At 45.1% G+C, this 144,179-nt stretch overlaps 5 protein-coding genes across 10 annotated transcripts in view; 3 read left to right on the top strand and 2 right to left on the bottom strand.

The window, feature by feature from the left end:
* The first annotated feature begins 15,215 nt into the window (after nt 1–15,215).
* Nucleotides 15,216–26,022, top strand: rogdi (rogdi atypical leucine zipper). Of its 4 annotated transcripts, none has more exons than XM_076882816.1 (12): nt 15,216–15,349; nt 15,543–15,705; nt 18,376–18,447; nt 18,742–18,824; nt 18,993–19,050; nt 19,134–19,214; nt 21,208–21,303; nt 21,381–21,479; nt 22,288–22,401; nt 22,487–22,536; nt 22,898–23,024; nt 24,281–26,022. In XM_076882816.1, exons 1-12 carry the CDS (start codon nt 15,291–15,293, stop codon nt 24,320–24,322), a joined length of 1,044 nt encoding a protein of 347 aa, XP_076738931.1. In that variant the 5' UTR covers nt 15,216–15,290; the 3' UTR covers nt 24,323–26,022. The 4 variants fall into 4 exon arrangements, with proteins under 4 accessions (XP_076738931.1, XP_076738932.1, XP_076738933.1 ...); XM_076882817.1 differs by having other exon boundaries at nt 15,220–15,349; nt 18,996–19,050; XM_076882818.1 differs by having other exon boundaries at nt 15,246–15,460.
* A 7,114-nt stretch (nt 26,023–33,136) lies between these two features.
* On the top strand, nt 33,137–56,675 carry cog1 (component of oligomeric golgi complex 1). Its single transcript, XM_014411572.3, has 15 exons — nt 33,137–33,558; nt 34,586–34,833; nt 34,939–35,120; nt 35,228–35,404; nt 35,734–35,890; nt 37,614–37,824; nt 37,954–38,311; nt 38,757–39,205; nt 39,550–39,696; nt 39,785–39,943; nt 42,391–42,515; nt 47,375–47,483; nt 51,074–51,183; nt 54,579–54,663; nt 55,640–56,675. Exons 1-15 carry the CDS (start codon nt 33,256–33,258, stop codon nt 55,775–55,777), a joined length of 2,958 nt encoding a protein of 985 aa, XP_014267058.1. The 5' UTR covers nt 33,137–33,255; the 3' UTR covers nt 55,778–56,675.
* Nucleotides 56,676–59,834: 3,159 nt separating this feature from the next.
* Nucleotides 59,835–96,799, bottom strand: rgs9a (regulator of G protein signaling 9a). The gene is made up of 17 exons (XM_004573128.2): nt 96,580–96,799; nt 92,914–93,010; nt 85,002–85,052; nt 84,277–84,383; nt 79,450–79,501; nt 78,414–78,472; nt 77,823–77,899; nt 77,515–77,596; nt 77,340–77,402; nt 73,527–73,556; nt 73,332–73,393; nt 68,196–68,309; nt 65,204–65,319; nt 62,198–62,285; nt 61,545–61,683; nt 61,365–61,447; nt 59,835–60,461 (listed from the first exon to the last, which is right to left on the bottom strand). The coding sequence occupies exons 1-17, from the start codon at nt 96,646–96,648 to the stop codon at nt 60,305–60,307; spliced, it is 1,446 nt and encodes a 481-aa protein (XP_004573185.1). The 5' UTR covers nt 96,649–96,799; the 3' UTR covers nt 59,835–60,304.
* A 12,974-nt stretch (nt 96,800–109,773) lies between these two features.
* On the top strand, nt 109,774–127,198 carry gna13b (guanine nucleotide binding protein (G protein), alpha 13b). The gene is made up of 5 exons (XM_004573127.5): nt 109,774–110,088; nt 116,837–117,066; nt 122,481–122,531; nt 124,052–124,252; nt 125,041–127,198. Exons 1-5 carry the CDS (start codon nt 109,806–109,808, stop codon nt 125,428–125,430), a joined length of 1,155 nt encoding a protein of 384 aa, XP_004573184.1. The 5' UTR covers nt 109,774–109,805; the 3' UTR covers nt 125,431–127,198.
* Nucleotides 127,199–140,173: 12,975 nt separating this feature from the next.
* slc16a6b (solute carrier family 16 member 6b) overlaps nt 140,174–144,179 on the bottom strand; it is a 9,197-nt gene continuing 5,191 nt past the window's right edge. For all 3 annotated transcript variants that reach the window (XM_004573124.5, XM_004573125.4, XM_004573126.4), the window contains 2 exons: nt 143,241–144,158; nt 140,174–143,161 (listed from right to left, as the gene is read on the bottom strand). In XM_004573124.5, coding sequence (XP_004573181.1) covers nt 142,902–143,161; nt 143,241–144,158 — 1,178 coding nt within the window. In that variant the 3' untranslated portion in view covers nt 140,174–142,901. The remainder of the gene's footprint in view (nt 143,162–143,240; nt 144,159–144,179) is intronic.

Genomic DNA, 144,179 nt, shown 5'->3' with positions numbered 1-144,179 from the left:
CTTCCCCTGCAGGTCTCAGCGCCCTACTGAAATAGGAGGATTAGATGATTGCTGCCAGCTACACCAACCTTTCTTCCAACACCACAACCAAACCCTCTACTCCATGTCAGACCCTAAAGCAGAAAAAGTGCTGACTTTGTCTTTGCATATAGGTATATTCCACAGGAGTTCACTGGCTTTTCACCTATTGAGTTGCTATATGAGCGCGAAGTGAGAAGGCTTCAACCTTTCCAAGATGGCGGCGCGTGAACAACGCGAGGCTCAGTGTCTCTCCAAAATCTGCTATTTAGCGGTTTTTATCTACTTTTAACCGGATTATTCGTCCAGAATTGCTGTGCGTTGCTGACCTACAGCAAACAAGAGCTTCTGGACATCTGGACTCATAACTCCAACAGTTTTATCGCCGATCTCCGACTCATCCCAGAGATCTCCAGAACACCGGAGGCTGCCCACTCTCCCCGGCCAGGCGGAAGTGCACGCAGACAGCACCGAGATCGTAAACAAAGGCGAGGTAGGCGTGGAGGGCTACGGGCTAAGCTAAAGCTAACACCACACCAGCTGCCTTTACCCAGTATTTTCCTCACCAATGTCCGTTCTCTGGCAAACAAAATGGATGAGATACGGCTCTCCATCACTAACAACAGACGGATTATGGACTCAAATGTCATGTTTTTCACCGAAACATGGCTGAACAACAGCTGCCCGGACAATGCTATCGAGTTAGCAGGATGCCACACACACCGAGCCGACAGGCTAGCAGATGACTCCAGCAAGACCAGAGGTGGAGGTTTGTGCATTTATATTAACAATGCTTGGTGCATGAACTCCACTACTACCGAGAGTCACTGCTCACCTAATGCGGAGTTTTTAATGGTTAAATGCAGACCTTATTATCTCCCCAGAGAATTCACTTCGATCATACTCACTGCCGTGTATATCCCCCCCGACGCTAATGCTAGGTTGGCCATGAAAGAACTTTCTGCAGCCATTAACAAACACCAGAATAAACACCCCGAGGCTGCTTTTATTGTTGCTGGCGACTTCAACCACACCAACTTAAAGACAGTCCTCCCCAGATTCCACCAACATGTCTCCTGCCACACCAGAGGAGACAAGACTTTAGACCATGTGTATTCCAACCTGGCTGGAGCCTACAAAGCCACACCCCTCCCCCACATTGGACAATCGGACCATCTCTCCCTGTTCCTCACACCTCGGTATTCACCACTCATCCAACGTGTGAAACCTGCTGTGAGGACAATTAAAGTGTGGCCAGAGGGGACAGACGCAGTGCTCCAGGACAGATTTAAAAACACAGACTGGAATATGTTCACCCACACAGACCTGGACCAGTACGCCTCATCTGTACTGGATTACATCTCCGAAACCACAGACAGTGTCACCACCCAGAAACGGATCACCATGTACCCCAACCAGAAGCCTTGGATGAACCGGGATGTTCGTCTCCTCCTGAAGGCCCGCAACACTGCCTTTAGGTCAGGAGATGCACACGCCTACAGCACAGCCAGGGCTAATCTAAAGAAGGGCATCAAAAAAAGCCAAACACCATTACAAAAAGAAGGTAGAAGAACACTTCTCCAACTCCAACCCCCGACGCATGTGGCAAGGACTCCAGACCATCACAGACTACAGGACCACCAAACCCTCCCCCGCATCCTCTGATGTCTCCTTCCTCAACGAGCTCAACAACTTTTATGCTCGTTTTGAGCGAGGGAACCCCACAATCACAACCAAAGCAGACGTGACGCCAGACCACCAACCTATGACTCTCTCCCCCACCGATGTAGGAGTGGTGCTGAGCAGGATCAATGTCCACAAGGCTGCAGGTCCCGATGGCATCCCCGGGCGTGTTCTCAGAGCGTGTTCTGGGGAGCTTGCAGGAGTGCTCACAGACATATTCAACCTGTCCTTGGCCCACGCTGTGGTACCGGCCTGCTTCAAATCCACCTCCATCGTCCCGATACCCAAAAACTCCAACCCATCTAGCCTCAATGACTACCGCCCAGTAGCCCTCACCCCCATCATCACTAAGTGCTTAGAGCAGCTGGTCCTAGCACACTTCAAATCCTGTCTCCCCCCCACCCTGGACCCCCACCAATTCGCATACCGCCAGAACAGGAGCACAGAGGATGCAGTCTCCATCGCACTGCACTCTGTCCTCTCACACCTGGACAACAACAACACCTACGCCAGAATGCTGTTTATAGACTTCAGTTCAGCATTCAATACAATCCACCCCTCACAACTCATCAGGAAACTGACAGACCTGGGCATCAGTTCCCTCATCTGCAAATGGTTACTGGACTTCCTGACCAACCGCCCCCAACATGTCCGGCTGGATAACCGCTGCTCATCTACACACACACACAAGGCTGTGTGATGAGCCCTTTCCTCTACTCCCTCTTCACCCACGACTGCAGACCTGCTGATGGTTCCAACACCATCATTAAGTTTGCAGATGACACCACGGTGATTGGCCTCATCAGTGACAACGATGAGGCCGCCTACAGGGAGGAGGTGGATCGTCTGGCTGAGTGGTGCGACAGAAACAACCTGCTGCTTAACACCGAGAAGACCAAGGAGCTCATCGTGGACTACAGGAGGAATGCTGACCCACATCCACCCATCCACATTAAGGGGACGGCTGTGGAGCGTGTGAGCAGCTTCAAGTTCCTGGGAGTCCACATCTCCGAGGATCTCACCTGGACGACCAACTGCTCCAAGCTGGTCAAGAAGGCTCACCAGCGCCTCTTCTTCTTGAGGACTCTGAGGAAGAACCACCTGTCCTCAGACATCCTGGTGAACTTCTATCGCTGCACCATCGAGAGCATCCTGACCAACTGTATAACAGTCTGGTACGGGAACTGCTCTGCCTCGGACCGGAAGGCGTTGCAGAGGGTCGTGAAAACTGCCCAGCGCATCGCTGGAGCACCACTTCCTGCCATAAAAGACATCTACAGGAAGCGGTGTCTGAAAAGGGCTGGGAAAATCATCAAAGACCCCAGTCACCCATCACATGGACTCTTCACCCTCCTGCCCTCTGGGAGGCGCCACAGGAGCCTCCGGACTAAGACCACCAGGTACCGGAACAGCTTCTTCCCCACAGCTGTCAGACTCCTGAACTCTGCCTCCTGACATCTGACCCACGTTAAACTCATGGACTGAACATACACACACCCACAATGGACAACTGTACCCTCAAACACAATAATAACATGGACTGAACCACCACTCACAACCACTAGCACTTTATATAGCCTCTGTAGAAACTATCTACACCCTCACTTATCTTAACTGCACTACTGTATAGCTCTGTGTAAATAATCATTCTGTACATACGATAATTTTTAACCCTACAACTGTTTACAACTTGCATAGTTCCCATTTCTGTATAGCTGTATATCTCAGATTCCTGTAAAGTTATTTATTTCATATTCTGTATAGTTTTTCATATTTATATCCTGTTCATATCCTGTACATAGCTTGTACTCACTACAGCCTGTACATACTTATAGTTATAGAATATTCACAACATACTTCATACCGTGTACATTATAACATACCATAATAGACCCATTTCTGTAATATACTCACATATCTATATTATAATATATATTGTAATATATCTATATCACTAAAGCACTTCTGGATGGATGCAAACTGCATTTCGTTGCCCTGTACCTGTGCATGTGCAATGACAATAAAGTCAAATTCTATTTTATTCTATTCTATTCTTCTGGATCTCTTAAGAGATTACTGGGAGAATCCCCAGCTAGGAGAGAACATAGTGGGAGAAGCTGGTGGAGATGGCAGCATTTGCACAGGACAACATAAGGTCAGCCCAAGAACATCAGATGATTTGGTATGACAAGAAGGCAGAGTCTTTAACCTGGGCCAAAAGACACTGTTATTTTATTCCACCAGTGATCATTTGACAGAAAAGATACAAGATTGTACGATGGGGATCTGTAGTTAGAGGATTACAGATCTTTATTTAAATGCTGTCGCCTAAGAGACAATATTAGATAAAAATGACAGAGATTATTTGATTTAGGAAAGTGTGGCTAAGTGCAATTATTGTGATATGGGTGCTGATTATAGCACAGCCTGGCTCATGAGCTACTTTTTCTTTAATATTACACATCTGTTACTTACCATTTAGTCCCAAAGAGTTTAAATTTAAATTTTAGTCCCAAAAGTTTGAAAAATAAGAGTAAAACATGACAGTTTTGCTTTTCACATTCTTCACAGTTGTGTGTGCAATTTGCCATTGCAAAGAACATGCTGCATTTTTTGGGCCATGTTGGCGCTCTCCATGGTCCTCACAGTACAGAATTCCAGCTTTCAGCACACCGGACAGTGACACTACTGCTAAGCTGTCTTGATGCATGCTCAATCATCCAGACAAGTCAATTCTGTTCATTTTATCCCACTGAAGACAATATGTCCAGATGAATAGAATCAACTTCTTGGAATTTCCTTACCTGGTGTTTAGGCAAGACATTTCAGCCCATTTTGGCTAGCATGAATAGGAGTAAACGGTGCGTAAGAAGGCTGACTACAACCACCTGAGATTCAGCCTCAGATGCAGACACAACAGGATTACTCCTACAAGTCTGCAAATAAGCTCTTCAGCTAAGGGCCTCCGAGCAACTAAAATGCCCCAGAAGGCACAGCACCAGCTGCTCAATGAGTGGGTGAGACAAACAAATTTTACCACCAATGTGCTAAAATCAAAATGGAAAAGGACCCAACACAGACTTATTATGGATTTAGTTGAGAATACTGAGAAGGCTCATCTAGCACAGCACGAAACGTCTAAGACCAGGCAACAAAGGAAGTTGGACCTACTTGTTGTGCATCAGAAACCACAGCAAAATACGGAGAGTGTCCTCAGTGGCCAGGAGAGAGAACGATGCCATATCGAGGATGTGAACAAGTGGGTGAAAAATCTGTCTGAAACTCACCCAAAAACATCCTTGCAAACAGATTGAACTTTGCTGTGATGCAGAGACAAATCCCGCTAGTGAAACTGAATACAGCCACAAGAAGAGCAATTCAAAACAACAACATTGCAAATGTAGATGCAGAGCAACGTCCCCCAGCAAAGTCCCCAGCATCCAACATCGGGAGGAGAGGAGGGCACTCGCATCACTTAGTAATGACAACATCCTTCCGGCAGACAAGAGCAGGTGCACAGTTATACTAAACCAGAAAGACTATCACAAGTATTTTTGTCACTACTCAGTGACAAAAATACTTGTGAGCCCCTGAAACGAGACCCAGGAAAGTGGTTACGGGAAGAGGGTGATAGACTGTCTGAAGCAGTTAGAACAAGACAAGGCTATTGACCCGGCCTCATACCACAGGCTTTACCCAGGGGAGTCTACACCAAGTCTGTATGGTTTACCATAGATACATAAACAGGGTGCACCTTTAAGACCGATTGTCTGTATGATCAACTCGTCACCTGTAACATCTCCAAGTTTCTGGCTTCGATCTTCAACCTGTTGGTAGGAGGTTCTGAACACCACATCCAGAACACCTTGGATTTTGGAGGGAGGCAGATGAAACCATGGTCTCGTACGATGTTACTTCTCTCTTCACTTGTGTTCCAGTCACTGAGGTAGTTCATAAGAGATGACAGGATGACCCCAACCTCAGCAACAGGACCACTCTCAGCATCGACTAACTGTGTTTGCTTTTGGAACTGTGTCTTCATTCCACCTATTTCACATACAAGGGTCAGTTCTACAGGCAGAACCATGGGTTCCCCAGTTTTAAAGTTGATGCATACCATAAATGAACGCATACAGATCAGTATTTAAAGTTTGATTCTCGTCATCCACTGGAGCACAAACTGGGTGTCATCAGGACGCTACAACACAGAGCGAACACCATCCCCACAGACACAGCAGCCAGGGAAGCAGAAGAACATCAAGAAGGCCCTGAGTAAATGTGGTTATCCCAGCTGGACTAAAGAAAGCTCCAGCCGATCCAGGAGAGAAGGACAACCGCTGCCCAAGAGAAAACCTGTAGTGATCCCGTGTCAGGAGTATCAGAGCAGCTGAGACGCATTTTTTCTAAACACTGTGTCTCTATGGCTTTTAAAATTAAAATTAAAATTGGTCCACCCCAAGGATCGGGTCCTCCGACACAGAGTAACATAGTGTACGCTGTTAAGTGCAGGAGGATTCAATTCAATATTATTCAATTCAATTTTATTTATACAGCGCCATATGACAACAACAGTCGACTCAAGGCGCTTTATATTGTAAGGTAGACCCTACAATAATACATACAGAGAAAAACAACAACAATCATATGACCCCCTATGAGCAGCACTTTGGCGACAGTGGGAAGGAAAAACTCCCTTTTAACAGGAAGAAACCTCCGGCAGAACCAGGCTCAGGGAGGGGCGGGGCCATCTGCTGTGATTGGTTGGGGTGAGAGAAGGATTGCCATGAGTTATACATCGGGGAAACCAAACAACCTCTGGCTAAGTGGATAACACAGAAGAATTAATTCATCAGGCCCCTCACACCTACAGGCCAGGGAACGTTCTGGCTCCGTTCCTCTTCACAGTAACAGTAGCACTCAGTCTTTTCTGAAGACCAAAACATGGTAGACAGGTGGCACAGAGGAGAGATCAGGCGGATCAGGCAACGATCCCCCCACCCAGACACCCAAATCTTATAAAGTTTATTTTCTTCAATAAAAGTTTCCAAAACTTTGCACGTCACAGTTGCTGGTTGTTATACGACACCGTCAGCTGTCAGCGCAGTGCTAACCTGCGGGGGCTCTGGAGCCTATCCCAGCTGTCGTAGGACAGAAAAACTATTTTGAATTAATCTAATTATCACAAATGTTCCACATAAACACACAGCTGCTTCAGTGTTTACAAATGACAGTAAATGGTAAAATGTCTGTTTGGCAGCGTTTTTCTTATTGCTGGTGTTTCTTAAGTCACAGTGCATTTGGCCTCACAGGGCCATAGTGTTTTATCTGTTTTTGCTCTTAACTGGTTCTGTGAAGCACTTTGGCGTACCTCTGGTTTTTAAATGTGCTGTATAAATAAAATTGCATTTTATTGTATTGTCTGTATATGTTCTAAGTCACCCAGAGTGACTGGACTTCTTTAAAATTAACTGAAGATGTTTCACCTCTCATCTAATACCAAAGGGTGGAGAGTCCCAGATTTGAAGCCCCAGTGTGTGTCCTCCCGTCGTTGACCCACTATTCATCATGTGCCTCGTTACATGAGCCAAAGTGGGAAAAAGGCGTGGTCATTGTCAGCAGAGGTTTTGGATGAAACCATTGTGACACCTTGGCTCACCCTATCATGTGACCTACTGAGATCACCTGATGCAAGATGCAAGTGGGGTATCGGGGGGGGGGGGGGGATCTCAAAACTGCATTATAGCTTGATAGTTGGTGTCATAAGCCACCCATCTGTTTAAAGATGGCCGTTCACCTTTTTCTCACTGCAGTAGTCACACCCTTTTTGCACGTGCTGAGTCAAATGTCAGTCATATATATTCCACGTCTGTTATATTCTTGTCGATATTCTTTACATTTATAATTGAGTGATTTGTTTATATTAGTGCTATTCATTAACTTTGTAAACTCTGTAACATATTGTATTGTTTAAGTAGCCAGCTTAAAATGGCGCCAAGTATGGCAGCCTTGTCGCGACAGGCAACCGCTGGTTTTTGTGTTTATTTGACTTTTCCTTTATTTTTTCCCAAGTAGAGTGTGTTAGGATGCCTGGGTCGTTGGCCCAGAGTTTTGAGTTTATTATATTATTTATCATTTCTAGTCTTTGGTTTCTTTGTTAGAGTTCTGTCTTATGGTTTACGTCTCTGTTCCCTCTGCAGTGCCTGCCTGTGAGTCTGTCTTTAAGTTCAGTCTGTGTTATGTTTCCTGTTTTACTTTGGAGGTGCATGTCTGATGTTAATGTGTCTGGTTTTGCTTCCTTTGTCTCGTTAGGCCTGATTTGCCCCAGCTGTGTTTCCCTCCTGTTGCCCCTGATTGCTCCCTCTGTGTATTTAAGGCCTGTGTTTCAGTTTGTCGGTGTTGTGATCTACGCGTGTCTTGCTGTGTGTGCCGTCTGCCTAAGTTTACCTCGGAGTCTCAGTTTTGTTCCTTTTTGGAGTTCAGCGTTAAAGCTGTATTTAAGTTCACCTTTCGTCTCCGACTGTCTGCACTCTGGCTCAAACTGCTGCCGTCAGGGCAGCGCTGTGTGGAGGCACAGGTAGGACCCAAATGCAGACTCAAGATGGCCTGAAAGAGGCTGCTTTTATTGCTGTAGGAAACTCAAACACAACAGACAACAAAATAAACTGGAAACTAGGAGCAGGAAGTAGCAAGAAAAACAAGCAATGTGGGACAATGCACGATACACAGTCCTCTGTCGGGATGAGAAACAGGAGGGAAACACAGCTGGAACAGATCTGTGATAATGAGACTGGGAGGAAGCAAAAAATACACTGAACACAGGACAAGCGACTTTCAAAATAAAACAGGAAACAGATTTGTACACAATGAAAAGGCTGGTAATGGACAGATGCAAGGTTATTGATGGTTACACTCTCATGTGTGTATGATGTGATCAGTTTGTTTTATCAAGTTATCTACACAAGGCATTTTGTAGAGGGTAGCAGTTTGTCTTCAAATAACTGCTACCTGCACATTTTGTCTGTTTCTCAAAACAGAATTATGACTTTACTCTTGAAATTTCAACTCTAAGAAAAAGTGAATATTATATGTGGCCCTAATATGACTTTGTAATATAAATAATTTTAGAAAAAACACACAAAAGGACTATATACTAACTAGCTACAGATACAGTTATAGAACAACAGTAGCACTTTCCAAAAAGCTCGGTAATAAAGTGGTAATAGTCGTGTGATCATCTCTAAGTTATTAGCACTTAAGTACCTTTGGTAGTTTCTGTGTAACGAGCAGGAAACAGAGCTGCAACTGCAAACTAGGTTAGTCTAGTTGTCTTGAAATAAACTGACCATTATGTTAGGAGCTGGGATGTTGGGTGTTCTGTTCAGGTGGGCGTGGCCGTGATCCTCAGAGTTCCCCCAACACACCTGCGGTGTATCAGACGCCATCAGCCCGGCTACTTAAGGAGCGGCGTGGCAGATTTCTGCTGTCAGATTATTGATTTAAACTCAAGTAGTAATGAGTCGGGCGTCTTTCGTGTACGACTACGATAATCGAAGTTCGCTTTGCACAGAAAAGGAAAAACTAATTAATGATTATATCTTTTTCTGACAAAGTTGTATTTTTACTCAGTTGTATAAAGCATTTGTATTCTATTTTATCCTATTGTATATTTTATTCTATTTCTTCTACTGTATATAGTATTTTATTTTATTCTATTCTGTACAGTTGTGTACAGTATTTATTCTTATTATATTCTAATTTTTGCCTCATAACTTTTGCACTGTCCACTTCCTGCTGTGACAAAACAAATTTCCCACGTGTGGGACTAATAAAGCTTATCTTATCTTATCTTTGTACACAAATTATAATGGTGCATTTTTTAATAGGACAGCTTTGTTGCTCAATGAACTGCCAATCACATGCTTGCTTTAACATGGTTTTTATTTATTTTTTTCAAAACTTTAAATCATTCAGTATGCAAGTGTTCAGCTCGGTGCTACTTGCTGCAGGAGAGGCTGGATCTTTGGATGGTTAGGGGTCAATCATTAAGGCGGAGCAGGGTGGTGGTGTTGTGCCCCCACCAACCCTGAACTGGACAAGCGAGAGAACATGGGTGGCATCTTATTTTTATGTACTGGACTTTGGAAACATGTGTTCCACTTTCTTTGCTACCTGAAATATTTTTATCATATTATGTATCCAGATATAACTTATGCTGCTATAGAGGGTCCTTGTCAGGGTTTCCTGTGTTTTGCATTTGGGAAAGCAATCCATCAAAGCACAAAGCTGAACTTGTGCTACACCCATAGCCAATGCACAAGAAGCCTCAGTGCCAGTCTCCTCATAGCGACAGCAGCTAAGCTACACACAGTTGGTGAACAGCTGTGCCTGTTAGCCAAAGAGTTCACAGGCATCACATGTGAGGAGAAGGCTGCCAAACAGCTTGGTGACGCTTACCAACGACACAGGTTGGTGATGAACAGGATCCATGACAGATGATAAAAGCGCACACTGAGACTACAGATGTTGCAGATATGGCCAATTTGCTTGTTTATATTGGATATGAACATCAAAGTGCAGCTCGAGAGGACTTTGTTCTGTAAGTCACTTCAGACAAGAACTACAGCTGAACACGTTTCCCAGCTCCTGAGTGCATCCGTTCAAGAGAATTGGCTGGATTGGAAAAGGTGCACTGGAGTCTACATGGATGGTGCTAAAGCCATGACAGGTCGCCACAGCGGAGTAAGCTGAATTTGGCGCCAGAAATGCAGTGGACTCACTGCAGTATCCATGGTGAGGCCCTCGCAGTGAAAAAGACACCTGGAGAACTTAAGGCTGTACTAGACTCAGCTGTGGAAACTGTCAGCTTCATAAAGAGCAGGCCGATGCACTGTTTCATGTGCTCTGATGGGCATGTCCAGCTTCTGCTCCATGCAGAAGAGGGAAGGCCTGTTCTAGGCTTTTTTGAATTGCACAGAGATGATCTTACAGCACACAAGCTTCCCTTATCAGATGTCTTTGAAGACACTGTGTGGCTCAGTCAGCTTACATACTGGTCGGACTGTCTCTGGTTTAAACGAGCGGTCATAAGGGTGGTAAGATGAAGCTGGGGAGGAGCTCTAACCGTCCATGCTGCTCCCTGTGAAGGTGTGCTTGCCAAGACGGCCCTGTGGCCAAACACTCACCTGTTATCAGTAACTAAATGTGTGCACTTGTAACTGATTGGGTTAGAATTGACTGGCCTGGACAGGTAGGCCTCAAAGACTGGAGCAAAAACCTGTTTGAGTGATGTTATAAAAATATGCAGGTTTTTACATCTTACAAAAGGTTTAAACGTCCACAATTTAGACTTTTTAATTGCAGGACTGAAGTGATGTAGCAGGAGCAAAAGCCAAATCAAATTACTGTAATTATTAGGTTACTTTATCACTGCATGTTCCTCTTGTGTTGTCCTCTTACATTGACTCCATCACATAAGAACATTCAGTCACGAGTTTACTTTCCTCGATGCTTCGTTCACTTTATGCTGTTTAACAGGATTTATCATTAGACTCTTTGTGGTTCCACCATCATCTCTTTTTAATTCAAAGAAATACTTCATAACTCTGTTCATCACAATATAACTACATGTTAAAGTCAGATTGTCTGAGGTTAGTGCAGCCTCAGTGTCTCCTGCTCTTCCCACGCAGCACCAACACTGAGGCCTGTTACAATCATTTCATACGTTTTCTGATTTATGTTTGTTACATTTATTCTATTCAGCAGAATTAACTATTTGCAAAATCACATATATTCTGATTCTCAGTTATGAATTACAACATGCTTAATCCATTCATCCATTTGCTTTTTTTGCTTTTTCTTTTTCTTTTTTTTTAGGGTCACAGGGGGGCGGAGCCTATCCCAGCTGTCTTAGCAGTCTCCGGAGTACCCGGAGGGAACCCACACAAACATGGGGAGAACATGCCAACTCCACACAAGGATGGTGGACTTGAACTCAGGACGTTCTAGCTGTGAGGCGACAGTGCTGACCGCTGTGCAGCAAAAATGCTACTGTTATTTCTCTTATTTAAATCATGCATAACAGGCCAGACATGCATTTCTTATGGATGTTAAGTACTTTTACCTTTCTCGGGTGTAATGAGAGCCAATCCCACCTCTTTCAACAGGCTGCCAATAGTTTGCCTTTTTCCCTTTTTTATTTATTTTACAGTGACTTTTACTAAAGGTATTGTTTGTTTCTGTGTTTTCTCTTTGTTTGCTCCTGGTCTGTGGTAGTGTTTGGATTTGTATGTGTATTTGCTGAAACTTATGACTGCACCACTGTACGTCTCGGCCAGCACACTCTTGAAAAAGAGATTAATCTCAAGAGTTTTTCCTTAATAAAGGTTAAATTTAGAGAAAACATTATGACAGATTGAGCTGTTTCATCTTTAAACCACAAAGTATTTGATTATATGTCATTATAGCGCAGTATTATCAGTGTGTCAGTGTAGTTGGATAGAGCTTTTTTTTTAAATAACAACAGAAATAGTAATCTTTATGATTATTTACAGTTACATATATAATTTGGCGTCTGTATGAAAATCAAACCCGTCTTGCTCAGCGCCTCTCAGGTGACTGAAATATTAACTTTAATATATTATGTTGTGTATTTTGACATTTTTCTTCATAGAGTTTGTGTCCAATAAGACAACTGTGTGCAAATATTTCTCATAAACTGCATCAAGCGCCTGTAGATTCTTACAGGGTATTTTTCTGGAGCACTCAGTGCTTTCTGAAACATGCCTAAAAGCTTTCTGCCTAACATCCACAGCAGAGCGTGGTGAACAGAGCATGAGCACATTTAAACACAGTCACTCAGTTAATTAGGTTAGCTCACTGAGTAGCACTGCTCACAGTATGGAAATTACAGAGGATGATATATGTGCACACTTACTCTACATGTACAGTATGCGTGTGGACAGGATCCTTGGATGAGGCATGCATGTGTGTATTACTGTTGTGAGGATGTGTAGATACATAAAACTGCCCCTCAGCAGCTGACAGTTGCTGGGAGTCCCTCCTCTACTGCTTTCCCCTGTAAACAGGCCTTTCATTCAATTACAGCGTGTCACCAGCAGATGGCGCTTTCTTCACAAAAATCTTCCTCGGTATTATCAGACGACTGCTGATTTAGCACTATAGGAGTGAAACAGAATTTACTTGAATGTCACATTATTTTGACAGCTTTTGTTCTTAAACCTCTGTTAAAACATAAAAACATAAAAAAGATGAAGGTTTACAGTTTGATCATTTACACATTTTGTACCACAAACCACCAAAACTGTTTCCAGCAAACAGTTCTTCATTCATTTCAATCTAATGTAATAAACACATTGAATGTTACTTGTTCTTTGTGAATTATGAGCACATCCTTCATTTTTTCTGTTAGTTACAATATTTGTATGTATCTGTGGAACTTCTTTAACCTCTGCTATTGTGCAGAGGTTAAAGTTTGAAGCCAGGAATCTCCCAGTAGTGTGATCTGGACCAGCAGCTTTCCATGTGTTAACTCTGCAAGGAGTTTTCCTCACATCAGCGGAGGTCAGACACAGAACCCGGATGTGTGAGGGGGTTGGACTTCCTCATCACCACGTCATTCTGAGCTTCAAACCGTGCATAGAAGTTGTTCCGTGCGTCTGGTAGGGAGGCGTCACCGCGGCAGGCAGGTGTTGATGGCCTGGATGCCCTGCCACATGCACCACATGTCGCCGCTGCTCTGATGGCTCGAGACAGTTTGTATATAAACCAATGATGTTAGTCCCCCTCAGCACGCACACGCACACACACCAGAAATTGGTTTGTTGCCTCAGGACAATAAAGTGTTTTAAGTGTAACAAAATGTCAGTAAATTCATGAGAAAACAATTAATTGGTTCAAAATTTTTATTTTAACAAACAAGCTGGTTTTCATATGTGTTTAGTAACAATGAAATAATAGACTGCTTTTTATAGCACTTCCTACATTCACACTCCAGTGAAGCAAACTGGGTTCAGGAATACTTTGGCACACAGACCACCAAACACTAACTTTCCCATCAGCAGATGATTTGTTTATGAATGACTTGGCTGTGGCTCAGGTCTGTGCCTGGGCTAATACACCTGTGTGACACCACGCATGACGCATACATCCGTATCTGCAGTTGTACAAGTTTCTGTGTGTCTGTCGGCTCTGCGTGGAACGACATCCTGGCTCCTTACATCACAGTGTCCTCTAAAGACACACACAGACACACACGATCTCCTAACTGTTCTTTAGACATCATTCTGGGATCTTCTCTTACTCGCTGTCACTCTCATCCATTTGACATTCCTCACCAAGGGAGTGACCCGAACTATATCAAACTCTTTCCTCCCTTAAACTGTTCTTGTGCCCATTTTCTGTTTCCACATGAAGCCAACAGCATTCTTGCTTATGTATTCTTGTTGTCCAGGTGTGAGAGTACACAGTGAAGCGCTGTGGGTACAGTATCCTGTGGGTACAGCATCCTGTGGGTACAGCATCCTGTGGGTACAGCATTGGTGAGGATCCAGTGTGGGGGAAGCATGTCTTGAGGCTTCTCGGATGAGAGGTGAAACGTCTTCAAGCAACTTAAAGAAGCCCAGACGCTTTTCTTTCCAAGCTCCTTAGACTACGATGACCTGGAGGACTGAGAACCTTCACAGACATATTAGTTCACTAAGCCACTAAGTTAAGCTTAGCGAACAGAAAGTTCGGATTGGTCCCAGTAGAAACTAGAAACAACAGGTTTCTGTACATGAACCACAGAAGAAACACTGTAGACAAACAGCTTTGCAGTTTAACTAACATCTAACCTTAGTAGAGCTTGACTGTTAGAAAAGCACTTTCTGCTAAGCGATCGTCGTTCTCACTCGGATTCATTCGTTTGTCTTGAAAAGGTGTTTTATTTTTTTCCTGCTTTACCCGCCTTTGACTTCAACACTGTGAATGACCTTCACAAAGCCTGACTAACTATTGCTCACTTAAATGGCACAGTCTGGCATCTTTGGATCCTCTTGGAGCGATTCACGACTGTGTTTTCTATGGAAACTTGTTTATTAAATCCGCGGACATCCCGACCATCAGTCCGCCTGCTCTCTCTGAAAATAACCTTGAAACAAATGTGCCATCAAGATCACAGCGAGGTGTATGAATGTGAATGCGAGACATGTGACGGAGGCAGGTGAGCCTCGCAGGTGATGCTAATCCCCCAAGAAGAGTGAATGCAAACGTCCCCTCGCTCTTACATAAAATCTCAGCGCACTCCACAGGACTTCATTGTGACCTCCTCCCGACTCAACTCTCAGGACGAGGAATGTCGCCGCATTGACGCTGCGTCACGTCCAGTTTGACCAACTGTCAGGCGTGGGTTGCGTAACGGCGTGGAAAACGCCAAGCGGAAGTTCTTAAGCCAGATATGGATTGGTGGGTGGCGCCACTACGCCAGAGCCGTTGGATGGGAGGGCTCCGCACTAAACACGTGACTAATTTGATGCTGCATTCAGGTGGTTGTCATAAAACAATACAAATGTAGCTTCATTCTCTCAAACTAAATGCAGCAGGCGGAAGCTAAAGAGAAGAAGCATCGTCTGTGTGTAACGACAGCACACAGGTAGTCCGGTAGTATACAGACTCTATGGACTGCAGTAGTGAATATAACGTCTGACTCACATGATCACAGGCCGGATTATAAACTACTGCCGTGACGGAGCATCGTGTCGTGGTCGCTTTTGTTTGGTTTCTTATTTCAACTTATCGCCGTTTCTTTGGGTGCTCAACTTAACTTAACTTGTATCCGACGTCAGTGAAGGCAACACAGCTTCCAAAGGCCACCGTGAGACGGCGTCACCCCGAGCGAGAGAGGCCGGTGTTTGTTTGTGGTGCCAGGACAAAATGCTGAATCCGCAGAGGTCTCTGTCGGAGCTCCCGAAGACGTCGACGGCCAGTCAGGTGGAGCGCGTTGTGCTGGTAAGCTGCTCAGCCGTCGCGTATATCGCACCATTGCACTAGCAAACAGCGCTGTGACTGAAAGGCTGCTGGTGCTTCGCACTGACTCGTCTGTTATTGCACAGAGCTGCCCACGGTAGCTGTTAGCCCCGCGCGCTGTCATGTTACTGTGACATTGTGGTTGACGGTCAGTGGGCCCATGGCAACGGCTCACTGACCGTCACCGTGAGAGCGACAGCTGAGCCCGAGCCTTCTGTTTGCTGCTGACTACCGAGGACAAACTGGACCTAAACGTTTTCCCTGCAGGGCGGGGGTCGTACTGTTAAACACGGCATCAACACGCGTGTAAATGTCACAGAGTGTATCTCTACGACAGCAGGAGGGAATGATCTAATATGGCTGTGAACAGATTCAGCCATGTACTGGTAAAACCGTCTGCTTGCCAGTAACAACCAATCACAAGTAAGCTCCCACTGTCACAGCTGGCTGACGGTCCACAGCTGGCTGACGGTCCACAGCTGGCTGACGGTCCACAGCTGGCTGACGGTCCACAGCTGGCCTGTCCTTCAGTAATGAGACGCGCACAGGAACAAAGTCTGAGCTGGACACACGGGGCAGTAACATCACAGCTAATAATGTCAACACTTTTGTGAAAGAACATTAGCAGTGTGGTTTTAATGCTTTCATACAAACCAGTAGGGTGTAAGGTCTACTGTAGCGAGCCTCTGCACTGAGCCCCACTGTGGACACGCGGCACATTACCACTGCTGCTTAGTTCCACGTCACAGCCTGTTGGAGTCATTAGTGTCCAGGATCAGACCGTTTTAAGTGGCTGAACCTGGACCATGAAACAGTGGTCTGTGTGGGGACGTTAAAGAAACAACGGCTCGTTGGCAGAACGGCTTGTCCCCTTGTAGACCGGTGCTCCCCCCAGTGGGCCACACCCCACAGTTTGTTCTAGGGTTCCCTGTGTTCATGTGGATGTTACACCGACATTAATGACTAGGGATGGGTATCGTTTAGGTTTTATCCGATACCGGTGCCAAATCAGTACTTCTGAAACGGTGCCGGTGCTTAAAGAATGGAGAACACAAAATTGGTCCAAAAACCTCTCATGTTCAGCTGGTTTTTTGTAAAAAGATAACAATGTTAGCCTTTTCTGCAGCTATGGGGCATATATGGTATCACTCTTGGCTGGAAGCAGTGCTTAAACAATGGAAAAAACATAAACTTTGTCCAAAAACCTCTCATGTTTAGCTGTTTTCCACTTTTTCTTTTGTCATTTTAGCCTTTTTGGCCAGGGTGAAGGGAGTATCTGGCATCAAACAAGAAGACAGCCGCATGTAGCTATGATGGTGTTTGCTAGTTCACCTTACATGCATTAATGTAATAACGTGGTTAGTCTACTCAACGTAAATTACACTCGAACAACATTAAGCGACTCACACAGAGGAACGGCTGCTGCTGCATCATCATCATCCTCATCATTTCTGCTACACTGGCAGGGCTAGGGGCCAGGACTCTATTCTTCGGGTTTTTGGGGGATGTTGCTCCGGGTCCGATAACTGGCAACCCACCCGACGTGCACGGTGTGAGGTCTCGCAGCAAGCTATCAAATACGGCGCATTTCTGGGCTTTTAAAAAAAGCGCTATGCGTCGCCAGGTGTTTCATCGGATTTGAGGTGTTACCTCCTTTGACAGTATCACAGTATCAGCTTAAAGCACTTGTTGCTGCTGAGTTTGCATCTTTTGCTGTGAAGTACAGCCAGACTTTTTGCCTTGGACATTTTTAATCTGTAGCTCTGCTCTAAAAGAACGTACGTACCTGGCCCCGCCTACTATCCTCGGAAACGTAAAATGATTGGCTAGAAGTGTATCACAGCTCAGGAAAAAAAAGCACCGAAATGTGCGCTGCTTTTCGGTCTGGTTACTACCGTTTATGTCAGAACCGGTGCCATCATGGCACCGGACACTGGTACCCATCCCTATTAATGACACTGCTAGCCAGTTAGCTTTTTAAAACGGGCGTAAATATTCCATTCAAACCCTTCAAGTGCTCAATTTCAGTCTCACATTAGTTGAATTATTTGAAAGAGGCGAGACTACAAAAGGTCAGATAACAGACCTGACCTGACGGCTGCCTGTGTTGCAGCAGAAATCTTCCATAGAGTCAATCAGTCTAATCAGATGAAGTCAAAATACACCTTTATGGGTATTGGACACAATGTTGCAGATTATTAGGTAATCATGTAAATTACTGACATATGAGTAATTTGAAGTCTCGTATAGTTATTGATATGTATTATTGATCAATAATGGGTGGTGGCTGTAGCTCAGGAGGTAGAGCAGGTCACCTACTGATCAGAAGGTTGGAGGTTCGATCCCAGGCTCCTCCACTCTGCATGCCAAATATCCTTGGGCAAGATACTAACCCCAATTTGCTCTCCGATGTATGAATGTGTGTGAGTGTAGTTAGAAAGCACTCAGTACAGAGGTAGTGCTTGTGAGAATGGGAGTGACTGGGTGAATGAGGCATGTTGTATAGAGCGCTTTGAGTACTCCGGGAGAGTAGAAAAGTGCTGTATAAGAATCAGCCCATTTACCATCAATAATAGTAATTGTGTACGCGTGCAGGGCGAGCTGTTATCTTTGTCTCTCACTAACAGGAAACTGGTTCACTGTGTTTGGCAGGAGGAGGAGTTCAACTGGCTGCTTAAAGAAGAAGTGCACGCTGTCTTAAAGCAGCTCCAAGATGTTCTCAAGGTAAACGATGAGCTTTCATGTGTTAGAAATAGTTGCATAATTACGTGGCTGAAATGATACATGAGCTTTACCCATGGAGCTCTTTGCTGGTCACGGTAAGTCTTTGCCAGGCTGACAGCATCTGGCAGGTCACTATGACAGAGCGCTGCTGTTTTAACTGAAAGGCTGGGCAAACACAAGTGTCCTCAGCACCATAAATACACAGTCCTCTAACAGGACTCCACAGCAGAGCAGGAAGAAGCTCTCAGGTCGTTTCAGCACATGAAGAAGTCTCTGCTGTGTTCTTGTCACCAGGAGGCATCCAGACGTTTCTCCATGCCGACACCAGGCTTTGAAAATCAGCTGAAGCAGGAGAACTTCATCCTTGGCAGCTCAACGTAAATGCAGCTCACACTGCCGTACTGTTACCGTGGTAATCATTTGTGACATCACGTTACATGTAGCGCTGTCGGCATTATACGTGATAGGGTCACCTTTCACATCCACTTCCTTCTGTATTTGTTGTCCTGTGATGATTCCAAAGGTAAAAATGTGACTTTTTCCAGCAGCATGGATCAGGTGAAGGGCGTGCTGACTCTGCAGGGGGAGGTGCTGACTCAGGCTGTGAGTGTATGACGTTCTCACCAAGGCTTTTAACGACACTGCTTTAGGCTGAGCATCTTTAATGTTTGACTCTGTCTCAACAGGATATCAACCTGAAGGTTGCAAAGAGCAGCCAAGTGTTGCACTTCCAGTTTAGAGAAGACAAACAGTGGAAACTGCAACAGGTATAGAAAACAGCGCTGCACTTAATACAACACGTAGCTGCTTCTCTGACTTTACAGCTACAGAAGTTTGAGGATGAAACCTTAGAAAACAACGAGAGAGAAGGCAGCTCCTCAGCTCCCCGGTATAACGCTCACCATGAAGCAGCTAACGTGCACAACGTGGTTCACACAGAGCAAAGCAGCAATCTCTTACTGTTTGTCAGAGTGCAGCCAGGCTGAGGCAGAGCGATGTTAGGTCAGATATTAACTACCAATGAAACCAGTCTCACGGCGTTAACGGTCACTGTAACGTTTGTGTGGGCCCTCTGCTAGCACGCGTGTAGTGTGACATCACAGAAGTATTACCTGATGCATCCATGTAACTATAAGACTGTCAGCATGTGTCTGTTCAGAGTTTAATGACAAACGTGAGCAGGACTGTGGTCAGAGGGGCGGGGCCTCTGACCAGGGAGGCCTGACCACATCACAACCAGCGAGCTTCTAACATGACTTTGAATTGAATCAACACTTTGCATTAATTATACCAAACACAGTTTGACATTCAGAGCATTATGAAAATATCACTGAGCCCAAAGCAGCCGAGCTGTGGGCAGGTGTGGGTGGAGGCAGACGCCTCGGTCTACTTTGGAAACGTGACACTGGTCACATGTTGTTCTCATGTTAGGGACATGTTATGCCACGAGCTGAAAACAAAGCAGCAGATTCTTTCACATGTCTGATGTTTGGTAACATCCAGGAGGGGACAGTGGATCCAGTTCTCCTCTCTACATGTTGGTCCCACAGCCAAAGCACTACGTTTGTCTTAATGTCTGAGCTCTGCAGTGATGGAAAGACCCCAAGCAGCACATTGTTTGTAGTTAGGAATAATATCTTTGTCATTGTGAGGCCGTGTTTATTTATTGAAGTTCTCTGTACAGACTTTACCAGTTATTCAGGTCCTGCTTTCATTTGCATGATTATGTTGTCAAACAGAAGATTGCTCCTCTCTGTAGTAGCTCATGGAAAAACCAAGCTGTTAAACATGTTCACAGTTAAAGCTTTACTTATTATCCGTATGAGTAGCTGCACCTGATGACTTACAGGCGACGGTCTGTAAGTCATCAGCTAGTCTATGGCGTTATTTTTGTGCCACTATTCTGAGCGCACGTAAAAAAGGTTTGCAGGTGTAAGTGTTGCATTTTGAGGAGTGAAGAAAATTCATTGCTGCGTGCAGAAAATATATTTCAGCGTTTGCTGTTATCCACACACACACAACAGCAGCCCCTCTCGCTCGCTCAGTTTTTGCACTTGCGCTTGTTCGCAATGTGTTGCTCGCGCTCTCAACATTTCAAACTCCGCCCCTCTGTGTTCCTCCGCCACTGCCTCGTTTGAGTTTTGGACGAAATGGATTCTGGGATATTGCATTTCGTCATTTCGAGCTGATTGGAGACCAAAACAGCCAATCAGATATTTTTGCATCCAAGTCTGTGATTGGCTGGTTTTGTGGCACAAATATAACAGTGTACAGAAAGAGTTGAGCGCACACGGGCAAAAATGTTGAGAGCGCGAGCGACACATTGCGAGCAAGCGCAAGTACAAAAACTGAGCGAGCGAGAGGGGCTGCTGGTGTGTGTGTGTGTGTGTGTGTGTGTGTGTGTGTGTGTGTGTGTGTGTGTGTGTGTGTGTGTGTGTGTGTGTGTGTGTGTGTGTGTGTGTGTGTGTGTGTGTGTGTGTGTGTGTGTGTGGATAACAGCAAACGCTGAAATACATTTTCTGCACGCAGCAATGAATTTTCTTCGCTCAAAATAAATTTCTCCTCAAAATGCAACACTTACACCTGCAAACCTTTTTTACGTGCGCTCAGAATAGTGGCACAAAAATAACGCCATACTAATCTAGCTTTTAAAAGTGAATGCAATGAAGCCGAGAGGTGATGCTGGACAGTTTTCTTCAGGAACTTGTGTTAACATATGACCCCCACCCTTCACTGGTCCTCGTTTCTGTGGCCCATCAGATCCAAGATGCCAGGAACCACGTGAACCAGGCTCTGCAGCTGCTGAGCAGCCGTGACGAGAGCTACCACTTCAAGTCTGGGGCTGAGGTCAACAAGGTGTGTCCCTGTTAGCACAGAGCTGCCACTCTGCTGATGCTGCTGATACTAACATCACGTTTGTGTTCATGCTGCAGCTCATGGATGGAGTGATGCTGCAGCTTACACGAGCTCGAAACCGCCTCACTACCCCGGCCTCCATGACGCTGCCTGAGCTGGCTGCCAGCGGTTTGATGGTAAACACGCTGCACTCAATGATCTTACTGAAGAATAACTGTGTAAAGATGCAGGTTTTAAAGAAAACATGACAGCAAGTTTAGTCAAATCAGGTTCCTCGTGAGAGCAGGGTTTCTCAGGAAGCTGTCCTCCTGTAGGTCAGTGCAGTGTAAACTGTTCCAGCCCTCTGACTCTGGGGGGAGGCTCCCGCTGACAGACGAGGGCGATCTATGGCATCAAAAGCAGTGCTGAAGTGGAACAGTCGCAGTGAGTCATAGTTAGGTCCTGTAAAAAGCCCAGTCTCAGTGCTGGGCTCTGAATCCACAACTGTTCTGTGAAACCAGCGCCCGCAGTCTGGGTTGGCGTTGACTAACCTCGGTCGACACTCACAGGATCAGAGATGAACTTCAGGTAACCTGTAGGAGCTATTTACACCTTTGCTGTCCACACTTTAGACCTGTGTAATGCAGGATATGTTATTAGAGCCACGTGGCAGTAGCCACATCAAATATTACTCGTTATATCGTTACCCAATGAACCTGCTCGGAGCCCATGCTGCTCTGATGTTAGAGGAGAAAGGTTGGAGAAGCACTCATGGAGGTGGTGTGGGTGGAAATAAACTCCACCAGGGCAGAAATACACCAAAGCAATCTGCAGGTGTTCCTGGCTCTGATGATGAATTTTAAAGCAGGACTTGATGAGCTCTGAGTGCTGGCTCAGTGAAGTCACTGCAGAGAAACCCAGCAGAGTAATACTGCTGAAGGTTAAACCTTCCTGTGATGTTTCAGCCTGACTGCCTCACACCGGCCTCTCTTGTTTGATCACCAGAAAATGTTCTCTCCTCCCATACCCGGGGATGTCATGGTCAACTTTTACATCAACTTAAGCAAACTGTGTCTGACTGTGTACCAGCTCCACGTGCTGCCTGCTAACACCACCAAGGTTAGACTCTGTGACACCGTGCACCTGTCTGTGGAGCCGCCCTCTGTCATGTGACCAGTGTTTGTGATCCTTCTCATATCTGCAGAATTTCAAGCCTGCTGGGAGCTCAGTGCTGCACAGCCCTGGAGCGATGTTGTAAGTCCTTCAGTCCTCTGATGAAGCTTGAACATGTTGTAGGAGGTGAAACGTTTACACAAAGAGCCATCAGTGTCATTGCAACTATTCCTGTACATGCTTATTATTAGAAAACCACATATTTCCATTACCAGATGATACAGCCTTATTCTGTTGTGTAATATTACTGAAACCTGGCTCTATGAGTAATATTTAAATATGACTGTGGCCAAATGGCCTCTTACTCAACAGCTGGGCTCCTGCCCCATGATGCTGGCTTGGATGGAAACTGATTTACTATCTAGTTACTGGTAACACACAGTAGTGCTAAAGTGTACATGGTGGACAGTATCTAAGCTCTCTTTACATTTTGCTAACACAGTGAGCTCAACAACAACCGGTTTGAGGTGAGCCATGTTCACAAAGTGGAGTGTGTGGTACCTTGGCTGAGCGACACGCTGGTGTTCTTCACCATATCCCTGCAGCTCTGTCAGCAGCTGAAGGACAAGGTCAGTCCCTCAAACACTCGCACATTATTAATCATGACGTGAGAGACGTGGAGGAGATGGAGCATTCATTCTGGGAGCACGTGCTGTCTGTTCGGCAGTGTTTGGAAGGTTACTTTTAAAATGAACTGTTACTCGCCACACCAACACCAGCTAGATGTTAAAATCTTCATATAAATGAGTAACAGTAGGTGGACATTAGGTAAGGCTGCACTTTTTTTGCAGCGATCTCATATAGAAAACTATCCCACGCGTATATAAAACAGGTCTGCGGCTCCGAACCGTAGTAAAGGGACCTCTGGCTGATACGTCGGGTTCGTGTCAGGCTCGTAGCTGAAAAATAGCTTTACTTTGTTGTGTGGGTCAAGTTTGCAGTGAGAGACAGAGAGAGGCGTTGAAAGGCTGCTCCAACAGAACTTATTGTTTCAGAGGAAAACAGGAACACAGCGTACAGTCGAGTCTTAACAGCTTACTTACAGCTGGGCTCGTCAGGCTCTCTGTTTGGCTGCAGTGGTTATTATTATATTTACATGCTTCCAGCTCCCGTTTCTGCTCCGTGACAGCTCCTACTGTAACACCTGTACTGATTTTTCTGTGCCAGCATGACACCAATGTGACTAAAAATGTTCAAACATGTAAATGAAATATGAACATTTACTCTGAAAACTGAATTAAAAGCTAAAACTGAAATAAAAACAGAAACTAATTAGAAAATATGAACTTTTAGTAACACCACCATTCAGTGTAGCGAGGCTTAGCCTAACCCCTGATGCTGATGGTTCTGGAGCTTTCATGGGGGGCGGGGGGTCTTTTTGTCACGCTTAAGTGTTTCGGATCAAACATACAAAAAGTCAGTTATGATGAAGGGCACGAACACGTCTCCACACCGCTGTAACTAACCTGGGGTGAACCGAGACGTTAGCCAGGGTCACGTGACAGCTGTATGAGCAACGTTGGATAACAAAGACTTTGGGTTTGTTTCATTTACTTTAGAGAAGCAGCCTGAGTCTTTACTGTGGGAACAGCTCGGGATCAAAGAGCTCTGGCTTAAATGATCACAGCACGGTTTGCCTAAACGTGTTTCTACAGTGGCGTGAAGTATTTGACCGTTTGGCAGTTTGTTTCATAAAGTGACCTTTCCTTTTGGTCTAGACAGTTCTTTGTTTTTCACCATTAAATCTGTTACAGTGAGCAGAAAGTGAAAGGAAGTGAAAACTGTTTCATCTTTGACTGAATCCCAGCTGCTTCCTTCCCTGCAGATCTCGGTTTTCTCCAGTTTCTGGAACTACAGACCTTTTTAATCCTGCAGCCCGTCATCCTCCAGGCTCCGCTCGGACTCGCACTTAGCACTCTGTTGTAAAGGAAGTGTTCATTATTTTAGCTATTTGAAATGCAGTGTGATGTCAGAGCGCTAAAGCTCCGCCCCCAGTGATGTTAGCCCAGATAGCAGACAGTCCCGTCAGTGCGTCTCAGTACTGCCGTGTGGATTCATGTCATTTGGTTCCCTTTAATAGAATTATTTATTACCCACACTCACATTCCTGATTGTGTTTGAGTTGTTTTGTAGAACACTAATTTTGTACTAAAAGTACGTTTCTTGTACTTGTTCTGTCCCAGCATGGTGATCGCTTTGAAAGCTTCCTCGTAGTAAAGTCCTGCCCTACTACTGTGGTACTGGTACTGTGGTACTGGTACTGTAGTACTGTGGTACCGTAGTACTGTAGTACTGGTACACAGGTGGACACCACAAGCCTGTGACTGTGTAAAATGCTCAGAGTCAAACAGTCTGCTGCCACTAACAGCATCATCTATTCACTCTGCTGCATAGCATTAACCTCACATGCAGCAGCAGTGCTGCGTGACAGTGCCTGTGCATTACTGTTATGATGCACATGGAAAAGGCAGTTTCAGTGGCTGCCAAGCGCATCATGTTGGAGTGGGAACAGGAGGAGGAATCTGTGATGAAGGTAACAGTTTTCTGTATTTTTGATGGGACCAAGAACGTAAACAAAGGAGGAAGGTCTTTGAAGAAGCTCCTGTTCCGTTTCTCCTGCCGTAGCACCTTTCTAATCTTCCCACAGGAAACAAACCTGCTCCACAGTACGTCGAGGACGGGGCTCTGCTGGAGGCTGTCATCACTGTACCAGGTCGTTTGGGGTGTAATGAGTGGCAGTTTGGACATAGATGTCAGCTGCTCAGCTCATTTTACCTGTCACTAGCTGATTGGCTGACCTGTGTATGTAGATACTGAGATGCTTCTTCACAGAGCTGAGCTCTAATTGATCCTGTTTCCAGTTTTATAAGGTGCACAATCAACAGAGGAAGTGTTGCTCTAGCTCAGCCTCTTCCTCCGAATTATTCCCTCATTCAGTATGTGGGTGTGTGGGACACAGTAAGAATCAAACGTTGTTGTAATGGGTAAAACATCTGTTAGGAGTGATATCACGAACATGCCACAGTCTCCCCCTGTGGTCTGCTTTACAGAGAACCACGCACGGCGTATATTTACACGTGTCATGGCTCCTCCAGTCTGCTTTGGTTCAGATTGTCGCGCAGTCCTGATGTGCTGTGTTTGTCTGCTTCTGCACACCGGCCTGAGCTCAGTACAGATGGCAGCACGTTTGTTTCAGAACAGCAGAAGCTGTAAGAAAACCCGACGAGCAGGATGAGCAGAAACACATTTGTGCAAACTGATGAACACAAACGTGGCTGGAGCAGGGCCCTTCATCCCTCGACCTCACATTCCCTCTTTGTTACTACATGGATTTATTTAAATAAGCTACCTGTGACATCATCTGTTGCTGTTTGTATTCGTCTCGTGTTGATTTTCTTTGAACCAAATACTATTGTAGACATGAACAAATGACTTCTTTCCACTAAGTATTAATGTATTTAAAGATGCCTGTCATGTAAAATGTGGAATGTGTGCAATTAAACTTTCGTCCTGATGAACTCTCTTTGGTGATCTGAAGATGCATGTAATAAAAAAGTCATCACTGAACTTCATTTGTATTATTGGAAATGCAGTGCCACATTGTATTTGTCACATTTCAGGTTGTCAGATTTAATATTAGACAAAGATTCATGCAAAATTCATTTTTGTAATGATGTCCTACATTAGGGGGGGAAAGAGATCCAAACCTACCCGACCCGGTTTGTTTGTTTGTGGTAACACCAGCTGCACCTGATTTGCAATCAGAATTCTGAAACATCCATCAGTTTGTTCCATGAAGCTCAAGTTCATGTACTTGGTTATACAGCAGCACAGTGAGATGAAACACCAGGACCTTTACTTCTGAAAGGCTCAAAACAGACAAAATGATATTGGAGTTGTGCAGTCAAAATCCAGTTGTGATGCCTTGTCATTGCCAAGAATAAATGCTGAGGGAAGCAACAATGGTTGCTGACTGAAGTAGTCGCACTCGAACGTCAAGGAAGGTGGAAGGAAAGCAGATTACGCAGACATGTCAGGTTTCCAGAGGTGAGCAATTTATTTACAGTGAGCTTAATTTAATGTGTAACTTAACAAAACTTCCCCCCAAATCAAGTCACTTAACAACCCTCACCATGGCTCTGGTGACACAGCTCACCTCTGCTCTCTGCTGCATCTGGTAGAGACTGGCTTTAAATAGGGCCATCAATTTCCCTCCAATTGCCCAGCCAGTACCACTCACTCAACTGAGGGATCTAAAACTACACAGATGATCTAAAAACACAAAACCTCTACACACTTCTAACATGCACATTTACACAACTAAATGGCAGTATTAACGAAAAGAAACACATTCAACAAATCCCTTTAAACCTTAACACAAACAAAAGGAAGCATCTCTGTGGACAAAGAAACCCCTCCACTTGGTTTGACCTGCTGATGTCATGTGTGACATCATCAGGACTTTAAAATGAGGAAATGCCAGGTGGGCGTTTCCCCACACCTGACCCTCATGAAGACTGAAAAGACAAAGTATGAACGAATTACTTAATGTGTAACATAATAAAGTATAAAGAAACATGTACTTGAGTATTTGTCTTAATTTGCAGAATGTTTGATTTGCCGGCAACAAAACGCTTCCACAAACAAACCCGGGATAGTGAGTGAAGCAACGTTACATGACAAACAGCAAATCATAGCAAATACATAGAAACAGAATAATGTGCAAAAAAAAAAAAAGGTAAACACATGTGGGACAAATGGAGAGCATTGCAACTGCTCCTCCACTTTGTCACACTGACCAGGAAAAAACAAAGCGAGCAACTTGTGTAAATCAAGGTAAAAAAAACTGTTTCCCCTCCTCGTCAACACTGACGAACCATCGAGGTCTGCAGAATGATCTGACCAATGGCTCAGACGGTTCAGAGTCTCTGAGGTCATAGTGCTGCCGGGACTGCCCTTGACCACCAGCACTGTCGGTGTCAGCGCTGGAACACGACCATGAGGAAGACCTTGATATAGTTTGGGGCAGAGGTGGGACCAAGTCATTGTTTTGCAAGTCTCGAGTAAGTCTCAAGTCTTTATCCTCAAGTCTCAAGTCAAGTCTCAAGTAATGTCAGGCAAGTCAGAGTTGAGTCTCAAGTCACTGGTGTAAAAGTCCGAGTCAAGTCACAAGTCTGAAACTTTGAATTTCAAGTCCTTTCGAGTCTTTAAAAAAAAAAATGAAAAAATAATGTTGCAGTTATGCTAAATGTAAATATTAGACCATGTAATTTTAAAATCTGTTTTTCTCAACACATGACAAAATAGTGAACTTAGAAAATATACACAAATTGTGAAATTGCACCTCTTTAAAATGCAGCTCAATTAAACCTAGCTCCAAGAATAATTTTCACCGACAGTTCTGAGATAAGCTGCATGTTATTCTTGGATGCGGTTGTAGGACCGGCTTTAAAATCGCATGACAAAAATATCATACACATTAAAAAAAACTGCATCACCAACGTAGCCTGGACAACATTTGCTAGTTAGATGAAGTCAGCTATCTCATCTTAGCATATTTATATGCATATTTATAATCATACGGTTCTTGGAGTGAGTGCATACACTCATGAAGTTTAGTAACTTCAGGTCACTGCAACAAGCCCAGGTACAGTTTACCGACGGATGGGTACAGGACCTTGAAATGCACCGTGTAGAACGAAAAACCATCGTACGTATCATAAGTTTACCAGTCTCACAAATCGTCTTCATAAATACACATTCGTTAACAGTTTATTAATAGGACCTTTGAGCTCAACGGTAATTAATTAGTAGTGGAAATAATTTCTGGTAGCATCACAGAAATGTAGCAGTGACAATAATATTGTATGCTGTAATCGTACTGGGCAATTAGTGATACAAAAAACCTGTTTTATCCTGTGAATAAAAGTATATGTTTTTGTCAGTGTACCATAATAACAGAAGCGAAACACAATATTGTGTCAGGACAATTCACTATTTATGCACAATAAACAAAGGAGCATAGCGCGACAATTTCTGTTCAGCGCCAGACTTGCTTGTAACCTATATCACCAATTATGTTATGAAAATGACGCATTAACTACAACAGCAGACTGACCTTTGTGTAAATGCTTGGAGCAGACTAACCTGTGAGCTGGAGAGTTCTGGGACGTTATATTTGCTCTTTGAATGGCTGCAATCCAGGCCATCCGTCGCGTCTTTGTTACTTCGGAAACATGGCTCGAACAATTTCTCTTCCACGACGTAATCCGATAACAACCGATCTCTTTACCCGTCGGCTTCCCGTGGCTGTCATGCGACCGGCTATTGCAGTTAATAATACAACAGCTTCTTGACATTTTTGTGTTTCTTTTTATCGCTGTATAACTGATTTTAATTGAAAGCCTGCGTGCGCTGGTACCTCTTGCCACGAGTTCCCAGAATCCTTTGCGGTTCTACCCGTGAATGACGTCACATTTTCAATCTCCATATAATATGCATGTTAAATTTTATATTTGGGGTAAAATATCAAGTCTTTTCAAGTAAACCGGTTCAAGTCCAATTCAAGTCCCAAGTCATTGGTGTAAAAGTCCAAGTCAAGTCACAAGTCTTAGAACATTTTTTCAAGTCAAGTCTAAAGTCATAAAATTAATGACTCGAGTCTGACTCGAGTCCAAGTCATGTGACTCGAGTCCACACCTCTGGTTTGGGGCACCATCTTTCTCACTAGAAGAAGCAAGACTTGTCATCACTGCAGTCTCAATACTGAGAGATATTGAGATGAGATACTGCAACCACTGGCACGCCCATATTTTCATATTCTGAGACCGAACTCTATATTGCTCGTTCCCATAGAGCAGGGTTTATCAGAGCTTACCTCCAAAATATGGGAATGGACTGTCTGCAGTCCTCACACTTGCTTCAGATGTTATCAGTCCATTCATTGGACATTATTGGTTGTAATCAGCCCCACAGATAGGAGCCAGGAGAGGCCCTCTACCCCTGCTAATCGCTCAGGTTTGTTATCCATTCACACAGAGGGCCACAAAGAAAAGGACGGGAACAGCCCAGAATCCATTTTCCTGACTTCATGCAAATAAGGCAGTGCTACCAGGTAAAAGGATTGAAATGGACAGCAGTGATTTTAATGAGTGAGTTAATGTGGTGTTGATATACCAGCTTTGACATGTATTTGTAGACGTTATGTTTTCCACTGTCTTTGTGATGCTAGCTTAAAGTTACTGTGAAAGGTTCATGTATACTGTGGTTGGTACGTCTTCGTCTTGGCTGTAGCGTTCTATTGTTTCTATTTCTGTTTTCTCTAACTGTTATTACTGTAATGAGGGTCTAACAAACAATTGATCTAATTGATCTCATTATCATTTGTTTATTTACAATTAAGTGCTTCCAACTTCTAGTCACAGTTTATAGGTTGCTCCTAGTTTTTAGCTTCTACTCGTGCTTATTATGGCTTCATTTTGTGCTTATGTCATTGCCTAATTTACACAGTTAAATGGTTCTGTATAAGAAATATTCTTGACAAATCCAGAAAACAAAAGGCTCGGTGATGTCAGACATGACATCATCAGCACTTTAAAAGTCAGGAAATGCTGGATGTCTCCTACACCTGACCTCCGTTTAGTAGGATGAAGGACGAGCTCAGAGCAAAGTAATAATAGTAAGCTTAACCCTTAAACAAGAAGCAAACATTTAAACCTGAAACATAATAAAACAAGATATGACTGTGTACTGCTTTAATCTGCTGTTTTTTATTTAACTGCAACATAACACTAAAGCATCCCATGTCCCAATTGCCAGTCTTGGTAGCCGGGGTTCGGTCCACGTGGGTGGCTGGCCTCTCCCTTGGAGATAGGGTGAGAAGTTCGGCCATTCGGGAGGGGCTCAGAGTAGTAGTATCCTTGGGCAAGATACTAACCCTAAGTTGTTCTTCGATGCATCCATTGGAGTGTGAATGTAGTTAGAAAGCACTATGTATGGAGAAAGTGCTTGTGAGAATGGGTGAATGTTGTATGGAGAGTAGAAAAGCGCTAAATAAGAATCAGAGTCTATAACTGCTCACAGACTGGCTGTCAGGAAGCCGTTCGAACGCAAGCAAAACCGGGACACAATACAGAGCTATGCACAAGACGTAGACTACAAATTTATTTATTGAGCACTGTTCATAGATTAAAATCACAAAGTGTTGCACAATAAAACCAAAAATATTAATAAAATATTGACATGAAACAATGAAAACATTAATTAAAGCTTGTTTGTATAGAAATGGTGCCTGAGAGACCAATCCCCACGGGGACCAACAGTAGCCTCGGACACGAAGACCTGAGTGCTCGGGATGAAGCACGAGGTTTCAGGGATAAACTGACCAGAGCTTCACCATGTAGAGCTCAACAAGTTCAAACTGAAATTTTAAAATGAAACCTAAAATTTACTGGCAACCAATGAAGAGAAGCCAAAACTGGAGTAATATGTGGCCTCCTATTGGTGCTGCAGTGTTCTGTCTGAAGGCTCCAACGCTGATTTGTAGAAACCAGTAAAAAGACCACTGGAGTAATCCAAACGAGAAGAAATAACAGCATGAAGAATCATCCCCGGCTCAGCCTTTGACACCAGCAGCCTGACCTTAGAAATGTTTCTCATGTGATTAAAACACTTCTGAACCAGTTTGGAGACATTGAACTGTCGCTATGACGCCCAAATTTCTGAGACTCGATTGAACGGACGAGTCTAAAACACTGATGCGCTGCTTGATAACTCCAAATGATCATCATCATCATGTATGGAGGTGATTATGACAGTGAGTATCTGTTGTGTGCCCACCTTATTACTAAATTAGGCAGAGCACTCTGAATTGAATCAGGACATAAAGCACGCTCTTTATGTTGCTTTATTGAACACTCTTCATCTTACAACTAGCCACTTAACGGGGCTTCCTTCGGACAACAACATCCGGTTCAAAGGTCATCACCTTAAGACATAGCCATATCAGTACATATCTTCAACCATCTTTAAAAATGGTAGAGGGATGGTTTGGGCTGCGTGTCAGGCAGTGCTGGTGGGAATCTTGTGAAGGGAAAAAGATGCCATCTAAAAGCATGCAGTGGGAACTATGGAAGAAATTACAAGAAAGCTTGATTAGGAGAGTTCAGGCTGCACTGAACTCTGGTGATATCAGCTACTGACTTTGTTAGAACTGTAAAAACTCAGCTTTCATACTGTATGTCTCTGTGTCAGAGATGTCAATAAATCACTGCACCTATTTCCATGTTTCCTGTCAAAACATAAAGAAAAGAAGACTTTTGCTCTGTACTCTGCTTTATTTGAAATGAATGGAAGAACAAAACAAAATGCTTCCAGTGGAAGGATGGCTTTGACACTGGGAAAGTATTTATGGTCTGTATCGGGCTTGCCTGTCCATATGGAGCAAAAACAGCTCTGCATCATACACTCAGGCTCCTGACATCTTTCTGCATTAGGAAACCTAATCACAGTTTATAGACAAGTCAGTGTCATTTTAGTGACAGTACCAGGTTGTTTCACAGCAGAAGTCAGCCATGTTTAGGGAAGGTCTCGTCCCTTCAGACCTCCACATTTTTATTTTCAGTACATCCAAATAAATGCAGTAGGACAGTAGTTTATCACTGAAGTCAATCAAAAGCCAACAGATAGTTGGCCTGCTCGAGGAAACCTTACTTTCTGGGTTACGTTTCATGCTGGTACTGTGGAGATCTGACTGTGGACCTATTTCACATATGCAGCCCTTGGACAGTGTCCAGGTACGTTTAAAAAGAGAGTAACAGTGAGACGAAGCCAAAGAAAGTGAATATAACAACCCACAAATAGTGTTTAGGTCGTTATATCTTTACAGAACTATTTTTTACTGAAGAAGTACCAAAACCCTGCATCATTTATTCCACCGTCGCTGGAAATCTAGTCAGCATGTAGAGGAACCTGTTTGTTTTCTATCAGACTAAATGTGTCTCTGTGTTTATGATACACTGGACGCTTTCTTATGATAAATAATGGATTTCTGTGTCCAACTAAAGAGAGACCCTTCACTGATGACGATGACGTAAACAGACAGACGTTCACAGCGCTATATACTGCCCCCTCATGGTCATCTTACAAGCAGCGTACACTATGGTTTTATATCTTCACAAATATTTTATATTTTTTATTAAGATTTGCATGTTGTGTTGTTGTTTTTTGAAACTATGGACGTAGCGTCTGTCAATAAAGATAGATAGATAGATAGATAGATAGATAGATAGATAGATAGATAGATAGATAGATAGATAGATAGATAGATAGATAGATTGATTGATTGATTGCTGACAGCAGCATCTTCAAACATCACCACACATCATACTGAAGTCATTCATGCAGTTTGTAGGAAACAGGCCGCTGTGTTCATTTCACAGGCGGAGGTCACGTGTTTACCTGTACATAGAGTCGCCATTGTTGTTGTTGTTTATTTGTTTGCTGTTTCTACGACGGCGTGCGCACACTGCTGCACTCGGCCTGTCATGAGTGTGTTTTAAACGTCACACAGTGATATCTGATCATGTGTAAACGGCTGGTTAGTGTGTGTTAAACTCATAATGCGCACACACACATAAGATGAGCGAACTCGAGGATGTTTCGCTTGGTTCACGGGACAGCGACGCCCACGGAAATGACAGCAGCGTGACCAGTTCCGCTGCTGTCGCTTACGTGGAGACAGGAAGTGTCTTCCGTTGGTTTCCGGATCGGAGTCTCGGTTGATGTTGTTGTGTGTCTACGATGGCCCAGGACGCGCTTTCTCTCCGGGTGTCGGAGATCAGCGACCCGGCGCTTCTCTTTGAGTGCTATAACACTGAGGAGATCCGCGGAATCGAGCGCAAAGTCCGCGGGGAGATCGAGCAGAAGAGGGAGGAGCTGAGGCAGATGGTGGGCGAGCGGTACCGGGACCTGATCGACGCCGCCGACACGATCGGGGAGATGAAGCAGTGCTCGGAGAGCGTCGTGCAGTCCATCCAGGACATGCAGCAGTACTGCCACAGGCTGAAGCAGGGCAGAGCCAGCGTGGCCAGCTGCAGAGTGGAGGTGAGCCAAACGCCGTGTGTCGACGCATGCGCCTTAGTAGTACTTTACAACGTCATGAAGATCTACCGTAACCTCACCTACAAACGCGGCAGACTCGCAGCTGCTCAGGAAAGGTGAGGCTGCTGAACCACCTGAACACAGCTTCGTCACAGAGCAGTGTGTGGTTCATTCCAGCCTGTTCAACACCGCTGCTACATGCAGCACACAAGCACCATCAGGCAGAACAGAAGGATGCAGACACACAACAGTGCAGAAGTGACCTGGTGTGTGTGTGTGTGTGTGTGTGTGTGTGTGTGTCTGTCCAGTCACTGAGTGTTCAGGAGTGTGATGGCCTGGGGGAAGAAACTATTCTGTAGTCTGGCAGTGAGTGTGTGTCTGTGGGGTGTGTGGTCCTCCACGATGCTGGTGGCTTTGCAGTGTGATAAGTGTCTGTGATGGAGGGAAGAGCGGCTCCAGTGATCTTCCCAGCTGTTCTCACGATCCACTGTACTGCGGTGCAGTTACCATACAGACAGTGAGGCAGCTGCTCAGGAGAAAAGGCTTCAGAGACTTCCAGCTGTTTATTGTCATTGTGCAGTTTCTGGACCACAAAGGTGCTGAAGTAAGAAGAAGAGAAACCAATATACAACGAAGGTGGAAAATAAATAAATAAATAGAATAAAATAAAAAGCAGTGTGTATGTATAGATATGTGAGTGGAACTATATACATGGTGTATGTGTAGGAAACACTGAAACAGACTGGGACCAGAATAAGTGCACAGAACATGGAGAGACTGAGATATTGCACACAGATGATCAGCAGCAGTGTCGGGGTGGATGTGTTGGGGAAGTCCTTACACACTCTTCTGGACTTCATCAGTCAAAGTTCAACACTTGGTTGAAATGACGTCTAAACTGCGTGTTTCCTTCTAAAGCTTCTCCTGAGTTAAGAGAACAAACGCTTTCACATGTGCACAAACTGCTTTTGCAGCAACTGTTTGAAGCTGATGACGTTGTGACGGAGACGCACTGTGTGTCCTGTTGCAGAGCCAGACACCGTGGCAGCTAAAGTTCTACACCATGGCCTCCCAGATCAAGCTGCTTTTGGAGATCCCGGAGCGGATTTGGAGTGCCATGGAGGCATCTCACTACCTCCGAGCCACGCAGCTCTACCTGATGTGCTGCCACCTGCACCATCTGCTGCAGCTGGAGGCCACTGCAGCAGGCCTCTACAGCTCCGTCCTTGTCCGATTTCCCATCCTAATCCGACAGGTTGCCACCACCGAACACTTCAGGTTTGTGTCACAATTCCTGCTTAACGGAAACTTGAAATCGAAACTCCGTGGCTGGAAACTAAAATAGTGCACTTGTAGTAGCTGAGAGTAAGCGTCTTCTTGCAGGGCAGCCATTCTGCTGGACAGCAGGGCTCTGCTGAGGGGCCGTGCAGTGTCGGACCAGGCCATCGCTGAAGCCTTGGTGTCCATCATGCTGCTTGAAGACAGCTCTCCTCGGCAGGCTCTGGCTGACTTCTTGTTGGCCCGGAAATCATCCATACATCAGCTGCTGAACCAACCGCAGCATGGTATGCTCTATAGTTTCCTTCTGTGGTAAAGCGTGACAAATGTTTGATTTGATAAAGAAAAAGCCTTCGAGGCTTCTGTTAGTCCATGAACCTGTGCTTTTCTGCAGGTGCAGGGATCAAGTCCCAGGTGTGCAGCCTCGTGGAGCTGCTGGTCACCACTCTGTTTCAGGCCTATGCCATCTTCTACCTCCCCCCAGAGGGCAGCCCCAGGCCAGGGGATGAAGCTTTGAGCTGTGGCATGCTCTTCTCTGTCCTGGACAACGTCACATCTACGAGTCCTGCAGGTAAACAGCTGAGACAGGACACGTCGGGGTCTTTGTGTTCAGGTTAATAAGAATAAGCTTTGCTTCAGAGCAAGAATTTGCTGGCTTTCATCTCCTGGGTGAGCGTGGCCATTGTGTGGATGTCTCCCCGTGCCTCACAGGAACAGCTGACTCTAAACTGTCTGTGGATGTGACGCAGATGCTGAATACAACACTGTATGACTGTATTGTGCGTGTAGTCTGAGCTGCTGTAAGTGTGCAGTAAGAGCACCGCGCCTGTCCGCTCTGAAACACTCAGTCTGAGAAACTAACAGCCCCCTTTTTCCAATGTTCCCCATCTGTGTCCTCAGCTAAGGACAGAAGGGTGTTGCAGGAAGATGTGAGTACAGGCAGCTGGTTAAAGTATCTGCCTGCGTCCATCTCAGAGTTTCAACCTGTCCTTCGCACCCTGGCTCAGCCAATCCAGAGGGAGCACCTGCAAGACACTCTTCAACAGTGGATCGATACGTAAGGCCACTGAATGTCTGCTGTTTCCTTTCTTTCAGTTTCAGTGTTGTTTGCATAGAAAAATGTGCTAATAGTAGCATTCCAGCTCTGCCTCTGTGCTGTCAGGAGTGACTTGTGATCACTTTGAGCTGATAGAAGGGAGCGATCACCCCGAGGCGGAGTCCAGCTCACAGAAGTGGCGGCGGGAGTCCTCGGGGTAGCATACGTGATCCAGCACAGCCTTGCAGACTTCCTTAAAGCTGCCTCCTCGAGCAGCAGAGGGAGCCGACGCGCTGCATTTTATCCTCGGCCACTTACACACCGCTGCAGTGGCCTTAAACATGTCCGGAGATGACTGTGGGTCCTCCACCTGGGGACCAGTGAGGGTGGAGCCATGAACACCGTCATGATCGTTGGCTCAAGGACAAAGTTTTAGGTTTAGACACGAGGAGCAGGAGGGTCAGTGTTTAACGTGGTTCATTACAGGATCATTATCTGCTGATCTTCATTTTAGTTTCAGTTTGTGAGACGATGAGTGGAAGACCAGATGAAGTTTACTGGTTTGGAGTCGTCGACGTGAAAACTGGATCTATCTGTGACCGTGTGATGACTGGCGTCCAGGCAGGTGGTGCTCAGCAGCCGTGTAGGAGAGAACTGCTGACTTACATTCGATCCACTGCAGATGTGTGCACCTCGACTGCTGTGGGACACAATGAAGACCAGTGTCTGTGGTCCAATCACGTCTTACACTGCAGGACAACAAACATGAAGCTCCGACCAGAGACGGAACAAACAACACAAAGATGAGGGAGCGTCTCATCCCACCACCTGTCACATGTGCTCACCACTCGCACATCTATTTATTCACTACTCCTTATTGTTATCGTTATTATTCTCATGTCATGGTCCAGTGTAATTAAATTACTTTTCCACTGAAAAAGTAGAGTAACTGATTACTGTTCATTTTTAGGTATTTTAATTACAGTTACTTACAATGTGCTTGCGTTACATTGTAAAATAATTAAACTGGCTGAACATCGTTATTTAATTTCAATCATTTATCTTCTAAAGGTAGAAGTAAACTCTGCTCTGTAACATGGCTGAGGTGCAGCTGCGCGTCATTCCACACCAGTTTGCTGCACGGTCGTTTTCTACAGCGGAAGCTGTCGGACTGAAGCAGTGGCTGTTTCATGACGTGGACATGTTCCCGCCTCTTCACTTTTCTGAAACAAGCAGACAAGAACATTACAGTGATATGTAAAAACTATGGGCTGCTGTTAACAGCAGCAGTAACCTGCTGAAGCGCCTGACACAGAGCATAGACGAAGACTTCTGAGCGATCCTTCATCATCCATGGATAACACTGCTGAGCAGGACCTGGTTTTACTTCAGCAGCACCGACGGTGACTGCAGGCGACACTGGAAGAGATGCCGCTGCTGCAGAGTCTCCGTCTTTAAAATAATTTATTATTTAAAGAGTTTAATTTCTATTGTTTGCCACTCAAGGTTTTATTGGGATTTTAAGAAGTATTTAGTTAAATTACTTTTCAGACACAGTAATTAGATAAGTATTTTAAATACACTGTTGGTTAAGTAATTAGTAATTAATTACTTAAAGTAACTTACCCACACTGGTTATTTCTGGCCTGTTTGCAAAGCTCACCTTGATGTTATCGAGTGCAGGGCGTGTGTTTCATGAAGGCTACATGATCATTTCCAGTCTCTCCAAATGTGTTGTTTCCAGCTGTAAGGAGGACATCTGCCATGGTGTTGGAAGCCTTTTGGTCTACGTCAAGAGCCTGAAGGGGCTGGCAGCCATCAGAGACGCTGTTTGGGACCTTCTGTCAGCAGACTCCATCAGTCAGCACTGGAGCACCGTCTGTCAGCGTCTGCTGGAGCACCCCCTCACCGTCTGGGAGGACATCTTGCAGCAGCTTTTCCTCCAGCGGCTGCAGGTTGCTGTTCTTCTATCTTTAGCTTTATAGGTTCATTTTCAGGGCCCACTTAGTCTGTATACTTGCTAATGACGGGGGATAAACATGCAGTTATTGTAACACTTTTATTGTTTCTTTCGACTCTTCAAGGTCATCACTAAAGAGGAAACTGAAGCCATCTCAGTGCTGTCTATCCAGCTCCTTACATCCGCCGTCAGGGATCTGCAGACCCAGAGCGTCCATTCGTCTTCAGGTGCCCACAGCAGCCATGGGGCCCAGTATGAGGTAGATGTCTCCTCCTTCTTGTGGTTGGAGTCTCCAGGGGACCTGTTGAACGACGCAGGCTGGTTCAGTGTGAGCCAGCGGGGCCAGCAGCAGCACAGGAGTGGCCTGGCCATGAAGACACAGGCGCTCACACCTTGTGTTCAGAACTTCTGCTCTTCCATTGATGCAAAGCTGAAAGCCAGACTGGATGATCTCCAGCACTACCTCCCGTCCCAGGACGTGGGTAGGTCCACTGGGAGTGTTGTGGGGGTTTCCTTGTGTTTCAGCTGACAGATTGATGGTGTATTTATCCTGATTTAATGTGATATTGAGAAAGACCAGTGAAAAGCTCAGGCGTTTATCTTTGTTGAAGTTTTGGAACCAACTCTAGATTCTTTCATTTCTCGTGGAATAACAGGAAGTGACATCACCTGACCATGAAACTGGGTGATGTCAGCTATCCGATCCCTTTTGAATGTCTGAAACTGTACTTGGCAGGACTGATGGAGCACATCTGTCTGCACTTTAGTCACGTCTTTGATCTGATGCAGTGCTGAAAACCACAGAAGCGTTTGGAGCTAAATCTGAGGGTTTCATACTCTTTGGATTGTATAAACATACGAATGGCAACTATTGGACCACTGAAATATTGAAAGTACTGACAGTTGTTAATGTGTCGTGCTTTGCAGGCTCTGACTCTACTTTGGCCACTGTCCCTTCCTCTGCTGATCAGCCATCGTCATCCTCATTTAACCGCTTCATCGACTCCGCAGCAGTGGAGGCGGCGCTGCGTGACGGCTGTTTGGCCTGTGTTCACCACATTCTGTCCTTCATCCAATCACAGCTGGCTGTGGCCTCGCCAGACTCCAGGCCCACCTGCCTCAGTTCAGTTCTATTCATGGCCAGGCTGAGCCAGTCTATGGGCAAACTGTGCCCCAACCTGAAGCATTGCATCCTGGGAAAGCAGTGTGGTTTTGACAGCACAGCCAAAGGGACCCCCAGGCAAGGCAAGAAGCTGGGCAAAGCCACGGCCGCTGCAGAGGTCAGGCCTTCCCAGGACAAGTGGGAGGAGCTGAAGGAGGAGCTTCTTGGCTGCAGTATGGAGGCCTACCGCATCTGGAGCGCCGCTCTTTCTAAAGTCAGACACAGTCACAAGTGTACATGTAAACTTGACATGTGGTTAGTGTCAGTTTATGGGGAGGTTTGTAGAAATCTGATAGAGCAGTAGAATCACATCACGTCACCTAGCGTCCAGCTGTGGTTAAACTGGTTTATAAAGGTTGAGTGAAAGTGTATTATCTGACTGAACTGTTGAGCAGACGGGTGGAGGGACACTGACTAAACCAGTGATCATGCTGCTGTTGGCTGTGAAACCTGTCTGTTTGCTAATGTTTTAGTTTCAACAGACGTATGTGGGAGGGTCAAAGGTCTACAGCTATGACTCTGGTGTTGTCTGAAGACCTGCTCGGCTCTGTGTTGCAGGGGCTGTTGGAGAAGTTTGGCATGGTGCTTCATGCTGAGTCTGCAGGCACCATCTTAGCTACAGCAACTAACTGGGAGGATCTGGAAATCCAGGAGGAGGCCGAGTCTGGAAGCAGCGTTACATCCAAGATCCGTCTTCCAGTACAGGTCAGGAGGACATCTGATACAAACTGGAAGGACCCAGAATCCATCCTGAGGTCTGATGGCAACCTTTTGTTTCTGGTGTCTTCTGTAGCCAACGTGGTTTGTGCAGTCCCTGCTGTTCCAGCTGTGTGTGGAAATAAACAGGGTGGGAGGCCACGCCCTTCCTCGCTCCACCCTCCAGGAGTTTCTGCAGACCTGTTTGACTGAAGTCCTGCACCATTACCACAGCCTGACACAGACCAGCAGCACGGTAACTGGGACCTGTCTGGTAGATAGTTGGATTATTCCTCGACCTGATGATTTCCTGTGTTCTGAGAAAAGTCTGAGAATAATCTTCATGATGATCACAGACGAGCAGAGCGTCACGGCTCTGTAGGAGGAAAAGAAGGGAATCATGCTAGCAGGACCTGGTGTATGGCTACAGACAGCCAGAAATATTCAATGAGAGACTAATGAAGAGCTAAGTACACGCATACTTAAGTAGAAGTACAGATACTAGTGTTCAGAAATACTCCAGTAAAAACTGAAGCACTGATTCTACTTCTTTACTCGATTAAAGGTGAAAAGTACAGGTTGTGAAATGTGCTCACAGTAAGAAAGTAAAAGGTTTGTATTGTTGTACAAAGCTGACGGAGCTGTGCTGCATCAGTTCAGTAACAGTGTAAGAAAGTAGATTGGAAACAAGCTTTTAGTCAACAGTTAAATTGTAATAAATGTACTCAGCTTGGTTAGGTAGAGTCTGAGTGGGAAAGGACAAACGCTGAGAGGGTGACTTTCCCCCACATCGGTGGGATCAGCACATGAACCCTGAGATTCGCTGTAAGGACTCAGCGTGGGGAGAGCTCACACAGGTCTCTGCTGTGGGCTCTATTTTCTTAGTGTTCAGGCTGTGATCAGCTGATCTGAGGTTTACGGCTCTTTGTAGATTTACAGAAGCAGCTGTTTCATCAGCTGTACGGACGTGTGCTGCTCATGCTGCCTTTATACTGGCTGGTGTCAAGTTGGAGTGAATCCAGTGAGTGGATCTCAGCATCATGAGCTTAACTCTGACCGTGATCATCAGTCACACACTGTTCTTTACTTTAAATCATCACAGCAAACTAACCTGTTTATCCTGCTTTGAACTGCACCTTCCTTCATGCAGTACCACAGTCAGCCTACCTTACCATGGACATGAATGAACCTACTATCACGTGTACAGAATGATGTCTGATTAACAACGAGAGGAGTTTCATGGCTCTGCTCGTGGTCAGGGCGTCAGTGCAAACTACCATTATAATGTCTTTAATGTTGTTAATACAAAAAAGGAAGTAGGAAGTGTTACGACACAAAGAAACTAGTGCTGTCAGCGTTACCGGGTTAACGCGTCATAACATATCCCTGTTAACGAGTTAACACAGATTAGTCCGGGTTACTTGGTGTCAACGCCACATTAACGCGTTAATGCGCTAAAAGAAACCTTATTTGAACCGAAGAGATCAGAGGTCCAATGTGATATTAGAATCACACCCTATAGGCCTGTTCACCACTCAGGCATAACTCATGACCACTGACAGGTGAAGTGAATGTCACTGACCATCTCTTCATCATGGCGTCTTTTACTGGGTGTGACATGTTAGGGAGCAAGTCGACGTTTGGGCCTCGAAGTTGGTGTTTTAGCAGGAAAATGGGCAGACATAGAGTCCAGGTAGTGATGCTAGATAACTGAGTCAGAGCATCCTGTGGGGGCTTCAGTCTGCAGTGGTCAGAACAATGGTGGACAGGCTAACTGGAGAGCGTGGTCTGATCAAATAGACAAGCTCTGTAGGTCACATTGGCAAAGGTGTAATGCTTGCTCTGATAGGAACTGTGTTTTTAATGGGGCTGCAGATCTGTCAGGGTGCCCATGCTGGACCACGGTGCAGTGGAGGAAGATCGCCTGGTCTGATCAGTCGTGTTCTCTCTTACATGACGTGGCTGCTCGGGTGTTTGCGTGGCAAGCTTGCAGATGCAGTATAATCCTTTAGGTCAGTGGTTCCCAAACTTCTTTTGCTTCTTTTGTTTTTACAGCAAAAATCTAGTCTTTGGCTTAGAATGAAGTTTGTTTGGAAACATATTCAGCGATGCTTCATCTCCTGCTTTGTGTTTGTGTGGGAGCCCGTGCTAGCAGTGTCCAAGCGTTGTTGTTGTTGTTGTTTTTTTCCTGTTTCATACCGCGCACCCCCCCCCCCCCCCCCCCCCCCACACAATGGCTCTGCGCCCCCCTAGTAGGTAGGTGGCACGCATGTGGATGCGTGCCACCTACCAGTTGTTACAGACCATGTTTCATGGTGTATGCCATGATTGCTATGGCCTCTTTCAGCAGGAACATGCAACATCAGACAGAGCAGGAATGGTTTGAGGAAAACAATATAGCTTTGAGGGGTTGACTGGACCTCCATATTCCTTAGATCTCAGTCCAGTCTATGTGAGAGAGAATCTCTTGGTTCCAAAGCACACCTTCAGGGCTCTACTGGAGCACAATGCAGCAACAAAAGGGAACTACACAATATTAGGCAGGTGGTCATAAGGTTATGACTGATTAGTGTATTTTGTCAATGCAACTGTCAAAACGATGGCAGTGAGAAACTGATCTGATGGCAAAGGAGCACAGAAACATAAGGGCGTGGTTAGCACTTTAAATGTATTTTCTATGGTTGTGCCTCCCTTCTCCTTCAGGATGCTGTATTCCCCATGACGCAGAACAGAGCCCTGCAGTTCCTGTTTGACCTCCGTTACCTGAGCGCTACTCTGGGGAGCAGACTGGAAGAACTGAAGAACTCCCGACCACAGCAAGACCCAAGGTATCAATTCACATCCAAAATATGTGTCATGGGCTGTTTGTGCACAGTCTGCAAACACCCGAGGAAGCTTGGAAACTGTAATCCTGTAATACTGTAGTGCAGCACGAGCCAGAGGTGTTCACGGGTTCATATGGTTGTGTCCAGAATCAGGGACTGAATCCTGCGACGTGAGTGGCTGTTCAATTGGTAGGTCTCGCCCAGGGGTGTCAAACTCAATCGCACAGGGGGCCAAAACTGAAGGCACACTTTAGGTCGCAGGCCAAACAAGATAAAGATTTATTGAACACTCAAACAATGTTTTTTAAACATAAATATGAATAAAAACAGACAGGAATATGATTCCAGATTAAATAAACTTAAAAAAAGAAACTTTAAATATTTTGCTCTTCATAAAAATATATCCTGTCAAAATGATGCAAGTTAGAAATATGAACATGCTGCCAAACCCCCAGAAAAAGTAAATGAGAGCAAACACAAGGTTGGAGCCGCATGTAGACGAGCTGGGCGCTGCTGCAGGAGTGGAGCTAATAAACTGTGCGGGCCATTCAGTGTCTTTCCCTGAGTGTATCGTTACACTGCAGCTGCATCTGAATCTGCACAGGTGCAGCTCAGCAAAGTGCGCTGACTTGGTTCAACATTACTGCAACAGGGAAAGTGAGGCAGGCTGCACTGGTGCATTAGTGACAGCTTCACTTGAAACGCCTTCACTGCATCACACATGTCCATGAACTGACAGGTTTCCTTGCTGAGCTCAAAAACTCTGTTGAACTTTTATCCCAACTCAGCCAGCGGAGCTCTGCATGAAGGAATGTGGGCAAACTCTGAATCTATTTCCCACATAAAAGACTGAAACTGACGGTGATTTAAACTTTTAGCTCAGGTAAAATGTACGGTCTGCGTCACGGTGACCATTACATGCTCCATTTTTAGGACTTCACCACACAGCCTTTCCTGGTGTGTGATGCAGTGATGTGCTGTTAACTCACCGGTACATTTCTCCTGCATCTTTACTGCATCCTGCTGACTACTCCACTTTTTTTGGACACAACCCCCTAACTTTGGACACATCCCCCACACACCCCTGATGTTAGACACAGCCCCCCGACTTTGGACACATCCCCCACACACCCCTGACTTTAGACACAGCCCCCACACACCCCTGACGTTAGACACAGCCCCCCGACTTTGGACACATCCCCCACACACCCCTGACTTTAGACACATCCCCCACACACCCCTGACGTTAGACACAGCCCCCCGACTTTGGACACATCCCCCACACACCCCTGACTTTAGACACAGCCCCCACACACCCCTGATGTTAGACACAGCCCCCCGACTTTGGACACATCCCCCACACACCCCTGACTTTAGACACAGCCCCCACACACCCCTGACGTTAGACACAGCCCCCCGACTTTGGACACATCCCCCACACACCCCTGACTTTAGACACATCCCCCACACACCCCTGACGTTAGACACAGCCCCCCGACTTTGGACACATCCCCCACACACCCCTGACTTTAGACACAGCCCCCACACACCCCTGACGTTAGACACAGCCCCCCGACTTTGGACACATCCCCCACACACCCCTGACTTTAGACACAGCCCCCCGACTTTAGACACAGCCCCCCGACTTTGGACACAGCCCCCTAACTTTGGACACATCCCCCACACACCCCTGATGTTAGACACAGCCCCCTGACGTTGGACACAGCCCCCTGACTTTGGACACAGCCCCCACACCCCCCTGACTTTAGACACACCCCCCTGACGTTGGACACAGCCCCCTGACGTTGGACACAGCCCCCTGACTTTGGACACAGCCCCCACACCCCCTGACATTAGACACAGCCCCCTGACGTTGGACACAGCCCCCTGACGTTAGACACAGCCCCCACACCCCCCTGACGTTAGACACAGCCCCCTGACGTTGGACACAGCCCCCTGACTTTGGACACAGCCCCCACACCCCCCTGACTTTAGACACACCCCCCTGACGTTGGACACAGCCCCCTGACGTTGGACACAGCCCCCTGACTTTGGACACAGCCCCCACACCCCCTGACATTAGACACAGCCCCCTGACGTTGGACACAGCCCCCTGACGTTAGACACAGCCCCCACACCCCCCTGACGTTAGACACAGCCCCCTGACGTTGGACACAGCCCCCACACCCCCCTGACGTTAGACACAGCCCCCTGACGTTGGACACAGCCCCCACACCCCCCTGACGTTAGACACAGCCCCCTGACTTTGGACACAGCCCCCTAACTTTGGACACATCCCCCACACCCCCTGACTTTAGACACAGCCCCCTAACTTTGGACACATCCCCCACACCCCCTGACGTTGGACACAGCTCCCTGACTTTGGACAAAGCCCCCACACCCCCTGACATTAGACACAGCCCCCTGACTTTGGACACAGCCCCCACACCCCCCTGACTTTAGACACACAGCTCCCTGACGTTGGACACAGCCCCCTGACTTTGGACAAAGCCCCCACACCCCCTGACATTAGACACAGCCCCCTGACTTTGGACATAGCCCCCACACCCCCCTGACTTTAGACACACAGCTCCCTGACGTTGGACACAGCCCCCTGACTTTGGACAAAGCCCCCACACCCCCTGACATTAGACACAGCCCCCTGACGTTGGACACAGCCCCCACACCCCCCTGACGTTAGACACAGCCCCCTGACGTTGGACACAGCCCCCACACCCCCCTGACGTTGGACACAGCCCCCTGACGTTGGACATACCCCCACACCCCCTGACGTTGGACACACCCCCCTGACGTTAGACACACACCCCTGACGTTGGACACAGCCCCCACACCTCCCTGACATTAGACACACACCCCTGACGTTGGACACAGCCCCCTGACTTTGGACACAGCCCCCTGACTTTGGACACAGCCCCCACACCCCCCTGACGTTGGACACAGCCCCCTGACGTTGGACATACCCCCACACCCCCTGACGTTGGACACACCCCCCTGACGTTAGACACACACCCCTGACGTTGGACACAGCCCCCACACCTCCCTGACATTAGACACACACCCCTGACGTTGGACACACACCCCTGACGTTGGACACAGTCCCCTGACTTTGGACAAAGCCCCCACACCCCCTGACGTTGGACACAGCCCCCTGACGTTGGACACAACCCCCACACCCCCCTGACTTTAGACACAGCCCCCTGACGTTGGACACAGCCCCCACACCACCCTGACTTTAGACACACCCCCCTGACATTGGACACAGCCCCCACACCCCCCTGACTTTAGACACACACCCCTGACGTTGGACACACCCCCCTGACGTTGGACACAGCCCCCACACCCCCTGACGTTGGACACAGCCCCTGACGTTGGACACAACCCCCACACCCCCCTGACTTTAGACACACACCCCTGACGTTGGACACACCCCCCTGACGTTGGACAAAGCCCCCACACCCCCTGACGTTGGACACAGCCCCTGACGTTGGACACAACCCCCACACCCCCCTGACTTTAGACACAGCCCCCTGACGTTGGACACAGCCCCCACACCCCCCTGACTTTAGACACACCCCCCTGACGTTGGACACAGCCCCCACACCCCCCTGACTTTAGACACACACCCCTGACGTTGGACACACCCCCCTGACGTTGGACACAGCCCCCACACCCCCCTGACTTTAGACACAGCCCCCTGACGTTGGACACAGCCCCCTGACGTTGGACATAGCCCCCACACCCCCCTGACTTTAGACACACACCCCTGACGTTGGACACAGCCCCCACACCCCCCTGACTTTAGACACACACCCCTGACGTTGGACACAGCCCCCTGACTTTAGACACACCCCCCTGACTTTAGACACACACCCCTGACGTTGGACACAGCCCCCTTACGCTGGACACAGCCCCCACACCTCCCTGACTTTAGACACAGCCCCCACACCCCCCTGACTTTAGACACACACCCCTGACGTTGGACACAGCCCCCTTACGCTGGACACAGCCCCCACACCCCCCTGACTTTAGACACACACCCCTGACGTTGGACACAGCCCCCTGACGTTGAACATAGCCCCCACACCCCCCTGACTTTAGACACACACCCCTGACGTTGGACACACCCCCCTGACGTTGGACACAGCCCCCACACCCCCCTGACTTTAGACACACACCCCTGACGTTGGACACAGCCCCCTGACGTTGAACATAGCCCCCACACCCCCCTGACTTTAGACACACACCCCTGACGTTGGACACACCCCCCTGACGTTGGACACAGCCCCCACACCCCCCTGACTTTAGACACACACCCCTGACGTTGGACACACCCCCCTGACGTTGGACACAGCCCCCACACCCCCCTGACTTTAGACACAGCCCCCTGACGTTGGACACAGCCCCCTGACGTTGGACATAGCCCCCACACCCCCCTGACTTTAGACACACACCCCTGACGTTGGACACAGCCCCCTGACTTTAGACACACCCCCCTGACTTTAGACACACACCCCTGACTTTAGACACAGCCCCCTGACGTTGGACACAGCCCCCTGACGTTGGACACAGCCCCCACACCCCCCTGACTTTAGACACACACCCCTGACGTTGGACACAGCCCCCTGACTTTAGACACACCCCCCTGACTTTAGACACACACCCCTGACGTTGGACATAGCCCCCACACCCCCCTGACTTTAGACACAGCCCCCACACCCCCCTGACTTTAGACACAGCCCCCTGACTGCCTTCGGTGGTCAGTAAGATTAGAAGGAGTCCATTTGCATTTATCGACAGTGGAGTGTTAAATAACTGCAAACGTTGTGCTGCATGTCTTACAGATTCCATGAAACCTGTGATTGGCTGGAGAGCTTCATTGACCCCTTTGACCTGGACGTGTTTACACCTCACCTGAACGCCAGCCTCAACCGACTGTCTCAAAGGACCTTGGTACTTCCAGCTATGCTTAAATGAGTCAAAGATAAACAATGCTATTTTTGTAACAGGCAGTTCATTTGGACAACACATTTATATCAGACACATACATTAAGAGACACACATTCTCATTTAATGGTCAAAGGAGCTTGGAAAGAAAAGCGTCTGGACTTCTTTAAGTTGCTTGAAGACGTTTCACCTCTCATCCGAGAAGCTTCTTCAGTTCTAAGGTCAAATGGTGGAGAGTCCCAGATATAAACCTAGTGGGAGTTTCCCCCCACAGAGGGACAAAAGGACCCCTGATGATCCTCTAATCGCCTGAGCCAAGGTGTGAAACTGGGTGTGGGTCCCAATCAGCCAGAGTTTCGGGTGTGTTCATTGTGAAACCTGGCCCCACCTTATCATGTGAATTCCTGAGGTCAGATGGCCCAGGATGTGAGTGGGCGTTAAGGCGTCTGGGAAGGATCTCAAAACTGGATTATAGATGGCAGAGAGTTGGTGTCGTAAACCCCGCCTCTGTTCAAAGATGGTCGCTCACAGTGGACATAGATGCTTCTTTCACTCCTCTTTCAAACCATCTGTCCTCTCTGTCCAAAATGTGAACATTGGCATCCTCAAAGAGTGACCTTTGACCTTTAGATGCAGATGGATGCTGAGTCTTGTCCTGTGGAGGTGGCTCTTCTGTGTTGTGCCATGCGCTTGTGAAGTGGCTGTTTGGTCTCTCCAATGTAGAGGTCTGAGCATTCCTCGCTGCACTGTACAGCATACACCACATTGTTAAGTTTGTGTTTTGGAGTTTTGTCTTTCGGGTGAACCAGTTTGTGTCTGAGCGTGTTGCTGGGTCTGAAATACACTGGGATGTCATGCTTGGAGAAAACTCTCCTGAGTTTCTCTGATACACCGGCTACATAGGGGATGACAATGTTGTTGCGTCTGTCCTTCTTATCAACTTAAAGAAGTCCAGACGCTTTTCTTTGCAAGCTCCTTTGACTACGATGACCTGGATGACTGAGAACCTTCACAGACATACTCATTTAATGGTTTTTCTACTATTTCCATTGTAGGTTCTCACTGAAGCCATCAAAACTCTGAATAAACACAACATAAAATTATGTATTAAACAAAAAAGTGTGAAATAACTCAGATTCTTCCAAACAGCCCCTTTGCTTTGATTCCTGCTTTGCTCTCTCGGCGTCTCCATGAGCTTCATGAGGTCGTCTCCTGAAATGGTTTCCAACAGTCTTGAAGGAGTTCAGAGATGCTGAGCACTTGTTGGTCCTTTGCCTTACCTTTGCGCTGCATCTCATCCCAAACCATCTCCACTGGGTTTAGGTCAGGTGACTGTGGAGGCAGCAGGATTCCTGAGAGTAATGAGATGAATGTATCCTTAGCAGCAGAGGTGACTCCTGGTCTTCTTTTCCTGGGCTGGTGCTCATAGAGCAGGGCGATATGCCCAAAAATATTTATCACGATATGCATTTGAAAATTTGCAATAACGATATAACTGACGATATAATTGACACTAGACAAAATACTTTACAACTCCTCAACTTTATTAGTGCAAAAAAACCCATCAATGTATTTTCACTGAAACAAGCAGCTGTTTTTTATCTGCATTAAAGTTATATAAAAATGTAACAGAGAAAATTCCTCACTGACAGTTTAACCAAAAAGCATTTCCAGTGGAAACTGGCCGACACATCCTCAGCATAACCATGTATAACATCCACAGAACTTAAAAAGAGGTTATACACACACAATACGGTAACATTATGTTGAAGCACAGTACGTATCACTCCGCGAGGCTCCGCCTACGATAGCTGTAACGCTCCCACAATCCATCAAGCGGTGCGGCTTCGTAGCTTAGCAAAGTCGTACTGAAACATCTGACAGATTTTCGAGCGCCGTGCACATAAAATCGTTTCGAGGTCAGTAAACACAACCAGAGTTCATACATAAGGCACACGGGATTATAAGGGGCTCTGTCGACTTTCAGAAAAATCAAAGGATTGATTTTAAGTGCGCCGTATTTTCCAAACAACACTGTAATAACGACGGCCCGCTAGCATGCGCTACCAAAAATAGTGCTTTGTTGTGTATCTGACGGACGAAAGCTAAACCAGTTCCACACCAGTGAAGCTGCAGCATTTTTACAAACCAGTTCAGGTTCATCGTTTCATTCAACGATCCGCTTTCGCTCTTCTCATTCTGCGTCGCCGCCATGTGCGCATGTAAACAAAGGCACTGCGCGTTTTACCCATATTCTATCGCGATATTTCATTTTCCTATCGTTGCCCAACATTACACCGGTATTACCGTGAACAGTATGATATAGCCCAGCCCTAGGTCGTCATGTGAGACAGTTTCATCATCAACTATCAGTACTTGATAGTTTTTGTGACTGCACTTGGAGACACTTTCAAAGTTTTAGCAATGTTCTGGACTGACTGACCTTCAGTTCATAAAGTAATGATGGACTGTTGTTTCTCTTTACTGAGATGATTGCTTCTTTCCATAATATGAATTCTGACAGTTGTCTTCAAAGGCTGATTCGGTTCATCTGGACGTTTTCAGTGGGAGAAACGTTTCGTCATCATCCAGGTGACTTCTTCAGTTCAGCTGACTGCAGGTTGACTGCAGCTGACCTGCCAGCCCATTGTTCCTTCACTGGGCTGCTTTAGTCATTATATGTCCTGTTTATAAGACTGGAAACCTGCAGTCAGCTGAGACTGAAGAAGTCACCTGGATGATGACGAAACGTTTCTCCCACTGAAAACATCCAGATGAACTGAATCAGCCTTTGGAGATTTACTTACCTGGATTGTTGAGCATCAAGAGGTTTAACAGTTGTCAAACAGAGCTGTCAGCTGTGCACCAACCTGACGTCTGAACAACACAACTGATGGTCCCAACCCCATCAAGAAGGCAACAAATTCCCCCAATGAACCCTGACAGGCTCACCTGTGAGGTGAAACAATGTCACGTGACTACATCATGAAGCTCAGTGAGAGCAGGCCGAGGGTTTGCAGAGCTGTCAACAAAGCAAAGGATGGCTACTCTAAAATATAAATTATTATATAAAAAAATTTTTCTTTGTTACATGCGTCCATATATGCTGCTTCATATATTTGATGTCTTCAGTTTGTATCTACAATGTAGAAAGAAGTAAAAATAAAGACAAACCATTAAATGAGAAGGTGTGTCCACACTTTCACTGGTAGCGTATACAAAGACAACACTTAGTCACTGCAAGTACACAAGTGCATGGAAGACTGTGCAAAGGAACCGAGTGACATGAACACATCCATCGTCACATCCAAACAGAAAAGCTTCACGCAAGTCGAGTTGCTCGAGATTCACAGAATTTACAGAAAATGTTACATTTTTGTGATTTATATCATTGTCAGGATGATAAATGTCTTATATCAGGATATGAGAGTGTCACGATATCTCCTGATGTACTTCTGAAGATTATTGTCCAAAGTCAGTGAACATGTCTTCTGTGTTGTGTTTGCTGTCTGAATGGATCCTATGAGCCACTCATCTAATGCTGTCCTAATTATTTCCTTGTCAGTTTATAAGGAGTCTTTTTGTTTTTCCTCCAGGTCCTGCTGGGGCTCCTGACAGGCTCAGAGAAGCAGTTTGCTTTGCGAAGCAGCAGTTTGAACTCCCAGGATCCTTACAACATACTGCCGCTAGCCAGCAGCCAGATCAGGTCAGAATTTAGTTACTAATAGTTACTAAATGAAAAAGAAAGTAATGGGTAAGTAAAATCTGATGGTATAGTTTCACTTTCATCTCTTTAATGATCAATAAGATGGGATCGTCACGTGACATAGGCGTGAGAATAAACATGGCGGAAGGCTCTGTAAGCTGTGTCAAGCAGAGGCCAGGGCAGCCTGATCCTCAGCTATCGAAGCTATCTGGTGAGGAAAGAGCCTGAGCCAGTGCGTGAGGTTGAGCGATACCAGTTAGACTTCCTTGTGCTCACCCTAATGCACAGCTTGGGCTCTGCAACCAGTCTCCTGCAGAGGAGCTGGAATCTGTTCCAGTTTGAATTGCCAGGAGGGTATTCCTGTACCCGCCGGTTTGCTGCCTGTACATTTGGGTTTTTACCTGTGGACAGGAAGGCTGCTTCCCTGCCTCCAGGTTGGGGAGTGGGTCTTAACCGTTGTTTGTGTTTGTGCGGTTAATAATTCAGTTCAGAACACTTAGCTTTCTTGAATGCACTGGATGGAGTGCTGGAGGGTACTACGTCTGGCGTCTCCATCGTCCCACTACAAGACCTCAGTGCACATGTGGGCAATGACAGTCAGGGGTGTGACTGGGAGGAGTGGCCGGCATGATCTGAAGCCAAGTGGTCATCAATTATTCCACACTGAACACCATGTTCAAGAATAAAGATGTCCGTCAGCGCATGTGGCACCAACGCACCCTAGGCTACAGTTCAGTGATCAGTTTTGTAGTTGTGTCATCATGTCTGTGGCTGTGAACATATGTTCTGGTGAAGAAAGGAGTTGATCCGTCAGCTTCTCACCAGCTGGTGGTGGACAGGCCTGGCACACCTGAAAGTATAGTGAGGATGCACTGGGAGCACCTGGCAGAGGCCCTGGTCCACAAAACCTTCAACTCCTGTGTGCAGAAGTACTTTGGCAGCTTTCCGAGGGAGGCTGGGGACACTGAATCTGAGTGGACTATGTTCTGATGAAGCTGCTGGACGGTGCTGAGGCTACAACATCATCGGTGACTGTTGTGCTGGTAATCCCTGCGAAGGGAGGCAAAAAGAATGATTCCTATCAGGCTTGGTTAGCCTAGAGTTGGGTGGCAGCTGAGGGGTGCTAACAGGCCGAGCAGAACACAGCCTGAGTAGTAACTGAAGCAAAGACTCACTGGTAGGAGTTCAGTGAGTCCTTGGAAACAAAAATCAGTCTGCCTCAGAGTGATTCTGGGAAAGCTTCAGCTGACTCAGGGAAGCAGTGTTGACTCATACAGTGGGGCAAAAAAGTATTTAGCCACCGATTGTGCAAGTTCCCCCACTTAAAATGATGACAGAGGTCAGTAATTTGCACCAGAGGTACACTTCAACTGTGAGAGACAGAATGTGAAAAAAAAATCCATGAATCCACATGGTAGGATTTGTAAAGAATTTATTGGTAAATCAGGGTGGAAAATAAGTATTTGGTCAATAACAAAAATACAACTCAATACTTTGTAACATAACCTTTGTTGGCAATAACAGAGGTCAAACGTTTACTATAGGTCTTTACCAGGTTTGCACACACAGTAGCTGGTATTTTGGCCCATTCCTCCATGCAGATCTTCTCGAGAGCAGTGATGTTTTGGGGCTGTCGCCGAGCAACACGGACTTTCAACTCCCGCCACAGATTTTCTATGGGGTTGAGGTCTGGAGACTGGCTAGGCCACTCCAGGACTTTCAAATGCTTCTTACGGAGCCACTCCTTTGTTGCCCGGGCGGTGTGTTTTGGATCATTGTCATGTTGGAAGACCCAGCCTCGTTTCATCTTCAAAGTTCTCACTGATGGAAGGAGGTTTTGGCTCAAAATCTCACGATACATGGCCCCATTCATTCTGTCCTTAACACGGATCAGTCGTCCTGTCCCCTTGGCAGAAAAACAGCCCCATAGCATGATGTTTCCACCCCCATGCTTCACAGTAGGTATGGTGTTCTTGGGATGCAACTCAGTATTCTGCTTCCTCCAAACACGACGAGTTGAGTTTATACCAAAAAGTTCTACTTTGGTTTCATCTGACCACATGACATTCTCCCAATCCTCTGCTGTATCATCCATGTGCTCTCTGGCAAACTTCAGACGGGCCTGGACATGCACTGGCTTCAGCAGCGGAACACGTCTGGCACTGCGGGATTTGATTCCCTGCCGTTGTAGTGTGTTACTGATGGTGACCTTTGTTACTTTGGTCCCAGCTCTCTGCAGGTCATTCACCAGGTCCCCCCGTGTGGTTCTGGGATCTTTGCTCACCGTTCTCATGATCATTTTGACCCCACGGGATGAGATCTTGCGTGGAGCCCCAGATCGAGGGAGATTATCAGTGGTCTTGTATGTCTTCCATTTTCTGATGATTGCTCCCACAGTTGATTTTTTCACACCAAGCTGCTTGCCTATTGTAGATTCACTCTTCCCAGTCTGGTGCAGGTCTACAATACTTTTCCTGGTGTCCTTCGAAAGCTCTTTGGTCTTGGCCATGGCGGAGTTTGGAGTCTGACTGTTTGAGGCTGTGGACAGGTGTCTTTTATACAGATGATGAGTTCAAACAGGTGCCATTCATACAGGTAACGAGTGGGGGACAGAAAAGCTTCTTACAGAAGACGTTACAGGTCTGTGAGAGCCAGAGATTTTCCTTGTTTGAGGTGACCAAATACTTATTTTCCACCCTAATTTACGAATTAATTCTTTACAAATCCTACCATGTGAATTCATGGATTTTTCTTTCACATTCTGTCTCTCACAGTTGAAGTGTACCTCTGGTGCAAATTACTGACCTCTGTCATCATTTTAAGTGGGGGAACTTGCACAATCGGTGGCTGACTAAATACTTTTTTGCCCCACTGTACATGTAGTGAGTGTGGCCTTCGCTGCTGAATTTACCTGAGGGTATAGTTGGGGGATGGAAGGAATATTTTGAGCACCTCCTTAATCTCATGGTATCTGGCCAGGAGCAGGTCAGTCTCTGTACAGCCGTTGGGAGTGTTTGGTGCAGTATGTGACTGATACTGTTGATAACCGTTATGGACAGAAGTTAGGTGTGGTGCAGGGGAGGCCTCAGAAGCTTATCTCTAATGTCTGTGGGTCTGTTGGCTTGGCAGGTGGTGCTGACATTCAGATAGTGGGCTGCAGAGAGCCAGCAACACCACCAGGATGATGAACACAGAGAGGAAAAGAAACAGATGTTGACAAAAGCAGCTTTTCAACTGGTCTGCTGGTTTTACACAATTATGACTTCAGCGGTTCAACTGTTAGTTTAGATTTCCTTGTTTTCCCCAATAGCAGAAAAATGTGGTGCTGGTGACCAACGTACCACTGCACTGTTCAACTGGCCAAACTGGAAATACTCTGTTTGTGTGTCTGACAGGTTCGGGCTGCTGCCTCTCAGCGTGTCAAATGTGCAGAAATCCAAGGCAGCTTCCAGAAGCTCTGAAGCTCCTCAGCAGCTGGTGGTGAGTTCAGAGTCTGTCAGAGTTCTTGTTTGGGACATTTCCCCTCTGTGATGTTATTTACTGGCAGCCACACGATGACTTTACGTCTCTGTTTTACTGTGCTTATCTAAATGTCCTGTGTCACGCCCTTTGCCTTCCCAGCATTTCTAAGTTCAAGCAAACCAGTGTCAAACCAGTGTGTTCATCACTGTGTGTTTGGATTCTGCTGGTGAACAGCCACGTTACAACAGAATACTGCCACCAACAACCTAAAGTAAAGTTAAAGTACAAGCGCTACATGTGAAATAACAGCCAGTTTATTAAATAGAGTAAAACATCACCCAAAACATTTTTACCACTGAGCTGTGAAAGAGTGAAAGGGTGATGTCATCACTGCGCCCGCTGTGGACAGCCTGCACACCCAAGTTTGTCAAAGCTGAGAGTGAGATGACTCAGGATTTTCATACTGTAGCTGTAATCATTGAAAGTCTTGGACAAATTAGAATTTCAGTAACTTACTGAAATTCTCACTTACTCATCAGGGGGTCCTTTGTCCCTCTGTGGGGGGAAACTCCCACAGGGCTTAAATCTGGGACTCTCCACCATTTGACCTTAGAACTGGAGAAGCTTTTCTGATGAGAGGTGAAACGTCTTCAAGCAACTCAAAGAAGTCCAGACGCTTTTCTTTGCAAGCTCCTTAGACTACCATGACCTGGATGACTGAGAACCTTCACAGACGTTTCATATGACTGTATTATCTTTAACATTTCCAGTGTTGGAATCATTCATGGCCAGAAATAATTCCAGGTCTGGACTCTCTTCCATTCTCCTCATTCATAAAGTTGCTTCGTGGTAAAACGTTAGGAGCTTTCAGATGGCAGCCCTTCTCTGACTCTGCTGAAGGTCTGAGCAGAGTCGGGCTCCTGTTTCAGAGCAGCTCTTTTGCCAGGTGCTTGTCTTCAGATGTCCCGTGACCTGTTTCTCCTTCCTCCTCCAGGCTCCTCAGTCCTTCACAGCAGGCAGTGATGACAGCTTCCGGCCAGGCAGCCTTTTCAGGCAGCTCGCTGATCAGGATGAAGACACAGCAGCGACTTCTTTATTTAAGCTTAACTGGCTCTCTGGGATGGGCAAATAATTCTCAGCTGGCTGCTTTGTTACAGTGACATGTACAGTAAATACTCCTTTTGTGTGTTGACAAAATGCCTCCTGTGTGATGTGTAAATGTTGTGTAAGCACTGACGTGTGTTGGCTGACTGGTGATCAGAGCAGCGATACTCTGGTTGAATGTGTGCATACACAAGCAGCATCGTTCAGGCACTCTGTGTTCCTGAAAGGAAACTGTGTGTGACAGGGTGGATGCTTCCTCTGTAGTGCTTTTCTACTCTTCACACTTTCTTTATGCTCCTTCTACCAAAGTGCTTTTCACATTCACACACACTCATACTCTGATGGATGCATCGGAGAGCAGCTTAGGCTGTGGCTGGTTGGTGGGGTAGGCTGTCTTTTTCACTCTGGACTGAAACATGTTTAACACACTGTGGTTTGTGACATACAGACTGATGCAGTCAGCTTCTATCACAGGATGTCTCCACAGCTACATTTGTATGAGTATGTGAACATGCTGACACGAAGCATTATCCCTGCAAACACTCCAGCGATCAGCTGACACATTCTGTACTGGGTTCTACATTTTCTCTGGGTGTTAATATGTCAGGTTGTATTTTATGTATGTATTCAGTTCAGATAGAGATGGCTGGTTGCCATGATGGCAGAAAGCAGGTTGACTTTATCATTATTGCCTCAGAGTAATCACCAGTGTGAAACACATTCTGGTGTTTGTGCAGCACTGTGGTGATTAGTGCTGTCACCTCACATCAAACAGGTTGTGGGTTTGAATCCGTGCCTGCATGGACTCTGAACGTGTGTTAATCATGAGTTCTTATTGGTTGTTGGGTAAGTATTGTAATGCTAAATGTGTCTTGTGGTTAAATGTTGCTTGTGTCTCTCACCAAAATAAACTCAGCCAAACCTTCTGACGGTGACGTTGTTGATTGGCGAGTTTCTAGTTTGCAAAGCTGCTGGATGACGTTGGGACCACACTGTAAAAGTAGCACATGAAGCAAAACCCTCAGACAGGTCCGTGTCGCAGGAACAGCGTGGTGCAGATACTTGGTGTCAAAGAAAGTGTCACCAACACCGGCCCCCACCGTTCAGTTAATAGTTTTTCCATCGATCCTTTTCACAGTTATAAGATGGATCTGTGCTGCTCACCTTTGGCTGGATAACAAGGAGGGCGCTGAACACACTGCAGGCTGTGATTCGGTGCATCTGCAGGGTATTCACAGCACCTCACTCATGTTTACAACCTTATTTCAAATACATTAACTCCACATTGTACACTCAGTACCTCGTAATGATGACGTGAAAAAAGTTGTTGCATGAAATAAAAAGAACAGTGAGTAGTGTTTGAGTATTCATAGCCTTCACCATGACACGAGCTCAGGTGTGTCGGTCAGGGCTGGTGCCAGGGGAGTGCTAGCTGCCACAGATGATACCTGTCTGATTGTTCGGCCCCTGTTTCAGTGGTGTGCTGGGACGTTACACACACTCCTGTCTAAGATCTCATAGACAGTGCATGTCAGAGCACAAACCACTCCAGGGAGTATAAGGATCTGTCTCCAGGCCGAAGAGGAAGGATTGTTTCGAGGGACATATCTGGGGAAGGGTCCAGAAAATGTTCTTGAAGGTCTCATGACCACAGTGTCCACTATCATTCCTAAATGGGAGCACCAGGACTCTTCCCAGAGCTGAACCAATCTGGACAACTGAAGGTCCTTAGTTAGTGAGCAGACCCAACTGAAGCTAGAAGGCAGCCAAAGTCTGGTCTGAAGAAACTAATGTTGAACCTTTGGCCTGAAAGCCAAAGTTCACGTCTGCAGTAAACGGGCAACACTCAGCACCTGACCAGTACCGTCACTGCAGTGAAGTGTGGTGGGGCAGTATCAGCTGTGGGGGTGTTTGACAGCAGGAACTGGGAGACTAGTCAGGTTTAAGGGAAAGATGAATGCAGGACCTGCTCCAGAGGGCTCTGCTCAGACAAAGGTTCATGTTGGTGTTTGAGTTTACCTTGATTCACAACAGGGATGCTGCGACCGCCCTTCTCACTGTGATAGACCTCAGCGACCAGGCAGATGCACTGCTTCCAAAGGTTACAATAGGGGATGCAAAACCCAAGGTGATGGAGGTGGGGGTGGGGGTGACCTTTTACTAGTTCTGAAAAGCTAAAACTAGTGCAGCACGTACACTCTGGACACCAGGGAGGGCGGTGCTTGGCAAAAGTAGTTCATCCTGGCTTCTAACATGAGTTAGTTTCAGCATAACTGCTTCAGCGTGCCCCGGTGGTGTCGACAGCGTGGCAGGTCGATAACTTCTAACTTCTTCTTCTGGTCCTCCTGTTATTCACTACATACCTGTTGTTTACTGTCACACTGTGGGTTCTGCTAACCAGGGATTCAATCACCTTTATTTATTTATTTAGTACATTTGGACCTTTGGTTTAAAAAGATGCTGAAAGTGTTGATTGATATGAAGTGTTTCTCAGGTTAGCGACTTATCATGAAAATACTTGTTGACTACAGCTGTGCACTTCTTAAGCACAAACAGAGCTGACACATATAGAGGCTTTTCTTACCTAAAACTCAAACATTAATACACGTTTAGCGCACATCACTTCTTTGTACTTCATCTCGCTCACACTCATCCACCCACAGATGGCTCAGGATTATCACTGCAGCATACAGAGCACTGGAAGGTCGGTCTCCACAGTTCTCATCCAAACTATTTGTATCTCACGTAAAACTGAAGACTGAGATGGACAGAGTCTTTCCGTCTTTGGCTCCAAGGCTTTAAAACAGTTCACACTTAAGCTCTGTGGAGTCTTTAAAAACAGTTAAAAACCTTTTAAGAAAAAATCAGCAGATTAAACCATTCTCCTTTTGTTTGAACATGGTTCTCTTTGGTATTTATTGTGCTTTAATTGTTGTAAATAATCTTATTTATAAACGTACCCAGTGTTACAACCTACTGTAGCATCTGAGCCACAGACACCATTAATAAATGATCATAAGCGTGTTTTTGCACAGCTGTGTTAAAATAAACTCTTTTTGATTTGAATACAAACACAGTATATATGCCAATATTGATGTATCCTTGATATATCTTGGGGTGGCTGTAGCTCAGGTGGCAGAGCAGGTCAGCCACTAATCAGAAGGTCGGTGGTTCGATCCCAGGCTGCCTCCTAGCTGCATGCCAAATATCCTTGGGCAAGATACTAACCCCATGTTTGCCTACTGGTGGTGGTCAGAGGGCCCGGTGGCGCCAGTGTCCGGCAGCCTCACCTCTGTCAGTGCGCCCCAGGGCGGCTGTGGCTACAATGTAGCTGCCATCACAAAGGTGTGAATGACTGAATGTAGTGTAAAGTGCTTTGGGACTGAGTAAAGCGCTACACAAATGCAGGCCATTTACCATGTATCAGTAGGGACTGTTGGCTGTTTAAAAGAAACATCAGTGAAAGTTAAAAAAAATCAGCTGTGACATTCAAAGTCTTCTACATATTGAGCTTATTTATTAGAATTCATTTATTTGTATTTTTGGGACATGGTCCACACTTGGATGCTACACAGATACTCTTTCATTGACATGCACTGAAATACTATTTTGCACGATTGTGACACATTTAATCTAATAAGACCAAAACAAAACCCTGTAATGACAGCAGTGTATATGTGCAACTGCAGTTCTACAGGGTGGGCCATTTATATGGATACACCGTAACAACACGGGAATGGTTGGTGATATTAAAGTCCTGTTTGGGGCACATTAGTATATGTGAGGGGGCAAACTCCTCAAGATGGGTGGTGACCATGGTGGCTATTTAGAAGTCGGCCATCTTGGATACAACTTTTGTTTTTTCAATAGGAAGAGGGCCATGTGACACATCAAACTTATTGGTAATGTCACAAGAAAAACAATGGTGTGCTTGGTTTCAACGTAAATTTACAGTAGCTTTTCAACAACAACTTCCTATTGAAAAAAACAAAACTTGTATCCAAGATGGCCGACTTCTAAATGGCCACCATGGTCACCACCCATCTTGAGGAGTTTGCCCCCTCACATATACTAATGTGCCACAAACAGGACTTTAATATCACCAACCATTTCCATGTTGTTACCATGTATCCATATAAATGGTCCACCCTGTAGACTCACAACAGTAAGAGTGTTATTAACAAACTGTGCTAACACAATATACATGAAATATGATCTGCTGACTAGTAGAAACTGTAGAAACAGCTTTAAGTACATCAGAAAATGTGATATGTAAATGATCGTTTGTAACTTGTCTTTAGGATTATTTCACTCAAATAAGCAAATGAAATGTAATCTGTGCACAGACAGAAGAAAAGCTTTTGATGGCTCAGCCCGTGTTTCTCCAGATCTTGGCCCTGAAAGCCCAAGTTTTTCCTTCCAATTTAAAATAACTCACAGTTACTAAAACAGGAGACCATTAATAAGTAAAGTGAGACCTTTCATGTATCCAGCTACAAAGAGGACTGCTTTAAACGAACCTGCGTGCATACAAACACACCTGCACTATACTTTTCTACTTCTTCCTGTCGATCTTGCTCATCATGGCTTTGACATCCACTGGAGCGGAGGCAGCGGCAGCCTTGGCTTTTTCCTCCTCTTCTTGCTGCCAGAGGATGATGGGGTGGATGCCCGGGCTCCGGTTGAGAGCATTCTGCTCCAGGTTGGCAGGACTTGGATGGAAATACAAACATTAATGACAAAAAAGCCTCTTTCACCAGAGTAAAGTTGTGAAACACACATTGCTTATCGATTGTAGAATGTTATGCTCTTTACTTGTCCTGTCCCTGGTTTGGGTTCAAATGATTAGACGGTAAACCTGTTTGACCACTATACGCACAGGAGGAGCAACTGGTGACACACAACGCAGAAAATAATATTTGAATGTGATGCCAATCCAAATGGTGTGAAGGGAGGGCTTTTAAAAACACATCAGATCTCAGTGGGTCTGTGGACCAGACTTAAACATGTAAACATCCCTCATGCTGTCTCATCTTAAATGTTCTTATCTTCAATTTGAAAATGGCGCTATCATTACAGGAGCTTCTATCCCATGAATGCTGGAGAAGTTTTATTTACTTTGTTTTCCCATTGCAGTGACGCAGTGCTTCTCCTCTTTCTGTCTTCTTTTTCTTTTAGTCTTCGTCTTTTTCATATAAACTTAAATTCCAAGCATTTTTTACTTGAGCCACAGTGACGGTCTCAGAGGAACTGATTTCTTCCCCTGCGGACTTCAGACACTATTCAGTTTCATACAGTCATCCTTTCTTATTAACTGCAGGCCTCTCTTACAACACTGTCACCACTTCCTGTTTCAGCCTGGATTTAAACATGTCTCCTTATATAGAGATCTGTATGGAAAAGTTTGTGATTCCAAAAGTTTGTGATGTAGTCGGATTACTATTATGAAGGATCCAGGCAAAAAGTACTGCCTGTGTGTACGTCAGTACATGTGGTAATATATCCCAATATAGTAAGAGGTTCCCTTCCCTGTTTTTCCTGTTTGGATCATTTTAAATTGGAATAAGTGGTACCTGAAATTCAGCTTCTGTGTCTACATTATGTAGAATACTAACCTGAAGTTGTGCGGTTCAGGGTTCAGTGCCTTCTTCTGGATGTCCTTGTATGTAGGTGACTTGAGGTAACGGAAGAACGTGTCCTGTGCCAATCAAAAACATGAGCATGCTAGCAACCTCCACGTGTTGGTATGAACAGATCATTTTTGACCCTCACACCAATCATGAATCTGGACACACCTTTTTCATGAGCAGGAAGACGTGCGTCTGTGCTGCTTCCAGCACATAGCGGTGAGGATGTTCCAGACCTTTCACTGTCAGACCCATTGTCCTGCCATCAATGTTGATCCAGCGGGGGGCGCCAGGGGCCAGGAAGGTCCTGCATACACACACATTCTACATCAATCTCCTCCATGGCTGAAAGTTATAGGAGTGAAGATTTAGAAAACCTGAAATCAATTTAAAATGACCCCGTCTTCCTCCCCTCACCGCAGCAGATGGCCCCGCCCCTCCCTGAGCCTGGTTCTGCCGGAGGTTTCTTCCTGTTCAAAGGGAGTTTTTCCTTCCCACTGTCGTCAAAGTGCTTGCTCATAGGGTTCATATGATTGTTGGGTTTTCTCTGTATGTATTATTGGACGACCTACTGTACAACATAAAGCACCTTGAGGTGACTGTTGTTGTGATTTGGCGCTGTCTAAGTGAATTGAATCAAAAGCTATTGTAAAGTGTGAAACTGAATCTCATGTGAAACAAAGATGTATTGTGTAACCAGGATGGCTGGACGGGTCTCAAGAAAACACAAAATGTGGAATTTAAATGTAAAAATGTGGAATGTAAAATAAAGTAAAATAGAAATCAAAGAAAGAAGAATGAGGTTAGATTATTTGTCTTACTTGAAGATGGTCTCAGCTTTTGTTGACATAGACGATGAGGTTCCCCACTTCAGTTCTTCTGCTGCTTCCCAAAAAGCCAAGTTCTCACCTGATGTGCACACACCATATACCACATTAGATCCTAATAAGTATGACAGTTTTCTGACTTATGGAGTTGTCATTGTACATATACAACAAAATCAACAACAGGGCGGTGCACTGTTGGACGGACCAATCGGAGTCTGCGCTGCGGGACTGTTTTGATCACGCGGACTGGGAAATGTTTCACGTGGCCGCCAGAGACATTGATGAATACACAGACTCAGTCTGTGGATTTATCAGGAAATGCGTGGAAGATGTCGTCCCATCCAGAACAGTTAAATCCTTCCCAAATCAAAAACCCTGGATTAACGGAGATGTTCGCGCGGCACTGGGGGCACGGAGCACCGCCTTTGCCTCCGCGAACACATCGGACTACAAACAAGCACATTACCAACTCCGGAAGACGATCAAAGCAGCCAAACGTGAGTACAGGGACAGGGTGGAGCAACAGTTTGACAACCCTCGGAGTATGTGGCAGGGACTAAACACGATCACAGACTTTAGAGGGAAAACCAGCACACCGCAGACCACGGCCTCTCTGTGTGAGGATCTAAACGTATTCTACGCTAGATTCGACACAGCGAACACCATGAGACCGGACAGTGTGCGCACCGCGGATGACGTCAGTGCGCACACTGTGTCTGAGGAGGATGTGCGGAGGTGCTTCAGGAAGGTGAACGGACGCAAAGCTACTGGTCCGGACGGGATTCCCGGCCGCGTCCTCAGGTCATGCGCGGCTCAGCTGGCTGGAGTGTTCACGCACATCTTCAACCTTTCCCTCTCTCTGTCTGTAGTCCCAGCCTGCTTCAAAATGGCCACCGTCGTCCCTGTACCCAAATCCTCCACCATCTCCTCATTGAACGACTGGCGACCTGTAGCCCTGACCCCCATCGTGAGCAAATGCTTCGAGAAGCTGGTCAGGGACTTCATCTGCTCTGCACTACCCGACTCACTGGACCCTCTACAGTTTGCATACCGCCACAACAGGTCCACTGATGATGCCATAGCCCTGACACTACATACTGCCCTGTCACACCTGGAGAAGAGAGACACGTATGTGAGGATGCTGTTTGTAGATCACAGCTCAGCATTCAATACCATCGTTCCCTCGAAGCTGGACAGGAAACTGCAGGATCTAGGACTGAGCAGCTCCCTCTGCAGCTGGATCCTTAGCTTCCTGTCTGACAGACGCCAAGTGGTCAGACTGGGCAGCATCACCTCATCCCCCATCACACTGAACACTGGTGCTCCACAGGGGTGTGTACTGAGCCCTCTCCTATACTCACTCTACACCTACGACTGCACGGCCACTAACAGCTCCAACATCATTGTGAAGTTTGCGGACGACACTACAGTGGTGGGTCTTATCACCAACGGTGATGAGACGGCTTACAGGGAGGAGGTCAGCGCCCTGACCCACTGGTGTCAAGACAACCATCCCACCCTCAACGTCGCAAAGACAAAGGAGTTGATAGTGGACTTCCGGAGGTGCAGAGAAGTACACACCCCCATCACCATCAACGGCGCTGCTGTGGAGAGAGTGAGCAGCTTCCGGTTCCTTGGTGTACATCTGGCTGAGGATCTTACGTGGTCAGTACACACAAACAAAACAGTGAAGAAGGCGCAGCAGCGCCTCTTCTTTCTCAGGAGACTGAAAAGATTCGGCATGAGCCCCCGCATCCTCAGGACCTTCTATCGCTGTGCCATTGAGAGCATCCTCACTGGATGCATCACCACCTGGTATGGCAACAGCACCGCCTACAACTGCAAAGCTCTCCAGCGAGTAGTGCGGTGCTCTGAACGGATAATTGGAGGTGAGCTTCCCTCCCTCCAAGACATCTACAGGAAGCGCTGCCTGAGGAAAGCGGGGAGGATCATCAAGGACTCCAGTCACCCCAGCCATAAACTGTTCAGACTGCTTCCATCAGGAAGGAGGTTCTGCAGCATCCGGTCCCGTACCAGCAGACTGAGAGACAGCTTCTTCCATCAGGCCATCAGACTGCTGAACACGTCATAGACACCTCAGCTTCACTACTGGAACTTCAACATTATGCACTACACACTGTATATAAATGCCACTTGTTTTGCACATATTCAACTCTGTATATTTTATATATTTATTATTATTATTATTATTATTATTATTATTATTATTATTTTATTTTTTTTACTATTTAATTTGTAAAAATGTGTATACACACACACACACACACACACACACACACACACACACACACGTAGGAAAATATTTAGTATACACATCCAGAAATGCATACACTATTATATATTGTACATATATTTATTAGTTTCAGGTTGGCCATTCTTGTATTTTGCTCGTTTGTGTTGTTGTGTTTGCACATCTCTGCTGCTTGTGGGGCTCGCACACAAGAATTTCACTCGCATGTGCTGTGCCAGTGTGCCTGCACATGTGATGTGACAATAAAAAGTGATTTGATTTGATTTGAAATCATGGGGGCTCCACGCCAAATGTGCAGGGATAAAATATAAATAGTAAGACACTATAAGACACTGGTGGTTCATCTAACCCCACCAGTGGAGCCAAAGTGTAACATTTTTGTCAAATTATGGAAACCTCTCCACAATCGTTGGCACGAAGATCTGACAAAACTAAAATAAACTGAAGACTGAATAAATACAAATGAGCTCTATGTTGAATAATAAGGGTCCTGATGTTTATTGTGAAAGAAATATGGCTGACGTGGGTGTTTCACAGTTTAGTTGAAACATCCATGTTCCCTTTGTTTTATCTACCACCCATCACCATGATAAAGCATAAATGTGTCCTAATCTTCACTGTATTTAGCTAAACATGGATAAAACTCCATGCTTGTAGTTGTTTAGTCATGCAGAACTCTCAACTCTACCAAGAAGAGAAACTGTGATGAACGACATTTGTTGACGTACCACTGAACTCCTTCTTAAGGAAGATCTTGAAGTCATCTCGCCCTCGCAGGTCACTCAGCAGCTCGAATAAGCTGAAGGACCAGCGCTCCACACGCATTTTAGTAGGAACTTCAACCCTGAGGACAAACACAGGTTCAGTCACTATTGGGACATCCATCATCATCCTGCCGTGGTCCCTGGGTTCGTCCAGGGTTTGAAGTTTGGTTCTGAACTTTTTACTTGTTCCTTTATAAGATAATCATCTTCTAGTTCCTGAAAATGTTGTTTTCTAGGGACTCTGTTGTTTTTGCATTTTGGTCATAGCAGTGTCTCTTTTGTGTCCAGCTTCTGTTGTCATCTCGTCTCTCTGTGCCGTCTCGTCTCTCTGTGCCGTCTCGTCTCTCTTTGCCTGTCTCGTCTCTCTGTGCCGTCTCGTCTCTCTGTGCCGTCTCGTCTGTCTGTGCCGTCTCGTCTCTCTGTGCCGTCTCGTCTCTCTTTGCCGTCTCGTCTCTCTGTGCCGTCTCGTCTCTCTGTGCCGTCTCGTCTCTCTGTGCCGTCTCGTCTGTCTGTGCCGTCTCGTCTCTCTGTGCCGTCTCGTCTCTCTTTGCCGTCTCGTCTCTCTGTGCTGTCTCGTCTCTCTGTGCCGTCTCGTCTCTCTTTCCCTGTCTCGTCTCTCTGTGCCGTCTCGTCTCTCTGTGCCGTCTCGTCTCTCTTTGCCGTCTCGTCTCTCTGTGCCGTCTCGTCTCTCTTTGCCGTCTCGTCTCTCTGTGCCGTCTCGTCTCTCTGTGCCGTCTCGTCTCTCTGTGCCTGTCTCGTCTCTCTGTGCTTGTCTCGTTTCTCTGTGCTGCCTCGTCTGTCTGTGCTGCCTCGTCTGTCTGTGCTGTCTCGTCTGTCTGTGCTGTCTCGTCTCTCTGTGCCGTCTCGTCTCTCTGTGCCGTCTCGTCTCTCTTTGCCGTCGCGTCTCTCTGTGCCCGTCTTGTCTCTCTGTGCCAGTCTCGTCTCTCTGTGCCCGTCTCGTCTCTCTGTGCTGCCTCGTCTGTCTGTGCTGTCTCGTCTGTCTGTGCTGTCTCGTCTCTCTGTGCTGTCTCGTCTCTCTTTGCCGTCTCGTCTCTCTGTGCCCGTCTCGTCTCTCTGTGCCTGTCTCGTCTCTCTTTGCCCGTCTCGTCTCTCTGCGCTGTCTCGTCTCTCTTTGCCCGTCTCGTCTCTCTGCGCTGTCTCGTCTCTCTTTGCTGTCTCGTCTCTCTTTGCCTGTCTCGTCTCTCTTTGCCTGTCTCGTCTCTCTTTGCTGTCTCGTCTCTCTGTGCCTGTCTCGTCTCTCTTTGCCTGTCTCGTCTCTCTGCGCTGTCTCGTCTCTCTTTGCCTGTCTCATCTCTGTGTGCTGTCTCGTCTCTCTGTGCCTGTCTCGTCTCTCTGTGCCTGTCTTGTCTCTCTGTGCTGTCTCGTCTCTCTGTGCCTGTCTCGTCTCTCTTTGCCTGTCTCATCTCTCTGTGCCGTCTCGTCTCTCTGTGCCGTCTCGTCTCTCTGTGCCGTCTCGTCTCTCTGTGCCGTCTCGTCTCTCTTTGCCGTCTCGTCTCTCTGTGCCGTCTCGTCTCTCTGTGCCGTCTCGTCTCTCTTTGCCCGTCTCGTCTCTCTGTGCTGTCTCGTCTCTCTGTGCTGTCTCGTCTGTCTGTGCCTGTCTCGTCTCTCTGTGCTGTCTCGTCTCTCTGTGCCTGTCTCGTCTCTCTGTGCTTGTCTTGTTTCTCTGTGCTGCCTCGTCTGTCTGTGCTGCCTCGTCTGTCTGTGCTGTCTCGTCTGTCTGTGCTGTCTCGTCTCTCTGTGCTGTCTCGTCTCTCTTTGCCGTCTCGTCTCTCTGTGTCCGTCTTGTCTCTCTGTGCTGCCTCGTCTGTCTGTGCTGTCTCGTCTGTGTGTGCTGTCTCGTCTGTCTGTGCTGTCTCGTCTGTCTGTGCCCGTCTCGTCTCTCTGTGCCCGTCTCGTCTCTCTGTGCTGCCTCGTCTGTCTGTGCTGTCTCGTCTGTGTGTGCTGTCTCGTCTGTCTGTGCTGTCTCGTCTCTCTGTGCCCGTCTCGTCTCTCTGTGCCTGTCTCGTCTCTCTTTGCCCGTCTCGTCTCTCTGCGCTGTCTCGTCTCTCTTTGCCCGTCTCGTCTCTCTGCGCTGTCTCGTCTCTCTTTGCCTGTCTCGTCTCTCTTTGCCTGTCTCGTCTCTCTTTGCTGTCTCGTCTCTCTGTGCCTGTCTCGTCTCTCTTTGCCTGTCTCGTCTCTCTGCGCTGTCTCGTCTCTCTTTGCCTGTCTCATCTCTGTGTGCTGTCTCGTCTCTCTGTGCCTGTCTCGTCTCTCTGTGCCTGTCTTGTCTCTCTGTGCTGTCTCGTCTCTCTGTGCTGTCTCGTCTCTCTTTGCCTGTCTCATCTCTCTGTGCTGTCTCGTCTCTCTTTGCCTGTCTCGTCTCTCTTTGCCTGTCTCATCTCTCTGTGCCTGTCTCGTCTCTCTTTGCCTGTCTCGTCTCTCTGTGCTGTCTCGTCTCTCTTTGCCTGTCTCATCTCTGTGTGCTGTCTCGTCTCTCTGTGCCTGTCTCATTTGTAGTCCTGTGTTCATCGCACTGTTTTTGTCCCTGTGTCATGTCTGCCATGTCTCTGTGTCTGTTTGTCCCCACTGCTGCTCCAGCAGCATTAAAACACACGTTTACAGTGTGTGTAAAACAATAGTTTGGACATATCAGGATGTTTCACTCTTCACATCAGGGTCACAAAGGTGGAACATGTTTCATCACTCATGTATCAAAGGCTTAGACCTTTATCCATCTTTCATGTACAGAAACTTTTAATAAACACGGGAAACAACACAAACTGAGTGCCCCTCCCATTTTATTCCCCAGCTGACTGCATACTTGGGTACGAGGGACTTTTTATAATTCATTAATTTATTTTAAACAACTTTCCAAATAAACACACTTAAAATGTTAGACTGCAAAGACTCATCGGTGCTGCTGCTGAAGTTGGTACACTGTTGTTTTGTTTTTCACCTTCTCATGTTGAGAGTCCAGTATGCATCATGGTCTGTTTGCCACGGGTTGCTGGGTAGACAGGAAGCCAGGAACGGGTCATGATTTTTGTAGGTTGTGATGTATTTGACCAGCCTGCAGAGACAGAACTGTTATTAGCTTCATTTATTTTCTAGTTGAGGATGTCAAAACCAGGCAGCACAGCCGCGACAAAAGGAGATGCATATATATGTTCATTTAAATAAACTGTATTTTAACTAATGATGATAGTACTCTTAGTGCTGTGGGTGAGAACTCGAGTGAAGAGATTTCTCAGAGTTTTTAGTACTGAAAAAACAAAAAGGTGTTTAAAAAAGCGAGTGACACAGTCACTGAGCTATGAGGGCTTTTTTAGAGCAGTGGCTCACTGGGACCAGCTGTTTTCCAGCCGTGCTGATTAGAAACAAGCCACACACCCTCTCCCTTATCCTGAGAAAAGCCACACAGACAGAATGGAAAGGAGCTCACCACTGGGACCCTCCAAACTGTGACTGAAATACTCCTTCTGGTTTCTGTCTTTATTTCTCCTCATTTCACTCAAAATATTACACAAAGTTACCTACGAGTATTGTTTTTATTAGGAGAAGTAATTGTTATAAGTGTTAGATGCAGTATGGCAAAGCTGCAGTTTTGACATTTGAACTCGTGTTTCTCTGCAAAGTGCGCTACATGGTATCGACCTGAATTTCCCAGTTGTATCTTGGACTTTTGCAACTGTTCCTTCTAATGATTTTTCAAATGTCTCATAGTGGTGTCGAGTCTCCGTGCATCCATGTAGTGTCCACAGCTGATCTTAGTGAGGGTCTAAGGGGCAGCAGTCCAGGCAGAAGAGCCCAGACCTCTCTCATGGGGGGTCATATGATGGTTGGGGTTTCTCTGTCGTATTATTGTAGGGTTACATTGAAACATAAAGCACCCTGAGGAGACTGAATCTCCTCTGTTTCTGCAGGAGGGCACACAGAGAAAGTTGGAAGTTGGAAACCCTTCACCTAGGAGGCACCTGGGTGGCGTTCCAAACAGATGCCTCAACTGACTCCTTTAACAACCCTGGACCCCTGCTGTACTGTATGACCAAGCTTGTCTCCACATCTCTGATGGAGAGCCCAGGAACTCTCTGCAGGAAGTGCATTTCCAGCACTTGTATGTAGTGCTGGGCAATAAAATGATGACAGTGCATTGTTTTATGTTTGTACTTTAACATATTTGTACTGTCAAACACACCATACACTGTTAATTTGAGTTTACTGTATTTTTAATACCTGTAAACCAATAATGTGCCATAATTTTTAGGGGAAATGATGTATTTAATTTCTGTTAGTTGTTAATAATAAATCTTTGAACCTGTTCTTTCAATTAGCATCAAAGCAGATGCCTGCTTAGAATATTGATTTGAAACTATATCTGATATAATCTCATTCTGTTACTGCCTAGAGCCTTAAACTAGGGTAAACTAGATAAACAAGGTCTCACTATGGTACAGGGACCCCAACACCCTTTAATAATGGGCCTGATAACCCATGCTCCCAACACACCTCTTACAGAAAAGGGGCCACAGTCAGTCACATCACAAAACAGTTGTAGACTGGTTGGACAAACCTCATACACCATATCCTAAATATCCTCAAAAGGACAAAGATCTGTTCCACTGGTCCACAACCAGGACATAAGCCATGTTGTTCCTCCTGATCCTGAGGTTAAACTAAAGGGTGAGATCTGCTCTCCAGTATCCTGGCCGCACACCTTCCAAACGAAGTATAAGCTGGAAGACACCTCCGGCACTCCTTCTTAAAAAGCACCAACTACCACCACAGTTCCCAATCCAAAGGCCACGCCCCGTCTGTGTGTGTGCGCGTGTGCGTGCGTGTGTGTGTGTGTGTGTGTGTGTGCGTGCGTGTGTGTGTGTGTGTGTGTGTGTGCGTGTGTATGAGAGAGAGAGAAAGGCCCAGGAGACCCAGGCCATCCATAGCAACCGAAGAGAAGTCCCAAGGCCACATATTCTAATGACAACTGCATGCCCACCTAAGCAGAAGGAGAAAGCCCCAGATGGAGCCCTCATGTCCAAAGGGCAAGAGCCCCAGAGAACTAGAGGCAGGGGGCAGCTGACACTACCAGCAAGCTAAGAACAGGGCCCTATGTCGCTAAAAACTGCTTGGTACCTGGAAGCTTTCTTGGCCACTGGGACAAAACCCAATGTGTATCCAGTGTTGGGAAGGTTACTTTTAAAATGTATTCCACTACAGATTCCATTACATTACTCAATGAGAGTAACGTATTCTGAATACTTTGGATTACTTAATATATTATCATGGTTTTTATAACTACATGAATGTACTATTGCTGTGTCATTTATTACTGAAGGTTACTCTCCACACCAACACCAGCTAGATGTTAAAATCTTCATATAAATGAGTAACAGTAGGTGGACATTAGGTAAGGCTGCACTTTTTGCAGCGATCTTGTATAGAAAACTATTCTGCGCGTATATAAAACAGGTCAGCGGTTCCGAACCGTAGTAAAGGGACCTCTGGCTGATACGTCGGGTTCGTGTCGGGCTTGTAGCTGAAAACTAGCTTTACTTTGTTGTCTGGGTCAACTTTGCTAGCGAGAGACAGAGAGAGGCGTTGAAAGGCTGCTCCAACGAAGCTTATTGTTTCAGAGGAAAACAGGAACACAGCGTACAGTCGAGTCTTAACAGCTTACTTACAGCTGGGCTCGTCAGGCTCTCTGTTTGGCTGCAGTGGTTATTATTATATTTACATGCTTCCAGCTCCCGTTTCTGCTTGGAGACAGCTCGTACTTTTCCTTTTTCTCCCTCCCTCGCTCACAGACACATCACGGGTAATCGCTTTATTTCAACAAAGAAACTGTATTCTGAATACCACCTTTTTAAACGGTAACTGTAATTCAATACAGTTACTCATATTTTGTATTTTAAATACGTTCATGTATTCTATTACTCCCCAACACTGTGTGTAGACAGTGAACTGATGGGTCACATCTATCACTGAGGGTGGAATATCTCCTGATAATCATTCCTCAAGCTGTGTGTTGAGGTCAGTCCAACTATATATGGCCAGTATTGCATGTTCCAAGTACAAATTATAGTTATGTGATAACTGAATATCACATAGCATAGCATCAGACCCCTGCAGCTCCCTTTGGTGGATCTATAGAAGTGCAACCACCAACTGTTCCAGTGCAGACTGGGGCCTCTGCGCTAGTGATGTGCGGATCGATACTGAAATATCGATTCCTTCGATACCAATCATTCATGTTCTAGAATCGATTCTCATATTAAAATATCGATATTTTAGTAATGTAGGGTAAATTTGTAGGTTATCATTAACAGGAACACAGTGGAAAGAAACAATATCATTTGGATTGTCTACATTGGAAGGGACTACTTCCTCTTCTGCCTTTAATAGTCATGTGTGAAATACAGCTCTATGAATGTGTTGCAGCCCCTTGTCATGCGCACTCACAACAATGGCTGAGTGTAAACGGAGTAATGTGTGGACGTATTTTACCTCCACAAACAGCCAAGATGCGGTTTGTGATACATGTGGCAAGAAAGTGAGGTGTTCTGGCAACACCATTAACCTCGTCAAACACCTCAGAGTAAATCATATCACAGAATATGATGAGCGTATGTTGAGGTGAACTGAAGACGAGGAGAGGGACAGGTGCTGCCAGGGCGAGACAGACGTCTCTCGAGGAGTCCTTTAGTGCTGCAGGCAGGCAACATGCTCAAATGGCACACAACTTCAGTTTTCTGTATGATAATTCTGCATTATTAAGTGATAAGAACAAGTAATCTGAAGTCCTGTAATCATTATGAATCTATAATTTGAGATACAATAAAAGATACAGTTAAAAAAAAGTTTTTGTACAAAGTATCGGTATTGGATCAGTATCGCCGATACCACCTTGAAGTTTACTTGGTATCGGATCGGAAAGCAAATCAGTGGTATCGCACATCACTGCTCTGCGCGGCATTCCCAGCGCACCCTCATTATGTGTTTAGGCATGCCACGTCTGTCCAACATCCTCCCCCGCCACCTTATCCAACTCACCACCAGGTGGTGATCAGTTGACAGCTCAGCCCCTCTCTGTACCCGAGTGTCCAGAACATATGGCCTTAGTTCTGGTGATTCGATTACAAAATTGATCATTGACCTAGATCATCCTGGTGCCACGTTCACTTATCGAAACTCTTATGTTCGAACATGGTGTTCGTTATGGCCAAACTGTGGTTTGCACAAAAGTCCAGTAACAAAGCACTACTCGGGTTCAGATCCGGGAGGCCGTCCCTCCCAATCACGCCCCTCCAGGTCTCGCTGTCATTGCCCATGTGAGTATTGACATCTCCCAGTAGGAAAACAGAGACCCCAGGTGGAGCTCCGGAGCCCCACCCAGGAATTCCAAGAAGGCTGGGTACTCTAAACCACCACTCGGCGCATAAGTGCAGACGGTGGTCAGGACCCGTTCCTCGACCCGAAGGCAGACGGAACAAACCCTCTCATCCACTGGGAGAAACCTCAACATATAGGCAGCAAGCCGAGGGGATACCAGGATACCCAGTCCATCCCGCCGCCTCTCGCCAGGGGCAACTCCAGAGTCCAGCCCCTCTCCAGGAGACTGGGTTCAGAGCTCAAGCCGTGCATTGAGGTGAGCCTATATCTATACTATATCTAGCTGGTACCTCTCAACCTCATGCACTAACTCAGGTTCCTTCCCCACGAGACAGGTGACATTCCATGTCCCAATTGCCAGTCTTGGTAGCCGGGGATCGGTCCGCCAGGACCTCCACTCCTGGCTGTTGCCCTGCTCACAATGCAACTGACCCCTACGGTGCCTCCTTTTTACGGCCGTGCCCGGCCGGGCCACATGGACTAAGGCCCAGCCACCAGACGCTCGCACTCGGGCACCCTCCAGGGCCAGGCCTGGCTCCAGGGCCTGGCCCCAACAATCAGATGACCCCTATGAGCAAGCACTTTGGTGACAGTGGGAAGGAAAAACTCAGTTTTAACAGGAAGAAACCTCCAGCAGAACCAGGCTCAGGGAGGGGCGGGGCATCTGCAGGGTTAATCTGTGTCTTGGTACCAGAAAGAAACTTACGCTCCCAGGGAGACGCTAGATTTGACCTTGGACCTCATGATAGCTTGTTGATAGAACATGTTCTAGAAAAAACACACACAGAATTGTTATTTGGATTATTTCCATTTCCAAAGTACCTTTGTACCTATGTACAGCTAAAGCTGTGTATTTATGCATGCATACTTTTAATTTTTCAGTAGCAACTCAAAGACTTACCTTGCGTCTATAGATATCAAAAGTGGTTTTCTGAAAGAAAAGAATTATAAAATGAAAAGTTTTCATGGAAGCATTTTTTTTTGGTGCAGTAGTACTCGTTATGTGATAAGCTTAACAAGTATGATTAAATACAGAAAGACGTTTTGATGCTAGGGGTCTAGATCTACAGCTCAGGTCTGCTGAAGCAGAAATGGTTCCTCTGGGGTAAATGATTACTTAACTTTGCAAAGCTTTTTGAAAATTGCAGCCAAATATCAATATCAGTGCTTTCCCCCAATGCTAGAATTGAGTAAGTTTTCTAAGACAGAGACAGACAACCACAAACTCTAACATTCACACCTATTAACAATTCAGACTCATTATTTCATCAAACATGCCGTTGGCCAAATTGATGCCCAGCAAATTTGGAGGTTTGATACCAGAACCCGCATGGTGTGAGGTAACAGTGGAACCCTGTACCATCAAACCATCCTCAAGGTTCAGCAGATAGCCCATTTCCATCCATCCATTTTATTCCATGTATCTAATTCAGGTCCTCTGGAGTGCTGGAGCCCATCCCAGCTGCCATGGGATGAAAGGCAGAGTACAGCCTGGACAGGTCGCCAGTGTGCTGCAGGGCAGCCAATTTGGTTTTGCTCATTAGTACAATGACCACTTACCACACCACAACACTATAATGTCACACAGTGGGGATATAAAGTCTGGCTACTTAAGCAAAGTTATTTCTGGTTTGCATGTGTCTTTTCTTCATCACCACGGAGTTTGATCCATCGGTTTATTGGTCTCTTTTTTGTAGTTGTCTCGTTACCCTCCTGCTTCTGTCCATTACAAGGTTTCACTACTATGAAGCCTTGTTTGGACTTCTGTGAAGTACTCTTGTGTTCTTCATTTACTAAATTCTGGATCTGTGTTCATTTTCTCTCTGAGAACAAAACTGCACTTTGTGTTTGCTCGTGTCTTTGTTTAATATTCAGATTTGTTTGATGATCTGACTCATTGAAGTGTGACAAACATGCAAAAAAGACATAAAGATTATGTCTCCACAGGTGGAGAACTTTCTCGACAGTTACCAGCCTTTCTAGGAATGAGCGTGGCAGTAAATCCACCCCAGAAATGACCCTGTGAAAACTTTTTCACCCCACTGTGCAGACACACATAAACCTTTCTGCATTACTCTTTCATGTTCATGTGAGAAAAGAGATCTGTGTTAGAGGAAAACAGAAGAAAGGGAAATGCAATAAATAAGTGTTCTGAATATCTTCATCCTGTAAAATACAGTATTTCCTTTAATATTTAAAATAAATACAGATATAGAAGGTTGAGCATCCAATCAAAACTCCAACTGAAGCTCTACTGCCATCACAAAATTACCAATGTAAACATGTAAACAGAAACATGTAGCTTTTTGTAAATTTGGAAATATAATTAAAATCTGAAAACTGATGTGGAAATGGGTATTTACAGTATTTAGAGTATTTACAGTATCATGGTATTTAAATGGGTATTTACAGTATTTAGAGTATTTACAGTATCATGGTATTTAAATGGGTATTTACAGTATTTACAGTATTTACAGTATCATGGTATTTAAATGGCATTTACAGTATTTAGAGTATTTACAGTATCATGGTATTTAAATGGGTATTTACAGTATTTAGAGTATTTACAGTATCATGGTATTTAAATGGGTATTTACAGTATTTACAGTATTTACAGTATCATGGTATTTAAATGGGTATTTACAGTATTTAGAGTATTTACAGTATCATGGTATTTAAATGGGTATTTACAGTATTTACAGTATTTACAGTATCATGGTATTTAAATGGCATTTACAGTATTTAGAGTATTTACAGTATCATGGTATTTAAATGGTATTTACAGTATTTAGAGTATTTACAGTATCATGGTATTTAAATGGTATTTACAGTATTTAGAGTATTTACAGTATCATGGTATTTAAATGGTATTTACAGTATTTAGAGTATTTACAGTATCATGGTATTTAAATGGTATTTACAGTATTTAGAGTATTTACAGTATCATGGTATTTAAATGGGTATTTACAGTATTTACAGTATTGACAGTATCGTGGTATTTAAATGGTATTTACAGTATTTCGAGTATTTACAGTATCATGGTATTTAAATGGTATTTACAGTATTTAGAGTATTTACAGTATCATGGTATTTAAATGGTATTTACAGTATTTACAGTATTTACAGTATCATGGTATTTAAATGGTATTTACAGTATTTAGAGTATTTACAGTATCATGGTATTTAAATGGGTATTTACAGTATTTAGAGTATTTACAATATCATGGTATTTAAATGGGTATTTACAGTATTTAGAGTATTTACAGTATCATGGTATTTAAATGGGTATTTACAGTATTTAGAGTATTTACAGTATCATGGTATTTAAATGGGTATTTACAGTATTTAGAGTATTTACAATATCATGGTATTTAAATGGGTATTTACAGTATTTAGAGTATTTACAGTATCATGGTATTTAAATGGCATTTACAGTATTTAGAGTATTTACAGTATCATGGTATTTAAATGGGTATTTACAGTATTTAGAGTATTTACAGTATCATGGTATTTAAATGGTATTTACAGTATTTAGAGTATTTACAGTATCATGGTATTTAAATGGCATTTACAGTATTTAGAGTATTTACAGTATCATGGTATTTAAATGGTATTTACAGTATTTAGAGTATTTACAGTATCATGGTATTTAAATGGGTATTTACAGTATTTACAGTATTTACAGTATTTACAGTATCATGGTATTTAAATGGGTATTTACAGTATTTAGAGTATTTACAGTATTTAGAGTATTTACAGTATCATGGTATTTAAATGGTATTTACAGTATTTAGAGTATTTACAGTATCATGGTATTTAAATGGTATTTACAGTATTTAGAGTATTTACAGTATCATGGTATTTAAATGGCATTTACAGTATTTAGAGTATTTACAGTATCATGGTATTTAAATGTATTTACAGTATTTACAGTATTTACAGTATCATGGTATTTAAATGGGTATTTACAGTATTTACAGTATTTACAGTATTTACAGTATCATGGTATTTAAATGGGTATTTACAGTATTTACAGTATTTACAGTATCATGGTATTTAAATGGGTATTTACAGTATTTAGAGTATTTACAGTATTTACAGTATTTACAGTATCATGGTATTTAAATGGCATTTACAGTATTTAGAGTATTTACAGTATTTAGAGTATTTACAGTATCATGGTATTTAAATGGCATTTACAGTATTTAGAGTATTTACAGTATTTAGAGTATTTACAGTATCATGGTATTTAAATGGTATTTACAGTATTTAGAGTATTTACAGTATCATGGTATTTAAATGGTATTTACAGTATTTAGAGTATTTACAGTATCATGGTATTTAAATGGCATTTACAGTATTTAGAGTATTTACAGTATCATGGTATTTAAATGGTATTTACAGTATTTAGAGTATTTACAGTATCGTGGTATTTAAATGGGTATTTACAGTATTTACAGTATTTACAGTATTTAGAGTATTTACAGTATCATGGTATTTAAATGGCATTTACAGTATTTAGAGTATTTACAGTATTTAGAGTATTTACAGTATCATGGTATTTAAATGGCATTTACAAACCATTTTTCACTCATACAGTGCTTCATAAGGTTAGACTGCATCTCCATAAAAAGGATTTTAAGTTCATGTAATCATGTAACACTGTCATTGCTCCACACCTGTTTGTGGGTTTCTATGTTTACTGACCTTTCACCTCATCTGTGTTTGGGTCAATGAGCCTCTCTGGACCACAGTCCATGGCACTGTGAGCACAACGCTGGACACACAGAACATCATTCAAGATAGATACAGTCTAAATAATACAATTACAGATCATGATTATAAATGAGATTAAAACATGTAGACAGCACAGAGTTTGAAAGACTGACCGGAGGCCTGTTCACCATCCAGTACGCCCTCTCCTGGCAGTCAAACACCACGCGATCTGGCTTCTTCCTCTCTTTGCCAGCCCTGACACATGTACAAGCAGGTAAGTGGGGTATTAAGAGGAAATCATCTGTGAAAACCTAAAACCAAACAACAGAAGTGCCTACAAGACCCGTCACAGCATCAGGACCAATCACTGTACATTAGTGACCACGCTGCAGCAAACTGCACTTTAAGAAATAGTCTCAAAAACCAGCATCTGTGGTGGCAGCGGGCATTATACATTACGAGCTGTGATAGTGTCACTTACTTATACTGTTCAGCTGCTTGCATCACAATGAAATCCCATTTGTGGTTCAGCCATTCATGGAGGTGATTGTAATGTGCCTGTTTGAAACACAAACACACAGCATGGAGCAGCAAGGTGAAAATCCCTTTTAGTTTAAGAGTTTAATCAGCACGTGCTGACTGCATTCTTGTTATAACCAGGAGATGAAAGAGCCTCTGATCGGTGAGACGCCAGAGAAACAGAAAGGTGAAGAGGAGCATCAAAAAGACAGAAAGAGGGCCCACAGAGTAAAAGGAGCCACTGTGGCACATCCGAGGCAGAAGCTATGGGGCCAGTGACGTTTGAAAAGTTAAATGTCTTGTGAATGAATACTTCATCACCATTTCATTCCTGCTGCTTCAAATAGAAAAACAGTGAAACAAGAAGATCCAAAATTGCACTGTTGGTTTGTGTCAGTATCATTCTGTGACATCAGCCCTCAACTTAAATCTCCCAGCTTAAATCTGAGAAGCCTTATTGAGTTGAAGACCAGTAGACTTAATGTATTCCAGTTAATAATGGAATAATGACTGTGCTACTCATTACACATCTAGAAGCAGACACATTGTCTACCTGTTCATATGGTTCCAACACGCCCTTCTTCCGGATGTTCCGCTTTGCCAGGTAAATGGCTAAAACCACAAAACCAAATAAAAACACAGTCAAAACACAAAAAGTAAATTTTATTCATCAGATTATTAGCTACAATAAACAAAACCAGTCTTTCTATGAACAACATTATTTTCTTTATAATTTACTGGTTTAAATGTGTTTGTTTAATAGAAATCCCGTTAATTTCATAGTTGTTTCTATGTCCTCCAGGTTACTGCTTCATACTGTTGCTATATTAAAGGTATGGAAGCAAAGTGGTTCATTAGCAGCTTTAACTCACATGAATGATTTCAAATGATTCGATCCTACGATGTCATAAAATTAGCCCAGTGTTTCCATGCTGCAGAAAACCACTGTGCGACCGCTGCAGCACAGCTCTGACATGATGTTGGCACACTGACTCAACACAGGCTCCTGGGCTGCCTTTGTGGACCAGCTCTCAGGTGTTCCACTTCTTATTTGAGGAAATGTTTAACACTGAAAATATTAACGCTGTTTGCCGAGTGCATCGTGGGAGGCTTTTTCTTTGAAAAAGATCAGGCTTTGTTTCTGAGAAGATCAGGCGAGAACGTTTTTACTTATCTTTGTGGGGGAAGAAATTTAAATACAAAACTTTTGTCAATTAATTCAACTTAAATATATTTACCTACAAACAGACAGTCAAGTTTTATTGTTAGTTTAAGTGAGTTGTATCCATTAATACTCCTACCAGTCGTTCTCTGAATTTATTTATTGTTGCACACTTTCTGTAAATCCAATAAACTTAATTTCACTTCTCAAATATCACTCTGTGTGTGTCTCCTATATGATATATTTAACTGACATTTTTTATTGTAACAACCATCGATTTATACAGGAAAATAATGACTATTAACAAGGCTGCCCAAATCTTTGCATCCCACTGTAAATGTTTAATATATGGTGACTGAGGTATGACACCGCCTGCAGGTTCCTGTAGAAACAAAGTGCAGGTAAGTTCATATCACAGGATACCCACCATAATCAGAGTCGTCTGGGACCCATTTCTGTGTTGGCCAGAAGTAAGGAGTCTGAAAACATTGAAAATGAAACCAGTTATATGTCTGCTTTCAATGTTTATTTAAAATGTTTCTGGACATTACTGAAACAACTAAATTACAGCAAACAGTCTAAAGAAAGCTCATGTCCTTCCCTGACCTTTACCTGTACCCACACTCTTTGCTTTGGTTTAATGAATCGTTTGCCAACATAAAACAGCCCACACACACAGACATGGCCAGCACAGAATTATTTTATGTCATAAAAACATAGTGCAAGCAAATCATTTCATTTCACAGGAGTTTATTCTCAGTCGCACAACAATGTGTGTAGAACTCAGGATGGATGAGCACGTGAAGTCATCACACACGTGTCTGCTGAAAAACCAACTGTGGTTTACTTTAATGCTGGAGGCAAGTCTCTGTCCCATCAGTCTGTTGTAGAAAAGGATGAAACGTTTCAGGACTTAAAAACAAAAACTCATAACGAGAATCAGTCAACACCTTGACAGTCAGTCAAGGTGTCAGTGAGTCCAGTTTCCTTCACCATCAAAGGCTCAGAAACAAACTGTGACAGGAAGAGGTCTGCAGACCCAAAGACACGAGTGAACCAGAGGACAAGTTTCTGAGAGTTAGCAGCTTGTGTGATGGTGGCTCACAGGACATCAGCTTCAAGCGGCTTAATAGTCTCAGTTTCAGCTGTGAAGAGAAAACTTCAAGCTGCAGGTTTGACAGGATGAGTTGCAGCAAGAAAGCCAGACTTCAGAATAGGACAAAGAGGCCTGGCTGGGCCATGAAACACCACCATTGGACTGCTGAAGACTGGAAGAAGGTATTATGGACTCATGGATCAACATTTGAACTCATGCAGGATCTTTGCCGTCAAGTAGGTGAAAGGACGGTTCCACAGTGTGTGGCATCAACTATCAAACATGGAGGGGGAAGTGTGATGGTCTGAGGCTGTTTGCTGGATCCAGGGTCGGTGACTTGTACAGAGTGAGAGGCTCCCTGAACCAAAACAGCTACCACAGCATCCTGCAGCACCATGCAGGACCCTCTGGTATGTGTCTAGTTGGTCAAGGGTTCATCCAAAACATAAATCCAAGCTATGCCAGAACTACCTCAGGAAAAAAGAACAAGATGGTGAGCTTGAAAACATGGAGTGTCCAGCACAGTCTCTTTACTACCTCAATTCTCAAAAGTTCTTGAAAAACTGTTTAAAAACTGACTGGAAAAATTTATAGATAAACATAAACTACTCACCGAGAGTCAGAACGGATTCAGATCAAGCAGATCAACATCATCGGCACTATTAGATTCAATAGAGTACATCACAAACTCCACAGACAAAAAGCAACATGTGGCTGGGTTATTCAGAGACTTGACAAAGGCATTTAACTCTATAGATCATGATATATTAATAAGAAAACTGGAACATTATGGTGTCAGAGGGGTCGCTTTAGATTGGGTCCGAAGTTATTTAGGTGACAGGAAGCAGTTTGTGAAATTAAATGATGGTTGCTCCTTATGTATGCACATTGCTTGTGGGTCAGTTTTGGGTCCAAAAGTCTTCAACATTAACGACATCTGTAAAGTGTCCAAAGCATTAAAAGTGGTTCTCTTTGCTGACCAGACAAACATCTTCTGCTCTGGTGATGATCTGCAGAATTTATTGGAGGATATGAAATAAGTAAAGTGAAGTTCTGGCTTGATAAAAACAAATTATCATTAAATTTGAATAAATCTAAACTGATGTTATTTGGAAATAGTAGTTTAAATACAAATGCAAAGATTCAAATAAATGGTGTTGATATTGAAAGAGTCAGTGAAAATAAATTTCTGGGGGTAATAACAGATGAAAAACTTAACTGAGAGCTCACGTAAGATATATTCATTCCAAAGTATCACAAAGCATTGCAGTACTAAACAAGGCAAAACAGCTATTAGACAAACATCACTTCATATTCTATACTGTTCACTGGTTTCACCATACTTAAGCTATTGTGCAGAGGTCTGGGGCAATAACTATAAAACCACATTACATTCACTTTTTACTCTTCAAAAAAAAAGCAATTCGAATCATCCACACTGCAGGTTACAGGAACATACAAACTCACTATTTTTACAGTCGATCTAGTGAAATTCCAAACAGCACAAATTCTATTCAAAGCAAAAAATAAAGAACTGCCAGGAAATATTCAGAGTATGTTTGTTTTGAAAGAAGGAAGTTATAATTTAAGGGGTTTTTGTAACTTCAAAACAGGGAAGGTTCGTACTACAAGAAAAGTCTTTTGTGTTTCTGTGCATGGAGTGAAACTGTGGAACAGTCTGAATATGGAATTAAAGCAACGTCCAAACATAAAACTGTTCAAAAAGAGTTATAAAAATATGATCTTCTCCAACTATAAAGAAAAGGAAAATATTTAAATTAAGTGAATGTCTCTATTTAAAAACAAACAAACTCATGATGTGATATTATAGTTTATAGTATATCAGAAATCTGTTCACTATTTTTATTACAAATGATACCAGTAATGAAGCTGATTAAATATTAACTGATGATTTATGGCAAAGGGGTGGGATTAAATAAGTGTTTACTTCTTCCCTTTCAACATGTAAATTAATCAGAACGTTTTTTTGTATGTATTTTGTAAAGTTTTTTTTTCTTTCTTATTTTCTTTTATAAAGGTACCTGTATATTGTTCACATGTTGAAATAAAAAATTACCAACCAACAGTCTCCAGACTTAAACCCAACGAGCTGGTTTGAACTGGACAGAAGAGTGAAAGCAAAGCAACCAGAAGGTCCACATTTATGGGAACTTCTGCTCCAGATATGGGAGAAGATTTCTATTGCAGAAAGAATGACACGGCTGTGTTCAGCTGGTATATCTGCCAAAGGTGCGACTTTGATGAATCAAAGTTTAAAATACATTTTGGTCTATAAACTGATTCCATCTTTTTTAACTCTTTATTTGTACTACACTTTCATTTAAGAATGCAAAGAGACATTAAACTGCATAACTTTCAATAACAAACTGGAAAATTGGGGTGTTCTAAAACTCTTGACTAGTAGTGTGTGTGTTTCTATCCTTTTCCTCCAGGCTCAGAGGGAACGTTTTCTGCCTGGTATCAGGCTGAAAAACAGTTTCCTTGGAGGAGCCAGAGGACAACCCCTCATCCAAGTCCCCCCTCAGGTCTAAACAAGGCAAAATCTGAAGGCATGAAGACATCAAGGGATTCCAGATGATTCAACATCTTGCTCATCATACAAATCTGTACTCTGATTGGAGGATCTATATGGGTATTTTCAGTTTCCCTTTGCTGAAGGACGTGCGGCACCATGAATCACGTTTTCATGCAGTAGCTGATATCAGTCAAGGAAGTGGTTCCACCTGTTATGTTGTTTGTGTGTATGGTTATAATCATGCAGAGCGTGCGTGAGTGCTAGCACATCTTTCAAAGTTTCCTGTCCAGTTAGTCTGAGGCCTGTACTATGAAGCACGAGTTTACTTATCCAGGAAACGTCGAGGTTAACCCTGGGTTCTGTATCACCACCGTGAGAACCCTGAACCCTTCTTGCCAAAGTACATTGCCATGGTAACTTACGCTGCAAACCTAACCTACTCTGGAGCAGGTTACAGGATCCAGATTAGAGATTAACAGGCATGAAATCATTGCCTGTTGACCGATCAATTCTCCAGAAAATGGTTAAAATAGCAGCCTCGAAGTCTTTGTGTTGGCTTGATGAGCATCAGTAATATACTGCAGCCATGGACCCAGCATTATTCATGTTGACTGCAAACTATTTTACATACACTACCAATCAAAGGTTTGTTTTTTCTTTATTTTCACGACTATTTATTTATTTATTTATTATATTGTAGATTCTCACTGAAGCCATCAAAACTATGAATGAACACGTGGAAATATGTAGTGAACAAAAACGTGGGAAATAACTCCAAACAAGTTTGATATTTCAGATTCTTTGCTTTGCTCTCTCGGCGTCTCCATGAGCTTCATGAGGTCGTCTCCTGAAATGGTTTCCAACAGTCTGGAAGGAGTTCAGAGATGCTGAGCACTTGTTGGTCCTTTGCCTTCACTCTGCGCTCCATCCACATATATTTGAAGATTAAGCCAGGACATTCTTGGCTAAAACATGTTGACAGTGTATGGGTGACAGACAAACAGGGTGTTTCAAAAGGTTAGGCATCGTTTGGGTCCACACATGTCCAAACGATTGTGTGTAGGCTGTGTTGGTACCATTACAAGAACAGCAACCAGACCAAAGCAATGATTTTGACTCGATCGGCTGACAGATAAAATACATTTATGAACACAGCTGCAGGGCCAGGAGTGCCAGCATGGATTCAATTAATACATCATTAAATGATTAATTAAATACTTAATTAAGTCATTAAACCAAAAATTAAACAAATGGGCTTTTAATTAATTATTTTTGTGTTTATTTAATTAATTTATAAAACATTTAATTCATTATTTAATGATGTATTTATTTAATTCATTTGTTGATTGACTGATCCCCCTTTCCAACCTGTGTGCGCACAGACGCGTCAGCAGGACTGCGTCTGAGTTCTACGCTCACAGGTTGTTGAATTTATGCACAACGAATGTCATTGCTAATAAATACCTGCACCCACAGAATGAAATGATTTGCTCAGATTATGTTTTTTTCTCACGTGTAACTTCTGACAAATTCCATATAAACTCCTTCACATGCTTTACCTACGATGGGACAGTGTGACTCGGACTCTTATCACATGTAGCAAAGGTGAAGCAAACATTTACCTGGAAACGGTACAGGCTGCTGTCGTTGCACATGACCAGCTTCTTATGGTTCTGCAGTGGGTAGATGTAACCATAAGCTACCAACATGGTGCCAAAGGCCTGAGCCTCTGGAACAAAGGCAGGAAAGAAAGAAAATAAAACCAGTTCAAACAACATTTGGCTGGTGTTCTGTTAAATATAAACTCATAATACAGAGGTAATATCCCAGCTATTATAGGGCGAGAGGCAGGGTGACAGTCTATCGCGGGGCTAACACACAGACACAGACACCGTTCACACTCACATTCACACCTATGGGTGAGTTACCAATTAACCTAACCCCACTAACTGCATGTCTGAACTGTGGGAGGAAGCCCAGCACCCAGAGGGAACCCACGCAAACACAGGAAGGAAATGCCAACTCCACTTTGTTTGTCCGCTGCTTTCAAAAAGTTCTTTAGTTTTGTTTGTTTTTTTTAAACAAACAAACTTGTACTGATTTTTCCAAATCCATACATTAATAATTGATAAACACTAAAACTGGCTGAAAGAAAACATTTCAGAAAATAAAAACTAACTTGAAATGAGCAAACTCACAATGGAAACTAAGTGAAACTACACTGAAGTAAAAGCAAAAAGGCAAAAAGAAATAAAACTATAGTAACTCTGGTAAATGGTGTGTGCAATGATTTAATGTGTCGAAGTGCAGGGCTGCAGTACATTTGGAAAAAGAGCTTTGATCGTACCTTCTGTAGTGGTCTTCATTTGGTTGCTAATCCAAGCAATTGTGTCATTACCTGTGTGGAGACACAGATATACTGATCAGAATCAAGAACATTTAAATCACACGTCTTTGTGTTTATGTTGTGTCATTTGTTGGTCAGTGGAAACCAAAATTAAATCCTTTGAAAGAATGGGTTCAAAATCAAAAAGAGCAAAAAGAAAATAATTTCATCCCAAATAATTTTAATGAAAGCCAGAAACACGAGTACACTGGAGGTTCATTTGGAAATCCTGTTCAGAAAGAAGCAGATGCTGACATGATTCTTGCTTTATCAGCAAAAACCAGAAGATAGAAACAACTTAAGAATAGAAATTCACAAAGAAAGAACCAAATAGCTCAGCTGTTCCAAAGTGTTAAATGTGGACTATGAACATTAGGTTACATTCCTTTAATAATGTCTTACACAGACATGGTTACGGCATGATTAGTATGTTAGTTTAAATGAATCATCACCCCGAGTCATACCAACCACCAGATACAGTTTTATTTTATTTGAGAACCTGGCACACAGCCTTATATAGGCTCAGATACTAGAGATGGACCGATCCGATATTACGTATCGGTATCGGTCCGATACTGACCTAAATTACTGGATCGGATATCGGAGAAAAATAAAAAATGTAATCCGATCCATTAAATATCACGAAAGCACCTCACAAAACTTGCAACACGCCGTAACTCACCTCAGAACGACGTTAGCACGTCGGAGCAGTATGCATCACGTGATAGAGCGGCTGTGGCATGCGGGACCTGTGGTGGTCTGGATAGCATTTGGAGCTTCGCTAGCAACCTGGCATTTCATCTCCGACAAAGTTATCCCCGAGAGAAGTAAAGCAAGTGTGTAAGTCCATCTCTGAATGTTTGTAAAGCATTCCCACGTTAAGCTTAACGAGCGACTGCCTCTCGCTCTCCGGCTGCTACTTCAATCATGAAACTGCTTAATGATCAGCTGATCGGCTTTTCTGTCGCGAGTCCGTGTCTCTTGTTTGTTTTTGGCCCACTTTGCACCAGAAAGAGGAAACCAGCGGCTGAACAACAGCAGCACGTTTAAGCTTGATCAGCTGTTGTTAGAATGTATTTAATATTACTTTCTACTCGAGGATCTTTTTCTACAGCTGACGGCTGGTAACTGTGCAGGGGCGGATCTAGCAAAGTTTAGCCAGGGGGGCCGATAGGGCATTAACAGGGAAAAGGGGGCACAAAGACATACTTTTCTTTCTTATTCTCATTTAAAATGTCGAGCTTTTAATAAATAATTATCTGACACCCAAAGTTTTAATTTGATGTAAAATGAATAGAAGTCCATTATTGTATATAGTAACTGTTAAGTCTAATATATATACCCTAGTAAGCTATAGTACTTTTTCCTTTGGGAAGGTACCATCTGTGCAGTCTGCAATTTTGTTGAAGAAAGATGTTGAATCTATTTAATATTTCTTGAAAAATAATTGATTTCTGTGCATTTTTTTTCACACTTCATCAAATTAAGGTTGATTACGTTGATTAAGCATCATGAGGTGGAGCGTGAGGGGTGGTTCCCTATTTTTTATTTATTTATTTTTGTTGTTGCTGGGAGTTGGAACCCTATTAGTTAGGTTGCTTAATATTTACACTAAGTACTCTTTAAAATACCAGAATAGGGAGGATGGTGTAGGTCTAAGTTTATTAGATTGATCAGTATTGCTGAACTATGAAATATTTTTTTTGTATACAGGTATAACAGAATAGCTTTAGTGTAGTTGTTGTTTTAAACTTGAGTATGAACTTGCAGACTTGCAAAATGCAGCAAGATATTTAAAAAACAGTTTTGTTGATTAAAAAACACTATATCGGATTCATATCGGTATCGGCAGATATCCAAATTTATGATATCGGTATCGGTATCGGACATAAAAAAGTGGTATCGTGCCATCTCTATCAGATACAATAATCATAGTAGGTCATTTTAACATGCATGCAGGTGCTGGAAATGACAGCCGTGCATTTCATCTAGTATGAGACAAGAATCAGGCATTTCTCAAACTATCAGTGAGCCTGCTCAACACATCATCACATAAAAACAGAACATGTAACAGTAAACTCTGAAACCCTTCTTTAGTCTGATCATTTCTTAATAACATTTACAGTAATAGATTACACAGCGGGAAGCACGGTGGTTAGCACTGCTGCCTCACAACAAGCAGCTTCTGCTTATCTTTACCAGGCTGACTTTTATTCATTGTTCCAGTTTGGATTCAGGAGACAGACACTATCTCTACTTTTAAGATTAGGCTTCAAACTTTCCTTTTTGCTAAAGCATATAGTTAGGGCTGGACCAGGTGACCCTGAATCCTCCCTTAGTTATGCTGCAATACCCACATAGCAGACATGACATACCCTGCCATGACTTCTGGCATGGCAGGGTATGTCAACCAGATGTGGGCCAGGTCTGGCAATACAGCTATGGTAATCAATGTTTCAAATGCAGGTTTGACAGGTTTGTGAGTGTACACTTTATCCAAAACCTAGTGAGGGTTTACTCATGTTTACCACCGGGTGGCTGTAGCTCAGGAGGCAGAGCAGGTCACCTACTGATCGGAAGGTTAGTGGTTTGATCCCTGGCTCCTCCAGTCTGCAAGTCAAGACTATGAATAAAGTTAGGAAGCACTCAGTTTAGATAAAGTGTGTGGTTGGGTGAATGTGGCATTTTGTATAGAGCACTTTGAGTAATCTGGGAGAGTAGAAAAGTGCTATAGAAGAATCAGTCCATTCACTGTCTGAGCAGAGTTTCGTCATGTTACTTTTGCTCTACATGTTGTTATTACATGGCTTGATTAAGGTTCACATCAGGCTGACATCTGGGGCCAGAGCTGAAACTGTTCTGGGCCAGCACAGGGCCAGCAGCTGGCCTTGTGCTGGCCCATGTGTGGGCCACCAAAAGGCCGTCATTCTGTGCGGTATGTGGGCCATGTGTAAGCACAGTGTGTGGGCTGGATCCGGGCCCACACAGCGGGCTGCTGCTGCTGCTGCTATGTGGGCAGCAGCCAGCTACAGCTACCAACACCTACACCCTCCTGATGGAATACCTCTGGTTCTAACACATCATTTATGTACTGTAAGTGCTGGCAGAATACTTGGGTCAAATAAGATAAGATAAGATAAGATAAGATAGAACTTTATTAATCCCTCGGGTGGGTTCCTCTGGGAAATTCGATTTCCAAAAAAGCACAGCACCGACAGAAGTTACAGAGTTATACACACACACATATATATAAATACAGAGACAATATAAATAAAATATACAAAGGAGATAAATAGAATAAATAGGAATAAAAATAAAAATACAAGTGAATTGCACATTTCAAGTATTGAGTCTATTGCACCGTTGACTATTTACAAAAGTATTGCACAAGGTATTGCACAGTGAGGTGAAGAGGCACTACAGCTTAGTTGTTCCCTCCTTTGTCCTCCTGTCTCCCCTCCCTCTCCCCTCCAGAGAGGAGTTAAACAGTCTGATGGCGTGTGGGACAAAGGAGTTTTTAAGTCTGTTAGTTCTTGTCTTTGGATGGCTGCTCAAATTTCCCTTCCAGGCCTTAGTCCAGATTAAAAAGTCACTTTGGTTCTTAGAGCACTGCACAGATATCATCCAATAATGGCTGCTTTATTTAGCTACTAGCCGAGCAGCTTAGGCAGCAAAGCTTTAAATAATCCAGTGAGGCTGTACAGATTAAATACCTGAGAGGTAAACGCACTGTCACCTTGTGGTCTAGCACATCGGACAGGACAAAGTATGAAGGTTCAATAAACAGGAGCATTTAGCTTCAGAAATAACAGGTAGGCTTTAGTGAAAAAAACAAAACTATGAGAATTATTTGTTCTTTTTCTACTTAAAACTTTATTGTTCTGTATCAGTTTGTGGTATTTTAAATCAATTTGAAACATTTATTTAATGCCATTTACAGAATTATATGTTTTTATTCACTTGGTTGTTTTTTATACATAGCACCAGTTCACAGTAACAGTTAGTTCAAGGTGCACTGTAAGGTGAAGACAACGAGCTCAGACCGACCACACAAAAACAACCCAAGATTTATCAATCAACTTAGACCCAATCCTTTGGTCTCAGATATGCTTAAAAACCTTTCAATGGATCAGAAATCCCAGTTTGCAATGAATACAATACAAAATATTACACAGAGTGCACTATACTGGTCATAGGATGTTCAAGATGGGCTATACGCCTTCCAACAACTGCTCACACTGCACAGCAAATACACCGGACAATTACATCCACGCTCTTTGGTTCTGTCCACCAGTTCAGAAATTCTGGCGTGAGATATGTGAAGACTTATCAAAGTGTCTGAAATGTAACATTCCAGCCTTTAGTGTGCTTGCTGGGCAACTTGGATGAGGTCACTGCAGAAATAAACACAGCCCACGTTGTTTTTACGGCCCTATGCATTGCCAAGAAAATGGTCCTCATTAACTGGAAAAATAAAAATAATCTTAATTCTAACCAATATAAAAACCATCTAATAGATCACATTAGTCTTGATACAACATCTGCCATCACATTTGATCAATCCCTTTGGGCTCCTTTGATCGGCTTCATCACCTAGTGGGGGTGGGGGGTCATGGTTTGGTCCTGCCTTCGCTATTGTGGTTGATATGGGGGTAGGGACGGCCTTAGGGTGTCTGGGGAGTCCCTAGGGACGTTTCCCTAGAGGGACTAACCTGGGGGATGTGGCCATGACCTGGTTAGGGGCTCTGGGGCTCTTGGATGGTGTTTTCCTTGTGGCTGCGTACAGCGGAGATGGGGGAGGGTCTGTGCTGGCGGACGTTGGTTACTGGCCTGGTAGCCTGGCTGCCCCTGGGAGGGTCCGGGACAGGCGTGGAGGCTTGGGGGTCTGGGGGTGCTCCGCCCCCCGGTCTGGGGTGCTGGCCGGGCCTTGGGGGCTTGGGTCCTGGCTGTTGTGTCGCCGGAGCAGTGGGCGGGTGGGTGCAGGGGGGCTCAGCCCCAATGCAGGGGACCTCTGGTGCATTGGCCCAACTAGGGGGCTCTCTAACTGGTGGGGAGGTTGTTATATCTTTGCAGGTGGTCTCCTCACTACAGGAGCCCACTCTGCAGGTGGGGGAGAGATATAGGAGAGGTGGAGAATGAACTCAACCTGGGTGTCTATTGTCTTGTGTAGTTTGGGAGATGATTGGATGATGGGGTGGGTGCAGTTTTCTCTGGGGTGGAGTCGGGTGGGCAGTGGGGCTGGGCGGTGCTGCTGCTGCGGGCCCCGGTCCGGATGGGCCTGGGCCCCCTTGCCCTGGTGGGTTCCAGAGTGTGGGGGTGCCTACTGGGGTCAGCGGGGGAGCTGGCCCCAGGGAGGGGCCGCTTGCCCCTCCCTTTCTTCCCTCCCCATCCTCAGCTGCCTCCCTATTCCCGCTCCACCACACCCACCCACCCACACAGGGCTTGGGGTGCAGGTATGTCACCAGGGTGCAGGGGAGGCACTCCCCCTCTGTCCCCTTCTGGCCGCCTGTGCCTCAATTTTATTCTGCAACCTAGACATCCACATTACTCACACTCTCACATAACACATACATATAGGGCCTTGGGGGTGGGCACGTTTTACAGCATCCAGAGGATGGTCGGTGTACTCCAACCCACCTCTGGCGCTGGTGCCCTACCCTCAATTTTAAATGCATTTAGACACTGAGGGTTTTCGGGAAGAGCCGTGCTGCTCTCTGAGAGGAAGCTAGTACCATGCTCTCCTGAGTTTTAAATGCACTTTAGAACAGCACACAGCAACACGACATATGAGCGGGCGTAGGGAGGTTTGGGGTCTTCACTCACCCCGGTTTTGTTAGCCGTCAGGGCTGGGGGGCTGGGAGGAGGTGCTGGCTGTCAGACTGGGGTCTGGGATGCGGGGCCTCCCTGCTACTGCAGATAAGGAGGTGGTCCGCTTGCCTCCACCCCAGAGAGAAGGGTTACATCTCCTGGGTCTAGGTGCGGCTTGCCCCTCTGGGGGCGGGGGTACCTGGACCTGGGATATAGAGTATGTTTGGGGAGTGCGACTGTCTGTGCAATGTCTATTTGTGTCTGTCTACATGTCGGGTGAGTGCCGAGTATTTGGTTGTGCATATGGGGTGGGAATGCACGTCTGTGTCCGCGTGTGCCTGTTCGTCTGTGTCTATATGTCAGGTTGGGTCTTAGACTCAACCTCTCTGGGAACATCTCAGGCCCTCTAAAGTACGGAGGCCTATCTCCCCTCACCACACTCCCTGCCGGTGGCTGATGCCCTCAGACGTTGGTGTGTTGGTGGTCCTTGTCGTCTGGGGCTGGGCGCTCATGTATGTACCGGCTCACTCCTGGTGGCCGATTGGCGGGGCCGGGCGCCTGTGGCCCGGCTGGGCTCCTTCCGGGGGATGGGATGCCCTCAGACCTCTGGGCCTGAAGCTCGGTCCTCTCTGGCACAGCTGGCTGCCGGCAGAGCCCGCGGGCACACCACTGCAACCCCCTCTGGCCTCTGCTCCGTAGCTGCGGGGCGACCTCTCCTTTGGGGCTCTACTCAGCTCTTCCCAGGAGGGTGGCACGGTCCCCCCCCCCCCGTTTGGTGGTCCTCCTCGGGTCCTTGTACTCTGGGGCCTGGATCTCCTCCATACCTGCTTCATACCCTGGGGGACGGGGCTATGGCTCCCCACACTCTCTAGCAGATCGTTACATGGAGAAACCTTTGGAATACAAGCATGCTGATCCACACAGGTATGCACACAGGTGTGCACACAGGTGTACACACGGGTGTTCACAGACGCGGACTACAGCTTTCTTGGCTGCTGCCTCAAAGCACATTGTGCGCTGTCTATCTTGCGTGCTGCACAATATCGTTTATTATTTAGCATCTACTGTTATCTACTGCTAGCTAGTTTATTGTGATGGTGCTGTTTTTTTATTATGTTGCTCTTTGTTGTTTGCTTTCTCTTCTGTTTTTTTCTCCATACAGGTGACCCAGGTGTTTTGTTTGTTGTTCTTTCTTTCTTCCCCCCCTTCTCACCGTCTCTTCTCCCCTCTGGTTTTCTTTCTCTCCCTCTCTTTCTTTCATTCTTTCTCCCTGTCCTATCCCCCAGTCATGTCTGTCCCGTTTGTAGCAACTGAAAATAAAATAAATACATAATTATAATAAAGGTCAATCAAATGGACCAATATGGCAAGGCCATGATGATCCACTTGGTAAAATAAATCCGCTTGGCATCTTTCTTGGCCTTAAGACAACAATTCTGATGGCTAAAGATCCAAACGGGACACAAAAAAAACACAACAAAAAACAACAACCCAATGAACAGGACAAAAGATAAACTATGGGCAAGAGTAGAAAGGTCAATGACATGCAGTTACCTTAGTATAATGTATGTAACCTACCCCATCATCTCCTCAACTAATGGGAAAATCAGAGCCAAACTTTGCATGGACATTATAACACATACAGTGATTATTAACATATGCTTGCAAAATATATAAATCTCAATCTTTACTCTGGTATTTTTGGATCAACAGAAGGCTTTCAGGAAGATTTTGGGGAATGCTGATCCAGTCCAGAAGTAAAAGAAATAAATGCATGAATGCAGGTATTCAAAAAATATATGTCAAAAGTCATACAAAATAGGCTTGACTGGTTTTTATATAGTGCTCTACTCTACTCTACTCTAAGCACTCTGAGAGGCCAGGGTTTGATCCACCAACCTTCTGATTAGTTGATGACCTGCTCTACCTCCTGCATCATGTACCAGTTAAAAATGCTAGAAATGTTTGAGTTTAATTTCATTCAGTTTTATTTCTATTGTTTGTGTGTGTGTGTGTGTGTGTGTGTGTGTGTGTGTGTGTGTGTGTGTGTGTGTGTCACACTCACCAGCAATGACATGTGGGATGGTAGTGATATTGAGCTTCTGCTCTGTACCTTTAACTCCACTTTTTGTGTCCTGCATTTCTAGCAAAATCGACTCCAGCTGAAAACAGAGGTGAATGAAAAAGATTAATATAAAGAGGACAAAAGAGACACAGCCTTTGGAGGCTGTCACTGTCGTCGAGATACTTAAACTCTCCCACTTGGGGCAGGAGTGCCCACTCCTGACACGGAGTGGGCACTCCACCCTTTTCCAGCTGAGAACCATGGCCTCAGATTTGGAGGTGTTGATCCTCATTCCCATCACTTCACACTCAGCTGCGAACTGTTCCAGTGCGACCTGGGGGCCATCACCTGATGAAGCCAACAGAGCCACATCATCCAAAAACCAGAGATGAGATTTTCTGACCACCAAGAGGAAACCTTCTGCTACTTGGCTGCATCTAGAAATTCTGTCCATAAAACTTACGAACAGAATCGGTGACAAAGGCAGAGCCCATCACCAACCGGAAACAGGTCTGACTTATTGCCGGCAACACCCCATACTTCTGAAGCACCTCACACATGACACCCCGAACACGGTCAAATGCCTTCTTCAAGTCCACAAAGCACATCTAGATTGGTTGGGCAAACTCCTATGCACACTCAAGTATCCTCGAGAGGATAAAGAGCTGGTCCAGTGTTCCATGACCAGGACGGAAGGTACTGCCCCTGACCTCCATGCAACCTTGTAGAGGTGTGTCAACAAGACAGCAATACAACATGCAGAGCCTTCAGGAACTCAGGGGGTGCACCTCACCCTCCACAGGAGCCTCTGCCAGGGAGTTGTTTAGCAGCCTCAGAGACCTCACCCCCAAAGATGGACGAGTCGTCCCCCTCATCCCCAGACTTCCTCCAGTGGGATTAAGGAGGTCCTCGAAGTATTCCTTCCACTGCATGACAATGTTCAATGTTCAGCAGTGCTCCACCTGCAATATACATAATGCAGGTACAGCGCCGCTTTCCCCTCTTGAGTCGCCTGATGATTTGCCAGAATCTCTGCAAGGCAGTCCAAAAATCTTTTTCCATGGCCTCCCTGAACTCCTTCCACACCCGAGTTTTTGCTTTAGCCATTGCCGCATGCTGCTTGGCCAGTCGGTACCTATAAGCTTTCTCAGAAGTCCTACAAGCTAACCAAGCCCGATAGGCTTTCTTCTTCAGTCTGCTGGCTCCCTTCACCTCCATTTGGTTCGGGGGTTACCACCACAACAGTTACCAACACTCCTGCAGCCGCAGCTCAGTGCAGCAGCTTCAGGCAATGGAGATGCTGAACATGGTCTATAGAGTTCGAAAATGTGACGTCATTTCCAGGGTAAAACCACAAAGGATTGTAGGTACTAGCTTGCTACAAGAAATCCCTTTCACTGGAAAGAACGGTCACTATCGCTGCCCCCTCTCTCTTCCATGCAAAGAGACAGACACAACGGCCGGGGACGTCGCTGGGTTTTCTTTGTCCAATTTTGGTGGATTTTAATGCTGTGGCTGACGCCAGTGGACTTTCAGTGTTGTTTTGACTGTGTGTTCTAAGTGGCCTGGGGTGTTTTTAACTGTTTAAAAAAAAAGTGAAATAAATGATATTTTAGTAATCGAGTTTTATATTGTTCTTTTCGCTTGGCTACTCCACTGCTCTGTCCATTTTTTGAAGGGTTGCCCTTCACTTAGAATAAAACCTGGTGTCCACCTACATATCTGGCTACTCAGAACATGTCAGTGTCCTGTACCCATCCATCGGTAAACTGGAACTGGGCTTGTTGCAGGGATCTGAAGTTACCAAACACTTCATGAGTGTATGCACTCACACTTAGGAACATATAATTATAAATATGAGCGTGATGAAGGTGGGGGCAGCACGCTAATGTCTTCAGTCCACTCTGTATGCTCGTATGGGCCAAACCCTTTCATTACTTTGTTGTTTTTCCTCGTACTTTTTTTTTGCCTTTTCGTCAAGTCTGTCTTTGTACGGACCTGCCGTGTTCTTCTTCGTTTTGTACATAACTGTTTTTGGGGCAAATAAAATGCAAGTAGGGATTAAAACAGCAGAATGAATGGTTACCGGTGCTGGAAATGCTAGTGCTTGATGCAGTGTTTTGATTTTGCTGCCACTTGTACCCACAATGCAACGCACACAAGTCACGTAGTCTGTCGATCTCTATCCGGTTTTTTAAAAAGACACTAAAAACAGTCAGTGTTCACTGTCGGCTTCTCTCGGTTTTTATTACCGCTAATCATTTTAAAGCTCAGTTTTTAAACCCTTCCTATGTAACTACAGTCCATGCAGCAGTATATTACTGACTAACCTCGTACTGTGGATGGATTATCTCAGTTGTTCTCCTGACTGAAGTTTACAGCATCCTGCCATGTGATTGCATTTGTCCCTAACTATCGGGAACGCTCACATTAACTTTTATCGAGTGGAAAAAAGTCCTCCGTTCATTAGCATTCGTCCTCCAGCTTTACTATTTATGTTATGCTAACATAGCTTTGTCGCGCTAGCGATGACGTAGCACATCATTATCTACCAGCTAGTCCAACTTCAGTAACCCTGCAGACGTCACTGCTGTTTAGTTTTCTGTCTTCATTTATGTTGGAAGTGATAGCAGAGCTGTAACTTCCTGCTAACTTCTAACTCCGTTAAATGTCATAAATTCCGTCTTCATGGATGCCTGGATGTTAAACTTAATTGGTACACCTGGTAGAGCAGCCACACTGATCATTTTATGAAAGATGAAAGAATTTAAAGAGTTTTTCAACTCTCAGTAATGCTGCAATGATCGTTTGACTTTGGGACCTGCAGCGGAGTTTGGGCCCAGACATGGCTAACGACGTTAGACTTAAAGACCGGACTGGGACTCAATGTCCCCAGTCTCCCTCAGAATGCTGTTGAAGCTTTGCCGGAGGTGTGTGTTAAAGATCTCACGGACCACTGTTCCCAGCGCACCCTCACTATACGTTTAGGTGTGACAGGTCTGTCCAGCACCGCCCCCCGCCACCTGATCCAACTCACCACCAAGTGTTGATCAGTTGACAGCTCAGCCCCTCTCTTTCAGAGTTTTTTAAAATTGGAATAGTAGTAAACTGGGTCAGAATAGCGTTCATACTGTAAAACACCAGGCCTACTTTATAAAGAATCTGATTAGTTAGGTTAATACTGGAATACTTCTTTGTTTATCTTATTCCTGTGTCTTTGCTTCATTGTGCCAATGAATTGTTTGAAAGTTAATATTTTTATCTGAAGTGCATAACAATAAGGTTGTTCAGATGCTTTAGACTGCAGTGACACCATGCTGCCAAACAATAACATTAATTAGCTTTTAGGTGGACTAAAAGATTAGCTTCAGCAAGCCTCTTATGCTGGCAAACCAATCATGTTTAAATCTCATGCAAATGCATGGGTATCCCTTAGATACTGCATGCAACAGAAAAATCTTTATATAATCTTAAGAACAGGGGGTAGGAAAACAAGGTTACTGCAGCTCGCGTGCTTTGTATTTTTCCTTTTTCACCAAAGCAGTTTATATAGAAATCTAGAACCTAACGTGAAAAAGCCTTTAATTATTAAAGAATGATGGATAATCAAAATATATTACAAAAGGAATACATAATAATGCTATAACAGAAATGCTATTGACCCACCTTTTTGAGGCAATACAAACGGGGCTGGAAATGTTGTGCCCGGTTTGGGCGCGCTGTTCTGATAGTCATTTTTGCAGATGAATGACGAGCGAATCAGATGTAAAGCAATCAAATCAAATCCTGGTATGAAATGTCCCAGTTAGAACAGGTTTAGTTGCTGACAGGCAAATGCATGCCTGCAGTGAACAGAGGTAGCGTCTGTGAGGAGACTGTAAGACCGGAGGCTAAGGATGGATTAATCCTCCAGTCAGCTGTAAGCTTTTTCTCTCACCCAAGGCAATTACAGAGAAAGGCCTGGCTCAGACTGACAAGAGTCAAGATCGATGCTGTGTCTCAGGGTACAGTGGTAATGGCTGTAAGTAAGTAAAATGTATTTATATAGTGCTTTTCACAAAGTGCTTCACAAAGCAAAGAATGAAAATACAACATGTACAATGTAAAACAGCAAAATACAACATAAAAACAACAAATTAGTTGAAAGCTTGTCTATATAAAATGTCTTCAGCTGTTTTTTAAAAGAATCGATGGAGTCGGTGTAAAAACAGTGTCAGAGAATCCACAGCCATGGTGCTGCTGTCTGAAAGGCCCGACCACCACGAGTTTAAATAGAGTGTGTGGGGCCGCCAGCAGACTCTGACCTGATGACCTCAGAGCTCGGGAATCAGATATGTACTTGACCATGTAGGGCCATGAAGGTTAGAACTAAAATTTTAAAATGAAACCTAAAACTTACAGGCAACCAGTGAAGGGAGGCTAAAACTGGAGTGATATGAGCTCTTGTGTTGGTGCCTGTTAAAAGTCATGCTGCAGAGTCTGAAGACAATTTAAAGCTGATTTGTTAAAACAAATAAAAAGACCATTGCAATAATCCAGACGGGAAGAAATAAAAGCATGAATAATCATCTCCACTTTGACACCATTAGTCCCAGTTTTGAAATATTCCTTAGATGATAAAAAAAAGTTTCGGACCAGCTGCTTAGAATCGAGCCACATCGAGCTGTCAAACATGACACCGAGGTTTCTGAGGCTCGATTTAACAGAAGGCTCTAAGAAGCTGATATGCTGCCTGATTTCTGAGACCATGGTCTGGAGCAACAATTAGAGTTTCTGTTTTATCAGAGTTTAGCTGGAGGAAGCTGTCATTTAACAATTGCTTAATTTCTGTCAGGCAGTTACTTAAACTAAACAATTTATGAAACTCAGAGACTTTAAAGAACAGTATAACTGAATGTCATCAGCATAGAGATGGTAGGAGATATCATTGTAGCGCCTAATAATTTGGCCTAGGCGGAATATATAAAGCATAAAGAGAATTGGACCCAGGACAGATCCCTGAGGTACCTCACAAGGCAAAACTGTTGATCATCACTTGAGATCGTTCAGATAAATATGGCATGAACCATTTGAAACAACACCAGTAATCCCAAACAGGTTCTTGAGTCTGGTTATCATGATCCTGTGACCCACAGTATCAAAGGCAGATCCAACAGGACCAGATCTGTGTAATGAGCAGGCCACTACTATAGATCTTGGTTCGCTGGCACAGTATGTTGAACCAGTCATCACTGATCTGGGAGTTAAAATGGAGGCAGATCTTAAACTTGAAAGCCAGGTCAGAGCTGCTGTACGATCTCGCTTTTTTCATTTGAGGCAATTAACCAAATTAAAGCCCGTCTTATCGAAACAGCTTTTTGAGACAGTAATTGTTGGGTTTATATTTTATTATTGTCATTTGTATTGAGAAACATGTAATCATTTGTGGTTAGAAGTATATAGTTGATGGCATATTGAAAGAATGTCTCATAACAACTCTGTGTAGCATGAAGAGGGGGGTGCGTTCACTCTTCAGAGTGTTCTGGCATAGATCACACACCTGCTAGGAGAGGTCGTATCTTCTCTTGCTGATATATGGTATAGCAAACACACGTATACCTGTTTGAGTGTAAGGGCCTTTTGTTCAGATGTACCGCTAGACTCCTGGCACCAGCTTTGGGGAGTCTTCACGGGGTCACATCTTGACCCCCCCTCCACACACACACACACACACACACATACATACACACACACACACACACACACACACACACACATACACACACACACACACACACAGAATCCCACGTATTCAGTAGAATAATGCAAACTAAAACTACATAATAACTTCACAATCTTTAATTAGGGGAATAACATGGCATAAGATAATACTATAATCCCACACACGACACACACAGACAAGGTACTCTTTGTCCACGTGTGTCCCTATAAGAAACGTCATATGTTAATGAACCGATGCATATTCATGTAACCACAATAAAAGGAGTGCTATGGGGAAGCTGGCTGAGAGTCTGACGGAGGTCAAGTGGGTGGAACGACACTTGGCTCCAGGCAGGTCTCCCTCATGCATGAGTGACCCAGAGAACTATGGTGACTTGTGTCTTGCTTTTTGCTGTGTAGTAAATTGTCTTGAACGTTCCAGCGAATAGGTTTATGCTACAAACCTATCAGTAATCCATGCCTTTGTTACATCTAGGCTGGATTATTGTAACACACTGTATTGTGGGGTTAGTGATGCGTCCATTAGGTGCCTGCAGGTTGTGCAAAATGCCGCAGCACGTCTTTTAACTGGAACAAAAAAGTTTGACCACATTACCCCATTTTAATTTCACTCCACTGGCTACACTATCCTACATTTTAGGATTGTTTTTTAAATGTCTTAATGGCACCATAGAGGCTAAGATGAACAGGCACATGGCTCTCAATACATGAGCGGGGCATAGAAAGGGATAGGCAGAAACACCAGAGGGGCCAAACATGAGCTGCTGGTAGACCGAGCAGTCGTCCTAGACTGCAATACCACACTGATGTGTCCTGTGTGTCGAAGCTTCGATGCCCGTGTCGGGTAATCTCGGGGGAGTTTTTGTGAAGCGCGTATCGAGGCTTGCTTTGATTACGTATGCAGTGACGTTCGAGGCCTCGCGGGCAGTCCGTACCACGTGACTGATTCAGGAAGTGGCTCGCCGGCTCGCGCCAGATTTGAAATAAAATGGGCAGCAAAACACAGCTGATTCCCCCGATCACATTGTGTTGTGGAATTGGATTACATACGTCCTACATAGTTTCTTGAGCATTTCTTCTTCGATGGAACCAGCAAGGAAGAGATTTTTTCTCCTCTCTTCTAATAAAGTATGCACACAGTAATAAATATCAGGAATGATAAGCACCATAATATAAATAAACAACACTACAGATCCTATCATCTGATTTCTGTCTTTTAGTTTATTAAAAAGTGAAGCGCCACACACTAGTTTGTGTCATCCAGATGCACATAAGCATGATTACACAGTTACTAGGGGCGGGTTTTGATTATCGATTAAAATCGATTCTGGCTTGGATAACGTGATATCGATTCATTAAAATCCTGAATCAATTGTTTATTTTTTTTCCCCTGAAATGCCAGAATCTCACGTTAAACCTCACTAAATTTCAACAACCACCAAACAGCTAGAACAGTAAATGAGAGCAGGAACACGGCTTCTGCACAAAGACGTAAACACAAAGTGCCGACGGATCAGAATCAGTGAGATCAGGTTCCCCAGAGCGGCATCGTGGTGGGGGGGCGGCATCACGGGCATCGGCAAAAAAATGCTCGTACTCATGCTGCCCCGACATCAGCCACCGCGTATTGGGAATGTCACAGGCGCCGATCGGTTTTCTATCGCCCATTTGCTGCGAGTAAGGGCGCCCTCCGTTTGCGAGGTGCGCCTGCTGCTTGCGGCGCAGGGAGGAGAGCGCGGGGCGGCGGGGAGTCTCTGGCTGGCTGGAGCAGCGTCTAATAACCAACTCGCAAAATAAAAACAAACCAACAAACACGAAAACACCAGACATCATACAGACTTATAATTTGCACCAATGTTTTTTCTAAATTCTATAAAGTGAGCGCGAGAGCCCTCGGTGCGCCTGCGCGCTGCTGAAGTCAAAGTAAACTTTATTGTCATCTCTGCTACAGACAGTCCAGCATATAGAGACGAGACGACGAGGCTGCAGTTACAGCGGTGCAAGTAAACTAACAATAAATATAAGAAGAGTAAGAAAATAAATATAACTTTAGGACTCGGGGTAAAGGATCAATAACAATTTAAATTTTATAATTTACAGTTTGATGATTTAAAGTCTCACACACAACCTGTCAAAAGGGGCGGGGCCGGCTGCTTCCAAATAAAGCACATTTCATTCATAATGTTGTAAATCCAAGCCCATTATGTACTCGTGATTTCAAGTTCAAGTTCAAATTTTATTCGCCACATGCAGGTTGCCCTGCAGTGGAATGAACCCGCCCCCCGACCATACACACACGACACAGACATCATGGGGATACAAGTCAGAGAACGATTGCATTACTGAAATGTACACTACAATGGGAAAGTACAAGAGGAAAAAAAGAGACCTCTACTCATGCTGGGCTACAGGAGGACAGCATGAGAACAGGAAACAAAAAACTCCTCTGCACAGAAAGCACAGAAAATGTCCACAGTACAACATTATGGAGCACGTGACCAGCAACAGGGTTGGGTAGGGGGTGAGGAGTAATCCCAGGCAACACAGCAGCCATCCTGCCACTGCGCCGTCTCTCCAGCGGGGGCCCAGACCCGCCTCGTGTTCCCAGGAGGCAACAAGCATCGAAGGCATTGGAAGGGGAGGGGGATGTGTGAGTGCTTATCAGTGTAAATGTATGTGTTTACGTCTTTTTTGCGCTGATTCTGAAGCTGTTAGTTTGATCTCTCTTCAAACAATATTGAGTAAACCAGCAGCAAAAGAAGATCCAAACTACGCTTCACGTAAACATCGTCATGAATTTTCTCTGACTTTTGCTGTTTTGCAAAATTTCCCCGAATTGAATCGAATCGTGGATCAAATCAATTCTAGAAATCAGTGACGACACACAGCCCTAACAGTTACACAATCATACCAAAACTCTGTTCTGATAGTTTCCACTTTCTCTTTTGTATCAAACATACTGAGACAATATTCGGGATAAATAACCACAATTTATCAATAATAACAATTTTTTTATTCAGTTTAGAGGTTTACACATCATTATAATCACAGAGCCTGTTTCACTTGAATCGTCCACTTGATGGCGCAGTAGAGCAAATGAATCATCACAATGTTTCGAACCATGAGTCGACCAGGTGGATGGAAGCTTCAGTTCATCACGAGGCTTCATCTCACCATCACTAACTGAGTCATTCCACGAGAATGGTTAAAATCGGACTTGGATGTTTCCACATTTTTTACCAAAATGTATTATTTATATGTATATCCCACATCATTAAGGATATATTTAACTATCAGAAAAATGCATTTTCCCATCTCAGGCATTAGTTTTCTTTTATTATTGATCATATTTTCAAGATGTAGTGACTGTAATTCTTCAACCCCGTTATGGACACTTTGGAGGCTCTCTGAACATTATCATAAAATGTATTTCTAAAGACATCAATATGTTTACATTAATTAGATGTCCCCATACTAATTCAATAATTTTACATAGAAAAGTTACATAAAATCACAAATTTTTACTTTCTTAAATCCTGAAATGTAACTAATGAGTGAAAGCAATCTTGTCATTTTTAATCAAAAATTTAGTTTAACTAAGAATTGTAATAAAAATCAATGATCATATGATAGCGCTCAATATCTTAGACAGAGATCCCCAAACATTAAATTATTTTTTTCAACATTTTAAGAAAATTATATATGAAAATGTAGGTGTGACGGGGTTGAGACTAGCATAACAGGGTTGAAGAGACAAATACAGCGTTACATATAAACAGTTGTTTACTCCTAAATTCAATGTACAGGACTTCCATTAACATTATATCTCACTTTGTAACCATAGCAAGGACACCAGATACAAACTGCAGTAGAGTTAAGTTTTATTAATCTCAAGTAAAAACAACCACAACAGCACATTAACAACTAACAAACATTGTAAAGTGAATTGCTCAAATGTAGCATAATGTGTGTGTGTGTGTGTGTGTGTGTGTGTGTGTGTGTGTGTGTGTGTGTGTGTGTGTGTGTGTGTGTGTGTGTCTAGGCATAAGTGCTGATGAGGTGCTAAAAGTCACCTCACCCTTGCTCCGATAACATACAATTAAACTTGTTGAACTGGTTGAAGTAATAACAATAATAATCAGTTAACGATTTCAGTGTGTCTGTCTGTATCAGTGTCCATGTCAGAGTGTTTTTGCATGTGTGTGCTTGCTTCGGTGTGTGTGTCTGTATATATGCATGAATGTGCCGGTTGTTTCATGAATTCATCTTGTGAGTCGGTTCCACACCTGTTTCAAGACTTCCACATGGCGCCTTGTCACAGCCCGTGGGGGTGGAATGAGTTCAAGGACATCATCAAACAGGTACCAGAGGATATCATCCTGATGCGGCCAGAACAATCGGTTTGACCCAACACGATGCATGCATTTGACCTGGACTTGTGTTGTTTGTATGTTTAGAATGATGCCTGGATACAAATCATCGTCATATCTGAGAATACACCATTTACCAACCAGCTCCGGACTCTCCCACTGGATTTCTTTTTCTGGATTCCTCCCACTGCCTGTCTGTGATACAGCTGTTTCTATCTTCTGGCCAACAGTGAAACACTGGGTGTTGCAGCTCTTGCAGTTAAACTGCTTCTGTGTTGTGCACATGCAGCTTACATCACGAACCATCAGTTTTCCTGGAGCTGCAGTAACGACCTGGTGAATTCTCATGGCTCCAGGAACAGCTGGTATCTGCTTCGGCATTTTCTCCATAGCTTCCTCAACATCTTCGCTTTTCACAAAGAACAGTTTCACACTTGTGTTTGTTTCAGAAAAGGCCCTGAATAACTCTTCTGCATCTGGGATGTCATGCCCCTTTGCTACCATCATGTCAGCTGCTCTTTTTAAGGCTCCCCCGACACCATCTGGTGCTCCTTTTCCATGACTGGCCTCGAAAAATTCCAAGAACCAGCCTTGAATCCTCTTCTGTCCAGTTCTGTAGTGAAAAGGTAGAAGTTTCCTCGTTGTTTGTATCGCGTACAGGCTTAAAAAGTGCAGCAAAGACACTTGTGGATGTTGGCCTTGAAGGTAATCTAGCCCAGGATTTAGGTGCTGCCATATTGCTGGAGGGCCTTTATGTCTACTGGGGGAGATGGTGCTAAAGCACACAGGCTCTGGCTGTGTCCCAATTCAGGGTCTGCACGCTTGAAGTACGCGTACTACGCACGGTGCGTACTATAAGTACGAGAAGTGCGGAAGTGAGAGGCCTGTGAAATGGGACGGTCTAGCCTGCCTCGCGCTGTTCAGGTTGCCTAGCAACCATGATACTAACCGCGAATGACAAAAATGAATGATCAACAAAACAAAAATGTTTTGTTGATCATTCATTTTTGTCATGACATCACTTTGAGTAGTTGAGTATTTGAGGCTGAGACCACAGGACTGATATATATATAAAAAAAAACACCCAGCACGCCCCTGCGGGCGGTTTATCCTTCAAGCTCGGGTCCTCTACCAGAGGCCTGGGAGCTTGAGGGTCCTGCGCAGTATCTTAGCTGTTCCCAGGACTGCGCTCTTCTGGACAGAGATCTCCGATGTTATTCCCGGGATCTGCTGGAGCCACTCGCCTAGCTTGGGAGTCACCGCACCTAGTGCTCCGATTACCACGGGGACCACCGTTACCTTCACCCTCCACATCCTCTCGAGCTCTTCTCTGAGCCCTTGGTATTTCTCCAGCTTCTCGTGTTCCTTCTTCCTGATATTGCTGTCATTCGGAACCGCTACATCGATCACTACAGCCGTCTTCTTCTGTTTGTCTACCACCACTATGTCCGGTTGGTTAGCCACCACCATTTTGTCCGTCTGTATCTGGAAGTCCCACAGGATCTTAGCTCGGTCATTCTCCACCACCCTTGGGGGCATCTCCCATTTTGACCTCGGGACTTCCAGGTTATACTCGGCACAGATGTTCCTGTACACTATGCCGGCCACTTGGTTATGGCGTTCCATGTATGCCTTGCCTGCTAGCATCTTGCACCCTGCTGTTATGTGCTGGATTGTCTCTGGGGCATCTTTACACAGCCTGCACCTGGGGTCTTGCCTGGTGTGATAGACCCCAGCCTCTATGGATCTTGTGCTCAGAGCTTGTTCTTGTGCTGCCATGATTAGTGCCTCTGTGCTGTCTTTCAGTCCAGCTTTGTCCAGCCACTGGTAGGATTTCTGGATATCAGCCACCTCCTCTATCTGCCGGTGGTACATACCGTGCAGGGGCCTGTCCTTCCATGATGGTTCCTCGTCTCCCTCCTCTTTCTTGGGTTTCTGTTGCCTGAGGTATTCACTGAGCACTCGGTCAGTTGGGGCCATCTTCCCAATGTATTCTTGGATGTTCCTTGTCTCATCCTGGACTGTGGTGCTGACACTCACCAGTCCCCGGCCCCCTTCCTTCCGCTTAGCGTACAGCCTCAGGGTGCTGGACTTGGGGTGAAACCCTCCATGCATGGTAAGGAGCTTTCTTGTCTTTATGTCAGTGGCTTCTATCTCCTCCTTTGGCCAGCCTATTACCCCAGCAGGGTACCTGATCACGGGCAGGGCGTACGTGTTGATGGCCCGGATCTTGTTCTTACCATTCAGCTGACTCCTCAGGACTTGCCTGACCCTCTGCAGGTACTTGGTGGTTGCAGCTTTTCTAGCGGCCTCTTCATGGTTCCCATTCGCCTGCGGGATCCCCAGGTACTTGTAACTGTCCTCTATGTCTGCAATGTTGCCTTCTGGTAGTTCAATCCCCTCAGTTCTGACTACCTTCCCTCTCTTTGATACCATCCGACTACACTTCTCCAGTCCGAACGACATTCCAATGTCATTGCTGTATAGCCTGGTAGTGTGGATCAGTGAATCGATGTCTCGTTCACTCTTGGCATACAGCTTGATGTCATCCATGTACAGGAGGTGGCTGACAACTGCTCCGTTCCGTAGTCGGTATCCGTAGCCAGTCTTGTTAATGATCTCACTGAGGGGGTTCAGGCCTATGCAGAACAGCAGTGGGGACAGAGCATCTCCCTGGTAGATCCCGCACTTGATGGTTACTTGTGCTATGGGCTTGGAGTTGGCCTCTAGTGTTGTACGCCACATCCCCATTGAGTTCCTGATGAAGGCTCTTAGGGTCCCATTGATCTTGTACAATTCTAGGCATTCCAGTATCCAGCTGTGGGGCATTGAGTCATAGGCCTTCTTGTAATCAATCCAGGCAGTGCACAGGTTGGTCAGTCTGGTCTTGCAGTCTCGGCTGATTGTTCTGTCTACCAGTAGCTGGTGTTTTGCGCCTCTGGTATTCTTGCCAATTCCTTTCTGTGTCCCGCTCATGTATTGACCCATGTGCCTGTTCATCTTAGCCGATATGATGCCTGACAGGAGCTTCCATGTAGTACTGAGGCAGGTTATTGGTCGGTAGTTGGAGGGGACCGGTCCCTTCTTGGGGTCCTTGGGGATCAGGACCGTCCGGCCTTCAGTTAGCCATTCCGGGTGTCTCTCGTTAACTAGCAGTTGGTTCATTTGTGCTGCCAGACGCTCGTGGAGTGCAGTCAGCTTCTTCAGCCAGTAGGCGTGAACCATGTCGGGCCCTGGTGCTGTCCAACTCTTCATACTGGAGACCCTTTCTTGGATATCTGCCACTGTGATGGTTACTGGACCCTGTTCAGGGAGGTCGCTGTGGTCTGCCCTCAGATCCTCCAGCCACTGAGCATTGCCGTTATGGGTTGCGTCCTTCTCCCATATGCTCTTCCAGTATTGCTCCGTCTCCAGCCTTGGTGGTGCTGTTCTCTTATTGTTCCCTTGCCACTGAGAGTACACCTTTGCTGGTTCTGTGGAGAACAGCTGGTTTATTCTCCTGCCTTCAATCTCTCTGGTGTACCTCCTCAAGCGGCTGGCCAAGGCTGTGAGTCTTTGCTTGGCAGTTTCCAAGGCCTCAGGTATGGACAGCTTGCTGTATTTCTTAGGCACCTTATTTGTCGCACCTTTCTGCAACTCCGTTAGTTGGCTAACCTCCCTCCGTGCTACTTTGATCTTGCCCTCTAGCCTCCTTCTCCATGGAGGGTACTGCCCCTTGTGGCTGTTCAACTTGTAGCCAAGCATCTCACTGATCACTGCTGCCGTATTGTAGATCAGCTTGTTAGTGTCGGTAATCGTGGTTGTAGGTATTGCCCGTAGTGCTGCATTAACATCATCTAGCAGACCTTCTGAGGGTACTTCACGTAATCTTGGTAACCTGCTACGGGGGATCCAGGTTTCAAGCTTGGCCATGATCCTATTTTTCAGGTCAGTTCCTCTCGCACTCAACGATCCTTCTCCTATCGCACTTGGGGCTATGTACCCAATCTCGGGTGGGGGTGATGATATCTCCCCCCTGACCTGGCGTCCTGACTCCTCCTTGCCGTAGCATTTGTGTTGTACCTCGTCAATCTCTAGCTGTGAGAGCAGTCCCTTCTTTCGAATGTTGGAACACTGAGCTACTAGTTGTTTCGCCGTCATTGTGGATGTTGGGTATCGAAGAATCCATAGGTCCCTCATCCTATTCATGTAGCCCCTTCCGCCGGGGTTACTTGCGTAGTAGCATTCCAACAACGCCCTGTTTTCGTCCCTTGCCCACCGATGCCTTCTTGTTCCAGTAGCCCACTTTTCGTCAGGGTGCCCTGGTTCCTCAACACCTGACGCGGACCTTGTTGATCCGGGCGACGTCCGAGCCGGCATGCCTTCATATTTATCTGTCTCGCTCATGTCTGCGGTAGGCTCGCTTAGCATAGGGGGTCTAGCCTTAGGACCCTTACTGGATACAGACGCCCCCAGGCAGGAATCGAACTTGCGATCCTCTGTTCCAAAGGCGTGTAGTCTAACCACTACGCTATCCAGCTGCTAATATATATATATATATATATATATATATATATATATATATATATATATATATATATATATATATATATATATATATATATATATATATATATATATATATATATATATATACACACACCCAAGTTAACGCTGAATGTACAAACATCACTAATGTCACATGACTTTGCCAACATGTGGCCAACAGTCATGTTTTAATGTTCTTCGTTATTAAACATTTGCACATAAATAAGTGACATCGTATTCAGTACTTACTTTTGACAGTTCACTCTTCAGCTGCTCCCTTCTGCCGCAAAATTGCGGCAAAATTATCCACACCCACCGCTGCGCTATGAATTGTGTGATATATGGGACCACGAAGTGTGCACCGGACCACGCTTGATATTTGGGGAAATCGACGGTGCATTTGAAGCACACTTCGAATTGGGACAGCCGTCGTCGCATGGCGGTGACGTAATCGCACTTAAAATGCGTACTTCAAGCGTGCAGTCTCTGAATTGGGACACAGCCTGAGAATCCACAAACATACAACACACCAGTATGAAGGGCAGCCTGCTGATGTGAAGCCCCAAAGTGGACCGCCTGTACTTGAGAACTGTATTTACAGCTGTAGTTTTCTGAGAAGTCAACATGTAAAAGTCTCCTCCCCTGACATGTTGTTCTTCAGCTCACGGCAGAAGGCATACTGCTGCTTGAAGTGATGCATTTGAAATTTCTTTACAAAGCTGTGGAAGAGCTCAATGAGGTCCTCTTGTGTGCCCTCCACAGATTTCTTGACTGTCACCTTGACAGTGTCCTTCATCTCTCAGCTCACTCTGCAGGTTTCTCTCCCTTCTTTCAGGATCAGCTTTAAGGCGTTCCCGATACTTCTTTTGCCTTTCTGCTGCTGTTGTTGGTGCCATCTTACTCGCATCCTTAACATGGAACATAAATCACATTCAGCATGCATGCAGTATAAGAATGGTGATTGAATATAATAATAACTGATTTAAATAATTGGATAACTTAACAACCAAAGTATTAAACTCTCAACCCCATAACAATCTCACAACCGCGTTACAATCAAAAACATAACAGGGTTGAGATTTTTGCACAAACGGGCCGCTGCTCAATATAGTGAATACCAGACAGAGAACACATGGCATGCATGAAATTCAAAATCACCATATATTCAGGAACTAACAAAAAACTTTTCATAAGTAATAGTTTTCTTTTTTTCATGTTACGGTGTTGAGTCATTGAGGTTGACGACCACAATATCACAAGATAAATGACTAAAATAAAGGAAAAGAATGGAGCAACTTGCCTGTCTCTGGTCCTGTTGTCCAAAAGACTTCAGTGATGTCACTTCCTGATGTATACGAATTCTGGATCACACCATTGTATTTATGGGGGTGGGATCATTCATGTGACGGGGTTGAAGGGTTAGTCAGGTACAGGAATAATTGTGAATTTATTGAATAATTAACAATTAAATTTGAAAAAAAGAAATATTAACAGCAAAAGAGCACAAACAGATGTTTAGGTTGATACCAAAATTTATTGACTTTTTAAATAGTTTTATTTGGTATTTTCAAAGTAAACTTTCATCAAGGCCATGAGGGACATGACAAAATAGGTGGTGTCAAATGAAAAAACTGTATTATTTCCCATAAAAAGATCAAAATTAGTTCAGTTTTTTACACTGTATTAAATGGTACATTTCAATATATATGTAAAGCTGTTTAAACAGAAAGTTTGGTGACCCAATAGATGAAATACACCATAAGAGGTGAGAGGGACTCAAATTGTGCCATTTTCATGGAATGACTCGACTACACGACAACCTATGACTCAATGACCCACACATGAATCAACTTTATTTAGTTATTTATTTAATTTTGTACTTTTTTGATATTATTAGGATGATTTAAGTTTAACGAGTAAGTTCTGAGTTCATTCTTGCCACGTCTCTGAGTTTGCTTACAGCTGCAAGGCTCTTAAATACAGTAACAAAGTATTTGTATTTCTTTACCACTAACCTCTGGAAATTATATTACAATACTGTTCAAGAGTTTTGCGCTGTGTTGTAAATTAGTCTCCATGAAAAATGTGCCAATAAGGGCATCATTTGCAGAAAACGTCCATTTGAAATCAAAACTGAGTGTCACGATACGGACTGTGTTGTGACAGCTGAAACGCACAAGCGAAACGTCGTTCGGAGGATTCCTACGGACCGTGAACGCAGCACTGGACTCAGCCCTCCCATCCACCCTCTGTATCGATGTAGTTGTTTCAAAGATGGCGGACTTCCTGCCGTCCCGCTCCGTTTTATCTGCATTTTTCCCCAACTGCCTCCTTACAAGGGGCGAGGCAGAGCAGCTGCGGAAATCCAAAGAGATAGATAAGTGTATTCATCGAGACAAGACTTATGTTAAAAGGCTTGTAAAGATCTTATTGCTCGGGGCGGGAGAAAGCGGCAAGTCCACTTTCCTCAAGCAAATGCGTATTATTCATGGGCAGGACTTCGATCAGAAGGCCAAAGAAGAATTCAGGGCTACGATTTTTAGTAATGTTATTAAAGGTAAGCCGACATTATACCGACTGCTTTTCACATAGTGAAACAGGTTTGTTCCGACGTGTGTAGAGATGGGGCTGTAGGAGCAGCCAGTGGGAAGTTGCTAGCTTCTGTTCAGCCGATTTTCTGTGTTCGACCAAGCTAGTCTGGTTAGCTTGTTGAGTAGCCAAGAAACGCCTCTGCTGCTTGTGTGTGCATGGTGGATCTGAACGCAGCACTTGATCGTCTGTGATTAGTAAAAGCTTCGCCGATATTTACGTATGATTTCTGCTCTCTTGTTCAGTCAAAAACATGCAGACTGGTTCGTCTTTATGGACAAAGTTGAGGAAAAGGGAACCAGTTTATTTGGAGTGCACTGGGTGTGTTGTTTATTACTTTTAAGCCTCTAAGTGTTACATAATCGCTCTGTAGCGATGTCTTTTTGCGAACCAGGCCAGTTTTTCATTGCTTTGCGATAAAAGAGCAGACGCGAGCATGCTGTATTATGGGAAGTGTTGCCTTGTGTGGTTTGTCATGAAAGTTTTTGTAGGAAGTGCAGGGCCACCCATGCGAGAGCTGCCGTTTTGTTCCAGCTTAACTGGTTTTCATGCTTTCTGGAGATGTTTGCCAACATTTCAACTGGTCTAAACAGATATTTCTAGTCGCAGAATAATCATATTTATGACATTTTATAGGTGAAAATGGACGTTTTGTTTTTGTTGTTGAATTTGAATATAAATATTAAGTCATTTTTTTGTAATCAAATATTGAAGTAAACCGATGTCCAGATTCTAATTGTTGGCCAAAATAGTCAGCAGTTTACAGATGCAAAGTTATTCATTGGGACTTTCTATAGATAATTGATGAATAAATTAAAACATATTAGATAAGACTAATCTATAAAGGACCATTCATGTCTCTTTAAACATTGTTGAATAACTGAAATCTCACAACCTGCAACCTAACAGGAAAGGAAAAACCAGCTGTTTGTGAAGAAGCACAGCAAACCGTGACCGACAGTTACACAGCAAACAATCGTCAAAGGCATCTGGTAGAGTGAGGCACGTCTGTGGCGCTATGCTCATCACAGCACCATACTTTAAATCATCTAGGTTACTGTTAGCTGAGCTGACATAATTCTGCCCCGTACACGAGGAGGTTTTCTAGTTTTATTCAGTGACGTCTTCAAACTGGTCAAACTTGAGACACAGTTGCAGGCACTGGAGCTCCGAGTGCTCCGAACCTGTGGTTTCACACGTGTTTCACGTTGATACAGATCATACGTTGATTTCAGGGTTTTTCCAGAAAAAAACAGCATCAACTAACTAACTAGGCCTACTTTAAAGAATGATACCGTCCTACTTCCTTAACGTTTCGTCAACATTGAAGGATTCTTATGACCTGCAGCACATTTCCTCTTTCTACCGTCACTCTAACAATTGCTGACAGATGGCATATAAATCTTTTCAGGGTGGGACTCTCACCATGAAGTTTGGGAGTGATTCCTTTAGATTTCTTAGAGCAACTTTCTTATAACAGAGATGAGCAATTTCATCCTGGATGGCGAAATACCGAAATTTGTCAATCCCACCATGATGTCACGAAAACTCGCTTTGCAATTTAACGTCACCGCTGTCTTTACACTGAACGAAGATAACTGATCTGACCAAATCCCTCAGAGGAGTTGCTAAAAATACAAGATCTGAAAATATCACCAAAATTATACATTGAGTTAAAAATGGCTGACTTCATGTTGTTGGTTCTTTTTGTTGAGACTTTTTACGCCCTGTTGTCTTACAGGCTGCCAAATGTCAGACTCATAGATGAAACGTAGTGCAGCGGCTGCTTTTTGAAATTTTGTAGGTGGTGCTTGGAGACAGTGTGCAATAGGGCTGCCACGATTAGTCGACTACTCACGATTACGTCGACTATCAAAATCATCACGACTGATTTAATAGTCGACGCGTCGTTTGAAGCTTTATAAGATCACAAAAGACGCAGGAATAAGTAGCAGGATTTAAGAGTGTAATAACGGACTGAAACAGAAGATGGCAGCACTGCATGTACAAGGATGCCAGCTGCTGTTAAACCCCGAAGAAGAAGAAGCTGTGTCCCAGAATTCATAGCGCCCCAGCTCAGTTTCCAACAATGGCGGCAGCTAGTTAGTTTTAATATCCATCCATTCGCTTCCGCTTATCCTTTTCAGGGTTGCTTCAGGCCGTTTAACGGCACCAGGATGGACCTGAGTGATGCCCCGATCGTGTCATTTGTAGCACATACCCAGTGCATAGAAGAATACATATCCACCATGATTGTTCATCCAGTTTAGTTTTCTACCATTGTTACCACATGAAGTGTTGGCCCTAGTCATCATATCCTGCCTAGAAATGTTCCTGCCCTTGTGCTAATGCAGAGTCACAGTCAGATATATGAAACGTGCGTACTTGCTGATCTTGTTGTTACCAGCTTACGTATTGTGAACCCCGGGCTCGTGCATGCTGCCTGCAGTCTGTTGAGCTGAAGTGTAGAAAGTAGTGACGATGTTAAATACATGAATCAATCATGTCTGAGGAGGAAGTCAGAAAGGCCAAAGGGACAGTGACTGTGGCTCGCTGTCACACAGAGTCTGGATGTTAAAGTTCAAAAAGTAAATGAGATCAGAAAAAGAGAAAGCAACAAAAAGCCTGATCTGTCAGCCTGAGATCAGAAACTCAGGGAAGTGAAAAACTCATTATTGACATGAGGTAGTGACGCCTGTTACTACAAAACTGCCAGAATACAGAGTAAGACAAAAATATTGCTGCATGTCAAAGCTGATCTGCAAACACACAGTTCATCGTGGAAGGGTTTCTGATTGGTGGCAGTTTGTAAACACCCGTCTGACACACACGTGCAGCTCTGTGTTTCTATGCCAGGCGAGCAGTCTCAATCAGTCTCTTTCATACGCTCATTGGGCTGAAGGTGCTGAATTTGAATCGACCAATCAGCAGCAGCCTGTGTGTGATCCCTGGGCAGGAAATCCCTGCTGAGATACAAACACACTGTGGGTCCCACTGAGAAACCTGTGACAGCGTGAGCACGACGACACGTGTGTGAGTCTGCAGCACTGAAACAATGGCCCCGGAGCAGCTGGCGTTGTTGTGGATGCAGACTGTGTCCTCGTTGAAATCGTGTGGTTCACTGTGTTTGTGTAAAGGTCGTTTCTTTTTCTTTTTTTTTTTCTTTCTTTCTTTTTTTTTGTGTCCCGTTTGGATCTTTAGCATCAGAATTGTTGTCTTAAGGCCAAGAAAGATGCCAAGCAGATTTATTTTACCAAGTGGATCATCATGGCCTTGCCATATTGGTCCATTTGTTTGACCTTTATTATAATTATGAATTTATTTTATTTTCAGTTGCTACAAACGGGACAGACGTGACTGGGGGATAGGACAGGGAGAAAGAATGAAAGGAAGAGAGGGAGAGAAAGAAAACCAAAGGGGAGAAGAGACGGTGAGAAAGGGGGGAAGAAAGAAAAAAAAAACACAAACAAAAAAAACACCTGGGTCACCTGTATGGAGAAAAAAACAGAAGAGAAAGCAAACAACAAAGAGCAACATAATAAAAACAGCACCATCACAATAAACTAGCTAGCAGTAGATATCAGTAGATACTAAATAATAAACGATATTGTGCAGCACGCAAGATAGACAGCGCACAATGTGCTTTGAGGCAGCAGCCAAGAAAGCTGTAGTCCGCGTCTGTGAATACCCGTGTGTACACCTGTGAACATGGACGCTTGTTTTTAAAAGGTTCCTTCATGTAATGATCTGCTAGAGGGTGTGTGGTGGGGGGGGGGCCACAGCCCCGTCCTCCAGGGCATGAAGCAGGTATGGAGGAGATCAAAACTCCAGACATCCAGAGGCCCCCAGAACACAAGAGACCAAGGAAGACCAACAGAGGGGCAGCCGCGCCACTGTCCCAGAAAGAGCTGAGGAGAGTCCCAGATGAGGGCTCACTCAGCAGCCGCGGAGCAGAAGCCAGGGGGAGTTGCAGTGACGCGCCCGTGAGCTCCGCCGGCAGCCAGCCGTGCCTGAGTGACCGAGCCCCAGGCCGAGAGGCCGGGGGCACCCCACCTCCGAAGTGGCCCGAGCGAGCCCCAGGCTCCAGGCCCCGATAAGCAGCCGCCAAGGAGTGAGCCGGTGTGTACCTGGACGCCCATCCCCGGACACAAAGAACCACCAACGCACCGATACCTGAGGGAGTCCGCCACTGGCAGGGGAAGTGGTGGTAGGGGGAGATAGGCCTCCAAACCTTGGAGGGCCTGAGATGTCCCCAGAGAGGTGGCGCCTGACACCCAACCTGACATATAGACACAGACATACAGGCACACACAGACACAAACATCCATTCCCACCCTCATGCTCTCATATGCACTTACTCCACACTCAACCAACGTGGAGACAGACATAAAGAGACGCTGTACACACAATCACACTCCCCAAGCGTACTCTACAAACCGGGTCTAGGTGCCCCCGCCCCTGGAGGGGGAACTGCACCCAGACCCAGGTGGTGTTACCCTTTTCCCTGCGGTGGGGAGAGGCAGACCGCCCCGACTCCGCAGCAGCAGGGAGGCCCCACACTCCAGACCGCAGTCGGACGGCCAACTCCTCCTCCTAGCCCCCCCGCTCCAGCAGGTCGCAGAGAATGGGGGTGAGAGAAGACTCCAAACCTCCCTCCACCCACTCATTGTAGTGTTGATGCATGTGTGTTCTAAGGTGCATTTAAAACCCAGGAGGGCATGGAGCTACCTGCCAGAGAGCAGCAGGTAAGCGCATGGTCCCTCCTGCTAGCCCTCAATGTCTACGTGTATTTAAAATTGAGAGGTGGGCAACGACGCCAGGGGTGAGGTGTACACCCTGATGGTACTTTGGACTCCGTGTATCGTGCCCACCCCCAAGATCCTATATGTATGTGTAATGAGAGTGTGAGTAATGTGAATGTCTAAGTTGTGGGATAAAATTGAGGCAGAGGCAGCCAGAAGGGGACGGGGGGGGGGGGTAGCCTCCTCTGCACCCTGGTGACATACCCCTACTCCAAGGCCCTGCATTTGTGGGTGGTTGTGGTGGAGCGGGAAGAGGGAGGCAGCTGGAGATGGGGAGGGAAGGAAGGGAGGGGCAGGTAACCCCTCCCTGGGGCCAGCTCCCCCGCTGACCCCAGTAGGCACCCCCATACTCCGCGACCCACCAGGGAAAGGGGGCCCAGGCCCATCCAGACCGGGGCCCAGTGCAGCAGCGCCCCCCGGCCCCACAGAGCCCAGGACAGTCCACCCAACCCCACCACAGAGAAAACTGCACCCACCCCACCATCCACTCTTCTTCCAGACTACATGAGACAATAAACACCCAGGCTGAGATCTTCCTCCACCTCTCCTGTATCTCCCCCTCCTGCAGAGAGAGCTCCTGGGGAGAGGAAAGGTCGTTTCTTAGTGAGGACAGCCACAGCTGCATGTATTACACATGTATGTTTGGCTGTGAAAGAGAGAGAGGTGTTTTTGTCAGCTTATCGTCCACCCTCAGATTTTAGAGCAGGTGATGTCATCACGCAAAATTCTTCATTAAACTTAAACTGTTTGAAAACATTCATAATATATTAAGAGAACACCTTAATAGATCGAGGAGCGGTTTTAAGTTCTCCTCTTGCTCCAAGTCTTTGGAGGCTTTGAAGAGGAGTTTCTCTCCTCGTTTGAAGAGAAACCATCAAACGTTACAAAAATGAAAGTAAGAGCACAGTCCTGATATGCAGAAGTAGTTAAGCACACAAAACGTACGGAAGAATAAAACAGAACAATGATAAAGACGTGGAGCTCAGCAATGCAGAAGCTTAAACAGTGTAACTTCCTCTAATCTTATTCATCTCTCTCCTATGTTGTTTTCCCAAATACAGAAATGTGCTTCATTGTCAGGGCAGCTTCTGAAACCACGGTTACCAAAGTATCACAGTTCATTAGTAATAATCAGCCTGGCTCAGCGATGGTCAGAGCGCTGGTAGCTGCACCAATCAAGTTTATCATCATTGTCTGATTCCAAATAGACGGCGTCGGCCTCGCTGTACTTTCATGTTGCACACTGGCAGCACAGACATGTGTGGGCAGCACAGACATGTGTGGGCAGCACAGACATGTGTGGGCCTGCACAGGGAGTGGTGTTCCTGACTCATCCTCATCAAATGAGGAAACACAGGAGGATAGTTAGGACTGCTGCTGTGTTGTTGTTGTTGTGTAACTTTGTAAATGCAGACACGCGTGTTAGTAGCGTCTCAATTCCCCCTCTGCTGTTTTGGTCTTGTTTTTCAAACAAAGGTCAGAGTCGATCTTATGTCAGTAATCTGGGGTTATTACACAGAGCTGCTGGTTTGCTTTCCTCCCCAGCACCTGTGTCATGGTTGCTTCCAGATGCTTTTCTCATACAGTCACTGGCAGCTGTGAGCTCCATGACTTTTGTGTAGCTTTGCAGATGTTGCTCGTTGTAATCTCACAGACCATGAGATGTTCTAAAGAGACAGTCACATCCTGTCTCCATGACTCCCTGTGTTCCTGTGTCATGAAGTATACAAATACATTTACATGTTTTCATACATGTATGTCTTTGTGGTATTTTTCACTATTTGCACTGTTTAGTGATCTTATAAGTCAAATTGTAAAAGTGATATGCAGATGAGTCAGTTATGAAGCTGTAACTTGGAGCCCACATCTGGCCCAGCACACAGATCGCTCATGTGTTTTTGTCACTGTCTGCAGGCATTCGAGTGTTAGTGGATGCTAGAGAGAAGCTGCACATCCCATGGGGTAACACGTCCAACCAGCGGCATGGAAACACTATGATGGCATTTGACACTCGGTCGGCGATGGCTCACGGTCACGGCATGGTGGAGCCCAAAGTTTTTCAGCACTACCTGCCGTCAATCAAGGCCCTGTGGGCGGACCAGGGCATCCAGAATGCCTACGATCGGCGCAGGGAGTTCCAGCTGGTGAGTGAATCTGCTCAAGTCCAGTCGGCTGTCAGGTGACACCTAAAAAACCTTAACTGGTATTCTCACCAAACGCTCAGCTGAAATCGTTATTTAACCCTGTCATGCAGGAATTGTGACAACCTCAGTCTGGATTTTATTCTTTAGTATTTTTATCCATCTTCAGTCATGAAAAGATGAATAACAATCCTGATTGAGGTCGTCATAATGCATGACAGGGTTAAATGACAATAACTACAATGATACAGGTCATACATCTGTAGTAACATTAAAGAACCAGTGGGTGGCAGAGTGTGGGGCGACACATCAGAGTGTAGTGGTTTATGTGCAGGTACACCATCAACACTGACACAAACACAACAGCCTTTGAATAGCTGTCCACTGTAGTGACCAGTATGGTGAAAGGGTGACAGCAGGGGTCAAACAAGATAAACATTTATTGAACACTCAAACAATGTTTTTTAAACATAAATGTGAAGAAAAACCGACAGGAATATTATTCCAGTTTAAATAAACTTAAAAAAAGAAACTTTAACTTTAAATATCCTGTCAAAATGATGCAAGTTAGAAATATGAACATGCTGCCAAAACCCCAGAAAAAGTAAATGAGAGCAAACACAAGGTTGGAGCCGCATGTAGACGAGCTGGGCGCTGCTGCAGGAGTGGAGCTAATAAACTGTGCGGGCCATTCAGTGTCTTTCCCTGAGTGCATCATTACACTGCAGCTGCATCTGAATCTGCACAGGTGCAGCTCAGCAAAGTGCGCTGACTTGGTTCAACATTACTGCAACAGGGAAAGTGAGGCAGGCTGCACTGGTGCATTAGTGACAGCTTCACTTGAAACGCCTTCACTGCATCACACATGTTCATGAACTGACAGGTTTCCTTGCTGAGCTCAAAAACTCTGTTGAACTTTTATCCCAACTCAGCCAGCGGAGCTCTGCATGAAGGAATGTCGGCAAACTCTGAATCTATTTCCCACATAAAAGACTGAAACTGACGGTGATTTAAACTTTTAGCTCAGGTAAAATGTACGGTCTGCGTCACGGTGATCATTACATGCTCCATTTTTAGGACTTCACCACACAGCCTTTCCTGGTGTGTGATGCAGTGATGTGCTGTTAACTCACCGGTACATTTCTCCTGCATCTTTACTCGCATCCTGCTGACTAGTCCGCTTTTTTCACCGCACAGCACCGGCGCTCCATCTGTTGTAAGTCCAACAAGTTTGTCCCAGGGCAGTTTCATGTCGTTACACTTTGACATACGTTTTAAAAAATGTCTTTTCCTGTCGTTGTCCCGTGCATCGATTTAATGTCCAATATTTCCTCTCCACGGATGAAGATGGTCAGCTGTGCAATGTCCATCATGTCTGTCCTTTCATCCACAGCCGACTATGCAATAAAGTTTTTGCTTCTTTCACACAACTGTGTTCTTAAATCAGTGACCATCTCACAAACCGATCAGCAATCGTATTTCTGCTCAGGCTCACATTTGCCAAACTCTGTGTTTTGTCTGGACACAAGACGTCGCACAGCTTCATCCTGCAGCTCTTGTGTGGTACCGGGCTGATTTGGCTCCTCTGCTACAATAAAACTTGCTTTCACAACAGCTTCACTTTGTGGTTTTGCTCTGGTGACAAACGTCTGCTGAAACGTCAGATTCTTCTTTAGCTCGTCTACTTCCTGTAGTTTCTGCGTTTCGGTTTTTCGGCTTATCCTGACGTTTTGTCTCGTAGTGCCGTCTTAAATTAAATTCCTTCATTACAGCCACATTAGCTCCACTAATAAGACGCACGGGTTTACCAGCATGTCTGTAAACATATATTCAGCCTCCCACCGGCGCTGAAAGGCTCTGCTTTCAGAATCGTTTCTCGCCACCATTGTGAGCGGCGAGCTTCACAATAACAGAAGTTTGGCTTGATTGACGCGGGAATGTTCCCAGGTAGCCTAGCGTTCAGCAAGGAGGCTGCAGCGCTGCATTATGGGATCTGTTGTCTGTGTGTTATTAGCGTCTCATATCGCCAGGCCATGCATAACAGTAATAAAAAATCTATATAAAATGATCTGGCGGGCCGGAAGTGGCCTTGACTTTGACACATGTGGGTTAGAGGATGTTTGCATTCACTGAATCAAACAACCCACTAGGGCTGCCACGATTGGTCGACTAGTCACGATTACGTCGACTATCAAACTCGTCGACGACTGATTTAATAGTCGACGCGTCGTTTGAAGCTTTGTAAGATCACAAAAGACGCAGGAATAAGTAGCAGGATTTAAGAGTGTAATAACGGACTGGAACAGAAGATGGCAGCACTGCATGTACAAGGATGCCAGCTGCCGTTAAACCCCGAAGAAGAAGAAGAAGCTGTGACCCAGAATTCATAGCGCGGCCCAGCTCAGTTTCCAACAATGGCGGCAGCTAGTTAGTTTTAATGTTACTCTTATTATTCTTTCTGGGTCACAAAATAAACGTTTAACATATTTTCAGGGAGAATGTAGCTGTGTAAACCTCAAATATCTGCTCAGTTTATCAGGACACCACATATTTTCAAAAGCGCTCCGACGTTTTCGGAGACGTCTGTTACCCACTAGCTCGATAGCGAGCCAGGGGCAAGGCTCACTAGCGCGGTGAGAACACCGGACTCCCGGCAAATCGTCTTCAAACCCACCGCCGTCTTTCACTACTCAGGTTAAACATGATATATGAGTCACTTAGATAACTTAAAAATGTTGTTGTTTGGCGCTTTTTTTTGTATTTTATTTGTTCCTGAGTAAATCGGTTTGTCTGAGATTAAAGTTATAGTTCTTACACAGCTGAATAAACATCAAGCAGACAGCTGATTATCAGAAGTGTGAGATGCTGGAGAATATACTCCGGTGTCCTGTTATATTTTAGATAGCAAGGAGTTTATTAAACTTCACCGAAACAATCTGCAAATTTCAATAAAATGTAATAAACTATCATCTTGTCTTTATTTTTAGTTAGCACCTTAAACACTTAAAGCTGTAAGCTAATGATAGTTATATAAGAGCAGATGCTGCTGGTGCAATAAGCTGTACTTTTACGTCCAATGGATGATGATCTGATTAGTCGACTAATCGCAAAATTAATCCGTGACTAGTCGACTATCAAAATAACCGTTTGTGGCGGCCCTACAACCCACCAAACCCACGATACAGTTGGAAGAAACAGGTAGTTCCAGTTTTTCAGGTTTCCACATGCCACGGTCTCTGCAGTGAGGCTGACTGTTGCATATCTACCCTGGATGACACAAACACAGCTGAACCCTTATTCATGGGAGTTTCACTAGTAATCAAAAGCCGCCATCTTCTTCTGATGCCACCCACAACCTCAGATGAAACCACTGCCTGCTGTCTGAGCATGCTCTATGGTTCATCTTTGCTTTTAGATAAAGACGGGGAGAATAGATGAAGGAGACCTGAGTGTGCCCCTGCCCAGGGTCAGAGGGGATGGGCTTCAGTGTAGAGCAGGGCGATATGGCCAAAAATATTTATCACGATATATATTTGAAAATTTGCGATAACGATATAACTGACGATATAATTGATGCGAGACAAAATACAACTCCACAACATTACTAGCACAAAAAAAACCCATCCATTTATTGTCACTTAAACAAGAAGCTGTTTTTATGTACATTAAAGCTTTATAAAAATTTAACAGTGCAAATGCAAATTCCTTGCTGAAAGTTTAACCCAAAGGCATTTCCAGTAGAAATGGGCTGACATATCCTGAGCATAACCATGTATAATATCCACTGAAGTTAAAAAGAGGTGCTTTGCAACATTAAACTGCAGTGTGCCAAATAAAAAAGTCAAATATGTATTTCTCGGACCATAAGGTGCACGGGATTATAAGACACATCAAGCGAAACAAAGCAGTCAGATAAATCAAACTTTATTAAACTCATTCTTCTTGCTTCCTCCACTTCTGTACCATTGATTCATTAATGTTGAATTCTCTGGCAGCTGCTCTATTCCCATGTTGTTGCAGTATATTAATGACTAACCTCGTATTGTGGATGGATTATCTCAGTTGTTCTCCTGACTGAAGTTTGGTCCGTTTACAGCATCCTGCCATGCGATTGTATTTGTCTCTAACCATCAGGAACCTTAACGTTAACTTTTATAAGTGGAAAAGTGTTAGCGTTCATCCTCCAGCTTCACTGTTTATGTTATGCTAACATAGCTGTGTCGCTAGCGATCACGTAGCACATCATTATATACCAGCTAGCCCAACTTCAGTAACCCTACAAACGTCACTGCTGTTTAGTTTCCTGTCTTCATTTATGTTGGAAGTGATAGCAGAGCTGTACGTTTGAATGTTTTCAGAAATCTCTCAGTCAGAACATGCTATATCATGGAAACTAGCGAGCTAACCTCCTGCTAACCTCCTGCTAACTTCTAACTTAAATGTAATAAATTCTGTTTTCATGGATGCCTGGAATTTAAACTTCATAGTTACACCTGGTAAAGCAGCAATGCTGATTGTTTTATTAAAGATGAAAGAATTTAGACAGTTTTTAACTCTCAGTGATGTTCGTTTGACTTTGGGACCTGAAGACGGAGTTTCGGACCCAGATTACTCCCAGATTTATGAGCACCTTAGTGCGACAAATACGGCAATAACGACGGCCCGCCTGCATGTTCTGCAAAAAAACTGTGCTTTGGTGTGTATCTGACGGACAAACACCAAACCAGTTCCACATCACTGAAGTTGCACCATTTTTACAAACCAATTCTGGTTCATCCGTTTCACTCAACGATCCGCGTTCCCCCTTCTCATTCTCCGTCGCCGCCATGGTTTTTCCACCATGTGCGTATGAAAACAAAGCCACTGCGCATGTGTGTTTTACCCATATTCTATCGTGATATTTTATTTTCTTATTGTTGCCCAAAATTATACCGGTATTACTGTGAACGGTATAATATGGCCCAGCCCTACTCCAGTGCTTAGTAATATGGATCCATGGCTTGAGACAGTAATGAGAGAGGAAACCTACAAAGATGCAGTCTGAGTGCTGCGTACCTGCAGGATACAACAGGGCTTCGTAGACACCAACAAAGCTGTGATGGTTTGGGTTTAGCATCACTGGCTGAACTGGGTCATACAGGTACTGTTTTATTATTTGGCTCTGACTCCCAGGCAGTCCCATTACATGGACAGTTTCTACTGTTCAGCTGCTCGAGCTAATCCATGAGCTTGGCTCTAAAAACCTTGTAGGATTGTGTTGTGGATGCATCAGTCTAAAAGCAGCTAAATGTATTTTTCTAAAAGAAAAAGGATGGGTGGTATCCCATTAAGTAAATGACATTAATGCGAACACCTCCCATGCAGAGGAGGGTCTCATGTGTCACATCTGACATGGATCTCCACTCTTTCTCTTTCAGGGGGAGTCGGTCAAGTATTTCCTGGACAATTTGGAAAAACTCGGACAGTCGGTAAGTCCCAAACACACACTAACAGAATAAAAGTGTAGTAACACAACTTTGTGTGTTATTTTACACATTTAGGGACAAAGTCTCAGACATGTGGACGATTTTAGCCAAAAACTGAAAACTGCTAAGAGCTTAACTCAGCAGTTTCAAACTATCCAGCTGTGACGAGGAGACGAATGAGTTTGTTTTTCAGCTGTTTCACTGGACCGTGAGTTACTCTTTGACATGTTTAGCTCAGTTCACGAGGCCTGGCACTGAAACTGAACTGGGCTTCCCAGAAACTAGATCATCCATCCCTCCACCCATCCCTCCCTTCATCCACCCATCCATCCAGCCATCTAGCCACCCATCCATCCATCCCTCCACGCACCCATGCATCCACTAATCCATCGACCCAGCCACCAATCCATCATTACAGTCTATTCGTGATTTAATAAGGGAGTGGATTGTTTTTTGGATTTTGTTTCCCACACGTGGCGAGGTCGGTTTGATAGTTTTTCCCTGTAAAAAATGAAATCATTATTTAAAAACTGCGTTTTGTGTCATCTGTGTCCAAGAGCCGAACATGCACACATAAATCATAAGAGTTTTTCATGCACTGTAATTCTGCATCGAATATGCTGATATCAGTAAACCTGTAAATGAAATGCAGAACACCAGATTATACTTCCAAAGTTTTGATGTGCCATAATTGGATTTTCAAATGTGGAAAAACAAACACTGACAACATCTAAGCACATCAGAAGGCAGTGGGATTTTCCCGCACTATGACAACACATGTCTGGTCTCATCTGGGAGGTTATTGGTGATATTTTCTTTGCGTTAGCTTTCAGAGATTAACTGTGAATCCCAGAACGTTGTGTTTTCCAGGTCTGGTTCGGTGTGTGGCATTAGTTAGTGTGTTTATTTAGCCACTTTCTTTGGATATTCCTGCAATTCAGAGCCGTGTAAAGATCAAAAGTACTTTTTTAATCTTTTAGATAAAGAGCATAAATAAAAGTAAAAGTTCTTTAAGGACCACAGAGCAGCCTTTTGTGTCTGACAGCGAAACGTCAGACGACTTTGAAGGGAGACGCTGAGTGCTGAGGGTGTGGACAGTGGTGCGAGTACTTTGAGGAGCTCCTCAGTCCTATTGGCATGTCACAGGGCAACAACAGTCTGGGGATGGGGGTGATTTGTCCATCAGTAGGGATTGAGTTCACTATAATCAAACCACACTGCTGGGCAGGCTCTGCACGGCTCTGCACGGCTCTGCATGCTGTGGGTTGTCCTGGTTGATGCGCCTCCACAGCAATGCATGGAATTTAAAGCCAGTGCCTTAGGACTGTAGGATTGGCACATTGGGAGGTCATCTTTTCTTTTGGTAGCTGATCTCTGAGTTTCTTTTAAAAACAGTTGTTTGTTTTGTTTGTTGTGTTTTTTAAGTAACTCTTAAGTAGATCAGTGCAACTTTACCAGTGTAAAGTGTTTTGGTGTAAATCTTGACAAAAGCATATCACACTGCAACACTTATCTGCTTGCAGGACTACCTTCCCAGCCAGCAGGACATCCTTCTGGCCAGAAAACCCACCAAGGGCATCCACGAGTATGATTTTGAGATTAAGAATGTGCCTTTCAAAATGGTGGACGTGGGTGGGCAGCGCTCTGAGAGACGGCGCTGGTTTGAATGTTTTGAGTCGGTCACATCCATCCTCTTCCTTGTGTCCTCCTCTGAGTACGACCAGGTGAGTTATGTGGAAGCAGAGTGTTGCTCAGTATGCTAACCTGGCTAAAGATTCAGCTAACAGCAGTTAGTTGGGTCTTTGTCTTCTTACTGAGTTCAGATTGATTGGAAAGCCTGTCTCGAACCCTCTGATGTTCTGTCTACTGGTGTTTTTCATGGAAACCTTCACTAAGTATCCTGCTTTGTTTACTTTGGTTAATGTCATTTAGGGATGTTTTTGTCCAGTGGTGAAGCAGCTTTGAGTCTAACAGTGGTGTGCAGTGATGCTGATTACATAACGAGTATGTATAACAATAAATGGAGGCGTTTGGGAGAGGGGGGTTGCAAAGCAGCTTGCAGGGCAGCAGCAGCTCCATGCAGGGTGATGCAGTTAGATAGCGTGCCCCAGTAGGATATGCATGAAGGAACCGACTGAGCCAACAGCTGGACAAACGTAGAGACTGATCCATCTGTAGATCTCAGCTAACCTGCAGCGCTCTGGCTGGACTCCACAGTCGGCCTTAACCTCAGTCTGTGCTCAGATTTGGTGGGTGTGCTTACCATCATTAAAATGTTTGAGAACAGGACATCATATTTTAGACTTCAACTTTCCAAAACCACATCAAAGTTGATTTTCCTAGAAGTTTTAGAGGCTTAGTGATCGATGCCCATGATACCACCATCCAGCATGGCTCCGTCACAGTGCACGCTGCTGCGATGGTGAAAGCTACTAGAAATCCTGCTATTTTACTTCTGCTGGTTGAGTCGAGCTGCTTTTCATACCACATGTCTGCGTTCTAACACATCCAGGTGCTCATGGAAGACCGGCAGACTAACCGACTGAGCGAGTCACTAAACATCTTTGAGACCATAGTCAACAACCGGGTCTTCAGCAATGTCTCCATCATCCTCTTCCTCAACAAGACGGACCTGCTGGGGGAGAAGGTGAAGCAAGTGTCCATCAAAGACTACTTCCCCGAGTTCTCTGGTGACCCCATGAGTTTGGCGGATGTCCAGTGCTTCCTGGTGGAATGCTTTCGCAAAAAGCGTCGCGAGCAGCAACAGAAGCCTCCGCAGCAACTGAAGCCTCTGTACCACCACTTCACCACAGCCATCAACACTGAAAACATCCGGCTGGTGTTCCGTGATGTCAAGGACACCATCCTGCACGACAACCTCAAGCAGCTGATGCTGCAGTGAGGGAGCGCGGCAGGGAAGGGCGGAGGCAAAGGGAACATGGCTTGCAGTGTCTCTTTCAGCAGCCATAGGAGGAGCGGACAGCGCCACTGCTTTCACCCACCCAGGATTTGGCTCTGCCCCTCACTGTTGAACTTGACTGTGTATTAAAGCAACCACTACTATGGCCACTCCCCCCTGTGCTTCTTTGCTTAACAAGCGTGTTCACTGTAACTTATAACAGCCCACTGTGGCTGAGTTCTTCCTGCCCTTAGACCCATGTAACTGACCTGTAGTCCTCACTCTCTCAGGCCACGCCCACACTCCTGAGCATCCTTTATAGTGTCCCTGTATCCTGCTGGAGAGGAGGGGGTGATGCAGGCCGCTATCAGTGACTGTTACCGAGGTGTTGTTGTAAATGTGCTCTTCACTGTGCCTTGGTGTGGATTTATACTTTTCTAATCATTTTGTTTTCTATTGTATGAACATACTGTTTTAACCTATGCATTTTTCTATCTCATAGGGGTTTACACTTTGACATTTGGACTGTTACAGTTATTCAAAGATGTCGGGGTGCTGCAGACACAAACACGCCGCTTGTTGAAAGCCGGTCGGGGTTTGGGGTGACCCACAGTACTGGTGCTGTTTCTCAGGGCACCATTTCTAAACCACTACTGTGATTTGATACAGTGCAGAGCATGTGTACCTTACCCTTGCACCAGTCAAACGGGTTTCCCCTTTATTTGCCACAAAACCGGCCGGAGTTGTACTTCAGAAGTACTCTGGCCGTCGACCTCAGCCTTATTTTACTGCGAGTGATTTGACCCGTGTGCTTGCACATATGCTAACATGTGATTTGTGGATGCTGCCTCATTGACAGTGGTTAAAGATAACACTAAGGGACAAATGTAAAGCGGCTTTTCTCAGACGGATGGCAGATGTTGCAGCGCGGGTTGAGCCCCTGGGTTTTCTTCAGTGGTACAGAGAGAGGGATTTTTCTCCTCAATAGAATTATCGCCTTAAGTGTTGCGTATTGCACTGCAGGCGATGAGGTGGCCATCTTGCCTTTTGTCTTAATCAGCTCTTCATGTTGCAGGCCGCCCCTCACCACAGGGACATATTCCCACTGCAGTCTGTGCAGCTAGTTTCTGCTGGCTGCTCTCGTTTTGTATAAAGTTCACGTGTCCATTCTAACACATGTGTCCCTCACATCGACCTAAAGCTTGTTGCAACCGCTCCACACAGTATAATGGTAAGTGTTATTTTGCTACGTGGTGTTTTTGGTTTGGGGTTTTTAAGCAGAAGCAGGCATCTATTAGACTGTCTTGTGTTGTTTAAGGGGCTTCCTGTGTCTTTACAACACGAATGCCACAATCCTGTACGTGTCCCTGCAAATAACAGGCTCCGCTGGTCCATGCTAACCAGTTGTAAAAGTAGTCTTGTTGTCTTTTTGGGGGTGAGCAGTTCCACACTGTAGACTTTTGAACAATGGGAACATTCTGTGTGCGTCAGCATGGGTATTTTTTTTGTACTTTCTAATTGTGATAATTGCTAATGTTGAATAAGTAAAGAATACTTAATGTTAATCACTGTTAATAAGTGTTGTGCACAGACTTGTAACTGAGCTGCAAAGCTTCAAAGGGACACGAGGCAACTGAGAAACTGGCTGAAAAGGTTTGTCTGATGTGACCACAGAACTGTGCATTTACAAATACTATCATTAACTTCTTTGTCTTATCAGATCTGCACCTGCAGTGTTGACTCAACTCAAATAAAGTTTCCTCAAATACAACAGGTGACAAAAACCTGTGTGGGCTGCCAGAGCGATTTCACACTGTGCAGGGGGGGCTTGGAAGAGACCACTCCCATCAGGATGATAGATAATCACTGTCGATGACTGAGTGACCCATCACTAAATGAGGCGGTCAGAGTTTGATTTGTGGGCGTGTCATGTTCAGCTCACTGATGCTGTGACAAAACAGGACTGTGTGTGTGTGTGTGTGTGTGTGTGTGTGTGTGGTCTGAGCGTCTCATGTCACTGAAGCTTGTTGTTGAAGTGTTATCAGGACAGGCCTGCACCCTGACACCACCCTGATTGTGATTGTTGTCACACAGAAGTATGAGTGTGTTTGTGAGGTCACAGTCTGATGACACTTTTCGTTAGAAGTTGTGCTCCATCAGGATACGTGCCATGTGTACAAAGACACATTAAGCCAAGCAAACTGAGCTCTCTCCATCATTTATCGCTTTGTGCCTGTTTGCATCCATTCTTTACTTTACTGCCATCTTGCTCTCTGCAGCTTCTCTCCTCCTGCTACCCCCAAAAACCCATCTCCATAGAGACTGTGTCAGCTCCCAAACAGACAAAAAACAAACTAAAAACCAGCAACAAACAACTTGAACATAAACAATCACAAAGAAAGAACAATACAGTATCCACATCTGAACCAAAGAGTAACACAGTGAAATGTGGATTATTAAATATTAGGTCTCTCTGCTCCAAGTCTGTTAGTACATGACTTAATAACTGATCAACAAATCGACTTACTCTGCCTTACGTCTTGATGCATGCTCAATCATCCAGGTAAGGAAATCTCCAAAAGTTGATTCTGTTCATCTGGACGTTTTCAGTGGGAGAAACGTTTTGTCGTCATCCAGGTGACGTCTTCAGTCTCAGCTGACTGCAGGTTTCAACCTTATAAACAGGACATAATGACTGAAACCAGCCCAGTGAAGGAACAATGGGCTGGGAGGTGACAGAATGATGCACCAACAATGACCAACTGAGGCCACAAGATGGCAGCGTGAAGGCTGGATGCACACTGGCAGGCCAGGAGCTTTGGCTGCTTTACTTTAGACATAATTGAAACGTACCATTGTTAGATTTGCAGTGCTCGTCCTGATCACTGTCTTTATCAGAATCAGAATACTTTATTCATCCCGAGGGAAATTAGGGGTTACAGCGGGCAGCATGCTAATGGCGCATGCACACTTACAAAGGAACCTTCTGACCAACTTTACACAAACATCACATTGGGCAGACATGTCAGAAAGGTAGGCTGATAGGAAAAAACAACGAAAATACATAACATGAGGTAAGAGGAGGAGAAAAAAAAAACTCCACTCAGACTGAGCTCCTAGTGGGAGAACAGTTTGATAACAGAAAAAAACACCTCAGCACAAAAGCACATGACTATCAATACACCATAGAAACACGAGACAAGCAACAGGGGCGGGTAAAGGGTAAGAGAGAGCCGGTGTAGGCAGCGCATCCGGTCCTGCAGCATCTGTGCTGGTCCAGTTGACTGCTATCTTCCCCGGTAGGGCACAAGCATCGAAGGCGTTGGAAAGGGAGGGGGGATGAGTGAGTGCCTGTCAGTGTAAGTGTGTGTGTGTGTGTCCATAGTTCAGCTGAGACAGTGTCCTTCGGCCTATCAGGCTAAGTAAACAGTCCTCCAGCCAATCCAGGTGTCCTTGCATGGGATGGGAAGAATAGCGGTAACACAGTCGTTATCAGGGAGTGATTGTTCGGCTCCAGCCTTGGGCCTGCAGCTGGCGCCGTTATGGGGATCCGCAATGTTTATGTTGGTTTTGTTAATTTCATGCGAGCAGCCCAGGAGAATTTTCAGGCTGCTCTTTAACACTCCGACACTGGCCTCTCGATCTCCCGTTGGAGAGTCGCGAGCCTCCCCATGATGGTATCAAACTTCTGTTCCGTGGTGTTGTCAGTCTTTTGATTCTGAGACCTCACAGCTGCAGTGATCCGTTCCGCGATGTTTTCCAACTGTCGCTCAAGGGTCTCATTTTGAGCAGGCCTCTCTCTGTTTCCCCTCATACGCTCAATGGTGTTGTTTTGAGCCTTCACAGCAGCTGCAAGCGTCTCCAAGGTGTTGATCATATTACGTTCGTTGTGAGAGGTTGCGCCTCGTTCCATTTCGATTCCAGCGGGCAGCCTTGGGGGGGTTTGAACAGCCGGTTCCGCTCTCTTATTTCTCCGATAAACCAGGGCTAAGCCAACGCCGATCAGCATGAACCCTGTTATCACGGTTCCGAATAGATAGATATCTTCAGCGTCCTCGATCGACAGTCCCGCCAGGCACATGATCCTCCAGTTCTGCCACCCGTCCATCGTGTATCCGGCAGGGAAAGTCCCTCCAGGGCACTCAGGCTCTCCCGAGCCCAGACTTCTCGTTGAGAAAAGGGTGTCAATAGCATTCAGAGACCAGTTGATCAAATCCATAATTCTCTTTTAGGTTTTAGAGAACGACAGTGGGAGACTGTTCCAGGGAAAGTAATGCACACAAGACAAGGACATAGAGGCTAAGCAGGGAAGATAAGGGTGAGGAGGAGAGGAGAAAAGTGCGACCGCCTTCGCTGAGAGCTAAAGATCTAAAGACACAAAATATGTTTACAACCAAACAGGTAAGTTACAGTAAAAAATTAGTTTAATTTGGCCTAAACGACAGAGACACGAGACACAGTGCAGTGAAACTGTGGCTCAGTGTGTCACAGGTGGCAGCTCTAACCTGGAACTGGAAACACTTTCTAAGCACTGACCTGAGTTTGGGTCTGAGCTCCACCTGCTGCAGCCGCAACACAAGGAGCTGCTGTTGGTCGTACCAATCAGCATGGATGCTGACCTACACATTCAAAACTGATCAAACACAAGGATTAGAAGTGAAGATTCAGATTTATTTGTATAGCGCCAAATCACACAACGGTTGCCTCAAGGCCCCACAATGATTGGTTTCCAGGACATGGACCAAGCTTAGTCGATTTCACTTTGAGTTTACTGCAATTTGTTACGTTTTTAGTCTAGGCAAGTAATTAAACGCAACAAGAAGTTTGCCCATTCACACCCCACCCAAGCAAGAACACCAACAATGATACCTTTTAAAGTGCTAAGCAGCCATTTATTTACTTCGGCAGTGAGCAATGCCAAAAATAACAAACAAAACTCCCTCGTGGTCCCTACGCTTCCCTACACAAAAATGAAAAAAAAAAACAAACAAAAGACAATTCACTTACCTAGCTTTCTAATGAAAAAACAGGAGAAAACTTATTCAACAAAAATGGCTTCTCACGCCTACTACGCTGCTGCAGTGAAGGATATATACAAAGTGAACAAAACGTACGATCGCTACTTGACAAATCTATTTACAGCTATTTACAAAATGGACATAATAACGCCAGACATACACACGAAAACTCTACACTGCAGTAAATCAACACACAGGTTCTTGGTTAAGTGGTGGAGGTTCGGGGAAAGGGGCCAGGTGGCTGTCATCCGGTAGTTAAGTACTGGAGGTGATCCATCAATTATCCAATCCGAGGATAGGCAGAGATTCCACCCAGATACCTAGCAGCCACGCCCAGGTGTCCACCTCCTAGGAGAGAAAAGGGGAAAGATACCCACAGCCATCCTCTGGTGGGAGGAGTAACACAAAACAAACACATCACTGGATCATAACAAATTGAAGTCCTCTGTTAAAAAGGAAATTCAGTGAGGATCTGAATTTTCTGAAGGTTTCTAGACCAGGTTGATGTGTGGTAGACGGGGTCTCTGTAGAAGTCTGTAGGCTCCCATGTGTTTATCAGTGCTTTGGATTCATTCAGATACCACCTGCTGACTCCTGAGCAAAGAACATCTCACAAAGTGTTCACTCCAGGTTAACTCTGGCCTGAAAGAAATCCTCATTTTTAAACCATTTTTGAAATGTTTTTGTTTAGTTCTGGTTTTATTTTTAATGAATTCATTTATTTTGTTTCCGACTGTCTCCTGTTGTTGTCGCTGTTAACATGTTAAAGTCTGTGCTTTAAAGACGCAGGATGTGGTGCTTGTGATGGTTTAAAAGAGGGTTCCAGCCTTAGAATGATTCTGTTTAAAGCATGTTGAGGCCTGAAGTGTCCAAACACAACCTAAAATTTCTCTTTGTGCTCAGGGCCTCATAGTTTGTGACTGGTGAGTAGTGATGGGTGATAACTAGGGCTGCCACAAACGGTTATTTTGATAGTCGACTAGTCACCGATTATTTTTGCGATTAGTCGACTAATCAGATCATCATCCATTGGACGTAAAAGTACAGCTTATTGCACCAGCAGCATCTGCTCTTATATAACTATCATTAGCTTACAGCTTTAAGTGTTTAAGGTGCTAACTAACAATAAAGACAAGATGATAGTTTATTGAAATTATGTCTGTGAAGGTTCTCAGTCATCCAGGTCATCGTAGTCAAAGGAGCTTGCAAAGAAAAGCGTCTGGACTTCTTTAAGTTGCTTGAAGACGTTTCACCTCTCATCCGAGAAGCTTCTTCAGTTCTAAGGTCAAATGGTGGAGAGTCCCAGATATAAACCTAGTGGGAGTTTCCCCCCACAGAGGGACAAAAGGACCCCCTGATGATCCTCTAATCGCCTGAGCCAAGGTGTGAAACTGGGTGTGGGTCCCAATCAGCCAGAGTTTCGGGTGTGTTCATTGTGAAACCTGGCCCCACCTTATTATTGAATTTAAATGAAATCTGCAGATTGTTTCGGTGGAGTTTAATAAACTCCTTGCTATCTAAAATATAACAGGACACCGGAGTAAATTCTCCAGCATCTCACACTTCTGATGATCAGCTGTCTGCTAAACGTTTATTCAGCTGTGTAAAAACTATAACTTTAATCTCAGCCAAACAGATTTACTCAGGAACAAATAAAATACTGAACAAAGCCAAACAATAACATTTTAAGTTATCTAAGTGACTCATATATCATGTTTAACCTGAGTAGCGAAAGACGGCGGTGGGTTTGAAAACGATTGGCCGGGAGTCCGGTGTTCTCACGACTCTACTGAGCCTTGCCCCCGGCTAGCTATCAAGCTAGTGGGTAACAGACGTCTCCGAAAACGTCGGAGCGCTTTTGAAAATATGCGGTGTCTTGATAAACTGAGCAGATATTTGAGGTTTACACAGCTACATTCCCGCCTGAAAATATGTTAAACGTTTATTTTGTGACCCAGAAAGAATAATAAGATCCATCCATCCATCCATCTTCATCCGCTTTGTCCGGGGCCGGGTCGCGGGGGCAGCAGCCTAAGCAAAGAGGCCCAGACCTCCCTCTCCCCAGCCACCTCCTCCAGCTTGTCCGGGGGAATACCAAGGCGTTCCCAGGCCAGCCGAGAGATATAATCTCTCCAGTGTGTCCTGGGTCTGCTCCGGGGCCTCCTCCCGGTGGGACATGCCTGGAACACCTCACCCAGGAGGCGCCCAGGGGGCATCCTTGTCAGATGCCCGAACCACCTCAGCTGGCTCCTTTCGATGTGGAGCAGCAGCTGCTCTACTCTGAGCCCCTCCCGGATGGCCGAACTTCTCACCCTATCTCTAAGGGAGAGGCCAGCCACCCTTCGGAGGAAGCTCATTTCTGCCACTTGTATCCGCGATCTCGTTCTTTCGGTCACTACCCACAGCTCGTGGCCATAGGTGAGGGTAGGGACGTAGATCGACCGGTAAATTGAGAGCTTCGCTTTTACACTCAGCTCCCTCTTCACCACGACGGACCGGTGCAGCGTCCACATTACTGCAGCTGCAGCCCCAATCCGTCTGTCGATCTCCGGCTCCCTTCTCCCATCACTCGCGAACAAGACCCCGAGATACTTGAACTCCTCCACTTGGGGCAGGAACTCATCCCCGACCCGGAGTGGGCACTCCACCCTTTTCCGGCTGAGAACCATGGCCTCAGATTTGGAGGTGCTGATCCTCATTCCCGTTGCTTCACACTCGGCTGCGAACCGTTCCAGTGCGAGCTGGAGGCCCTCACCCGATGAAGCCAACAGAACCACATCATCTGCAAAAATCAGAGATGAGATTCTGAGGCCACCAAAGCGAAAGCCCTCCGCCACTTGGCTGCGCCTAGAAATCCTGTCCATAAAAATTATGAACAGAACCGGAGACAAAGGGCAGCCCTGGCGGAGCCCATCACCCACCGGGAACGAGTCCGACTTATTGCCGGCAATGCGAACCAAGCTCTTGCAATGGTTGTATAGTGATCGAATGGCCCGTAGCAATGGGCCAGACACCCCATATTCCCGCAACACCTCCCACAGGACACCCCGAGGGACACGGTCGAATGCCTTCTCCAAGTCCACAAAACACATGTAGACTGGTTGGGCAAACTCCCATGCACCCTCAAGTACCTGGAGAGGATAAAGAGCTGGTCCAGTGTTCCACGACCAGGACGAAAACCGCATTGTTCCTCCTGTATCCGAGGTTCGACTAACGGACGAACTCTCCTTTCCAGCACCCTGGCATAGACTTTCCCAGGGAGGCTGAGGAGTGTGATCCCCCTGTAGTTGGAACACACCCTCCGGTCCCCTTTCTTAAAGATGGGGACCACCACCCCGGTCTGCCAGTCCACAGGTACTGCCCCTGATCTCCACGCAACATTGCAGAGGCGTGTCAACCAGGACAGCCCTACAACGTCCAGAGCCTTCAGGAACTCGGGGCGGACCTCATCAACACCAGGGGCTCTGCCACCAAGGAGTTGTTTAACTGCCTCAGTGACCTCGCCCCCGGAAATTGGCGGGTCATTCCCCTCATCCCCAGACTCTGCTTCCTCCTCGGAAGACGTGTCAGTGGGATTAAGGAGGTCCTCGAAGTATTCCTTCCACCGCCTGACAATTTTCTCAGTCGACATCAGCAGCACTCCGCCAGCACTATACACAGTGCAGGTAGAGCACCGCTTTCCCCTCCTGAGACGTCTGACGGTTTGCCAGAATCTCTTCGAGGCAGTCCGAAAGTCTTTTTCCATGGCCTCTCCAAACTCCTCCCACACCCGAGTTTTTGCTTCAGCCACTGCCCGAGCCGCATTCCGCTTGGCCTGTCGATACCTGTCGGCTGCCTCCGGAGTCCCACAGGCTAACCAAGCCCGATAGGACTCCTTCTTCAGCCTAGTGGCTCCCTTCACCTCTGGTGTCCACCATTTGGTTCGGGGATTACCACCACGGCAGGCACCAACCACCTTGCGGCCGCAGCTCAATGCAGCAGCTTTGGCAATGGAGACGCTGAACATGGTCCATTCGGACTCAATGTCCCCAGTCTCCCTCGGAATGCTGTTGAAGCTCTGCCGGAGGTGTGCGTTGAAGATCTCGCGGACTGGGGCCTCTGCTAGACGTTCCCAGCACACCCTCACTACGCGTTTAGGTGCACCAGGTCTGTCCAGCGTCCTCCCCCGCCACCTGATCCAACTCACCACCAGGTGGTGATCAGTTGACAGCTCAGCCCCTCTCTTTACCCGAGTGTCCAGAACATATGGTCGCAGGTCTGCTGATACGATTACAAAATCGATCATCGACCTACGGCCTAGAGCATCCTGGTGCCACGTGCACTTATGGACACTGTTATGTTCGAACATGGTGTTCGTTATGGCCAAACTGTGATTAGCACAGAAGTCCAATAACAGAGCACCGCTCGGGTTCAGATCAGGGAGGCCGTTCCTCCCAATCACGCCCCTCCAGGTCTCGCTGTCGTTACCCACGTGAGCATTGAAGTCTCCCAGCAGGACAACAGAGTCTCCAGGTGGAGCACCCTCCAGCACCCCCCCCCCCCCCCCCCCCCCCCCCAGGGACTCTAAGAAGGCTGGGTACTCTGAACTGCCACTCGGCGCATAAGCGCAGATGACAGTCAGGACCCGTTCCCCGACCCTAAGGCGCAGGGAACAAACCCTCTCGTCCACCGGGAAAAACCCCAACGTACCGGCAGCAAGCCGAGGGGATATTAGGATACCCACCCCAGCCCGCCGCCTCTCACCAAGGGCAACTCCAGACTGAGACAGAGTCCAGCCCCTCTCCAGGAGACTGGTTCCAGAGCCCAAGCCATGTGTAGAGGTGAGCCCGACTATATCTAGCCGGTACCTCTCAACCTCACGCACTAACTCAGGCTCCTTCCCCACCAGAGAGGTGACATTCCATGTCCCTATTGCCAGTCTTGGCAGCCGGGGGTCAGTCCGCCAGGGCCTCCGCTCCTGGCCGCCACCCGGCACACAATGCACCCGACCCCTATAATAAGAGTAATATTAAAACTAACTAGCTGCCGCCATTGTTGGAAACTGGAATTGCCTGAGCCGCGCTATGAATTCTGGGATAGGTTGGGCCACGAAGTATACACCGGACCCCTCTTTCAAATCTGGGGACATGAAGGGCACATTTGTCGGAGTCTTCAAATTTGGACAGTCTTCGTCGTGTCGCTGTAACGTAATCGGCCTACTAATGCGGGCACAGGAGGATGCAGTTCCTGAATTTGGACACAGCTACGATACCGGACACAGCTGCTTCTTCTTCGGGGTTTAACGCCAGCTGGCATCCTTGTACATGCAGTGCTGCCATCTTCTGTTTGTCCGTTATTACACTCTTAAATCCTACTACTTATTTCTGCGTCTTTTGGGATCTTGCAAAGCTTCAAACGATGCGTCGACTGTTAAATCAGTCGTCGACGATTTTGATAGTTGACGTAATCATGACTAGTCAACATTCACACGTATTCACATTCCAATCGATGCAACATGGGGTCAGTATCATGCCTCGACTCCTGAGCTACAGCTACCCCGCAGCCCAGAAGGTAAAACTGTTACCTGCTAAAAAAAAACAAAAACCTGAAGCCGTGAACAAACTCATCTTAGCCAAAAACACCTGCAGGCTGTAAAAGTAAAGCTGAGCTTCATTCATGTAACAGGAATCGTTGAGGAAATTTAGAGCATTAAATAAAAGAAGTCAACTGATAGTTATCTTTTGAGAGTTTTATTTTTGCAAGAAGGAATTCAGTCACACACGTGTGCACAACCAAACAGTTTGCCATGTTTTGTTTTGTTTTTGTTTGTTTTTTAAAGCAATGTAGGGATGGACACAGGAGACAGGTCGAACCAAGCACACATAAGAATGACAACAATAACAAAACACATCAGAGGACTGATGTGTCATCAGTGACAACGATGTCATCAGTGTCATCAGTGACAACGATGAGGCCGCCTACAGGGAGGAGGTGGATCGTCTGGCTGAGTGGTGCGACACAAACAACCTGCTGCTTAACACCGAGAAGACCAAGGAGCTCATCGTGGACTACAGGAGGAATGCTGACCCACATCCACCCATCCACATTAAGGGGACGGCTGTGGAGCGTGTGAGCAGCTTCAAGTTCCTGGGAGTCCACATCTCCGAGGATCTCACCTGGACGACCAACTGCTCCAAGCTGGTCAAGAAGGCTCACCAGCGCCTCTTCTTCTTGAGGACTCTGAGGAAGAACCACCTGTCCTAAGACATCCTGGTGAACTTCTATCGCTGCACCATCGAGAGCATCCTGACCAACTGTATAACAGTCTGGTACGGGAACTGCTCTGCCTCGGACCGGAAGGCGTTGCAGAGGGTCGTGAAAACTGCCCAGCGCATCGCCGGAGCACCACTTCCTGCCATAAAAGACATCTACAGGAAGCGGTGTCTGAAAAGAGCTGGGAAAATCATCAAAGACCCCAGTCACCCATCACATGGACTCTTCACCCTCCTGCCCTCTGGGAGGCGCTACAGGAGCCTCCGGACTAAGACCTCCAGGTACCGGAACAGCTTCTTCCCCACAGCTGTCAGACTCCTGAACTCTGCCTCCTGACATCTGACCCACATTAAACTCATGGACTGAACATACACACACCCACAATGGACAACTGTACCCTCAAACACACAATAATAACATGGACTGAACCACCACTCACAACCACCAGCACTTTATATAGCCTCTGTAGAATTATCCACACCCTCACTTATCTTAACTGCACTGCTGTATAGCTCTGTGTAAATAATCATTCTGTACATACGATAATTTTTAATCCTACAACTGTTTACAACTTGCATAGTTCCCATTTCTGTATAGCTGTATATCTCAGATTCTGTAAAGTTATTTATTTCATATTCTGTATAGTTTTTCATATTTATATCCTGTTCATAGCCTGTACATAGCTTGTACTCACTACAGCCTGTACATACTTATAGTTATAGAATATTCACAACATACTTCATACCGTGTACATTATAACATACCATAATAGACCCATTTCTGTAATATACTCACATATCTATTAGGGGTGCAACGATATTCGTATCGATATTGAACCGTTCGATACAGTGCTTTCGGTTCGGTACGCATATGTATCGAACAATACAACATTTGTAATTTATTTTATCAACTTTCCTTCTGACGATGCTGTCTGTGTTGAGCGCTCAGTGAATCTCCGTTCGACTACTCCGCCTAGGCTGCACTGTCGAGCGCAGATCCACTGAGCGCTCAACACAGACAGCATAGTCAGAAGGAAGAGCGCAGCGCACCTCCCCCACCCTCATTCAGATCTGGCGTTTGGAATTATTTTGGTTTTCATGTGACGTATGACCCTGAAGGTAAGCGAGTCATGGACTAAAGTAAAACAGTATGTTGGATGTGCCATGCAATGCTCAATTACATGGGTGGGAACTAGTGTGTTAGCGCAGTTAGCTCGTTAACGTGTTGGCCGTCTAGCCCCATTCACGGGGCGATCGGCGGTAGCTCGTTAACGGAGATTTGCCGTGTTGTGGTGTTAAGGTCATTTCAACGAGATTAACCTGAAAGCACTAGTGGGAACACAACGAATATGACTGCACATTTACGCCGACATCATCCTAGTGCAAAGACAAAAACAACAAGCATGCTACTAACTTTAGCCGAGTCATTTAGACAGCTGTTAGCACATGATTCTCCTTATGCTGCTGAGAATATAGCCCAGAAGAAGCGGATAGTATAGCTTTTATTTTGGAAAGAGACATTTCTCTGTAATAAACTCTCTTTTCCAAAGATGAGTGATTCCTCAATCAGATACAGGGCTTGCAATATCGCTAGCCTGACGTCCCAGGGCTAGCGATTTTTTTCAGTCGGGCTACCAAAATCTATCTCTTCCCTGCCCGTCGGGCTATTGTAGGAAAAATATATGTCAATGCTTTTGCATTCTTTCAGAAATGTAGCTGGGTAATTATGTCATTGGCATCGGTGAGCCACTGTCAATATGTGACATATTGAAGTCGCGTTTGAATTTGCGCTTGTTTTTTTGCTTTCACTTTGCAATCGTGCGAACTGTGTATAGAGAGCGACAGCACTGATCTGTGAGTGATGATAATTTGTGCACCAATTCCTCTGACATCATCTTATTAATCGTTAGCTTACTATGCAAACATGACAAGTGAAATCTCCCGCAGCAAGCTAAATGATGAGCTAAATAACCAGGGCTGCACATAAGTGGTCCGCAGGTGTGCATTCGCTGTCAAAATAAAAAACACGCACAAGGGTTAGGGTTAAATTTAAAAACTGTATTTTTGAGTTAAAATATATATTTATAATTTTAATAAATGACAAATTAAAAAGGCATGAACATTTTTTTTGTATCGAAAAAATATCGAACCGTGACACCAAAGTATCGAACCGAACCGAACCGTGAATTTTGTGTATCGTTGCACCCCTAATATCTATATTATTGCTAATATATATTGTAATATATCTATATCACTAAAGCACTTCTGGATGGATGCAAACTGCATTTCGTTGCCCTGTACCTGTGCATGTGCAATGACAATAAAGTTGAATTCTATTCTATTCTATGTCAGACAAGCCTGTCACTCATGTCATCTCTGGTGTGGATGTGGCTCATGCACGTGTATTCTCAGGGACCTGTGGTACACCAGCACCTGAGCAGCATAAGTGCACACTCAAAGGTATCAGGTGCTGTTCTGTAGGGAACAGCTGGTGCTGATGGGATTCTCCTGCAGGAGCTGCCATGGATCCAGTTGGCCCTCTCACCAATTCTGACCGTGGTATTCATGATGAGTAGCCCTTAGGAGGGTCGCTGCCAGTGCTTCCTCCTGAGCAGTTTAGCCCCAATCACCGGGTTTTACATCACACATATGGTGGGAGACGACGGCATCTCTGACCATCAGGGAAACTCAGAAGCGTTGATTTCAGTGAAGTCCATCATGACATGGCCAAAGGGTTTTCAGGTTGTGTTTCCTGGGTTAGTAACACAAATCATGCAAGAACAACAACACTTATCTTCATGGGTAGATGATCCTATAGCCAGCATTCCTCCTTCTGATGGATGGTGCAGCGCAACAGTAGAAGCACATTTCCAACCATGACGCAAGTTGTTTGTTGGTAAGTGGTGTGCAGTTTAGCTTCAGTGTGTTTGGGAGACACAACTGTAGCCATAGCTGAAATCTGACGCCTCAGGAAATCTAAATGTAGAACAGAATTAAACTCACGGCTTATTGCTGAGCTTGTGTGTAAACTAAGGAGGAACTAGAGCGTAAGGAACTGATCAAACACACAACACTGAGGGATCGCAACAAGTGATGGAATAAAACAGGCTTAAATACACACCAGGGTCCACAGGTGAGCAGAGCTAAGACGCAAATCTGAACATATCTCCAACTCACCATTAGAAACATTACTTCTGTTTAGAAGGGTGAGCAAACACACTCTTAAATGTACATGGAGATATTTATGGACTTTATCAGGAGTATGAACTTCTCTGATGAGGATGTGGCCAAAAACGAGGCAGCTGATGAAGATGCTGCTGGAGAAATGAGGAAGAAAATATTAACCTGGATATGACGTGTAATTGATTTTGCTGTGTGTGTTATGATCACAACTATCAGTTTCTGTTAATTGTTCTTTTTGATCAATGAAAAGATGATTAACATATAATTATTTAAAAAATGCAAACCCTACACACAGATGTTTCAGGCTTTATTTGGAAAATATATCATGAGAGCGATACAGCACTGAATAGGCAGGACCCTGCTTTGTACTCAGATTAAAAAAATGACCTAAACAGAAGAAAGGTAAAAAATAGATTCAATCAACATCCAAAACACTTTAAATAAAAAGGATACAGTGATTAAAGTATTCAAGTCAGGCTGCGATGGGTGTAGAGACAATGTGAGCCTGCACAACGAAGGGAGAGGCGCTTCAACGAACGTCTGTCTCCAATCAAATCTGTCAGTCACAGCTTTGCATACATACACTGTGCACTTTGCATTTCATCAACCGTGACACTGGCCAAAAACAAACAAACAAAAAACACTGTAAACCTTCACTTCTGCTGTATCACCACTGGCCTCATGTGTAATTCTACAGTACATCAATAGGATCATAACATGATAATATAAGGACAACACGTTTACACAAAGCACAATTAGGGATGTGAAGTGGTGCTGATTCTCATCATAACTTAATCCCACAATCTGCAGCTTTTCCATCATTCAAGGCTCCAGATGCACAGACCAGCTGGTGCTTCAGTTCAGCCAACCTATCAGGGAACACTGCTGCTGTATTTGCAGTGTTGCTATGGATAACATCATGTGAGAAAGCAGTCGATTAAAAATAAGTTAAATGAATGTGCATAAAACCATCAGAGAGGAGCCGGGCGTTGTGTTGAGACTGCAGAACTGCATTTCTGGAAATCGTCCTTCATACAGACACATCAGTGATGTTTAAAGCCACGAGGAGCAAGTTCCAACTTTCTGAAGTGACCCTATCATGTGGGCATCAAGAATGGGTCCAAAAACCTGTGCTCAGCAGGAATGATCATGAGAACAGTTTGTGTGAACATGGGAAAGTTAACAACGCAGCTCCTTTCCCGAGACAGGCACATCGAGCCAACGTTAGCAGAAACGAATGCCCCCGTTATCCTCGCTGTGTCACGCACCAATTATGACATCACGTGTCACGTGACAGAATCTTTGCGGCACTTTGGCCAGCCGTGCACCTCTTGCTTTTTGTAACTTTGTGCACTGCGCCTGCTGCAGCTGGGATCGGGTCGCTTTGAACCGCCATTTGAATCATATTCCAGTACAGAAGCTGAGATGTTGGATCAGGTAGAAAAAAAACAAGTGTGGAAAAAAACTTTACAATAAAACACTCGATGAAGTCTTGGCTTCTGGTTTTGAAATACAACTGACTGTGAGACAAGGCTGTGGCGGCGAGTGAAGCGACCACTGCGGCGGATGTACTGGCCCTTAATACAGAGCTCAAGTAAGAAGGAGAACGTTTGGTCTGGTTTCAAACACTTCTAAGCTTTGGAACAACCACTGGTCATGTGGCTTGGAAAAAATTTTAAGTAGTAATTATTAAATGTAAGCTAATCTAGTGAGGTTTCGAAACACAGACAAAACCAATGATATGAGCTGTGTCCCAATTCCTAGGCTGCATCCTTCAAAGGACCCGTCCTTTGCAGTCTACGTGGGCCGGGTCCTCCAAAGACCGAGAAGGCCGTAAGTGCGAGGCTGTGAAATTGGACGGTCTAGCCTTTAGTTTTACGTCGCCGCGGTCTCGGTGGAGTTTAATAAACTCGGCCATCTGCTCCTTGCTATCTAAAATATGACAGGACACTGGAGTAAACTCTCGACTGTCTCACACTTTGACGTTTGACATTTATTCAGCTGTGTGACAACTACAAATTTAATCTCAGCCAAACCGATTTACTCAGGAACAAATAAAACACAAAGCCAAACAATAACATTTTAAGTTATCTAAGCGACATATATATCATGTTTAACCTGAGTAGTCGTTTTTGAAAACAATGTGCCGGGAGTCCGGTGTTCTCACCGGCTCTAGTGACCCTTGACCTCCCGGTCAGCTATCGAGCTGGTGGGTAACAGACATCTCTGAAAACGTCGGAGCGCTTTTGCAAATATGTGGTGTCTTGATAAACCGAACTGATATTTGAAGTTTAAAAGGCTGCTTTCTCGCCTGAAAATATGCTCAAAGTTTATTTTGTGACCCAAAAAGAATAATAAGAGTAATATTAAAACTTAGTAGCGGCTGCCATTGTTGAAAACTGGAATTGGCTGGGCTATGAATTCTGGGATAGGTTGGGGCATGAAGGACACGCCCTTCAAATCCGGGGAAATGAAGGACCCATTTCCGGCTGCATTTGGACATATTCAGCCTTCAAATGCGGCCTCCGAAGGATGCGACATAGGTTTTGGGACACAGCTACAAAGATGTACCCAGGCTGGTTTTACCAAATGGAACCTGTAGTTTTTACTATATTCACAAAGTGATCAACATGAAGGTTTCTTGAAGTGTTAAGAGTCGATGCGCTCTCTTTTCATGAAACGTTGCTGGATGGTTGCATTGCTAAAGCTCACAGAACAGAGGCTAAACCCGGAGTTACATCATGATAGCAGTTCTCTATACAAGTCACACATTGCAAAAGAAAGGTTTTACCCTAAACAGACAGAAAAGTGTGGACATGTGCTCACGGATGTTTCATTGGTCTCATGTAAGATTGTTTTCTTCACTGGAAGAAGTGAATTTCAAGTTTGCTGAAAAGTGGAAATGCGACACCTGAGATTTTCCAGCCGTCACTGGTGTTTGTGGCAATGACGCCTCCTGCAGTACATCTGCACTTGTTTGGTTGACACTTCTGTCCATTGTGATGCCACGCTGTGGTTGGGCTCAAATAACGCAGCTGTCCTGATCCTCACCCTGTCCAACTGGACTGTCTTCTGGGGCCAAGTCCACCTCCAAAAAGTCGGCTTGGTCACTATTCTGAGATATTTTCACCTCTTCTGCATTCTCTTGGACTCTGCTCCCTCTTTGGCACGTTCTAGACTTGGCAGGGCCAACCAGAGCCAGACAGATGGCACTAAGACCTGTGCCTGCTGCACAGGAGTAGAAAGCAGCACCATAGTTGTCAGTGATGTCCACCAGCATACCTGGGGAAAAATTAGACAGCTGTTAAGACTTTATACCCAGAGATGTGTTAAATCAAACCGAAGCAGTAGGCGCTCATACCTCCCAGCGGTGGTCCAGCAAGTGCAGCAAAGCTCTGAATGAAAACATACACTCCCACAGATGACGGCATCTTCTCGATGCCCACGACATCTTCTTCAGCCAGCATGGGAATGTGCGTGGAGCCCACAGTGCCCATGATGAAGCCAAAGAAGCCGGAGCAGATTGCCAAACCCCAGAACTCCCACACGATAGTGAAGGCCACCAGAACCAAGCTCATCAGAACCACACACCCCAACAACACCAAGGTCTTTCTGAATCGGACTTTGTTTAGCACCACTCCGATGAGCAAGCGGCCGAAGATGTCAGCCACAGCCATCACAGACAGCATATAGGAGGCCATGGTGGATTCCACACCCCTGCTTTTGCTCAGTTCAATGATGTAGAGCTGTGGCGCAAAGAAGCCAAGAGTGGCGAATAGACCGAAAAGGGAGTAACAGATGAAGCCAGGGTCTTTAAGGACTGAGAAGTCCAGAAGTTTGGAACCTGTGGAACTTACAGGGCCCCTATCTAGCTCTGCCAGTTCCCCCTTGTCCTCACTGACTTGAGCAGAAGGAATGGACAGTGATATGTCCTCACCGTCTTTGTCCGGCACTTTGTCCTTCCACTCCATCAGAGCTTTGGTTTCTCCTTCTGCATTTCTCAGGTCTACATTTGAGGCAGACAGGGAGGTGACACCAGAGTCCTGTGAACCTTGGGAGATGTCCGAACTGATGGAGGTTCTGGTTTGTTCATTTTCCAGCTCGTAAACAGCCTGCATCTCTTTCACGGAGAGCGTCTCGTCATCATGTTTCTTTAAAGGTTCTTCCTCGATGACGATTGGACGAAGGAGAACCCCACAGCCAATCACAGATGCTTGAATTATACCTAGAATCACTAGACAGAAGCGCCAGCCAATATGCTCCTTCAGTGTAGTGAAAGCTGTGGAAAAATGGGAGGTAC

The sequence above is a fragment of the Maylandia zebra genome, linkage group LG4 (genome assembly GCF_041146795.1).
Source record: "Maylandia zebra isolate NMK-2024a linkage group LG4, Mzebra_GT3a, whole genome shotgun sequence".
NCBI lineage: Eukaryota > Metazoa > Chordata > Actinopteri > Cichliformes > Cichlidae > Maylandia > Maylandia zebra.
Note: the sequence above shows the minus strand (reverse complement) of the source record. Positions and strands in the feature narration are given on the sequence as shown.

Excerpts from the sequence above, each read along its gene's own strand:
- rogdi (XM_076882816.1), top strand. The coding sequence starts at position 15,291 with ATGCAGCAGGCGGAAGCTAAAGAGAAGAAGCATCGTCTGTGTGTAACG. Across the intron at positions 15,350-15,542 it reads TGTGTAACGACAGCACACAG|TGAAGGCAACACAGCTTCCA; the intron begins GTAGTCCGGTAG and ends ATCCGACGTCAG. Across the intron at positions 23,025-24,280 it reads GTCAGCAGCTGAAGGACAAG|ATCTCGGTTTTCTCCAGTTT; the intron begins GTCAGTCCCTCA and ends CCTTCCCTGCAG.
- cog1 (XM_014411572.3), top strand. The coding sequence starts at position 33,256 with ATGGCCCAGGACGCGCTTTCTCTCCGGGTGTCGGAGATCAGCGACCCG. Across the intron at positions 34,834-34,938 it reads GCCACCACCGAACACTTCAG|GGCAGCCATTCTGCTGGACA; the intron begins GTTTGTGTCACA and ends GTCTTCTTGCAG. Across the intron at positions 54,664-55,639 it reads AAGCTCCTCAGCAGCTGGTG|GCTCCTCAGTCCTTCACAGC; the intron begins GTGAGTTCAGAG and ends TTCCTCCTCCAG.
- rgs9a (XM_004573128.2), bottom strand. The coding sequence starts at position 96,648 with ATGACTATCAGAACAGCGCGCCCAAACCGGGCACAACATTTCCAGCCC. Across the intron at positions 68,310-73,331 it reads TCTAGCGTCTCCCTGGGAGC|GCTGGTCAAATACATCACAA; the intron begins GTAAGTTTCTTT and ends CTGTCTCTGCAG. Across the intron at positions 65,320-68,195 it reads TGGACTCTCAACATGAGAAG|GGTTGAAGTTCCTACTAAAA; the intron begins GTGAAAAACAAA and ends GTTTGTCCTCAG.
- gna13b (XM_004573127.5), top strand. The coding sequence starts at position 109,806 with ATGGCGGACTTCCTGCCGTCCCGCTCCGTTTTATCTGCATTTTTCCCC. Across the intron at positions 122,532-124,051 it reads TGGAAAAACTCGGACAGTCG|GACTACCTTCCCAGCCAGCA; the intron begins GTAAGTCCCAAA and ends ATCTGCTTGCAG. Across the intron at positions 124,253-125,040 it reads CCTCCTCTGAGTACGACCAG|GTGCTCATGGAAGACCGGCA; the intron begins GTGAGTTATGTG and ends TAACACATCCAG.